Source organism: Panicum virgatum, chromosome 7N, assembly GCF_016808335.1.
Source record: "Panicum virgatum strain AP13 chromosome 7N, P.virgatum_v5, whole genome shotgun sequence".
Classification (NCBI taxonomy): Eukaryota; Viridiplantae; Streptophyta; class Magnoliopsida; order Poales; family Poaceae; genus Panicum; species Panicum virgatum.
Window position 1 is genome coordinate 42871536 of NC_053151.1, and position 109851 is coordinate 42981386.

Genomic DNA, 109851 nt, shown 5'->3' on the forward strand with positions numbered 1-109851 from the left:
TTTGTGGAGAAGCTCCTTAGTGGAACCCGGGGCCAATGTGACCGTGATTGTGTTCACGGAAGAGACTTGGTGGCCGAGTAGCAATACTCTTAGTGAGTGCTACAACAACATGGATGTAGGTGTGCCTTTGTGGCTAACCGAACCACGGGATAAGCACCCGCGTCAAGAGTTTGCTATCTCCTATCCCTCTCTTTAAGCTTCCGCATTTCATACTAGCAATTTGTGTGCCTTTACTTTCATAGAATAGTTTCTTGATAGGAAAGGCTATAGGTTGCTAAACTCTTTTGGGATAGGGGTTTCACACTAGAACAACCTAGTTGCACATCTAGATAGCATGTTTTAGTTTAAGTTTTGTGCAAACTAGTTGGAGCCATAGGTCTAAGTTTTTATTAGTGCCTAATTCACCCCCTCCCCCTCTTAGGCTAGAGCACCCGATCACTTTCAACACCGTAATTAGCAGTCAAAATTACTACATTTTCTAGTCTAGTTGGAACCAAACAAAGCCCCTGTCACCCACAATTCTGCATGTCGGCCAGTCGAGTGATAAAGAGCCAATCATATGATGGGCTAAGTGGCCCCAATTCCAGAAACAGTGAGTAATGCACAAAGTTGACGTATTACTTACTTTCACCACATCAGGTATATATGTTATCCCCCATCCCTCCCCCTCTGTGAGTTCTGAGCATGTCTATGTCGCTCCTAAAAGTTTCAATCTTTTGATGGGACACGGCTAACTTACGGCCGACCGTAAATTAAACCACTCGTACGACTGACATCTCAGTAGATTGTGCATGCACGTGGGGTACAAGGAGAGTAGGACCAAACAGATGCATGCACATATTTTCAAAATAAAAAAGATTATAGTTTCAAGACCGAGCATCGAAATTAAAAACTGATCGCACAATTGTATTTATTTCAATTAATGCTTCAAAATAAGATCTCACACCACTATATTTTAATGATATATTTTTTTGAGAGAAAATACTTTTTTCATGCATTCTAATTTGCTTACTATGTTTGCAAAAATTACCTATAGATTTATATAATGTTGCTTTGTATGCCTAAGTTCACTTAAGTAGATATTGGAGTTCATATTGTGAAGATAGATTCTTTAGTATCATTAGTGGATAAGGGTAAACAATTTTGTTAGGTTGGTGAATGTTGCTTGCATGATCAATAATAGGCAACTTTAGCATATTGGTTGAGCATTTTAACTAATTTATTTTGGCATTTTTCCATTGTACATAAAGTAATTTATGTGTTTTAAAAAATATTGTTGAAATATATACAAGTGGGATCTTGTTTTGAAGGTCTCTTCAAATGAGATACAGTTGTGCAATTGGAATTTGATTTTGATTGATGGTTAAAAACTACAAATTTTTTAAATTTTGAAACTACTTGCATGTGCTAATGTACTCTGCGGGGTGGAAGATCAATTTAGGTTGCCGCACAATAACGCAACCATACGGCAGGCCACAATAGAGTCATTACCTTCTTATTATCTACGGTCCTTACGGCCCTATTTGGATCCCAACTTTTTTCAGAAGTCCCTATCACATCAAAAAAAATCTTATTATTTTATAGTATTAAATAAAATCTGTTTACAAATGTTTTTTGACAGCTGAGTGCTTTTTCGCGAGACGAATCTAATGAGCCTAATTAATTCATAATTTGCTACAGTGATGCTACAGTAACCATTCGCTAACCATGGATTAAGAAACATCATTAGATTCGTCTCGCAGTTTAGCCCCAGGGTTCTGCAGTTAATTTTATAATTAATATTTATTTAATATTTCTAAATACTAAAAAGTCCATGGGACTTTTTTTTAAAATCTCTATTCCAAAACACCCCTTATGTGTTCAGCTTCCATCTATATCCGGACCATGAAGTCTCGTGTTCACACTGCTATTGTGCAGTTTCCGATTTACCACACCTCGAGTCAAATGTTCAAACACTGTGCCTTGTTGCTGCTCCTCCACGTCGCGGTAAGCCGGTACAGGCAACTTCTAGGAAACTTTATTGGCTGTGTTCGCTTCCCTCGAACTTTTCCAAATTTTCTAAATTTTCTATCACATCGAAAAATTAAATATAAGAAATGATCCATGCATAGAGTACTAAATGTAGGTAAATAAAAAACTAATTGCATAGTTTTGATGTACGTTGCGAGACGAATCTTTTGAGGTCATGGTAGAACAATATTTACCAAAAAAAACAAAAAAAATGCTACAGTGTGCTACAGTGTCCGATGTGACTTTTTCTACCAGCTTTTCCCTGATCTAAACACACCCATTGTGCCTCCGTTCTGTCTTTTGTTTTGCCTCGGCTCCAGCATCCCGTGCCCCTCGCACACGCTCCACTGCTGCAGACATAGCTCACCATTGGCCTGTACATGGCCGGTAAACTTCGGCGACGCGCGTCCACGACGAGATTGTCTTCCTGCCATGGACCAGCATATGCACGTTCTGCTTGGTACCAGGGCAATGCCCAGCTGATAAAAGCCACGCAGTCGTCCCCAAGTGCTGCGCCCTGCGCCGCCGCCGCCGCCGCCGCCCGCGACCACCCGTCCTCCGGCATGTGCGTCATGGCTCATCACCCTCGCCGGCGTTCGGCCGATCCGGCGCCGCTGGCCCGCCGCTGCTTGCCCTGCTCCCGGCTCCTCGCTCGCGGCCGGCCAGGCGGCGGCCGTCACTCCCCGCCCGCGGCTTCGCCACTCCACGCCCAAGGCCGGTTCGGCGCTGCTGCTGCCTGCCCGCGGCCTGCCCTGCGCCCTACTCCTCAGTCGCGGCCGGCCAGACGGTGGTCATCGCTCCCCGCTCGCGGGCACACCGGCGTCGTTGCTCCCCGCTCCTCGCCCGCGGCTGGCCAGGCACTGTCGTGGGAGATGGGGAAATGAGGCTCCACGAGCGCGAGCCCAAGCGCCCGCATGTAGGCGAGGAGCATGTTCCGACGCAGCTCGAGGGAGGACGAGTCTGGGAGGGAGGGCTGCTTGACCGCGGCGCGGAGGTCGCGCACCGCGCTGAGGTCGTCGTCGGGCACGAGCGCGAGCGCCCGCTCGTAGGCGAGGAGCGCGTTCTGGCGCTGCCCGATGGTGTCCACCTTTGCGGCCTTCCAGGAAACTTCCGCGCTCCTTCTCGCATTGAAATCATTCAAGCACGTTTATATTGAAGAAAGCAAGGTACTAATCTCTGCACTTTCTAGCAATCCTATTGAAATTTACATATCTGATTGGGCCTGTTGGTGAAACTGTACTTTCAGTTTAGCTCCAAGCAATTTGCTCTGAATGTTGAACAATTTGTGAAAATTGAATGACAGGGAAATTTTTCTTTAGAGAAATGCATCTACATGTTGTCGACTGCTGTATTCTACCACAGGCTGTAATTGGCTAAAGCAAATTTTATATACGAAAGAGAAGCCCCAGCTCAGACTTACATAGTAGTTTCTTATCCAAAGTTTAAAAAACAGTAGATTCTGAATGCAGACTCATTATTTTACATTTTGGTCAGGTTCACAGCAGATTTTTCTTTAATATGGCCTATTGGAATATAACTAACCAAATGCAATTTGTTGCCTCGCTATCATTGCCAATGGTTAGTTCTGATTTATCTTCATATAATTTTCTTTGCCTTTCCATGTGTGTTCCCTTAAGATATAAATTTATTTCCCTTTTGTTGGTTGGGTTGGGAAGGAGGTATTGGGAGGGTAGTGAGATGTATGTGCCATGTTGGTTTCCAGCACTGCATTAGTTCTTTTTTTTCACTAGGAGAGATAACAGAGGGCCTCCCCGGTGCCAACGCGGGGATCGAACCCCGGTCGCCGGCCTGGGGGCTGGCTCCAGGAGCCACTCGGGCTCACCATTCTGTTCAGCTAGAGGTTCATTCCCATTTTCTTGGGATGATTTCTATTTAACAGTAATATTTAATCTCCTTCTGCCATCTGCTTGATTACAAGGTCTAATCCTTTGCATTTGTTTCTTCTTTTTTATTTTCCCTTTCCATTCCTATTTCTGGAGAAGAGATTGACAACCGCTTCAAATTCTGACTTCCTTTATGGTCCACGTATTACCTATTGAAAAAGGAGACAGGTAATCTTGATATTGGTCTCAGCAGCATGGATTTATTAGTTAACATCCGTATTAGTAGCTTCAGTTTATGCATGTATCCAAATGAAAAGATGATTAAAAAAACCAACACAAAAGGGTTAGCTCCCCATAAAGATTAGTAAGATTAGAGCTAAATATATTTCCTATTGTCTGTGCAAACAAAAGGGGTTCATATTCTAATCTTGGTACTTAGATTCCGGTGTAAGGCTACAACATCTTTATCTCGGCGGGTTTTAATTTTGTCCTCTTTTCCATTTACTTGTCAACAGCATAAACTCATTTAACAGTGATATCATTTCTTACTCTCATTCCCCCTACTCTTCTTCTCTGTCACTGCTATCATGCTGAAAAAGAGGGGGATAGGCCTACCAAGATTAATGAGCCAACAATAATTGAAGAAACAACGATGGCATGAGCAGGTCCTAATCAAAGGTATGACCACCTTCTGATAGTGTTAATAGTTTTCCTTCTAATGATAAATACGGATGCTATTTTTTCCCCAGAGGGACTACAAAGTTCTCCGGTAATTTGATTTCCGAGATGCACATAGTGGAAATAATTATGTTTTTTCGAACATAATTATGTAAGGAATCTTTATATTCTTTCAAACATAATTAGGTAGCTCCTAGACTGCATTCTCCATTTTATACTTATCAGGAATCAGATTGCTTTTGACGTGTCGTGTAAGTATGTAAGGATTCCTCTAACTTATCTTAAAAAAGTAAACCACCTGCAGATCCTTACTAATTATCTTTATGTTTTGAGTCCATAAGAAGCTCTAACTTAGGCCTGCACAACAAAGAGAATAATGAAGAGATTAAATACTATGTATACGAGCCAAGGACAATCAGTCTCAAGCAAAAATAAATCACCCACCACAAAAAAAAAACTCTTCATTCATGTACCATTTGTGTGATTATCGTGCATCATTCTCTATTGAAATCTATGTACACATATGTATCAATATGTAATTGTTTTCTAGAAGGCTACACTATTTTCTTGTTTTTCACTATTTTTAAATAATGATGTATAGCCAGATGGAATCACAGGAAAAAATAAACACGTACAGAAAGGGAGAGACAGAGCAATTTCTTTCAATTTTGCAATTACTTTTTTTATTGGTTGATACCTGATTTGATTTTCCAAGCATGAAAATTAGTTGCCTCTTCCTCCTCGACTCCAAGCCAACTTGAGATGTCGCGACGGTGGCCTGGGCGGTGTGTTACGGCAAGCACGCATCAGCAGCAGACGGTAGTATATAGCTGTCCATCTAAGCCAAGCTCAAGTTGCTTGTGTACAAACCATGCTTGGTGAGTTGCTTATTGCTTTGCTCGTGTACATGCAGTCTTTCAAAGAAGGTCCTCTTGGTTTGCTTGAATCCGTCGTGCAAGTGGTAAATTGCTGGTTGATTTGGGTGGTTGCCTTCCAGCAGAGACGAGGAGCTGCATCAAGGGGAATTAGCTCTGTACAACCTCATACTAAAAATGAAATATGGAACAATTGAGATTTTGCCCGCGGCTATCAAGTGAAACAGGTCCCAATCAATCATGTGGTCCCAATCTCATCAGAATAAGGAAGCAACTATGTTGATGCAGCAGATGCAGCATCAACCTCTATCATCAAACGAAACATGAATATACCACCTCTTGTCTAACTGTTTCCAATCTAAACTTTTGCAGCACATTAATGTCTATATTAAGGAGAAACCAAGCCACTCTTTTCAGACCATCCCAAAAGAGCTGCAACTACAACTACAACTCGATTTTAGATTATGTACTTGGTAGTTTCTAGCCTTTTACTAGAGCACCAAATGTGTATTGTTGTAACATAAATGTAATCTACCGTCTATTATAATTCCCTACAAATAATTTAGATTATTAATATTATAGTACCTACTGTGAGTTCGTACAAGCATTTTGTAGCGCAAAAGCTTAATTAAATACATTAACTATTTATAAAACTCCAAAAAACAGATACACGATAAATATAAATGCGCACACTTATCTTCTCTAACAATGTCGATTTTCCATTAATACTACCCAAGAGAAGAAACAAATATCCTATGCACTGGCCAATTATGGTATGCACAGTGCAACCTAAATTTACAGTTGAAAAGAGAACACGGAATGAATTAACTTACAGAATTATCAAATATGCACCTCTCATGCAATTCAGATAAAAAAAATCTCTAGGGCTCTGTAGGAAGAAAAAAAAGTATGACACGAGCTAACTCGTGGTCATCCTTTAGTTCTGTTTTCAATATCTCGTCATCATTTTAGCACCAAAGAAATTACACTCCTGAGCTAGCACAATTTGACCATTAAGTTCGTACAGAAAGAAACATAAGCATTTACATGTAAATTGTTAGATATGCTCCTAGTATAGGTGACAAGTATAGAAACAAGGGGATATTATTGATGACACACCAGTAAAGTTATATTCCATATCCAGTTTGTGAAAGGCACTGTAGCTCCTTCTTGTGCACCTTTTCTTGTAGTACTGAAAACAAGTGCAGATTTCCCTCTTAATGTTGCATCGGAATATCTGTAATCAATATTTTGTTTCTATTTTTAGTTGTAGACATAACAATACAAGTCATATTTCTAAATTGGAAGGAAATATTTCTGACATCAGAATTGGAATCATTTTGAAGTAATATTTCTGACTTCGCAACCAAATCGTTTGGTTCCGTGATGGACGATGGGACTCGAACTCGAACACCGCAGGACCACAGGAGCGGAGCCGCAGCAGTTCACGTGTCGCACACAAACTTTGCTTCTTCTTCTTTTTTTTTTTGCGAGAAGGGATAAGCACTCTATTAAAAGGTAACAGTTACAAGAGCAGTGGCTCCCTTTTTTCCAGAAGGACCCCTATGTAAAACAGAAATTACAAAAAAGTCCATCTTCTTCTTGCTCAGTCCGTCTTGCCGCTGGTGCTCAACAATCAGCGTTGCCACAGTCCAGTTCACAGATCCGCCATCTTCACCTCTCGCCCAGATAAAAAAACCGACTGCATGTAAACCGCAAGCAATCCGCGATACGAGACCATCGGTCGTCAGGCTTCTCCATCCTTCCCCCCAACATCGCCCCTTCCCTGGTAAACCGGTCCACAACTCTGACAGGTCGAAGAAAATCAACAGCAAGACGAAACCCAAGGCGCCTCGAATAGAAACCGCAGCGGATGACGATGGAAGACCAAAGCAGCCCGCTCGGTAGATAAATCTGCAGCCGACGACAAAGCCATCGACATGGAAAAGGAAGCTGAAAGTGCATCTAGGTCCCTAGTGTGTTTTGATGGATTGATTGACACCACGATCAAAGGATTAACCATCTTGTTGAGTATATGAACAGAAATTGATTATCATATTTGTTATATATGCGATGAAATGTATCAATGTTCAAGACAAAACTCATATGACAAGATGAATACCACAACATGATCTAGTATGAGAATGATAACAAGCAATGAGTATTGTGTGAATTGAGATATGTGTTATTGGTAAAGAATTCACTCTCATATCTAAATGAAGCTTGTTGAAGTATGTGGTACTCAAAATGACAAGTCAAGGTATTGAGAATGAGACAAGGTTGTATGCTTATGCATAGTCTCATATATTGGAAAAATTATCATAAGAATTGCAAGTGATATTTGATGATCAAGCAAGTATGAAAGAAATGGTTTTCATTATAATGTAAAAATCAATGTGAGTTCCAGAGGGCTCTTGAGAATAAATGGATGGGATCGAAAGACGAGTTTCTAGATGCTATGTAAGGAAGGGCTTGGTATGAGCAAGGAAACCGATAATGATCAAGTCAAAGAATTCTAAGAGATAAGGAGAATTTCACATTGAGAAGCAATATTCATTAGAAGAAGAAAAATAGCTTGAGGATCAAAATGGATTTCATTGTAAGTTAAATGTGATACAAGCCTACATGAAGCTATATGTGATGCAAGGATGAAGAGTTGGAATTCGGGAATGGGTTTCTAGGTACTAAGCTTGGAGAAGGGCAGGTTGTGCCGAGGAACCAATGCTAGGGTGACGAAATATTCTTTGGGTTCAACTTGAAGAATCTTGGTCATGTGTGGTGTTCATGTTGGCAAGTATCAATCTTTCTAGAATCTTATTGTGAAGACGGTGACTTGAATTAGAAGTGGATTTCATTCAAGGATAAAGGTTCAAGGTTACTAGCTCAAGGAAGATATGCTCAAAGTAAAAAAGCCAAGTTGGATGCACACCTCAGATTGTGATTGATCAACACAAGGCATAGGATAAAAAAAGAAGCTCAAGAAGTTGAAATGTAATTTATCTTTGATCTTGAGTTTATGTATGCCGTACTATCAAGAGGGATGCATCACAATTGTCTTTGACTTAGTCTCAGTGCTCAAGTAACCCATGTGAGTTGAGAGACACACAAAAGCCTCACGTACACATTTTAACATTGCTGCCAGGACAAATCCGGAAGTTCCGGATTTCTAATCCGGAAGTTCCGGATTTCTAATTCGGAAGTTCCGGATTTGGCACACGTGGCACTAACGGCTAGTTGGTTTGAAAACCCGGAGGTTCTGAGTGGTAGAATCTGGAAGTTCCAGGTTCTAACTGTCACATAACGGCTAGTTTTGTTGGGACCGGTTATTTATACCCCTTAGCCCCCTCCTTAGTGGGCTGCTGTTCCAGACTCTATTCTGTTGATTGCTGGTCGTCCCAAGAAGCTTGGTAGCCATAGTTGAGCTCTCCCCAACCTCTCTTTGTGAGATTGTGTGATTAGTGTATATCCTTGAGTTGGGTTAAGAGAGTGAATGTTTGAGAGCACTAGAGAGCACAACAAACCTTGAGCACTTGAGATTACCCGTGATTTGTGTGATTCGTATTTGTTACTCTTGGAGGTGATGCCTCCTAGACAGCTAGGCGTCGCCGGCTAGCTCCCAAGGATTGTGGTGAGCAGCGGCAAGTTTGTTGCAACACCGATCTTGTGTCACGAGGGCGCATGGTCATATAGTGGAAGGAGGAAATATCTTGACCTTGGGGTCGATATAAGCTTACTCAACGGAGACTAGGATTCACACGTGGGTGCACGGGGTGAATCTGAACTTCGGTAAAACAAATCCTTGTGTTCATTGCATTTACATTTGTTTTGTGGATTTGAGGAGCTCTCCATTAGACACTTGTGTCTTGGAGATATTGTTGTTTCGTATGTGCAGGATCTGCGTGAACCTGCTCAAGGAACTTCTCTGAGCAGACTCTACAATTGGGGTTTGAATTTACATTTATTTATTAGCACTACTCTTATTGTGTTCCCTCTGTTCTGAGTGAACTCGGAAGTTCCGGATTGACAAACCCGGAAGTTCCGAGTTCACCTACTGTCTAGCCCAAATCCGAAAGTTCCGGGTTTGGCAGACAGACAATTTTATCCGCTGGATTTGAGTGAAAATTTGTAGGTGCGCCTATTCACCCCCCTCTAGGCGACATCACGGTCCTTTCAATAGGGAAGCACCACAACTCCATCTCCTGGAAGAAACAGAGCACATACTTCTACGCTGAATCTTCAACCAGTGGCAACAAAATCCTCCCAGCCAGAGCTCCACAGATCCCAGCAGACTCACCGTCGCCGCCGTCACTAGAATCAAGGAGACCAAGGCAGAGGAACAGCAGGCAGAAAAGATTGGCCGTCGTCTCCACCAACCAAGACTGGACGGTAGCTCCATCACCAACCTTCCGCCGCAGTGGAGAAAAACTCCTTATTCGCCGGCGAGGGATCCCCAACACAGCATCCACTCCCGGAAGCAGAAGCTCCGCCGCCGAGCTCGACAACGAGCTAAACCTAAGCCTAGATCTATAAAAACCCCGCCGGCCTGGCCGCCGGAGAGGAGGGGAACCGGCGGAATGGCCGCCGGAACCCAACCTCGCCGTCGCTTCGCCCTTTTGCCCTGACCTACTGTAGCAAGGGGAAAGGCTTTGAAACATCCATTTCTATGCCTGTTTGTTTTTTGGGTCAGGCTGGCAGGGCATTTCTTTTTTTTTTTTGAGAGGAGGGCATTTCTTTTTTGTTTTTTGGCTGGGCATCTCTGAGCAGCCCATCATCATTGGTCAAAGGAAAAAATTATTTATCTCCATAAACTATTGCATAAACTATTGGTCGAGTTTACATTTCAACTTTAAACTAAAAAACTGGGTACTTTGCCTCCTCGAACTCGTGAAACCGGATATATGACCTCCCGAGGTGGTTTTTCTTAGTGGTTTTCCTCTTTTTCTTTTATGTTTATTTTGGATAAATCTTTGAAAAATTATAGCAAATTATAAAAAAATCATAAAATAGAAAATCAATTTGTTACTCCAAATGAGTAGGTCTATGCAGTAAACATATGATATGATACAATTTAGTCAAAATTTTATTTTTAATTATAGGCATATATTTTCTATAATTAATTCATATCTCTATTTTCCATGGTCCAATTATGGTGGTCTAATAATTAAATGATCGAGCTGTAGTAAAAAATTCATGCTCATTGGATCATGTATGTCTGAGTTATAAATTTAGGAGTTTAATTCCAAGCTATACTAGACTCTTCAATTTTTCAAGAATAAATGACCCAATGACTATGAAATTTTTACTGCAGCTTAAGAACAAAATTATTAGCTCACCATAAAAATTTCACCATAATTGGACCAAGGAATATGTAGATATGAATTAATTACAGAAAATTATATATTTAAATTTAAACTATATTTTTTTATTAAATTATATCATAAAATATGTTCAATGCATAGATCTGCACTTTTGGAGTCCAATTAAATTAAATTTTCTATTTTATAATTTTTTGTGATTTACTATTATTTTTCAAAGTTTTATCTGAAATAAACATAAAGCAAAAGAGAAAAATCATTAAGAAAAAACAACCAAAGAGGTCATATATCCAGTTTTGCTAGTTCGAGGAGGCAAAATAACTGCTTTTTGAGTTCAAGATGGAAAGGTAAACTCGGCCCATAGTTCAGAGAGGTAAACAGGACTTTTACCTTAGCTAAAGCTGAGTTCGGCCTGCCTTCGGGCTCAGCCCAAAACTGCATTTGTGGTTTGGACCTTGCTTCCTAGCATACTGAATGCAAAAAATAACACACCACTACCAAATGTAGTTTTGGTACCATTATAGAAAAAAAAATATGCATTACCATTACAAACAATTAATCAAAATATTCCTATGCATATTATCAAATTACCACTAATTTGAAATTTTGTATTATATTTTTAGATTTATTTTTAATTAATCATATTTATTTTTTAATTTTACTTTTAAATTTATGGATAAATTTGCATTGATATTTTAGTAAATTTAGAGTTTGAACATAGTCCCTTAATTTATACTTATATAAATACTTTAGGAAAAACAAATAATTAAAGTATGCTTCACTTACCCCGTGAGCCATAACAATGTCAGGCCAAATGAGCAGCCGATCCAACTATTAGAGTTATAACCCCAATTATCCTGTCGGATGTTTGATATCCGAAGTATACTCATTCTCGTATCTAAATTCAAAACACAACAAAAATATCTAAATTCACATTAGATACTGATACTTACCCTCTTATGAGTTGGTCGAAGTGTAAACGGTCAAGATATTTTTCCAACTGGTCGAGGAGGATAAACATAAAAGAAAAAAGAAGCCACTGAGAAATTACGATTGAAGGTGCAGTAGATGCAACAAAAAGGACCATTAAATCGATGAAGGCAAGGTTAATTGCATAGGAAACGAGCATTGCTACACCAAACTTATATCATATATATAGCACGAGATCGTGGAATTAGAGCAACATATAGGACATATATTGTTGGAATGGCAACCCTTGTGCCTTGGCAGTTGGCACCAACAACGAGTGCTGATGAAATGAAACCATTTAGATCAAGATATATACGATATACGATTGAGACTGTATAACTGAATAAGAGGCCATATGCTGTTGTAGGCAACTTACGGGCGTGCTTGGATGCGCACCACACTTCGCCATGCCTTGAGTGCGGCGTCGTCACATAAGCTTGCTAGTGTTTGGTTCCTGCCAAACCTTCGGTACGCCATATGAAACTTAGTTGTTGTTTTTTTGCGCCGTAGCTCGCGTAAACTGTGGTGACATTTTTTGACGCCTAACCTTCGGCGCGGCAAGGGGCGAAGCTGCCCTTTGCCGTTGGGGTCGCCGGACCCGACGAAATTTGTGGAATCAAAAGAAAATATTGTTCATCATAGTTGATATATGTATTGGATCCCAGTGTTTAATGGAGCTGATCCCGACGGTTTTGTGTTCTGGCTTCGCCCCTGGGCGCGGCCGCACATGTGGTTTGGTAAAGTGTGGCGTGCATCCAAGCACCCTCGTAGCTTCAGGTTGCGACATTAGGAAGATGAAGATATTATGCAGTTCAATGAAGAACCAGAGGGGTATAGAAACTGCAAAAGATATTATGTGGCCTGCGTTTTGGATACTATGTGATCAAAATGGAGCTCGAATCCTCCCAAACTATTTTGGTTACTAGGCAGCCACAACATTGCCAAAATCTGGTGTCTCTCATAAGAGGTTTATTTCCTTGAACAGAAATCCCGCAGCACCATGAGTCCATGAGCGATAGTTTGGTATATGAAGACAACTGTTGGTTGCTTTCACACTGTCTTGGAATTAGGGGTGGTAAAAGGGTCCAAAATTTTGAACTAGAAAATCTAAGGGTCAGGTCCTACAAAAACCGGGCTCTAATCTTATACAATTTTGAGCTAAAAAATTAAGAGACTTGTTGGGCTGTGAAGAGGCCACTAGGGCCATGGCCCATTACCACCCCTACTTGCAGTCCAACTTCGCCTGCTCATTTCAGACCTTTTTCCCCTGCTTTCTTCTGCAAGCGTTCGTTACTAGTGGCTGTCCTCCTTGGTTGAGCTGCGTGGACGAAGCACCTCCAGAATCCATATGAGGCCGGTGATTTTTCACCACATTTTGTTTGCCCAAAAACCCGCGCTTCTTTCACTTGCAGGGTAACTGCAACTCCACGTAATAATACTGGTTTCAAACAAAAACTTCTGAAGGCTCTCCTGAGCTTTCTGTGAGAAGGGAGATGACGTGGCCACACCCTACCCATGCGTAGCAGCCGTTTCAACCAGGAGCTGCCTGTGAAAATCAGCCGCGCCCCCTCGCAGGATAAGGTGCCGGGGCGTAAACAGGGTGGGTTCTTCCACTCCCAGCCTCTAGTTCTTCCCTCCAGAGGTGATGGCCAAATGCTACTCCGATTTGCCCCCGATCCCGCCTCTGCTTCCGTCGCGAAGAACGCCGCCGCAATCCCACGCCTCCCAGTGCGCGATCAGGCGGCAGCTCGCGTCCTTCGTGCTCCACTGCTCCAGGTCCTGCGCTTCCCCTCTCCTCGAGCCCAAAAACCTGCCCGATGAGTTCCCCGCCGTGCCGGCGCCGGCACCGCTGCCGGACGCAGCCCCGAAGCTCGGCATATCCAATAAGTTCATCCGGGGCCTCTGCAGCGACCCGCAGACCGAGCAGCTCGCCTTCGAGTGCTACCGGAGGGCGCTGCTGCAGCCGGGGTTCCTGCCGGAGAAGAAGACGGCCAACGCGCTGACCGTGCAGCTGCTCAGGGCCAAGCAGTGGGGCTCGCTGGAGCTGCTGGTCCAGGACATGGGCGCCCACGGCGTGCTCCCGGAGAAGCGGACGTGCGCGCGGCTCGTCGCCTGCTGCATCAGGGCGGGGCGGTTCGGCCTCGCCGACGCGGTGCTCGCCGTCCTCGAGGCCAGGAAGGGGGCGCCCGCCGTGATGGCCTTCGGCGCGGCCATGCAGGCGTACAACAAGCAGCACATGTACCGGAGCACGGTGCTGCTGTACGGGCAGGCGAGGGCGGCTCGCCTGCCGCTGGGCGCCGCCGCCTACCGCGCCGTGATGGCGGCGTGCGGCGCGCTGGGCGAGCCGGACATGGTGGCGTCGCTGTTCAAGCTGTACAGGTCCCAGAAATGGTACCCCTCCGACGGCTGCGTGGAGGCGTACGCCATCGTCTGCGACGCGCTGGGGAAGGCGGGCAGAGCCCTGGACGCGCTGCGGAGCCTGCGGGAGATGGAAGCCGACGGGCTCTCGCCAAACGCCGCGACCTACTCCTCCGTCATCGGCGCCCTGGCAGATGCCCGGGAGAAGGCGGCGGCGGAGGACTTGTACCACCAAGCCTGGGACAGCAAGATGCTGGGGGATCCCGACATGTTCCTGAAGCTGACCGTGATGCACGTCGAGGTTGGTGTGGTGGAGGAGACGATGGAGGTCGCCAAGGACATGAGGCAGATCGGCTTGAGGGTCACGGACTGCATCCTCTCCACAATCATCAATGGCTTCGTGAAGAGGAGAGGCCTGAAACCAGCCATCAGAGCGTACGACAAGCTGGTGTTCATCGGGTGTGAGCCTGGGCAGGTCACCTACGCCTCCGTCATCAACGTGTACTGCCGGCTTGGCCGGAGTGACAGGGCAGAGGCCATCTTCTCGGAGATGATCGGCCGAGGCTTCGACAAGTGCGTGGTCGCCTACGGCAACATGATCTCTATGTACGGCAAGATCAGGAGAGCATCCGAGGCCATGAAGCTGCTGGCCATGATGAAGCAGAAAGGGTGCGAGCCCAACGTCCTGGTGTACAACTCCCTGCTCGACATGCACGGCCGGCTCGGGAACTCGAAGCAGGCCGAGAAGCTCTGGAAGGAGATGGTGCGGCGCAAGGTTCGGTCTGACCGGATCAGCTACACGGCCATCATCCTGGCGAACAACCGGGCAGGGGAGCTGGACCGGTGCATCGAGCTGTACCAGGAGTTCAGGGAGACCGGAGGGAAGGTGGACAAGGCCATGGCTGGGCTCATGGTGGGGGTGTTCTCCAAATGCAGCCGGTTCAACGAGCTCATCGAGCTGCTCAAGGACATGAATGGCACCAAGCTGGACCGGAGGCTGTACATGACCGTCCTGCGAAGCCTCAGGGATGCGGGGCTGGAGGTCCATGTGAAGTGGCTCCAAAGTAACTTCACGTTCGTGGAAGAGAAAACCTGATGCCAGGTGCCACGAGTTCTTCCTGGCTTCTTGCTCTGAATACTCAGCACCGGAGTACACCGAGCGTCTAAGAAAGGCATTGCTCTGTAAATGGAAGCTGAAAAAAATAGGTAAATATTTGCTTTGCCTCAATGCTCTGTGTTTCGAAGCTTGTATGCTATTGTTGCTCAATTTCGACCTTCTTTGGCTCAAGTGAATAGCAATGTAAATGTATTTTAAGGATGCCAACTTTGTACCAGTAGTAATCTGATCGATTCCAGAATTCTTGAACAGATTGCCAAGTTCAGTAACTCTGCATAAGCCGGATTTATTGAAATTGTTGTACCATAGCCACTTTGGGAAAATGTAACTTTGTATCTATCATGAAAATTTCATATTACATGGGTACTGTCTATACGAAAGTAACATGTTTTATATCATGATGATTGTCATGTTTGCTAGTTTGTTGACTCTTCTTGCTGCCGCTACTTCCCTGTAGCTTTCCGTTTTACTGCCATCGCTTCTTGTAACAAGTACATGAACGCTCGTCGTCCAAGCGTGCCGAGGTGGTTCTGATGCGCCGCTTCAGCATCATATCGGAGCAGGCGGCAGCGAATAGCGAGTCCAAGCTGGCGTACACGCAGTTGTACTCCGAGAAGTTTAACGCTGATCACCACGAGGCGGTTAGGGAGCTGCTACCAGCTCTACGCTGCGCTGACCCGGCCCTTGGCTTGACAGCCCGAGCGAGTGTTTCTGGTTGCTGCTTGGTGAATGACCATCAAGCTTTGGATCAACGCAGGCGCCACATGCCTTGGTTGTTTGAGACGGGAGTAGTTTACATTAGGGTTGGCCCGTCTAGACATATGTAACTCTTTTTATTTGCACGTGCGGTGCTCTTGTCTGTCAGCGTGAGCTTCCTAGCTCTGCATCGTTGCAAACTTTTTTTTTCTTAATACAATGATGTGCAGCTCTGCTGCGTATTCGAGAAAAAATGCTTCTTGTAGCGATATTAATGGTGTATGACGAACAAGGAAACAAAAATTATAAAGTTCTAGCAGCAGCTTTGACTGTAGAAAGAGGTGCCGGTATTACGAATCACATGTTTCTTCACGGGGAAAACCAGTTGACTGACCAAAATTCTTGCGTGGACACATGGGTTTCCTAGAGCCATTGGCTACTGATTTGCTCCGAAGAAAAATCAGAGCTCGAGCATGGTACCGGAAGATCAGTGAGTTTCTCATACAAAGTGGCTTCAAAGTTGCTCCATCAAACTCTAGCTTATTCGTGAAGTCCAAGGATGGTAGACTAGCAATAGTACTAGTCTACGTTGATGACTTAATCATCACTGGGGACTATTCTAAGGAGATACAAAGGACAAGAGAAAATCTCTCAGTCCGGTTTCAAATGAAGGAGCTTAGAGAGTTGAAGCACTTTCTTGGACTTGAGGTGGAGCGCACAAAGGAAGGGCTATTTCTGGGCCAACAGAAATATGCCAAGGACCTTCTCCAAAGGTACGGAATGCTTGATTTTAAACCTATTTCTACTCCTATGAATCCCAATGTGAGGCTACAAGAAGATAAAGGGAAGGATTTGAAGGATGTGACTATGTATCGACAACTAGTCGGGAGTATCATCTATCTTACATTAACTCGGCCTGAATTTCATATGTGGTTGGAGTGGTTAGTCGATACATGAGCAATCCTAAGAAGCCTCACCTTGATGCAGTCAGGCGTATCCTCAGGTATGTTAAAGGCACCATCAATTTTGGTATTCAATACAAGAAGACAAATGGTTGCCAGGTGATGGGATAATGTGATGCCGACTATGCCGGAGATTGTGGGACACGACGATCAACTACTGGATACTTCTTTAGTCTTGGGACTGGAACTATATCATGGTGCAGTAAGAGACAACCAACTGTGGCATTATCCAGTACTGAAGCAGAGTATCGATCAATAGCAATGGCAGCACAAGAAAGCACCTGGCTCAAGAAGTTGATGGAGGATCTTCACTAGCCAACAGAATACCAAGTAAGGATTTTTTGTGACAATCTATCTTCTATTCGTTTGGCAGAAAATCATGTCTTTCATGCAAGAACCAAACACATAGAAGTTCATTATCACTATATAAGAGAAAAGGTCTTTGAGAGTGAAATCATAATGGTGCCTACCAAGACAGAGGAGCAGACTGCCGACATACTCACAAAAAGTCACAACAAAATAAAATTTGAAAAATTTCGAGAAGCACTCGGCATGGTCTGCATGACTACTTTGGATAGAAGTTTGCCTTGAGGGATAGTGTTGAAGGAAGCAAGTCAAACTTCTACACTCTTCTCCATAATTCAAGGATAAGATATTTTTCATGGAGTTCTCTAGAATATCTAAATAAAATAAATTAAAGATATTTCTAGGACTAGATATTTTCATGGAAGAGTGTAGAATTTAGATCAAGGGCTATGATTTTGCCACATGTCAATAATCCAATGGCCTTGTAACCCTATAAATAGAGACTCTCTCCCTTGCCATCCATCCATCCAAGAGCATGGTAGATGAGAGTAAGGTAGATAGTGTCACACCCGGTTTGAAGGACAAAACCGAATGCATAACTATATGTATGGCATGATCAAGTTTCATACATATAGAGACATTATAAGTGAATAATCAGTAACAGTATCACAAAAAAGAGAATTAAAACAACTAAAAGACTATCAGAGTTATACAGCTTATCCTAAAAATGAAGGCTTCAAACTTCACAGGCAATCGACTGGGGGTTGCGTACGCCTAGAACTCAGCAACATCTTCAATAGACTTCACCACAATTTTCTCCTTCTGAGCAGCAGTAAGCAAGGGTGAGTACACTTATAGTTGGTACACAGCAAGGCCACAGGAAATAACCAGAAAATGATTTAAATCCATCTTTAAGTTAAATTAATCATGTGAGGGTCCAAACTGCTCTTAACTGTGAGCATGGCTGATATATCAGTTTTACACTTTCCAGAGGTTGTACACTTTCACCACAATTCGCGTAAAAGTTCCGAAGAACTTTGAACCCAACCATGCAAGTGTAGGCCAAGCACCATATCACACTTCCTTAGGTATGACTGCATAGGGATGCTACAAGGCTTTTCCAAATAATCACTATATGTACACACTGGTCCCTTGCTTTCTGCGGTACATCAGAAGATGAAGCTTCCTTCACCCGCTCCTCAAAGCTCGATAAGCCAAAACTCCACCAACCAAACGCACCAGGCACGATATATATATCATCTAGTTACTTAGCCAAGACCAAAGCCATATGGTATTGTGGTTGTACGGTTTTTTTGAGTGGTTCTCCATGTTCCAATTAATTCATAATACTCTTGTAAATAAGCATAGATAGAAGTATGGTTAGGGTCACTTGCCTTTCTCCAACGAAAAGCTACTCTTACTGCTCTTCAGCTTTGCTCACTTGGAACTCTTGATCTTCAATCTTCAAACAACGATCCTTCTACTCGGAGCAACCAACGAGCAACCATACAAAGAAAACAACAAGAACAACTAAAAACAATACACCAAAACAAAAGAAAAGTTTTAAAAGAGCGTGCTAAAGCATAGGGCTCGCTGCTACAGTTACGAGAGCACAAGAAACACAGAAAACGGAGCTAAAATGGCGATTTTATGGGATAAACGATGAGTCAGGGATTTATTAGTCACGATTAACCAAAGGGTTAAGGACTAATAGAAATAATTTGTAAGACACCACAAAGTGTGCTCACAGAGGATAATAAAGTGATAAGGCTACTGCACACGTTGCAAGGATCACATGAGCGAAAGAATTGATGAAAACGGAGCTAAAACGAAGAAGTTATGGCCAAAACAGGGTTCTAGGGGCTTATTTATGAAGAAACAGAGCTTCCAGGGGCTAAATCTGAAGATACCAGGGGCTAAAACATAAATAAACCTAAACTTCAGGGGTTAGCTTGAAAAACTATACACAATGGACTGCGGGTTCTATTTTAGAAAAGTCTAGGGGTTAAAACAGAAAAGAAAGGACTGAACTGTAAATACTTTTGAACTAGCTTGGACTGCGGGTTGATTTCCATAAAATCGAGGGGATCTTTTGAAAACGTGACGTGGTTGACCAGTACCCTGGGATTTTGAATTGGATTAGATCCGATCTGGGCCGTTGGATCAAGATCCGGCGGCTCGGGTATGCTTAGGCGGTGCGGGCGGCATTGGGAGTCGCCGGCGGAGAAGCAGGGCGGCGGTGGGTCGCCGGCGTAGGCCATAAACGACCGTCCGGGCATAGTTTGGCTTGGGTTTTTGGACAGGGAGCACGCGAGCGCGTTGGCGAACACGTTGGAGGGGTCCTCTCGGGGCGAGACACGACGGAGGGCACGGTCGGCGGCGAGGAGCGGAACGGCGGCGACGGCGAGCTATCTTGCGTGAAGTAAAGGGTAAGGGAGAGGGGAAAGGAGCCGGAGGGAATCCTCACCACACGGTGAAGCTTCGGCTGTAGGTGGATTTGACGGGGAAGCGACGAGATGCGTGTGACCCGAGCTTCCGAGCTCCAATGGCGGCGGCGATTTAGGGCTTGGGTTTGCGAGCCGGCGGCTGCGAGCTCAAAGGGTTCATGAAGGGGCCGAGGGAGGCTCGTGGCGCTATATAAAGGGGCAGTCTTGGTGTGCGCGCCAAGGCGCCGCGGAGAGGCATGCGGCACCCGGACTCGAGCGGAGTCCGAGTCGCCCACGAGAGGAAGAAGGAGGCCCCGACAGGTGGGGCCCGCCTGTCGGTGGCAGAGAGAAGGGAGAGGGGGAGTGGAGCGGGCTGGGCCGGGAGAGAGGAGCTGGGCCGATAGCTGGATTGGGCCGGGCGGAGGGAGTAAAAGTAAAGGTAAAGGGAGATGGAGGTGGGTTGGGCTGAAAGAGAAAGAGAGAAAAGAAAAGGTCTTGCATTTTCTGAAATGATTCAAACACATTCAATTTAAATTCAAAATCAAGAATTCAAATTCAAACGGAACAACAACAATAAAATAATGCAAAAGCAACATGAATGCAACACAAGAAGAACAACTCTTTTTTTAATTTGGAAAACAACCAATATATTTTTTTCTTTTACACTAAATTCCCTGTGAAGAAAAACAAATGTTGGCAAAATTTTAAAATTATGAGAAAATTATTGTTTTTAATTTTAACTTTAATCGCATCCTGAGATTCAAAAATTTCAGAGTGTGACAGAACTACTCCCCTTAAAAGGAATCTCATCCCGTGATTCACAAGGCTAGCAAGAGACAAAAGTTTAGGTGGGTAGTTTCCAACACATATTAACTTTCTTCTCAGTCATTCCTTCTTACAATGTATACTTCTTAATTCCTGGTAACTCACACAAAACACTTCACAGACACTCGATCTAGTTCCACCTTTAACTATCAATTCTCTTGTCAGCTTTGTTGGTCCATTTGTTGAATACTTCACTCGTGCCTTAATAAAGAATAGAGCTGGATTGCTTCTCTCTAGCTTGGGTGTCTTGTATCACCTCTCAAATCCTCTTACACATCCTTCAAACTTCAAGTAAACTGACGAACATAAGCCAACTATGAAATTTTGATCTTCCCAAACATCCTCAGACATCCACTGCATTATCGAAAACATGCTTTTCTCGGTTTAGTATCTTGGCGAGTTGCGGTGGCATGAGAATTGGAGACTAACGGTATTCTCATTTAGCGGAGGCATCCTGATCATCCCTCTTGGCAAGGGGACCAACTGATGACGTATGACCGAGTGTATGGCTATTGGAGTTTCGGTTCTTGGGTTGATCATCATCCTCCTTTTCGCACCAACTGGCAAGGTGTTCATCTTCTCCACGCTTAAGGCAGTATAATCCAAGATCACGTGACCTAGTCTTCTTACGCTTTGTTGGACATCTATTAGCATAGTGGCCTTTTTCACCGCATCTAAAGCACACTATTCCTTTAACATGTCCATCCCGACCTTCTTTTTGCTCCATCGCAATTCTTGGTGGAACGGCTTGTGCATCAGGATTCTTCTTGATAGAGTTGTCATATGGAGGTTGAACAACTTTTAGCTGCGTTTGGTTGGAATTGGGTTGAACACTTTTATCTGCCAATGGTTGTGGTAACACCATCTTTTCTTGGCTTGCTTTACTAATTTCTTTCTTAGGCTGCTTGCTTCTTTTAGGCTGAAACACTTTTAAAGAGATACTCCAATCATCGAGGTTCACAGCCTGAGTACTTTCTTCATCTTGTGCAACTTCTAGGACTGGACATTGGGTGGGTAACTTTCTCTTGATATCTGCATGATAACGTTGTCTTGCTTCCGCTGTCATTAAGCTATCTTCTTGGAGACACAGACGACCATAATGCTCACAGCATGGGCACATTCCTGGAGTCTTACTAATCTCATGTTGTTCTTCTATCTGTACCTTTGGTGCTTCCTAGCTCCTCTTACGCTTTTTATTGTCCCATGCTTCAGCAACTTGCCTCTTCACTGGCCCAGTGGGGACTTCTGCCTTGGTCATCTCCATGTTACCTGAGGTTGGTGTTTTAGACTGCAACCTTCCTTGTAAGACACGAGCTTGAATAACTAATGGCTTCTATTTATCAAACGTTGGTAGTCCGGTTGGGACTTGATTATCACTACTAATAGGGTTGTGGCTCCTAGAAAATGAGGCTTGCTTTGTGACATGCTGTTGGATGTTGACCCTGATTGGAACCATTGCTTGTAGTCCCTGAGTTTGCGCTGGGATGTTGAGGTCTTCATTCTCCTTTCTGGTGGGACTCACCATCTGATTGGGTGGTAGGGATAAGGTCAGTAGAGAGAATAAAGGATAAAGAAAGATTGAATTAACAAGGTAAAGTCCATGATATCCTTTTCACCAGCTCTTGGTGGTCACAACTTAAATAAATCAAGGTGGAGGGGAGAAAGACATGGGGTAATAGAAAGGAAAAGAGAGTATTCCTGTCTTCAACTTCTTTCATTTGTCGATCATTGTATACGCTTGGAGGTTTCTACTATTGCTGTCAGTGTTGCCATGAACTCCTTTTTTGACATCCTCTAAAGGATTAGGTAGAAATATAGAAGATAACAAGGAGGTGGGAGATACATAAGAACCCATCTAGGCAACCGATGTTATTGTAGGTAGAAGACCCACAATACACCGACAATCATTACAAAGAAACAAATCAAACAAGGGCATAAAGTCAAACATCATCATGCAAACATCGAATTCCACCGGTCAACACAGTCAAAGAACGATGCTAAACGTTGTTAAAGTTAGAAAGGGTTCTCCTAAGCATGGTTATATCTTCCAGCTTCATCGTTGATGACACGTGTCTCCTTCAACTTGTCCAGCGTTGACTCCTTCGTGATTGTAATGGTAGTGAGAGTGTCATAACCTTGCTTAGACTTGATTCTTTGGTGGTCCTCTGAATCCTTTATCCAATTTGAGCAGGAATGTGGGCAAGTGGTACAATTTCCAATTACTTTGACTTGACTCCTCATGATGAACTAGTAGCTTCATTCTTCAGATGGCTTGGACAGACATTAAGATACATGGCATGGATTATCTAAACAATTTTGAATCGGAAGAGATACTTTGGAATCCAAGTCAAGGAATGAATTCAAAGCGATATTTATTTGGAAAGAAGTGAAGAGGCTCAACGGAGAAAGCTGGAAAAAAAAGAAAAGATAGATGTATCCACAAGGATAAGTTCTTAAGAAAATCAAGGAATGATTCAGGGGATAAAAGAATAAATAGAAAGGCTGAGAGTGTTGAGAAACAACAAAGGGGTAATTGACCAAGGGTCGAATATCAAAAAAAAATTCAAGAGAAGAGTAGGCCAATGTACAAAGGTTTAAGATTTTATATTTGCAAAATAAGAAAGTGCAAATGATAAGATAGCCAGGTGAGAAAGGCTGTCAAGGTTGATTAAGAAAAGAAAATGGTTAAGGAGTGAGAATTTTCAATGGAGGGGGTCAAGGAATAAGCAGGAATAGATTTTATATCAAAAAACACTACTATTGCTATCTAGGCTTACGTCCTACAGTCGATACAGCTCTGATACCACTTCTGTCACACCCGGTTTTAAGGACAAAACCGAATGCATAACTATATGTATGTCAGGATCAAGTTTCATACATATAGAGACATTATAAGTGAATAATCAGTAACAGTATCACGAAAAAGAGAATTAGAACAACTAAAAGACTATCAGAGTTATACAGCTTATCCTGGAAACGAAGGCTTCAAACTTCACAGACAATCGACTGGGGATTGCGTACGCCTAGAACTCAGCAACATCTTCATTAGACTTCACCACAACTTTCTCCTTCTGAGCAGCAGTAAGCAAGGGTGAGTACACTTATGGTTGGTACTCAGCAAGGCCACAGGAAATAACTAGAAAATGATTTAAATCCATCTTTAAGTTAAATTAATCATGTGAGGGTCCAAGCCGCTCTTAACCGTGAGCACGGCTGATATATCAGTTTTACACTCTGCAGAGGTTCTACACTTTCACCACAATTCGCGTAAAAGTTCCGAAGAACTTTGAACCCAACCATACAAGTGTGGGCCAAGCACCATATCACACTTCCTTAGGTATGACCGCATAGGGACGCTACGGGGCTTTTCCAAAGAATCACTATATGTACACACTGGTCCCTTGCTTTATGCGGTACCTCAGAAGACGAAGCTTTCTTCACCTGCTCCTCAAAGCTCGATAAGCCAAAAATCCACCAACCAAACACCCCAGGCACGACATATAGATCATCTAGTTACTTAGCCAAGACCAAAGCCATATGATATTGTGGTTGTACGGTTTTCTTGGGTGATTCTCCATGTTCCAATTAATTCATAATACTCTTGTAAATAAGCATAGATAGAAGTATGGTTAGGGTCACTTGCCTTTCTCCAACGAAAAGCTACTCTTACTGCTCTTCAGCTTTTGCTCACTTGGAACTCTTGATCTTCAATCTTCAAACAACGATCCTTCTACTCGGAGAAACCAACGAGCAACCATACAAAGAAAACAACAAGAACAACTAAAAACAATACACCAAAACAAAAGAAAAGTTTTAAAAGAGTGTGCTAAAGCATAGGGCTCGCTGCTAGTTACGAGAGCACAAGAAACGTGGAAAACGAAGCTAAAACGGCGATTTTATAGGATAAACGGTGAGTCAGGGATTTATTAGTCACGATTAACCAGAGGGTTAAGGACTAACAGAAATAATTTGTAAGACACCACAAAGTGTGCTCACATAGGATAACAAAAGTGATAAGGCTACTGCACACGTTGCAAGGATCACGTGAGCGAAAGAATTGATGAAAACGGAGCTAAAACAAAGTAGTTATGGCCAAAACGGGGTTCTAAGGGCTTATTTATGAAGAAACAGAGCTTCCAGGGACTAGATCTGAAGATACCAGGGGCTAAAACATAAATAAACCTAAACTTCAGTGGTTAGCTTGAAAAACTATACACTATGGACTACGGGTTCTATTTTAGAAAAGTCTAGGGGTTAAAACAGAAAAGAAAGGACTGAACTGTAAATACTTTTGAACTAGCTTGGACTGCAGGTTGATTTCCAGAAAACCGAGGGGCTCTTTTGAAAATGTGACATGGTTGACCGGTACCTTGGGATTTTGACTTGGATTAGATCCGATCTGGGCCGTTGGATCAAGATCCGGCGGCTCGGGTCGGCTTAGGCGGTGCGGGCGGCGTTGGGAGTCACCGGCGGCGAAGCAGGGCGGCGGTGGGTCGCCGGCGTAGGCCATAAACGGCTGTCTGGGCACAGTTTGGCTTGGGTTTTTGGACAGGGAGCACGCGGGCACGTTGGCGAACGCGTTGGAGGGGTCCTCGCGGGGCGAGACACGACGGAGGGCACGGTCGGCGGCAAGGAGCGGAACGGCGGTGACGGCGAGCTATCTTGCGCGAAGTAGAGGGTAAGGGAGAGGGGAAAGGAGCCGGAGGGAATCCTCACCACACGGTGAAGCTTCAGCTACGGGTGGATTTGACGGGGAAGCTTTCACCAAATGTTGGCAAAATTTTGAAATTATGAGAAAATTGTTGTTTTTAATTTTAACTTTAATCACATCCTGAGATTCAAAAATTTCAGGGTGTGACAGATAGCTAGGTGAGAGCATGAGAGGGTGAGTGCTAGGTAGCCACTAACGAGTGTCTTGTATAATACTATTGTGTTGTAATAAAGTTTGTATTTTTTAAGTGTTAGTCTCCCAGTTTCTAAGTACTTAGTGTATAAGTTGTGATCTATCGTATGTTGGCTCTGCCACCCCGGATCATATAGGGTCTGGGCTTCATCGTACGAAGGCTCTGCCTCCCGGAAGCCAGCTTCATCTGTTGGTAGGCTCTGCCACCCGGAAGCGAGAAGACGGCTCTGCTGTCAAACGGACCTTATACACTAAGTAACAAAAAATTGAAAAGACTAACCAACTCTAGTGTGGGTTGGTGTGTCTTAGGTGTATGTCCTCAGCTTAGTGGGTATTAGGGCCACCTCGATTTCCAACAAATAACGTTTGACAAATTCTGGTCAATCATCTTCACCGGCCAACAGAATACCAAGTAAGGATTTTCTGTGACAATCTATTTTCCATTCGTTTTACAGAAAATTCTATCTTTCATGCAAGGACCAAACACATAGAAGTTCACTATCACTACATAAGAGAAAAGGTCCTTGAGGGTGAGATCATAATGGTGCCTACCAATACAGAGGAGCAGACTGCCGACATACTCACAAAAAGTCTCAACAAAGCAAAATTTGAAAAATTTCGAGAAGCACTCGCCATGGTCTGCAGAACTACGTTGGATATAAGTTTGCCTTGAGGTGGAGTGTTGAGGGAAGCAAGTCAAACTTCTACACTCTTCTCCACAATTCAAGGATAAGATATTTTTCATGGAGTTCTCTAGAATATCTTCTAAATAAAATAAATCAAAGATATTTCTAGGACTAGATATTTTCATGGAAGAGTGTAGAATTTAGATCAAGGGCTATGATTTTGTCACATGTCAATAATCCAATGGCCTTGTAACCCTATAAATAGAGACCCTCCCTTGCCATCCATCCATCCAAGAGCTGAGAGCAAGGTATATAGCTAGGTGAGAGCATGAGAGGGTGAGTGCTAGGTAGCCACTAAAGAGTGTCTTGTGTAATACTATTGTGTTGTAATAAAGCAAGTATTTTGTAAGTGTTAGTCTCCCAATTTCTAAGTACTTAGTGTATAAGTTATGATCTATTGTAGGTTAGCTCTGCCACCCCGGATCACATAGGGTCTAGGCTTCATTGTAGGAAGGCACATAGGGTCTAGGCTTCATTGTAGGAAGGCTCTGCCTCCTGAAAGCCAGCTTCATCTGTTAGTAGGTTCTGCCACCCGGAAGCGAGAAGGCGGCTCTGCCGTCGAACGGACCTTATACACTAAGTAACTAAAAATTGAAAAGGCTAACCAACTCTATAGTGGGTTGGTGTGTCTTAGGTGTAGGTCCCCAGTTTAGTGGGTATTAGGGTCACCTCGATTTGCAACAAATTAATGTCTGACAAATTCTGCTCAATCATCTTCAAATAACTCAATATGTTGGCAACTCTAGAGAACTGAAACAACCACCTCACACAAATAGATGATGTCATCCAAATTGCTCCACATGCCTCTAGTCTCGTCAATATAGATTAAAGATCTTAGTGCAGCTCTGACAGTGCCACCCTTGCAACTTTGTAGAGGTCTGCATGCAGTACACATAGAAAATCATCCAAATATGCACTGAAATTGTCTCAATCATCCTCCATATACAATCTGAGATTATCTATAGCTCCTGCATGCACCTCATTAAAGTCTTCCACGGGAAGATCAAGATTTGGGTCCTGGAGAATTGAGAGGAACCATGGAATGCGCTCCAAACCAAGCACAATTGCATTAATATTGGACATATGGATATCTATACCAATTGCACTGGTGGCATCAGGCTGCTGCTAAGCGGAGCCAATTGTATAAAAAATCTTGCAGGAAAGACCAAGACATTGCACTTTCAGAAGGCTTCTTTTGGTTTCGGCAGGCTGTAGCGCGGAAGAAACCCTGTGGAGATTGGCCCCGAGTGTATCAACACAGTATCTTAGATCTACTTGATCATCAATGGTGCACACAATGTCGCGGAAATGACTCAAGATGGATAAGGCCACAATGAGGTGACCTCTAGTTGTGGTGAGGTCCCACTTGTCCATGCTCTCATTGCTGTAGGCATCAAGATGTTCAGCAATTTTCGGGAGGATCCATTTCCATACTGGAAAGTCCAACTGGGCAGCAACGGCATGGCTTGAGAGAGCTCGGTTTGAGCTTGGACAGAGACCTCGAAGAGGGCAGCCAGCAGCCCCTCCTGGATGATGGAGCAATCAACTTTCGGGAGGTAGTCGCTTGAACCATCGCGCCTTGGCCATCGGCTGCGGACGAGATTGTTGAGGTGCCTGGAGGTGGCCACGCGGATTTCATCACTGATGTTGTGCGAGGACGCGATGGTGAGGAGCACGTGTGCGAAATCAAGTTGCGCTATGGAGGATGAGAGCGATTGCTGCGCTGGGCGGCATATGTTGAAGTCGCTAGACAACGACTTCTGTAACAATGACTGAAGCGATGCTAGAGTTTTAGAGCGCACTAGGGTTGAGCCGGGGTTGCGGCGGTGGAGGTAGCTAGGGTTGAGCGGGGGTTGCGGCGGCGGCGGCGGAGGCGGCTAGTGTTCAACCGGGGTTGCGGCGGTGGAGGCGGCTGGGGTTGAGCCGGGGTTGCGGCGGCGGCTGTGCTGACGGCGGTGGCCCGCCTCCCGGTGGCGCCGGCCAGCCTCTCCGTCGGGGATGCGCAGGATTGGGGTGGGCAACGCAAAGATTTTCGCGACCGCGGGTGGGGATGACCTCGCTTCCCTCCAATCCCGCCGCCGCGCCGCGGATCCTGTCACCCCCTCGACATCCACGCTACGCCCCTGTAAATATGAGAGCCGTGCCGCCTCCTCTATCTTTCCGCACACGCACACCTCACCCCACGCCGCGCGCCTCCCAAACCCTAGCCGCCGGGCTGCCATTGGAGCCAACATCCAAGCCGCCGCCCGCCCGCCGTCCACGCCATCTTCATCCGCCGCGCGCAAGGAGGCCGACAAATGCGACTGCAGCCAGGGTATGTGTTAATTCACCAGCATTTGTTTTCTGAGAACAGGCATGCCAAATTTTGCACAAAGTTTCAATTTCGCCTCATAGATCGTAAATCTGTAATCGTCCTGCACATATGGGTCAAAGAGCTAAAGAGAAAATTCATTTAGAGTTATTGTAGATGATCTGCACAGGAATTGAAATTGAAGAAACAGTGCTGCTTGATAGGTTGCATAATACATGTTGTTATGGAATGTTCGTTATTACTGCTAAGGGCCGATCCAATTCTTTTTTCCCCCACTCAACGTAATAATACCTCACTCCTGGGATCATCTTTGTTTGCGTCCATTTTTTTCAAGAATTGCCATATGTGATTATTGCCGGTGTGTTGCTGTAGAGTTAAAAAAGCAAAATCTTGATTCCGTGGTTTGTACAAGTGCATGAAGTAGTTTATCAGTTAGTTTCTGTCCTATTACTGCCTTCTTCTTCTTGAGTGTTTGCTTTTAAGCTGAATGAAGTTATTGGAATTTTTGAATGAAGTTACTGGAATTTTTTCGCTAAGGAACTAGGTGCAGACTAATACTTACCTACTCATTCCCTTGAGGTCTTGAGGGCTTGTTCACCGGTTCTAAAACTTTTTTTGACCTCATATATTTCTTATTTATGCAGGACCTGAATGCAAGCACATTGAGGACCTCAAGTATTTGACGCCGGGAAAAGCATCGACGGCGAAGAAGATAGTCCGGGGTGCCAAGGAGGTGTCCTCCTTGGCCGCAAAGAAGGAGCGCCCTTTCCGATCCAAACAAATTGACTGCGCGAACTGCACGAACGCAGTCTCTCCGTGCCTGTCCCTGAAGGGGAGCCACGGCTCGTGGTGCTGCAACTGCTTCCACCACGGGCCCCACGCTTGCGTGACCGGACGATGCAGAGAATCGAGTTCTGACGAGGACGTGTCATACCACACGGTACCTTCTTGCACGCCCGCTAGGTTTCTTTGCTTGCAAATCAGTACCAGAATAGAAATAGTACCAGAAAACAAATCAGTACCATTTATTTCACTCTTCTGGAAAATAAAATGAACTTTATCTGGGCAGTCCACACTCATTCATGATTGCACTTTATCTTCAACAGTTATTGAACTGAGGATCAACAGTCTCAAAGAGCAGGTCGATGCCATGAAAAGGGAGATCAAGGACCTCCAAAAGATGGTATCAGGATAATTAAATTACTGGTTTTTGGCAGGAGATTCAAACTGCATGCTGTAATGCTACATGTATTACTAATTACGCATTACATGAAATGCTTTTATTTATGATGAGAAGTTGAATTAGTTTTGTCATTAGTATAGTCAGCACCTGTCCCACTAGGTGCCACCCTCCTGCCAAACACCTAACCCCCGCCTAGCACCTAGCTCACTTGGCTCTCACTGATCCTAGGATCCAGAGAACTGTCTGCATTGCCTGTTATTATTGTTGTCTTCTCATAGTGACCACGTTGCAACTCATCATGTTCTGCTATGGATGTCATCATTACCAAGTTTTACAACAGCACATAGCACCCCTACTACTGAGTCCTGAGTCCTGAAGGAGGTATCAAAATATGTTCAACTTTTGTTCAGGGCAGCTGCTTCAGTTATAAACTGAATGCACAACATGCAACCATGCACTCACCTGAAGCAACATCAGATACAGATAAGAGGATTCACAGACTGACCTGTATAATTATCTCTTTATCTAATTGAGTGTGCAATTCGACTAGCTATATAGCACATCTGCATGCTACTAGACTTTCTGCTTCCTTTGCTTTGAGAAGAGAAGGCTGGCCAAAATAAAGAGATCAGATCGTGCTTGCCACTATTCTTTTCCTTCTTGAGTAGGAATCATGTTTGCAAATATAGTGAACCAGGAAAACACAACATGGAGGGGGGAATAGATTGCGTCACTACATCAAGAAATATATGCCATCTGCAGTATAAATGCTTTCAAATATCTGTCTGTAAATGAATCATCATGATATCTTAAGTGGTGTTGCAAAATCTGCACGGATTCTTGTTATGAAGCTAGTTGCATCATGGATTTTCTAGGGATTATTAGATGTTCTAAGGTTTGTCACAGACAAAGTGGAGCTAAGTGCATCTTCCCATATTTATTTCAGTTGAGGCTGAGGAAGTCCTCTTTTGTTATTTGTAGAATATTATTTTTGTTCTATTGAGCTATCTAATTTTCAGGATCAATCTGATGAGTTTTTCTCTTTCATATGAAGCTACGAAAAGCATCGGGTGCGAAGAAGATCGTCAGGGCCGTCCCAACGTTGTCCTCCCTGGCCCCAAAGGAGCGCCCTTTCCGATTCAACAAAGGACGATATGGATATTCGAGTTCCGAAGAGGTGTTAATGCCGAGCCGAATCGTTCAAGAACTGAAGATCGACGACCTCACAGAACAGGTCGTTGCCATGAAAACGGAGATCAAGGACCTCCAAAAGATGGTGGACGCCATGTCTAAGACGATCCAGGATCTCAAAAAGCATGTTGAAGCCAAGATTTAGAGGCCTTAGAAGCCATGCCTAGTTTAATTTAATTTCCTTGTGGCTACGTTCTATGCCGCTCAGTACGTGTCTGAATTTTTGAACTTCCTGTATGGTTGCATCATTCATCTCAGGCAGAGGTGGTACTGAATTTGTTTCTGTGCTGAAAGCTATGAATCTTGTGTCAACTGCTGACAGTTGTGTCTTGTTTCTGAGTGAACTGTATAGGAGATGCTAATTATCCTTTGTTTTACTTAGTACCTGTGTATAACTGGAATTTGGGAGCTTCACGAGCAGCTATCAGCAAGGCGATCATCAGTCACTACCAGGGTTCACCAAACCGGTGGGAACCGGTCCGGTTTGACCGGTTACCGGTCAAACCGGTCCGGCCCGGTTCCGGTTGGGCCAGTACCAAACCGGCTCAAATTCAAAATTTAAATTTAAATTCAAAAAAAAGAAAAATTCTCAAAAAAATCCTAAAAATACTTCAAGATGCGACGAATCTAATGGTGTCAAATTTTCTCAAAAATTCGTTCATTTAGTATAGTTTGCGGGGATTTGAAGTTAAACAAAAAAAACGTGCATACAAAAGTATACAAATACAATGTAAAAGTAGTACAAAAGAGGGTTGGAGGGTTCATTTAGACTAAAATATATTATACAAACATTTATTTAGTATATTTTGCGGGCATTTGAATTTAAACCAAAAAAGAAAAAAATTTGAATTTGACCGGTTACCAGTCAAACCGACCGGTAAACCGGTCAAACCGACCGGTAAGCCGTCCGGAACCGGTTGAACATGCGATTTTGAATTTGACCGGTTTCCACCGGTTTTCGGTCAAACCGGTCCGGTAAACCGCTACCGGACCGCACCGGTTTGACCGGACCGGTCGGTTTACTTAACCCTGGTCACTACAGATCACAGTCGTATCCACTTTCAGTCACTACAGCTCACAGTCGTATCCACTTTCTGTTTAATTTCAGTTTAAATTATGTGAAAATCTGACAATAATACTAGTGGCAAGGCTGATTTTCAGAAACCGTAGCTCAGAGTTCAGCAGGAGAGATCGATTAGTTAGAGAAGATCTTCATTTTTGTACTGAAAACGTGTTAGGACAGTTTCAGTTATGAAGAATGACCAGAGTTCTTAATCTGTAGTCCTGGAATCGTGCATGAAAAATCAGTGTAACAAATCGATAAGCTGTTCTGTTACTCGTACTCAGATTGGGTACCATGCGGTAGGCGTGTCACGCCGTGACACGCGGTTCATCTTGGCCAGAGATACCTCATCCAACGGCTTCGCTGTGCCAGCCCAAACAAGATCCGTTATTTACTCCTCGTTTCCGTTTTCGGCCCGCCGTAGCGCCAGTCGTCACCGCCTGCGGTCACGAAAACCTCCACCGCTCGGCCGCCCCAATCCCTCGCCCCTCGCGTCGTCAACAGGAGAGGGAAGCCGGCGCTCCCGGGACGCCGCTGGGAGACGGGCCACCGCTAGCGGGTGGCTCCTGGGTCTGTCCCGCCGCGATTTGCCGCGGGGGCGCGCTCGCCCCAATCCCGGGCGTCGACGTCGCCTATCGGAGAGGAGGGCCGCCGCCGGCTGCCTGAGGCCGGCGGCGCCGCCGGTTTTGAGAATGGCTATTTTAGTTGCGAGAATGGCATTGTGACTTGTGAGTGTTTGGCTCATTCTGTATTGACCAATTTGATATCATCAGCAGCAAATGGTTCAAGTATTTGAATTGACTTAAACTATGATGGATGAATGAATCAGTAACTTATGTGATGTAATATTGAAAAAAAAATTGACAGCATGTATACTGAAGCAATGAGCATGATCTGAGTTCTGTTTCTTGGGTCTGAGCAATGAGCAATGGATGGATTTGTATTTTGGGAGCTTTGCCATGGCTGCTAGCTGGTGCAGTCACTGGACGGGTTTGTTTTCCCGGCCTTGGCTGATGAAAAATTATATTTAGTGTTACAAAAATTGAGACAGTCCAGGTCTGTGATGTAATGTTCTAAAAATTTTAACAGCATGTCCCCATATTTGGTGGATGGAGAGATGAAAAATTGCAGTATATAAACACAGAAATGGAGACCCTCATCCTCTTCAACTTATTGGCTCCAAAACAGTTTCTCAATGCTACAAATTGGAGACCCCATTATCCAACAATTTGTATCCTTCAGAAAAGTAGCAGAAATGATCAGAGGATGAAGAAACAAAATAACAATCAAAAGTTCAGAGCGCACTCGTTTCTGTTGCTAATCCGAACAAACAATGTGGACCTGGAATCAACTCCAAACTACAGTACTAGTGCACTACATATACTGGTACAATTAACTAAGTTTTGTTCCTTCTCCCGCTGTATTTTCAACAAGTCTCAACTACATACACACCACTGTACAATCAGCTAAGCACTGCATAGAACGTTGTTCTTCAGAGTAGTGCAGGGTTTTTCTCTCCATCAGTATTGCCATTCCAATCTGATAGGCAAAGCAGAGACGACTACCATCCCCATGTTCAGAGGCAAGGAAAAACCATCCTTCTGTGATAAGGCATGCACCAATCTGAAGTGAACAAACAAATATGAATATCAAGAAATTCGGTATTAGAAACAAAAGAATATTGTCACAGATCCAGATGATGAACATCAATCAGCACTAGAATGGACTCCAATCCTTATCTGACGACCTGCATACCACTATACTTCTCTACTGCACTACACCACTACAGCCAGGTATTAGTAGAATTTTCTTCTCTGAATCCTGATCAAATCTGAACAGCTCAGACTTCAGACAGGCTGAACAACAGAGGGGACGTGGGCAGGTCACCACGGCCGTAGGGGAGGTCGCCATTGCGGACGCCACCTGCAGAAGCTCCCCAGCCCCGGTGGCCACCTTCTTCACGCGCTGGGCTGCCGGCTGCCTCCACCCACGCGAAGCCAGGCCCGCCGGGCGGCCGCCGGCCTCCATGCGCCTCGCCACTGGCGGCGGCAGCAGGGCAGGCGTGCCCGCCTGGCCACTCGCGGCGGACGGTCCCGACGGGCTGTAGCGGCGGCGGCCCGGTCTCCAGGCAGCCGGAGGCGGCCCTCCTCTCCGGGACGCGACGCCGACGCCGACGCCGACGCAAGGATCGGGGCGACCGCGACCGATTGGAGACCGCACGCGACCGCGAAAAATCGGGGGTCCCTAAGGCTAACCTCAGCAGCATACCGCGGAAGCCTCGAGATGGTGATGTGGCTGGCGTGCGGGCGGATGTGGCGAGGCCGGATTCGGGCCACGTGTGCGGTGCTAGCGTGCGTGTAGCGTGCGTGCGCCGGTTGGGGGGGTCTACTGAGGTCAGCCTAAAAGATAGGCTTTGAAATAGGAATCATGGAATAATGCTGAATTCAAATATTTATTTTTTATAGTATAAGAAAAGAAAAATAAATTGAATGAAATTCGTGGATTTACCACGACCTTAGTTGTGACCCCATAGATAAAAATGCAAATTTTATATCTTCGAGACCATTGAAAAAGGCATTGAACGAGAAAGAAATCATTCACAGATAATCAAACTATCGTATGCCCTGGAAGTAATATGAGGTGTTCGGAAATAGTTGAAATAATTGAATAGGAGGATCACTATGACTATAGCCTTTGGTAGAGTTACTAAAAAAAATGATCTATTTGATATTATGGACGACTCGTTACGAAGGACCGTTTCGTTTTTATAGGATTTATCTTGAATCTTCGTAGAATCTATTAGTATATTTAAATAGTAGTCTAACGAGCCCAGCGGTCACGGACTCAGATTGGGTAACAACTAGATATTAAGTTAAGATGCTGGTTATCCATTAACATTTCGTAGAATCATATTTAAGATATTGCGTGCCGTTGTTTGCTTCACTTCATTTTAAGTCAATATAATAATCTAGCTTTCCTAAACAGAATACCGTTGCTGTCGTGGATTGTCTCTTTATGCGGTGTATATAGGTAAAACTGTGTTTTACTCAAAGGTCAAATGGCATAACACGATTCAGTTTACACTCGTCCACAATAACATCTGACACGGATTGGGTAGCCTGTCAATATACAGCCTATGGTCATATTTACCAAGACGGTTCAAGAATGACGTGTGTAAGACCATCCACAGTGAAAGGAGCAAATATACTGTTTGACACTATAGATGTACTGTTTGGCACTGTAGACAGAGAGGGTGTGGGAAACAAGGAGGGAGCAAATTTGCTCTTGCTCCCTCCGCTGTGGTCAGCCTAAGAAAGTGAACTATACAGGGGAGGAGTACATGCATCGCAAAAGAGAGGGAGGAAGTAATACTTGTAGGTGTGATCGCTATACATGTGTGCCCTCATATTGAGCCAATTGAGGCCGTGGAGCATAGCTTTCTAGCTCCTTCTTGAATTAAACAAATGCTAATAGGATCCTTGTTCACGACGAAACCCCACATGACTATACCTCAGTTAATTATTAATGTCTTCCCTATGTGCTGCGCTGGCATTTCTTATCTATCTTCCTGCGCTGAGCTTAAATTATATTATTAAAAAGTGGGGGAGGCAGGATTAAACTTAAGGAGGGGCTCTTCTCTTCTTCTTCCCTCTCTTGCCTCCCCTTCCTTCATTCTTCCTCCTCAAATTTGTAGGGGAGATTAGGAGAGACTTCATGGGATTTCCAGCGGTTGGAGGGTCTCGAGCGTCCCCAGACCCACCACTGGATCCGCCCCTTATGTTTGTAAGACCTGAGGAATCTACGGTCACAGCTTTAGGACTTGTTTGTTTCCCCATTCCATTCCATTCTACAAAAAAATCTCGCATGTATGGTGTACTAAATGAATTCCATTCCATTCTACAAAAGAATCTCGCATGTATGGTGTACTAAATGAAGTCTATTTGCAAAACCTTTTCAGGGATGAGTGTAACTTTTTGTGACGAATCTAATGACAGTAATTAATCAATGATTTGCTACAGTGATGCTATAGTGATCATTCTCTAATCACACGGTCAAAGACCTCATTAGATTCTTCAGGGTCACTAGCGCGGGGGTTCTGAAGTTGGTTTTGTAAACTGGCTTTGTTTGACACCGTAATTAGCGGTTAAAATATCACTATTCACTAGCACTGCACAAACCAAATGGGGCCTTTGTAACAGCCCACGGACTGGGTGGGCCGGGCCAAATTCGCGAGCTACTGTAGCATGCTAGTGTAGCGTCGGGATTTAGTCCCATACTGGAAGCAGAAGTGAACCCAGACCAATTTAAATACCAAGCCCAGGGAAGCTAAATAACTCCGGTTGCAACCTTTTGCGCGAAGCGAGGACGAAAGCGCAAGAGAGTTATTTAGCAGGTGTGATTTACTCAACGTGCAGAGTAGATCTTAGCCGTTATCCCAGGGCAGGTCGTTACAGTGGTATCCGAGCCGACTCTCGCGGTTTCACGCCACATACGGGCAGAAGTGCACGGGCATGAGCACGGCCGCGTGGGGACGCAGTTGCCACCGGCATGTGGACGGGCGCGTGGCGGGTCAGTGCGCGGGCATCTGGGATGCGCCGGCACTGAACGCACGGACGTGGCATAGGGACCGTTGGCACTGGACGCACGGACGTGGCACATGGGACCGTTAGCACTAGACGTATGGGACATGGCCAAGAGAGGAGATCCTGGTGGTATTTAGGTTGGTCTGGTACTCGACGGGGACGTCGAGTCCTAAGGGGGATGATGTAACAGAACGGCCCAGTGGGCCAGTGGGCCGCGCGGCTACTGTAGCACCGCGGGGCAATGCCCCTTTAGTCCCAAACTGAGAAGCGAGAGGGAATTGGACCAGCTTAAATACCAGGCCCAGGAAAGCTAAATAACTCCGGTTGCAACCTTTTGTGCGAAGCGAGGACGAAAGCGCAAGAGAGTTATTTAGCAGGTGTGATTTACTCAACGTACAGAGTAGATCTTAGCTGTTATCCCAGGGCAGGTCGTTACAGCCTTACTCAGCGGCAGAATGTTTTGAAGTATTTTACCGAAACAATTCACATAAATATATGCATGATCTCTTTCCGGATCTCCGTTAGTCCAGACTGCTCATTGCAAATAAATACGAGTTTCGAATAAAACTTTGACCACATCTGAATATCCAATGCTTAGCAGTAGTGTTTTCTTGCCGCTAGTGCTTAGATTACTGTTGGTGGAGAGTGTCTCCGGAACGCACTAACACCACAACAGTGAGGTAAGAGCGCACCAGTAGAAGAGAATAACTCCGAATCAGAAACAGGGCTTCGCACAGTAAGAAGGATTCTCTCTATGTATTCCAATCTGTCCTATCAATGTACAATCAATGTACAGAGGTCGGGTATTTATAGGTGACGGTTCAGCTACCACCCTCCGTTATTACACAGTAATGCCCCCTAATAATTATATTCCCGGAATACAACTGTATTTTTACATCCTTTTGGCAAATTACATCCGAACCTCTTCTGCCTATTGAGCCCATTACAGCCCATTGGGCCCAGACTCGCTCATCGCCATTCGGTAAACAAGATTCCCTTCGCGGCTTCCGAAGCGCTTACTCTCCGACGCCTTCCTTTGCTGGTCTTCGACTTCGCAATCTGCGCCCGGGTCTTCGCCGCAAGTGCCTTTGTCTTCGCCTTTCTTCGCTTATCTTCGCCTTTGGTGCTTCAGTCTTCGCCGCAGGCGCCTTGGTCTTCGCCACTCTTCGCTTATCTTCGTCTTCGCCTTTGGCGCCTCGGTGTTCGCCGTAGGCGGCTTGGTCTTCGCCACTCTTCGCCCGAAGCTTGAGGCCCTTCGACTGCTCGGCTTGCCGAGCCGGCAGAAGACCTTGTCGTTGCGTTCAAATTGCGGGCGCCCCCAACAACTACTGCATCCGACTTGTTTGGCATCGACGACAGGCAGGATCTCCTGGTGAGGGCTCCATCAGGCCATGCAAATTAAAATTTTCATTTACATCTGATTCACTACCTTTCTTTTGACTTAAGTTAGATATAACTGAGAACTGATCCATTGTACCAGAGAACTTCCGACAAAAAATTGATGTTTTTACTATTACATACTTGCAGTACATTCATGGGAATAAAAATATTTGCACCTCTATCAATGTATGGTTCGAAGCTAGACATGTTATTATGCTTACTAGTGACACATAAAGTTAAAGAAACTTTTGTAAAAGTTCAAAGCTGTTGCGGTGTGCGTATTCACTGGTGTGTGCTGGCAGGAATTCACATGAAAGAGCAAAAGGTAATTAAATTGCAAAAGGAATTCACTGGTGTAAAAGTTTTAAATTTTCCGTTCTTTACAAAAGGTAATTAAATTGTATTACTACGACGACATATTACGTTGCTTGTTTCCTTTAATTTAAACTACATACTTATCTTTTTTGTGTCCTTTGCTCATACTTTTACACTATTATGCAAATTGATGCCTGCGAATCTTAACGTGTTTAAATCAGTGTGTTCATAGTTTTCCAGATTCTGTATATTGCATCATTTTTTTTTTCTCCCGTAGCAACGCATAGGCACTCACTAGTAAAAAAAAAGAACAACCAGATCACTTCGTTGTGATTCTAAAGTTAATGCTGTACGACGAACAAGGAAAAAAAAGATTCTAAAGTTCTAGCAGCAGCTTTGACTATAGAAAGAGGTGCCAGTATTACGAATCACATGTTTCTTCATGGGGAAAACCAGTTGACTGACCAAAATTCTTGCGTGGAAACATGGGGTTTCCTACTGATTTGCTCTGAAGAAAAATCAGAGCTCGACTGGCCTTTGCTCCGTAATTTGAATTGTCTAGTGGGTTTTTTATAACACTTGTCTAGTGCGTTGATGATGACATTGCTTGTGAAAGGCATGCATTCAATCTGAATGGATCGATGGGGATCGGCAAAAGGTCTAGTAGTAGTAGATGGTATGTGCTGTCCCAAATCTGATACAATAAACTGTTATGTCCACGGAAGTTTTGCTTTCAGAGAAACGCAAAGAAATGTGCTGACGACAGTTTCAGTGGAGAATTCCATTTGAGCAAAACGGTGAGTTAGCAACCCCGAATCTAAGCAGATTCATCATTTTCTTCTGCATACCTATACTCCTAGTCATAAAAAAAGAAAAAAAAATACTCCACCACTAAGACAATCATCGGCGCATTGATCAGGCGTGATCTGAATGTATCAAACATCTACACGCCGCAACAAAATGCAGACATGTGGTAGTACTCCACCTTGTGCTCATCCAAACGTTTGCCGACTTCAAATCAAACAAGAGGTCAGGAATAGCTAGCACGCTAACAAAGTTCAGGAATGTACAGATGCAAGCCAGATCAAATTCAGAAGAAACCCCCTTTGTAACGTGTTAGATCTCCTGCAAAATATTTACAGTGCAAAGGCATCCACACAAGCCTACCAGTTGCCAAGAACCCCTTCGTTGTGATTCTACGGGTAGGCGAGCGGGCGAATCCCCTAGGCAAATAACAGGGGCTGCCCGGCCGCCGGCCTCGCCGCCACGAGGGGCCGCGCCCGCACTAGTCTCCTCGGCGCCGACGACGTCACGCGCGCCCTGGGCGCCTGCTTCTTGCCGGCCGCGGGAGCGGGGAAGCGGCCGCGGTGCGCGTCCTCGAGGCCGACGCCGAAGCTCCGCGACGTCTTGAGCCGCTTCGCCGGCGGCTTGGGCAGGTCCTCCAGGCCGGCCACCGCCGCCAGCGACGCGAACGACTGCGACTTGCCGTCGAAGAACTTGGACAGGCCCCTCCTGCACCAGAAAAAAAAACCGAGCCGCGCGGCGTCAGATCACACCACAACCACACCCGCCAAGATCAAATCTTTTGCGAGCCGGAAAGGAACCCGGCGGCAATGGCCCCGGGCGGCCACGCAACGCGTACGCACTTGATCGGGAGCTGCGTCATGAGGGAGGCCATCTCGAAGTGGTCACCGGTCGACCCCGACGAGCTGGCGTCGTCGGCGAACTCCACCTCGTCCGACGACGACGCGGAAGAACCCGCCGCGGACGACTCGGACGACGCGCACCCGATGTCCTCCTCCTGCTCCTCGAACCTGATCGTCGCCTCCTTGCCGCGCGCGAATACGACGCAGGCCTCCATTCCCACCTCCCAGGCGGATCAGATCAGGCGGACGAGCAAACACTGATCACGCGAACGAACGGACGGACGCTAGCTAGAATGGCGTGGCGCGACGCTCTCAGCTGACGACGGTTGCGGGCTGCTGCACGACGAAGGAATGGGTGAGGGAATGGAGGAGGGGAAGCTCGAGAGCTATAAAGGTAGCGGAGAGCAGGCAGGCGGATAAGAATGGCGGGCGTACGGGGGATGCGCGCGGGAGAAGATAAACGAAGCCGTCAGTCAGCTCGCCCGAGAAATAAAAAAGGGGAAAAGCGCGGTATTATCTACAGGAGAAGTCCACCTCATTCTGATCCGATCTACGGCGAGCGACCGACCGTGTCCTCCTCTTTTTCTTTTCCCGTCGGAGCGGGAGTGGGTTGGGATTGGGCGACGTGGGAACGAAGGGGGTGGAGGCGGAGAGGATAACTGGATAAGGCCTCCACCTGTTTCCTTGCACGGCTTCGCCAGGAGATGCTGCTGCTGTGCCTGCCCGCACGGGTTGGTTTCCTTCCTCGGCCTCCCTGCGACCACCCTCTGGCTCTGCCGTGCCGACCAGCCCCGTCCGCTGGAGCCCGCGGGGTGGGTCGGCCCTGGATCCCCTGCAGCAGCTGAGCTTGGCATTTTTTTGCTATCAGATATTCAGATTCTTAAAAAAAAGATGTTCAGATCTCATCTCTTGCTAACCCCTTGTTTAGTTGCGAGATTCAAAATTCCAAATCTATCACATCAAAAAAGAATCATACATGCAGAGAATATTAAATCTAGACGGAATAAAAAATTAATTGCATAGTTTATTAGTAAATTGCGAGACAAATCTTATGAGCCTAATTAGGCTATGATTAGATGCCAAATCGCTACAGTAATTGCTACAGTATGCATGCTCTAATGATAGATTACTTAAGCTCATTAGAATTGTCTTGTAATTTACAGACGAGTTTTGTAATTATTCTATATTTAATACTTCAAATATGCAAAGATTCTATTTTTATAATTTTACACAGGTAACTAAACGAGACCTAAATAACAATGTTCGCGTGAGTTGCAGATGCTCAGATTGTCGCATATTTTCTACTCATCTTAAGGACAACTTCGCACTATTTATTCGTTTCAGAACGTTGTATTGTACTACCACACATGGAGACGAAGAGGCTTTTGTATTGTACTACCACACATGTATGATGATGAAAGATGAAAGGGATCAGAGCATCGACGTTGGAGGGTTGCTTGTCGGTTTCCATCGGTGTCCGGTGTCCCCATGGGCCATATGGAGAGGCAAGGACGGACGGTCGAGGAGCCCCGGCGCGCGTGCCACATCAGCGCGGCCGGCGTCGAGTCGCCAGCGGCATGCTAAAAATATGCCCCCCTGAAGAGCCACGAGCAGTGAGACGAGGAGGAGCGGATGCGCGGCGCTCCGTGGCTCAAAGCAGCCCGCTTGTCCACGTCCAGCGGCAGCCGGCAGGCTGCTGATGTGGCTCCAAGCATTGCCGGCTGCTGATGTGGCTCCAAGCATGACTTAGGGACACCTAACCACAAATCGTTTTCGCCATAAATCGCAGGATCGCGTGTGTCAAATGCTATTGAACTTGCACGCCATGTCCCATGTAGGACTGGTACTACGGTTGACGCAGCATGTTGTCAAATTTAGCTTGGGATAATTATTCAAACAAAAAACAAAACTTAGCTCCAGATAAAACTTGGCAAAAATGTAACGTGTTCGCAGTCTCGTTATCAGGCCCATAACTGTTGGGTGTATGGTTTTTTTTTTTTAAAAAAAGTAGTGGTGTATTGGCTGTAACCATATTTCAACCGTATGCCATAGAGGATGCAATTGACTAACCAAGTGCATGTTTGGATATATTAACAATTATTTGGAAGGGTTTCTCTTAAAGCAGATTCACCTAGCTTCACCCAACTTCTAGGTTTGCTTTGCGAACTTATGGTACAGTGCATTGGGACGCGTAAAACAGGTGAAACTGAAGCCTGTGTAAACAACCAAAAATAAGTCTTGCCACACTTTAATAGACATAAAACCTTGTCGCGTTTTAGTTAATGGCACCTGAGATGATAGTGCAAAAAAAGGAAATCATCTCATTGTTAGACAGCTCACTTGATCAAAGCATAGCCTTTTAGCGTGCCAACCAAACATACTTTAAACAAAGCCTATGAAACAAGGCCTAGGAGAACTTCAACGTCAAGAACATCTGAAGCTGTGAATTCTTCAGGGAACTCAGGCTTGACAAACCGGGCACATTGCCAACATCACCCCACCCGGTACAACAAATGCATACATGGCTAGCTACATCTTGTACACTTTAAATTCAAAATACGAAGAAGATAAAGAAACCTACACTACAAAACCTCGCAACGCCAGCTTCAGAGCTGGATCAGTTTTACAGCGATAACATATAAGCTATAACAAGCATGAAAACCACACCACTAAACGACTTGCTCACTAATGCGAATAAATATAAAGCCCAAACCGAAAAGGGAGTCTTCAACCATGGATCACTTCCTCAAAACCTTTTCAACAGCTGACCTGTGTGAATCTGATGGGCCCTGTAAGAGATTTATTGCCAGACAGCATCAATGTAGATCCGCACATTAAACCAGGGAACATTCATTTCAACTTACAGTGCAAAGGAACCATTCAATGACATTTTACCTGGCAAAGATACTCAAACAGTGGTCGATCATTCTCCCACAGGTTGGTAAATATGTTTGTCAGAAAATCTGCCAACTTCACCTGCGCCAAACATATTACTTTCACTTTGGCATCACTAATTCAAAAATTAAGAGACGGATTTTGGCAGTGAAAACAAACCTCGTTAAGAGGGTCATTTTTTGTCAGATCATTGTCATAGCTGTCATCCTCATCCTGGTGTACAACTGGAGGTAAATATAGTGTAATTATGAAAATAATTACCAAGGGTGCAAGATCTATTGCTAACAAACCTCATCAAAAACTTTAGCCATAGCATTTAGATGTTCAACTGATAGATTCGCATTTGAAGGAACCGATGCTGAGTATATGATATCATCAGCAATACTAGTGTTACCATTCTGCACTTCTTCCCAATCACTATCCTGAAATGCCAAAATTTGGAACTTAGAATCAAACATAATTTCATTTAGAGGTTTAAATTATGAGATGCAGTGTAGGAACCTCTTCGCTTTCATCATCACTACCACCACCGATCTGCTCCTGAATTTCAGCTAAAGTATCTGCTAACAGTGAGAAGACCTGCATGATCATTCAAGAATGATAAAAGTGAGAAGATCTGCTATGAAAAAGTTAGTTGATGGTGGACGTCACATTAAGATTTTGTTACAAAATACACAAATTTGCTGTTTACTGCAACATATGCCACATTCACTTGCTTCAGTTTGGGTGATTTTGAAATTCAGCCATGCTTCAGGTAGCTCATGAGAATCTCACCACATTTTTCTAAGTAGTTGATGCATGGAACTAGGTTGGCAGAAAAGGCATCTTGTCATAAGTGTGGCTGCAAGCCAAATAGCCACCTGAGTTGGCCCAACTTGCTTAATTCAAAGTGTGGCGAAGTTTGGCAAGATGAGGCTACAAACCAAATCTGGTAGGTAAATTCTGTAGCTTTTTCCCTGGAGGTTTTAACCCTCTATGATGACGATGATGATGATTTTGATAATATTCCAACAGTTGGAATTTCCCCTACTGTTTTCCTTTTCAAAATAAAAGGACAACGGCAAGTAACATCAGTGCTTCCTTCCTGGATATCAACTATTACCTTAGCTGGTAGTGGAATCTTGGTCCACTGATCAGGAGCCACCTGAGCTTTTGATCGTGTGGTTATACCTGTACTAGTCTGCATATTTCTGGGTCAGACTCCAATATAACTTTTATCAGGCAAAGCATTAACAGTTGAACACCAATTCCTAACAACAGTACCTTAATAAGATGCCCTTGAACTTCAATCTTAGATAGCTCAGGATGACGAGTTGAAATGAGAAGAGCTAATGCAGTTGTTGTTACCTTTATCTGGTAGGCTCCCTGAATTTCGCCTATAAAAGATATTTACCAGGGAACCATATTACGGGAAACAAAAAAAAGGTAAATTAATTCAGTTTTCACTATATGATACTGCCATGTGAACACTTGCCATGTAGTTGTGACCACACTGACATAATATAAGCAAGTGAATTGTCATATCCCTGGGCAGGGATAGAAAGCAAGAGATTGATGAACTGATCAACATTTGGTACACTCAGATGTACCTGCAGCAGGCAGTAAATGTTACTTTTTCCCCTCTGGAATACACTCCCAATGTAGTAAAAGAATTTTCTTTAAAAAAAAACTCGACCGACCGCCCCCAATCACCCCCGCGGCATTATAACTGAGAAGAAACCTCAGCCAAACCGCCCAGGGAAACCCCCGAACTTCGGCTTCAGCCTATAGGTCCGCCATCCGCACCGTAACCTAGGCCGACCACAACCCACTGGGTTGGCGACCAATGCAACTAACCCCTGATAGGAGGGCCCAAACCAACCATAGGTGCCACAGGCTGGCACCCTGCCACTATTTTTTGGGTGGCCTAAGAGGGGATTTTTTTTACGCGACCAGGATTTGAACCCTGTGTCTCCCTCAACTAGGGAGCTTACCATTACATGACCAAGAATACTAACAGAATTAAAGGTTGCCTGAGACATTGAATTGAAACTGGGCAGTGATCAAACCAGCTGGTTCAATGGTTCACCGGACGCTAGTCTCTTAATATTACTCCCTCCATCCAACTATCCAAGGCCCATTTGTTCATGGCTCAAAGACCAAGGAAGAATTAGCAAGGAGAGCGGAGTATTTACTTCCTCCTCGTTTGAGATGATCGGGTTTAATCCCACCTTAATTGAGTCCGGCAGCTGGGATCGGCTGTGCAGCGCTAAACTCGCGAATAATTCTACCCAGCCATCGCCTCTACTCCTATCTCTCGGCCGAAAACTCAATTTTCCACATCCGCCATCACTTGTTTCAGTCGCCAAATTTCAGATTTCAAAATTTTTCTCTGACGCCCGCCATTCCAACTCGAGAATCCATGGTCTATTTAAATCGGCATAGAGTAGAACGTCAACCACCAGTCATGCTCCTCCATGCCTAGCCCGTCGTGCGGCTCGACGCCTAGACCGACGAGAAGCTCGACGTCGACGTCCATGCCCAACCCGACGCACAGCTCAACGCCCAGGCCGACGTGCGGCTCGATGCCCACGCCCAGATTGTCGTGTGCTTCCACGCCTAGGCCGACGAGCGGCTCGACGTCCATGCCCAGACAGTTCAGGCCATCGCGCGGTATGGCATCCATGCCCTCGCGCGGCGAGACGTCCATGCACTCGCGCGGCAAGAAGGATGCAGGTGCGATGGATGGGAAAAACGGAGTACTAAACGGTGGCACATCTGATCCGTTGCCAAGCCTTGGGTGCACGCGTGGGCGGTGGAGTTACTGCCGTGGCGAGAAATGAAGCATCCAGCATCATCTGACTTTGAGGGAAAATGGGAATAGGCCTTGCATTCTTGGATTTTTCAGATTTCCTAATGGGCCTTGGATATTTGGATGGAGTATATTATTAGCTTTGAGACTACTTTGTTGTAAATTATTTCAAAAAATTAGGAAACATGATTCAGGGTGTTAACTACTACTATAATAGTTTTATGCATTTATACTTCAACCATATTTTTTAAAATTTTAACAAACTAATTATATACGATGAAGTTATTTTTTCAAAATAAATCTAATGAGATTATTCTCATGTGCGAAATCCAAGTAGATTTCTAGTTTATGCATGATTAGAGACTTAATGTCTAACTACAGTTCCAACAGAAACCTTTTATAGCTATAGATAACATTAAATTTTGTTGCAGTGCACTATTCCTTTCATGTAATTTGCAGAGACCCAGAAAAAACTGGTTTGCTGGTGGATACTGGCCCTTTTCATAATCTGCTGCTGGACACAGCCAGCAGCAAATGAACCAAATTGTGCATATTTAGGGCAGGACACTAAATAGTGTTCGTTGGTAAGTTACTACAGAGGAAAGATGTCCACCTGCAAAACCATGTTTTTTAAGTGTTTTTTCAGCAGACGTGACAGGTGAATGTTGTTCTGCTGCAATTTTTGCATAACTCAAAGCATTCATGTATGGTTGCAATTGATGAGAACTCGTCAAGAGAGAGTTACATGTATAAGACCACTATGAGAGAACAAGGAGAGCTCTCACATAAGTATAGCAATCAATCAGACTGAGCTAGTAGCAAAATGTGGGCCAAAACAACTAGAGAAGCAAAGACCAAAAGCAACAGCACAAAGGAGGATGCTGTGAAACTCATGCCTCGACTGCACTCATGCCTCGACTGCACTCCAAAATTAAGTACTCCATACATCAGGGGGAAAAAACGGGGGGGGGGGGGGGGGGGGGGGGGGGGGGGGGGGGGGGCATCCCCTACTTTGAAGTGTAATTGTGATTTTGCCCTCATTTTTTAAATTTTGTGATTCTGCCCTTTACTATTCACAAGTCAATGCGATTTTACCCCTAGTCAAGGGTCAAATACGCAAAGACCAGGGGAGGGACGCTTGTTGCACTTCAAAGCATGGGCAAGAACAACAAAAGAAAAAAAAAGAAAAAAAAGTGCAATGAGGTGGGAAAAAACAATTGTAAAGAAGCATCCAGCTAAAAGCCGTGAAAACAAATATTTAACTACTTGTGCTAAGCCTAACTGGAAATTCCAATTATTCATTTTTGTCATGTCTAATGTCCAAACATGTTGTATAAACTTGGCTGAAACGAATTAAGGACGCATCTTGAAAAAGTAAAGTAAAAAGAGCCATCCTAAATACTAGAGACTTAATCAAGCTAGAGAGGAGGGAGGGAGGGTGAGAGATGTGAACTTACTAGCCTGGCTATTATAACAATAAGCGAGCTTTTCAATCCTGCAATGCTGCTTGTTTGCATTCGTCTCACAATAGCAGCAATAAGATCCGGTATGTAGGGAGATAAGTGTGAAGGCATTTGTAAAATGAGTTGCAAGATGAAGCTTCCAACAAAGAGTGATACAGAACTTTCTAACGCTGGATCTAAGAGCCTGGAAAATCATTACAGAACCATAGAATCAGTATACAGTAACAAAAAAAAAAGAGTACTTAAAATATCTGGACATGGTGTACGTTGGCTCATTGTAGTTGTAGAGAAGTGTATCTAAACAACAGAGTGGAACAGAGAATGTGCAAATTCTGGTGTTCTTTTAATCCTCTGTAAAGAATTATGATTCAATTTCAATAAAAAAACCCAATTCAAACAAATAGTTGCTGTTACTGCCAGAGGAAACAAATATGAGTTCCTAGCATAAGGTGAAAGATGGATCCAAGATGGATCCTGCAATGTGTTTCTTTAGGATACTTCCCTGGTCACTAAGATGGTTGTCTAATGGGGGTACTGCTGTCTACGAGACTGATTTCGACATTACCTTGAAGCGGCATCAAGTAGCATCTTGAGTGTGCGTCCTTGTTCGCCACTCCAGACAAGCAACTCCTGCCGGCCACCTGATATGAATGCTGCCAAGCATTCTGTCGCATTCTAATTGAGAATAGCTAATATTAGGGACACATCTCCAAACAAACTAGGTTAGCTACTATATACATTTCGTAATATTTGCCTGGTACATACACCTAGAGGCACAAAATTTAAGTAAACCTTAATAGAATTAAATCTTCTTGATCCTATAGATACTGAGTACAAGTTTTGAAGAAGTTTAATAAATTGTAGTCATATAATACACCTCCTACGTATGCAGACCAGATAACTACTGTCATACAGAGGGGATACTGAATGTACAATTGAATTATGTTTTAGCATGTACCTGCATCTCTCCATGGTCTTCACTTTCAAGAACAATTTGAACAATAGAAACAAAGCATGTGTCAAAGACTGCTTTAACCACAACAGTTGGAGCATTCTGGAATATGCAAAGCAGGATTAAGATAAAGTTGATAAGTTCATTAACATAAATCATAAATACTTAACAATAAATAATTTGCATTTCACTTCATAGAACTTTGAAGATGTAACAGACATACTTTGAGTACCATCGTCAACAGGTCCAGCGAACCTGCAACTAGTCCATCCGGCTGGATCTTAGGCTAGTAAAACGACCAGAAATTAGAATTGCAAAATGCTGACAAACGCAGAATAATGATAGTGATGTGTAAACTGGCATTGCATCTTACTTTCCCTAAAATGGATCCAATTGTTGGGAGGATTCGAGACACAAGTGGCTGTAAGCATCCAGGAGCATTCTTGATGGCCTAAAAACTAACAAATCATGTTAAATGTAACTTTAAGGAGTTTGAAAGCCAAGGAAAAGCAATTTTAGGATTTGAAACAACGCGCTTCGTAATTTTGCCATTTGTAACATTGAAATCGTAGAAATAGGACTTCAAACATCAACACGTTGATTGTTCTGCCATTTGGTGTATTTCCCCTCTTTTCTTTTTTCTTTTTCATGTATTTAGCATGTGAAAATACCCTTTTGCCCCTATGTATTGCATTGGCTTCTCGTTTGGACTGCACAGGACCGCATCGCATCGTCGTCTCCTTCTTTTCTCCAACCGCGACCTAGGGCCCCACCGCCGGCCGCCGCCCCATCCTTGGCGCACCAACCCTGGCTGAGGGCGGCGTCACCATGGCTGCCGCCGATGAGGACGCTGAAGCTGATGCCGCGACTGCCCTCGCCTTCCACGCTCACCAGCGCTTCGCCAGCGTCGCAACCACCGCGCTCCAGGAGAAGCCAACCAAACACGAGCATCGCCAACAACACTTCCTGCTATTCCATTTCAGCAAGAGGTTGGCGGGCCTCCGGGACGCCATGTCGCTGGCCGCCCAATTCCCCGGCACCGGGAGAAGGGAATGGCAGCGGCGCGGTCGTGGGAGAGGACCTGCTTGGCGATGACGCGGTCGGGAGGATCCTAAGGGAGTCCGGCACCGAGGCGTGTAGCGTGGAGGATGTCGAGAAGGACGAGGTGAGCATCGCTGTCACGCTTGGCACCGTGTCCGGCGAGTACGAGAGGAGGGAGAGGTTCTTGGTCGCCAAGAACGAGGAGATGGTCGGTCCAAAGGATGGAGGAGGAGAGCAGCTGACTCGGCGAGCTCAAAGGTTAATTCACGGATCGACAACGCGTTTAGGGTGTTTATTCCATGGAATTGTGACCCCGAGACTTCTGTCAGAACCTGATTGCCGTAATGTTCCTGTGATTGTTGCAAAGCTAAAAGTCGTAGCTGACAACTCCCTGCCAGAGATGAACCATGAGAGAACGAGAAGCTGAAGGCCGAGCTGGATGCGGTCAAGGGAGAGATCGAGTTGCGGGTGGACAGAATCCAGGAGCCGAAGGAATGAAGAACAGATCTTCACTTCATCAAATTGGAGAAGGTATACTCGTTTTACATGTGTCTGCAGTCCAGCGACAGGAGCGCCCAGCGCCCAGCACTAGCCTGCCCCAGTGACTGGAGCACCCAGCGAACCGACATGGGTGGAAATTAAAAAAATGATGAGAGGCAAAAGGGTCTTTTCACTGGCAATTGGCAAATACAGAAGAGGAAAAAAGAAAAGAGGGGAAATACACCAAATGGCAGAACAATCAAGGTGTTGATGTTTGGAGTCCTATTTCTACGATGTCAATGTTACAAATGGCAAAATTGCGAAGCACGTTGTTTCGAGTCCTAAAATTACAATTTTCTCAGATAACTGTTCTCAAAAACACTGAGTAAAAATGAAGTGAGACTTAAGGTAATATACATATGTGAATAATCAGTTAGAAAGAAAAAAAGTGGATGGGTATGGGACTATCCAGTTTTGACGAGAACATACCTCTAGAACTTCTATAGCATCAATACTGATGAATGGGTCAGCAATGTGTTGAGCCCAAACATCTAGTATGATAGGGGAAATGATGGGCTCGATTAAAGTTGATTGGTCTCCACCTACATTATCATATGGAAAATTACCAGCTCAAAATGCAAAGTGTCAATACATCATACGGCATCTTTTTGCTAGAAAATGGATTGACAAACATGCTGACAGACCAGATTTGATGGCTGATTGGAGGGTTTCTAGAACAAGATGCAGTGTTTCATCAGATGCCTGTAAAAACTCCATTAAGTCATGTCTTATAAAGAACAATGACAGGTAATTGTTTACACAAAAAACTACCTGCCGCAGAAGATCAACAAGAGATGAGAGTATGCCCATAACGTTGGGCTGAATCAAATCCTGATCAGATTCCGGTAAAAGTTGGGCTAGTGTCCTACAAGCGCCAACTTTAACTGGGGGTGGCCTGCAACATAAATAAACCAAAGATAAATGGAACATTCTCCTTGTGCGTTCAGTCAAAAATTGTAAGACAAAAGAATTATAGGCCTTACACATCTGAGGCAATCGCACGAGCAGCATAGCTTAGATACTGTTCACTGGCTTCCTTACTTATCTGACATGTTTTTTCGAATTAAGCTTGCTGAAAATCAAGTGATACAAAAGCAGCGGGGAAAAACTTACCACTGAAGAAAACTTAGCCACAATGGATAATGCACGCGCATGAAGAAATGGATACTGATGCACCCCTAAAACTCAAAAACTTAGTGATAAAACAGGGACACAAAGAACTCTCCACCCAAGAGAAAAGAAAGATACCTGTTGCCATAATGTCAGTTAGCATTTGCTCAAGTAAATGCTGCACATTGTATTTTGCGAAACCAGAATCCTAAGAAGCAGAAAGCAATTCATAAATAAGAGAAGCAGACAGTTGGATTTAGTCATTTAAAAAGGAACATAAAATTGCAATGGAAGCCTCTCTACTTCGCCCATGTCATGGTGGGACTCCGGTATAGCAGGCGCAGCAAATCAAGGAAGGAGTCCTAGTCGGTTTGGTTAGATAAGATTGATTCGGTTAGAGTTTGTTTCCTTTGTGTGTTTCCAGGCTTGGCATATATAAGCCCTGACCTGTGATTAGTTTGCATCTAAGATTGTATCTAAACATTGGCCTGGGCTCCTGCCTCCTTGTCGCGCCGAGAGCTTCAGCCATAGCTCCGGCGCGTCGACGAGGTCCAGGGCCACGGCCGCCTACTTCCTTTGAATACAATCTCCGCAACATTCCAAGTACCAACTCTCATACATCCCTAACCCGTGACATCTTGGTATCAGGAGTCTCTGGTTCCGTGTCCATGGGGGAAGACGGCGAGAAGAACTCCCTAGAGACGACCGTCGACGAGATGCTCACCACTCTCACCGACCTCGCCGCCAAGGTCTCCGAACTCGCCGCGCAGACCGCCTCCCTCAAACCCTTGCTCCCGCTGGTCAAACATCTTGATGGCTTGCCGGACAAGGTTACCACTCTCCAGGCGGCAGCGTTCGAGGGCTCGAACCAGATCGCCGCCCTGAGCCTCGCCGTCTCCCGCCTGGAGAAAGCGCACCGCGGCGAGAAGGAACCGGCGCTGGAGGACAACTTCGCCTCCGCGTCGGGCCCGCCTCCGTTCCGCGAGACGCCCCCACTGCTCCGCCGGGACCTCGACGACGACGGCGACGATGACCCTCGCTTCCACCCGCGCGCCCGCATCGAGTTCCCAGCCTTCGACGGCAAGGAAGACCCACTACCATGGCTGAATAGATGCGAAACGTTTTTCCGGTGCCAACACACACCGGAACGCCGTCGCGTTCCCTACGCGTCCCTGCATCTCACGGGGACCGCCCAGCTGTGGTACAATCGCCTGGAGCTGACGTCGGGCACGCCGTCGTGGCGCCGTTTCGCACAGTTGGTGCAGCAGCGTTTCGGCCCGCCCATGACGGACAGCCCGATCGGCGAAATCATGATGCTCCGCCGGGACGGCACCGTGGACGACTACACCGACAAGTTCCTCACCCTCGCGTGCCGCGACGCCGACCTGACGGAAGCGCAGCTAGTCCAGATGTACACCGCCGGCCTCGTCAACCCCCTCAAGACGGATGTCGCGCTACGCCGACCCTCCTCGCTCGACGACGACATCATGCTCGCCAGGGCGTACGAGCAGCGGCTGCATCTGTCGTCGACCGACCCCGGCAACACTAGGAACGCACGTTCCTCGTTCCGAGCTCCGTCGGCGGCGACCACGACATCACCCACGCCGTCGGCAACGGCCCGCGACACGGCGTCCTCGGCGCCAGCAGGCTCGGGCAAGGCCACGTCGCTCACGTCCACCCTGCCTCGCCGACGCCTATCTCCAGCCGAGATGACGCAGCGCCGAGCGGAAGGCCTGTGCTACAATTGTGACGAGAAGTTCGTCACAGGTCACCGCTGCAAGAAACTCTTCGTCATTGAGATCGTGGGGTTCGATGACGCGGACACGAACCCAACAGCGGCCACCATCTCCGCCACCGACGACATGCCGGGCATCTCCCTCCACGCGATCACCGGCGTTCGAGCTCGCGGCTGCCAGACCATGAAGGTGCTCGTGTCCATCGGCACCACGAAGGGGATCGCTCTGCTCGACTCAGGCTCCTCTCACAACTTCATCGACGTCAACATGGCGCGGCGTGCGGGCGTTCCACTCCACCCGTGCCCGAACCTTTCGGTCACCGTGGCGAATGGTGACCGCGTGGCATCTCCGGGCAAGGCTACATCGCAGCACATCGACATCAAGGGGGAGGCGTTCGACATCGACCTTTACGCTCTCCCCTTGGGCGACTACGACATGGTTCTCGGGGTCCAATGGCTGGGCACCCTCGGGCCGATCTTATGGGACTTCGCGAAGCACACGCTGTGCTTCACTCGTTCTGGGAAGCGGGTCTCGTGGATCGGTACTGACACCACACCAGGCCTGGCGTCCGCTGCTCTGATGAGTCGTGACGGCGATCTTCTCGACACCCTCCTGGAGGAATTCGACTCCCTCTTCGCCGAGCCCCAAGGCCTTCCCCCGGAGCGTCATCTATGCCACCGCATCCGCCTCAAGCAAGGCGCAGGAGCCATCGCCGTTCGGCCGTACCGTTACGCCCACGCCCAAAAAGACGAGCTCGAGCGGCAGTGTGACGAGATGCAACGCCTGGGCATCATTCGGCACAGTACATCGGCATTCTCGTCTCCGGCGTTACTGATCCGCAAGCGCGACGGAACATGGCGCTTCTGTGTGGACTACCGGGCACTCAATGACGCCACAATCAAAGACAAGTTCCCGATCCCGGTGGTGGAGGAGCTCTTGGACGAGCTGCGTGGCGCAAGATTCTTCACCAAGCTGGACATGCGTTCCGGTTATCATCAAGTACTCGTGCACCCCGACGACGTCGAGAAGACGGCGTTCAGAACGCATCAAGGCTTGTTCGAGTTCCTGGTGATGCCGTTTGGCCTCACCAACGCACCGGCGACATTCCAGGCTATGATGAACGACATCCTTCTGCCGTACCTACGTCGGTTTGTGCTTGTCTTCTTCGATGATATACTCATTTACAGCTCATCGTGGTCGGATCACCTCCGCCACGTTCGTACGGTTCTTCGCACGTTACAGGATCATCAACTCTTCCTCAAGCGCTCCAAGTGCGCGTTCGGCCTGTCCTCTGTGGCGTACCTAGGCCACGTCATCTCGGAACGTGGCGTGTCCGTCGACGAACAGAAGGTGGAGGCGGTGCTATCCTGGCCGATTCCTGCTTCAGCCCGTGCCGTTCGGGGTTTCCTCGGCTTGGCGGGCTACTACAGGCGCTTCATCCGCGACTACGGCGCCATCGCCGCCCCGCTCACGGCATTGCTCAAGAAGGATGGTTTCCGCTGGAACGAGGACGCGGAACGCGCGTTCAGGGCTTTGCAGCGCGCCTTAACGGCGGCGCCCGTCCTGCAGTTACCGGACTTCGACCACGACTTCATCGTCGAATGCGACGCATCGGGCTCGGGCCTCGGCGCGGTACTACATCAAGGGGGCGGGCCGGTGACTTTCTTCAGCAAGCCAATCGCCCTACGCCACGCCAAGCTTGCAGCTTATGAACGGGAGCTGATCGGTCTAGTGCAAGCGGTTCGTCACTGGAGGCCGTATCTATGGGGCCGGCGCTTCATCGTGCGCACGGATCATCGGAGTTTGCGGTTCCTTTTGGATCAGCGCCTGACAACAATACCCCAGCATCAATGGGTGAGTAAGCTTTTGGGGTTCGACTTCTTGGTGGAGTACAAACCCGGTGCCTTGAATGTGGTCGCCGATGCTTTATCTCGGCGCAATGAACATGAGGGTAAGCTAGCAGCGTTGTCTGGGCCCACATTCACCGTGTTTGACCAGGTTCGCCAAGAAATCAATGGAGATGCTGATCTTTCGTTACTGCGTGACGCCGTTCGTGGGGGCGTTAAGCCGGTGCAGTGGTCGGTGGTTGATGGCCTGATTCTGTTCAAGGGCCGAGTGTTCATCTCAGGATCATCTGGTCTTCTTTCAACTATCCTGGAGGCTATCCATGGCATAGGACATGAAGGAGTGCACAAGACATTGCACCGCCTTAGAGCTGATTTCCATGTGACCAATGATCGCAAGGTCGTGCAAGATTTTGTGCGCGCATGTACAACTTGTCAGCGCCACAAGAGTGAACATTTGCAGCCTGGGGGTTTGCTGCAACCGCTAGAAGTTCCATCATCAGTATGGTCCGATGTGGCCATGGATTTCATTGAAGCTTTGCCCAAAGTCAATGGAAAATCAGTCATCTTGACAGTCATTGATCGTTTCTCCAAGGCAGCTCATTTCATTGCTCTTGCTCATCCATATACAGCAGTCTCAGTGGCACGGGTTTTCTTTTCAGAGGTGGTCCGTTTACATGGCATTCCTACCTCGATCGTAAGCGATCGCGATCCGGTGTTCACAAGCTCATTTTGGCGCGAGCTATTCAGATTATCTGGTGTGAAGTTGCAGTTCACTTCAGCCTTCCATCCGCAGTCTGATGGGCAATCCGAGGCAGCAAACAAGATCGTCTCCATGTATCTGAGGTGTCTCACAGGTGATCGGCCACGTAATTGGTTGGAATGGCTTCCGTGGGCAGAGTTTTGCTACAACTCGTCATATCAGCAGTCCCTAAAGACATCTCCCTTCCATGTGGTTTATGGTCGCCATCCTCCAACCATTCGTTCCTATGAGCAAGGGGACGCTCGCTTGCCGGCGGTAGACAAGGCGATGAGCGACCGGGATGAATTTCTTGCGGAGGTACGGGACCGTTTGGAGCAGGCTCAGCAACACTACAAGGCTGTCTATCATAAGCGTCATCGTCCAGTGGAGTATGCACCGGGACAGTGGGTTTGGCTTCGATTGATGCATCGGCCTGCCGCTTCCCTGAATGTGCGAGGCCGTGGAAAGTTGGGGCCTCGTTTCTTTGGGCCGTATCAAATCTTGGAGCGCGTTGGTGATGTGGCGTACAAACTAGCTCTTCCAGTTGGCACTCGTATTCATGATGTTTTTCATGTTGGGCTACTAAAACCGTTTCATGGGGAACCGCCAGTGGTGATTCCAGCTTTACCGCCGTTGCAGCATGGTCGTATCGTTCCAAAGCCAGAAGCAGTGCTTAAGAGTCGGCTTGCTAGGGGCCATCTGGAGTTCTTGGTTCAGTGGAAGGGAGCTCCTGCAACAGAAACTTCCTGGGTTAACCGTGATGAGTTTCAGCGCTTATTTCCGAAGTTCCAGCTCGAGGACGAGCTGCTTCTCCAGGAGGGGAGAGATGTCATGGTGGGACTCCGGTATAGCAGGCGCAGCAAATCAAGGAAGGAGTCCTAGTCGGTTTGGTTAGATAAGATTGATTCGGTTAGAGTTTGTTTCCTTTGTGTGTTTCCAGGCTTGGCATATATAAGCCCTGACCTGTGATTAGTTTGCATCTAAGATTGTATCTAAACATTGGCCTGGGCTCCTGCCTCCTTGTCGCGCCGAGAGCTTCAGCCATAGCTCCGGCGCGTCGACGAGGTCCAGGGCCACGGCCGCCTACTTCCTTTGAATACAATCTCCGCAACATTCCAAGTACCAACTCTCATACATCCCTAACCCGTGACAGCCCACTAGAGCAATAAGCCACTTCATTTAAAACGAGCATTATAATATGTTATACTATTCAAGAATGTTACAGTCAGGTGCTTCCATTAGATTTGCAGACGAGATGGCATGAACTGTTAAATCTGCCTGATGGAAACATCCATGCGAGGTCATATAACATGCATTGGCTTACAACAGGCATTGACCCATTTCTGTAACTATCATGGTTTTAGTCATTTAAAAAGAAATAAATTACAACAGAGGCCTATGGTCTTTGCCTTTTAGAGCTACTTCATTATAAAATGCATTTATGAGCTCTTATACTGTTCAGCAACACAACATCCAAGCTCCTAAACCAGACTACCAGAGGCTCAAGGCAATGCAAGGGCAAGCTGAACAAGTGTTCTCAAGTTTTGAACTTTTACTATAAAATTGGGGTGGCTTCCTCCAGGAAATTTGGCTATCTCCATTGAAGGGCATGCATGGAAATTTTATGGTCACAAAAAGAGAAATGCAAATGGTATCAGCTAGTTCTTCATCAATAAACTTCATTGCATCGATATGCTGTTTTCCTTTCAAAAATCCACAATAAATACTAATTGTCAAATAGAAAGCCCTAAAATGTGGAAACAAGGCCCTTTGTGAACCAAGGGGGGTAAGATCTTGCACCAAATACTAAGAGAAAATCAGTTGTTAACAAACTGCTCAGCAGAACTAAAAGAAGTATAAACCAACCTGTGCTTCACACAACTGTTCTGACAGTGAACCTAGAGCAAAAAGCGATGCTTCATGTAGCTGCAACAGGAAAAATGCTGCATTAGATATCAGCAGCAGAAAGCATCTTAAACATAATACCAGCAAAGTTAATAGAATGTTTGGGTGATTATGTAATAATCAGAATATTTAAAATATAAACATAGTTTATTGCTAAACAAAACTTAGACTTAAAGCGGCAATGATGAATATGATAAGCAAAAAACTGAAGTGCTGAATTTAAATCTAGGGGGTTTGGTGCTGCAGTTTCAGTCAGTGTGCGGTGCTTTGGGACTAGTTTAGCTAGTTTGCCTGCAATGTCCTTGGTTTTAGCCCGGTTCTCCATAATTAACCGAATGCTGTACGGTTTGGCCTTGTTTCCCCTAATATGCGGCAACTTCTTCTTAAATGATTCGGCAGTGCTCCTGCCTTGCGTTAAAAAAAAATTAAATCTATAAACTGAAAACTCACTCTCCACCAGTCAGGAGAACCTGCTTGTTTTGATTCTTGAGATTCATGAAAACGCATTTTTGAAGCTTCCAAAATTGAATTGATTCCATAATCTTCATAAGCAGTTACTACCTCTTCCAGCAAAAGAGACCCTGAAAACCGAAAAGATGTGAGGAAGCACTGCAGCCAAGTGAAGAACAATTACCAACTGAAAGGGTCTCTATCATACAAAAACAATGTGAAAGAAAGGCATCTTTGAACAATGCTGCAATAGTGCAATGCAGTGAGTACTATTTGATAGATGCAATACAGTAGTAACAGAAATTAAGTTCATTAACAGCTTCTGTCAACATTATGGTTCTTAGAGAGAAAAAAATACTGGTAAGCAGCATTGAACTTTTAATAAAGCCAATCAAATTAACAAAAAATCAATTTTGCAGTTTGTACCAGACACACGACAGCTATAAGTTACATCATCCTCATCAGCAACATACTGGTTAGCATCACGAGACCAGCTTTGCACCTAGAAAAACAAAACAAGCAAATCTGTAACTAATAGGTTGGAAAACAGAAGAACTGAAAAAGTTAACATACAGAATAACTAGCACACAAACTGTTTACAAGAGGCATACACCATCTGTTCTTTCTCAAATAACGTGTCAAGAAGAAACATAAGTCCATTTCTCTAAATTAACTCTTATAGTATTTACTGTATGCTGCACTGTATCATTGTGCAAAGCTCAATCTCTTTGTTTGTTGGTCAGTATAAGATTAAAGTTACCAAGTTTTGACCAAACAATGGTAGCCACGGTCACGATTCAGTAGGCACACGTGGTCTGCTTCTTTGTATCCTTAATAAAGTACAATGGTCTGAAACATGATTCAAAAAGAACAAAGGAAGCAACGTTAAAATAGTTGCAGTGTTTCAGCAAGTACATACCTGTTCTTCAGTTATTTGTTGAAAGGCTATCGTATAGTATGCTAGCTCCTTTATGTTTCCCCCAATAACCTAGTGGAATAACGTTGAGAATCAACACAAATACATGATGCACAAAACAATAATAAGAAAGGTGTACCTTTGCTAATCTAGAATTCCCCACAATTGTTGTCCAGAGCTCAAATAACTGCAAAAGGTGGGAATGTCAAGAAACAGTAGCAAATAGCCTGCAGTAGAAATTAGCAGGAAAAGGTAGGCAAAAAAGTATCAGCAAAAACAAAAAGGGAAAGAATTAGAGAGAATTCAGTGTACACCATTAAACTAAATTGAAAGGAATCAATCATTTGTAGTACTAGATGTAGAGAGATAGAGGGAATAGGAAAACACCGCACACCCTATGCGGGGGGGTGACCTCTCATTATATAGCCAATGTGACTTGCAATACAAGAAGATGTACATGCCCGACATGGGCCGCCCAATATGGGTCTACACGCCCAATATGGGCCTCAAGTATACGCACACAGCTATACACTCTATCACCCGCCCTCAGTCGAAGCATTAGGATTCCGGATGCAAAGGCTGGACCGAAAATCCTGAAATAGCTGCACAGGAAGCCCCTTCGTCATGATATCAGCGAACTGATATTGTGACGGCACATGAAGAACACGAACTTCGCCGAGAGCCACCTTCTCGCGAACGAAGTGGATGTCGATCTCAATGTGCTTGGTACGGCGGTGGTGGACCGGATTGGCAGTCATGTAGACGGCGCTGACGTTGTCACAGTAGACCACGGTAGCTACCTTCAGCGGGACATGAAGTTCCTGAAGGAGTTGGCGCAGCCAGCAACACTCGGCAACCACATGAGCAACAGCCCGGTACTCGGCCTCCGCACTGGACCGGGACACCGTGGTTTGTCGATTGGACAACCAGGACACAAGCTGTCGCCAAGGAAGACGCAGAAGCCTGATGTAGAGCGGCGGGAGTCGGGGCAGCCTGCCCAGTCGGCGTCGGAGTAGGCGATCAGCTTGTCAACCGGCCCAGTGCCGATGTGGAGGCCGGCTGACAGGGAGCCCTTCACATAGCGAAGGATGCGCTTGATCAGCGCAAGGTGAGGTTCCCGGGGGTCATGCATGAACAGACAGACTTGCTGTACTGCATATGCGAGATCCGGACGCGTCAGGGCCAGGTACTGGAGAGCGCCGGCGAGGCTCCGGTACTCAGGGGGGTCGGCGACAGGAGGACCCTTGGTAGCCGAGAGCTTGGCATGAGTGTCAACAGGTGTCGACGTCGAGTGACACTCAGCCATGCCTGCCCGCTGGAGAAGATCCAACGCGTACTGGCGCTGGCTGAGGAACAGCCCGTCGGAGGAGTGCGTGACGGAGATCCCAAGGAAGTGGTGCAGCTCTCCGAGGTCCGTCATGGCGAACTCAGAGTGAAGACGAGCTGTGATTCGCCGGAGCAAGTCCGACGAAGAAGCCGTGAGGATGATGTCGTCGACGTACACCAGCAAGTAGGCGATGGCGCCTCCCTCTTGAAGAACAAAGAGGGAGGTGTCGGTGGCAGAGGCGACGAAACCCAGGTGGCGAAGGTAGGTAGCAAAACGCTGGTACCACGCCCGCGGAGCCTGCTTCAGACCATAAAGAGAGCGCTGCAGCAAGCAAACATGGTCAGGATGAGCAGGGTCGACGAAGCCAGGAGGCTGTTGACTGTAGACGATCTCCTCCAGGCGTCCGTGAAGGAAGGCATTCTTCACATCGAACTGGTGTATCGGCCAGTGTCGTGAAGTAGCGATGCTGAGGACGACCCGGATCGTGGCAGGCTTGACGACGGGGCTGAACGTCTCGCCGTAGTCGATGCCGTGTCGCTGGGTGAAGCCGCGAACAACCCAGCGAGCCTTGTGACGGGCAAGTGTGCCGTCGGAGTGGTATTTATGTTTATAAATCCACTTGCCCATCACAATATTGGCACCAGGAGGTTTGGGAACGAGCCGCCAAGTGTCATTGTCGACGAGCGCCTGGTACTCCTCAGCCATGGCAGCCCGCCACTATGGATCCGCCAGGGCAGTCCTGTAGTTCCCCGGGATCAGGGAGATGGCAGTGGCGGCGAAGGCCGTAGGAGCTGGAGGCGGTGGTGGAGGGAAGCCGTAGCGCTCAACAGGCCGCAGGAAGCCTGTCTGAGACCGCGTCACAGGCCGGCTGACTGAAGCCGGCGGAAGAGGCGGCGGTGGAGGGGCCGCCACAGGAGGCGCAGCTGGACCAGCAGCAGCGGGCGCAGGTGCCGGTGCAGCTGCAGGAGGCCTCGGTGCTCGACGCTGAGTGTACACCCGGAGTGGAGGAGGGGCGACTGGAGCTGGGGGAGGGCCGGCCGGAGCTGCGGCCGGCACGTGACCGACAACCGGCCCAACCTAGAGGACAGCAGGGTCCTCGAAGAGCTCCTCTAGGTGAGCACGGGGGCGCTGCTGCAGTGCGAGGCAACGGTGCGGCGTGACCTGAAAGAAGAAAGTCCAGAGAGCTCGGAGGCACACTGGATGGGTCAGCACTGAACGGAAAACAGGTCTCGTCGAACACAACATGGCGAGAGATGATGATCCGCCGAGTAGTGAGGTCGAGACAGCGGTACCCCTTGTGGGAGGAGGGATAACCGAGGAAGACACAAGCTGTGGAACGAGGAGCAAGCTTGTGTTTGGCAGTGGCAGTCATGTTGGGATAGCACAGACAGCCGAAAACGCGAAGATGAGCGTAGTCGGGTAGCTGGCGGTGTAGCAGCTCATAGGGAACACTGTTCTGAACAGCAATGGAGGGGCGCCGGTTTAGGAGGTAGGTCGCCGTAGCGAGAGCCTCGGCCCAATACTTGGGCGGCATGCCAGCATGAATGAGCAGGGTGCGAATGCTATTGTTGAGGGTTCGAAGAACGCGCTCGGCTTTGCCATTCTGCTGGGAGGTGTAAGGGCACGAGAGACGTAGGTGAATGCCGCGGGATGCAAAGAAGGTGGCGAGAGCATTGTTAACAAACTCAGTGCCGTTATCAGCCTGAACAGCTCTAACGGGAAGGCCGAACTGTGTCTGGGCAAAGCTGCAGAAGTTGGTTAGATGACCAGCAACCTCGGACTTGTGAACAAGAGGAAAAGTCCAGCAAAAATGAGTAAAATCAAGAACGACGAGGTAATACTTAGCACCCGAAATACTCGCTACAGGAGAGGTCCAGACATCACAGTGAACTAGTTCAAAAGGCATAGTGCTGATAGAACTAGAGGTACTAAACGGCAGACGCACATGCTTGCCAAATTGACATGAATGACAAAAAGGATGCCTAGATTTATTACACTGGATGGAAGCATTATTTCTAAGCAACTCTATGGTGGTGACCCCAGGATGACCAAGACGCTGATGCCAGAGACTGGTGGAGATGGCGAGACTGGCGTGTGGAGCTGCAGGGCTGGCGGGGATGGTGTACAGGCCGTCGGAGCTATTGCAGCGAAGAATCACGCGACTGGTCGGGATATCCTTAACAGAAAAACCAAGAGCGTCAAATTCAATAGTGCAATTGTTGTCTTTGGTGAACTGGCGAACTGAAAGTAAGTTGCGCACTAGAGAAGGGACAACAAGAACATTATGAAGAGAAAAAATTGACGCGTGGGTGGGTAGGTATGAGCTGCCATGACTGGAAACCGGGATGGTCTGACCATTGCCCACGATGATGAAAGGATGAGAGGGGGGGTGGCGGGAGAGAAGTATACCATCCGACGAGTGCATGTGGGAGGTCGCGCCAGAGTCCATGACCCAGGAGTTGGAGTTCTGGAGCACCATCTGGTTCAGGGCGGCAATGAGGCCGGCCTGATCCCACATCTGAGGGGTGGAGACTTGAGCCGGAGCGAACGCGGTGTGCGCTTGGGGGTTGGCGCCAAGGAGGCCGGGCGTGCGCCCGCCCTGCACGCCCTGCCACCCGCCGTGGCCGCTGGACCACCCGCCCTGGACGCCTTGCCAGGAGCCGCCGGCTTGCTGACCCGTGGGACCCTGAGGGGCGTACGGGTTGAAGCAGACCCAGGGTCCCATTGGACGGTACTGTCCCCCCTGTGGGGCGCCCTGCAGGACGCCAGTCTGCGGGCCGCCGGTGCCCTTGCCTCCTTGGCCACCAGATCGGCGACCCTTGCCGCCGCCTTTGCCGCCCTTCTGCTTGGGCGCGCCGCTGCCTTCGTTGTCCCCGCCCTTGCTGCTACCGCCCGTAGCAACCCCCGCGAAGGAGCGGCAAGAGGGGCTGGTACAGCAGGCGGTGGTGGAGGCGACGAGGGCAGTGGCCGCCGTGTTCTTCGCGTCGTTGGCGAGGCGCAGCTCTTTGAGGGAGAGCAGCTCGTGGGCACGCGTGAAGGGCGGAAGAACCGTGGCGTTGGCGATGTCGTCGGCGGTGGAGTCGAAGCGAGGGTTGAGGCCGCGCAGAAGGCTGAGAACGAGCTGGGAGTCGGTGATGGGGTTGCCGACCTGTCGAAGGGCAACAGCCTTCGACTTGAGACGCTGGCAGTACTCGTCGATGGTGGAGTCGCCCTGCTTGAGGGTGTGGAACTCCTCGAGCAGGAAGACAGCGCGGGAGGCCGTGTTGGTGCGGAACAGGGCCTCGATCGCGACCCAGAGTTGGCGCGCGGTCTGGTTCTCGTCGGTGATGGCGAGGTCAAGGACGGAGTCGTCGACGGTGCCGAAGATCCAGCTGCGCACACAGCACTCCGCGACGTCCCAATCTGGGTTGTTGGGCTGCGCTGCGGTGCCGTCGATGTGGCGGCGGAGGCTGAACTTGCCGCACAACGCCGTGAAGAACGACGCCCACTTGGAGTAGTTGCCGCCCTTCATGTCTAGGGTCACGGGAACGTGAGCCTTGACGTTGACGGTGGTGTAGGGGTGGACGACGATGGCCTGTGTTGGTGCGGTAGGGAGCACAGGCGCGGAGGCGTCCGATCTGGCGGCGCCGGAGGAGGAGAGGCTCATGGCGGCGGCTCTGGATCAGATTGATCCAGGGGCGGCGGCCTGCTGGTGGGCGCGACGCGAGGGGATCGCGGCGCGAGGGAAGGAGCGACGCCCTAGGGTAGGGCGCGCAGGGAGGGGAGGGCTGCGCCCTAGGGTAGGGCGCAGAGAAGGGAGAGATGCGGCGCCCTAGGGCAGAGAGGTGGGGCGCAAGGGGGGAACCCTAGCGCAGGGGGGAGCGGAAGCGGAAGGCCGATCGTTGCCTTCTCTTGATACCATGTAGAGAGATAGAGGGAATAGGAAAACACCGCACACCCTATGCGGGGGGTGACCTCTCATTATATAGCCAATGTGACTTGCAATACAAGAAGATGTACATGCCCGACATGGGCCGCCCAATATGGGCCTACAGGCCCAATATGGGCCTCAAGTATACGCACACAGCTATACACTCTATCACTAGATAACAGCAATTTTATGGTAACCTGACGGTAGTGCCACGTAGGGAAACAAGAAATTGTAGTAGTGGCCCTAAAGGGTCATAGCTTCTTTGGTGGTAGGTCGGGTATTTCAAAAAAATTTCAATAGCCTATAGGGAATTGCCTCAGAATTACCTGAATCTCGAAGGACTCAAGACTTCTTTCACTACCATCGGAATCATAGTTAATAGAATCTAGTTCCTCCGAACCTTGAATGGATGACAAGTGATAGATCTTGAACGACAAAACAAATGTCTGCCACAGTGATGGAAGAATGGCTGTACAAATTCTACATTTTATCAGGAAAGCAAAGGTGTACGATCAAGCTACTACGCAAAATATGAAGCATGTATACTTGCCAGAAATTTTAGCTTCAGGCAGTCTAGGAAAGTTCTGGACAAGCTGAAGTAAACATTTCAGCACCTGAGGATAAGACAAGAATAAGAATCACTACTAAATATAAGTGATGCGTGCATTCAGTCTCGACACAGGCTGTATGACGTATATACCTCCATCTGCATGCTCCAGTCATCAGGATTTTGGGACTGCACTGGGGAATTTAGAATAAGGGAGAATTGCTCTATTAGTGGATCAAGCATCGAACTCATCAAACTGGCTGTATCTCTCTGCATAAAAAAATGTCATCAGTTTCCACAATGTGAAGAAGAGCAAAAAGAACTTAATAGTAAACAAAAAATAACCTACCTTATAAACACCACTCATTGATCCGAGCATGGAAATACATGAATGGACTATCGCAAGAGCCTTTGCACGAAGAGAATTTTCATACAGCTGTTTTTCATGGGCCAAAACAAATGAAATTGTCTTCTTATCAATTTGTCACAAAGAAATGGACAACAAGAATAGAAATACTAGAAGAGGTGATATGGACATACATGAGGAGATGATATTATTCTATAGAGTGACGGGAATAGCTCTGGCACTAACTTCGGAATACATGTATCATCTAGATCATCCGACAAAAGGGCTAGGCATCTTAATGCTCCACGAACTGCAAAATAAAAGTTGAAAGATTATAACAGGAAACTATGTATTTCATGTATTTTCATATATGCAGTATTTCAGTACATAACGTGGTTAGAAACACTGTGCTTGATCCATGACAGCATCCTAAGATGAGATTATTCAGATTCAGGCTGCACTGAATCTCCAAAGAGAAGTCATCAGAAGATGTGACAACAGGGCAGGATATGAAGTAAACCAGCCTGTAAAGCATGGTGTCGAAGGAAGACACTCGAGATGTGCAAATGCCACAAATACTTGAATATTTTTCTATACTAGGAACGTAATAGGTGTTAGGTTTCATGCACCAACCTGATGAACCCAAAAGCTTAAGCTCTTGGGAAGAGGTGGGCAATCCATTAATACTTCACAACACTCCCACTCACATGCAGCCAGAACAAGGCGCAAATGTGGAAATAAAGAAGGGAGCGGAGGACTTAAAAGATGTCTCTACCAAGACTCGAACTCGAGACCTCTGGCTTGATACCATGTTAGGTTTCATGCACCAACCAAATGAAACCAAAAGCTTAAGCTCTTGGCAAGAGGTGGGCAATCCATTAATACTTCACAACATAAACATCAATCATGCACGAACTTATCAGTGCAACCCAAGCAACATCTGAGAGCATGGCCAAAGAAGATCCTAGTCAACAAAACAATCTCACTTCCCGCAATATCTCTCCAATGCACGCCTACAAAACAACTCCCATTCTTCTAGCAGATCTAGCCTTCCTCCCCATCTCTCGAATGTCAAGGATGGGCAATGGCTTCTGCATAACTAACAGCAGAGGTTGACAATTTATGCTTCCCAAGAAAATAAGTTGAGGCCATATTTGGCACTGCTCAGATTAAACTGTAAGAAGATTAAGCCATTCCAAAAGGGAACAGGCTCTGGAACTTATAAGAAAGCATCCCAAAAGGGTGTAGCTTTGGAAGCTTCTTATAAGCCCATCTTTTTTGTACTGAGAAGCAAAAGCCAAAACCTCTCCACCAGATTCTTCGAAGCTAGATTCACAAAGAACTATGACCACCAAAACAGGGTATTCATCTGGTCAGTTATCTAAGGAGTAGGAAACAACCCAATTGGGGACTTATGCGTGTTAGAGGCTGACAACATCAAATTTTAAGCTTCGGGCCCATGAATACACGCCTTAAAACAGCTGCATACCCTGATATCCTCATTTCAATATATCATACAACAACAACAACAACAACATAGCTTTTTTTCCCAAGTAAGTTGGGGTAGGCTAGAGATGAAACCCGAAAGAAATAAGTTCAAGGTTCAGGCACATTGATAGCTAGTCTCCAAGCGCTCCTATCCAAAGCTATCTTTTTAGAGATATTCCAATCCTTAAGGTCTCTCTTTACCGACTCATCCCACGTCAGTTTAGGTCTACCTCTACCCCTCTTTACATTATCGACCCGCTCAAGAACCCCATTACGCACCGGCGCCTCAGGAGGCCTTCGTTGGACATGTCCAAACCATCTCAGCCGATGCTGGGTAAGTTTCTCATCAATTGGTGCCACCCCGACCCTATCCCGAATAACTTCGTTCCGGACTCTATCCCTCGTGTGCCCGCAAAACCACCGCAACATCCGCATCTCTGCTACACTCAGTTGCTGGACATGTCGCCTTTTTGTAGGCCAACATTCAGCACCGTATAACATCGTCGGACGAATTGCTGTCCTATAGAATTTGTCTTTTAGCTTTTGTGGCACCCTCTTGTCACAAAGGATGCCAGAAGCTTGCCGCCATTTCAACCAACCAGCTGAAATTCTATGCCTAACATCTTCATCAATGTCGCCATCCTTTTGTAGCACCGATCCTAAATACCGCCATTTCAATATATCATAAGCAACAAAAAATATTTACCTCCATTCCCGTTGTTTTGGTCGCTGATTAACTTCAAAAGAAGAGGAAGTAACTCAGGCCAGTCTTCAGGCCAATCTTGTTGGCCTATAGCTGCTACAGCCATGCTGATAGCAGTACGAATCTTCCCATGAGAGTCATCCAGTGAGGTAAGCAGGAGCTTCCGTATGACCACCTGAAGAAAATAACAATTAAAATATTGTGATACAGACACAGTACAGGTATACAACACTAAGACTTAATAATTCAAACGGTAGTTTATTGTTCTTGACTTCTTGTGATGTACATATACAAGAACAAAAGCATTAATTACAATAACGGATGCTCAAGGGAGATTAAAAGTGTGTCTTGTCTATTTGGGTGCAAGAAAAACATCCTCTTCACAAATGGAAGGATGTCTCTGCTGGCCTGGAGAAAGGAACCTAAAAAAGTTTAATCTTCCTTCATATAAAGCAAAAGCATTGCTCAAGAACATCATGCAGAATTGTCTAGACGGTATCAAAGTAATTAACCCATCACCTATATTTTCTTACTTACGCGGTGGGAAGGTTCCCAACTATCCTCCTAGAAATTAGCATCAATTCTAAGATCAAAAGGTTGAATGAAGTGTCACCAGGTGTAATTGGAAAGAAAATGGCAGGTCCAGGTTGCATACTTCTAAAGCACTTCCCATTCTTGCATTCTTTCTAACTTTCATCCTTTTAAATTATGAGCACAGTAATTGTGATTAAAGAATAAATGGAAATTGTTTCCATATTCTTGGGCATGCCTCGGAAGCAATGTAAAAAAGATATCAAGGGCATGCTCTCACTTGAGTCCTATTTTTTTACATACAAAGTATTAAATGTATACGATGGTACCTTTTCCGAAGCGGAAACAACAGGGGGCACAAAATTATCTTCATCTTCTTGCCAATGCTGCTTGATGAATTGCTTTAGCAAGACAGCAGCAAGGTAGCAGGTTGTAAAGGACAAACAAGAAACAAAAGCTAGTCCAACTCATGAAAAAGACAACTGGCAAAAATACAGCACACAACAGAAAGTTCTGATGCAAAAACAATCGTGTAGATGGCTGCAAGGATATCTGACGTAAACCAAATGGAATTTCTTTGTTGATTGTGACTTTTGTAAGGGCAGCTCCGTATCCTGTAAAAACATCACAGAAAAGAAAAAACAGGCTATTGTCAGTCAATGATAGTAAACTGGAAAAAGCTTTCACTTCATCTGTCAAAGAATGGTGAGGGATTCAGATCAATTCCCCATCAGCTGGGTAGCAAAAGGTTTTAACCTGATTGGCTAATGATTGATGGATGTAACAGCCAACTGGAATTGGATAGGTGGAACTGATTGCTAAGAAACCAAAATGTATTGTTAATACTTGCAATTACATACCATTTATATGATCACCACAGTTAACTACGACAGGAGGTCATGGTACAGATTATGCTCAGATAAATCACATTTTCAATGCTAGAAAGAACCTCACTCCAAACAGAATGTAAAGCAGTATCAATGAAGCTATCAAGCATTATGTCAGGGCCAGGTTCGCCATTGTTATGTTATGCTGTGAAATATACTACTCCGGACTAGGTATTTGTTGTAGAAAAGTAGGATGCGTATAATGCGGTCGATGTATTGCATTGAGCCCCTAGGTCGGTATATGGCTTGGAGGGCAAGTAGCCTCTCCTAGAGATAAGAAAGGTTATCCCGGGATTACAATCAATCCTAAACTAACCATATCCGGAGTTGTCTAATATACTCTAACATCCCCCCGCAGTCGTAGCGGTAGCAACACGAACGGTCAGACTGGAGAACAATGGAGATGTATCCCCCCTGCAGTCGGAACGCCGGTGCGAAAGCTTTGACTGGAGACTCATGCAGATGAAAGCCCTTTAGTGCCGTAGTAGCCGAAGTCGAGGTGGATGTGGTCGAAGCCGTGGAGGGGGCACGGGTCGAAGCGTTGTCGAGGTGCTCGAGTACACAAACTCAGCAGCTTCTTGCCGAAGACCGCAGCAGGACGGTGCGGCGGATGACGATGGTAGACGGCGCGGTTTGCGACTTAGGTCACGCTCAGGACAGGGGTGGCGACGGCGCAGGTTGCAGCAAGTGTCGCGCTCAAATCAGGGGTGGCGACGACGTCTTCCTTCAGGAACATCGGCGGCGATGTCCGCGCGATAATGGCTGGAGGCACGGAGACGGATCGAGCGCCTGCTTGACGAAGACCGGCGGCGAGTGGCGCCACCACCTGAAAAGGCGACGACACCAGTAGGATGGCTTGATCATGAACATCATCGCTGCAACCTGGAGGGCGCAGCAACAACCTCGTTCTTCGGGAGTGTCGACGATGAACGGCGACGAACGGCAGGGCGACGCAAACCGATCATAGATCGGAAAAAAAAATCAACAACAGCAAACGAACCATGGATACATTCTCGGGGTACCCCTAGCAGTGCCCCTCCCCCTCCCTTATCCGTTCCCCCCGTGGTCAACGGCAGAGAAGAAAAGGAGGGAGTGGGCCGCCGGCACTGCCTTCTCGATTCCAGCGCGGCGGTGGCGTGGCGGCGGGCCTCCGCCTCCAGCAAGTGGATCCGCTCCAGGAAGGCGGGGATCGGGACTTTGGGGGCGGCGCCGCCGCGGAAGGCGCGGACGAGGCCGGTCTCGACGGGTCGGGAGGCAACAGCGGCGAGGAGCTTGGAAAGCCGAGATGGGGTGGAGCCCCCACGATGACGCGGCCCGCCGGCGACGGCGGAGGAGCGACGTGGTGGAGGAGCGTGGAGGCCGGGGCGAAGCGGGGTGGCCCCGCTGCAGCTCGTCCCGGCGGCGGATCTCGTCGTGCGGCGCCGGAATCGACCAGCGGCGCGGTAACCCACCCCAATCTCGCGGCTCCGATGGCGCAGCGGCCTGGCGCACCTCGTGACTCCTCCGCAGCCCGCGCACAGGGCAGCGACGGCGCAGGAGGAGAGGGCCAGCACGGGGCCGCGCGCATGGGGGGAGTCGGCGTGGAAGGGGCGACGAGGGAGCCGACGAGATCGCATCACCACGGGAGGTAGGTCCTTCTGCTGTGCGTTGACGACGACAGCGGCGCGGATCAGATGGATTCGCGGCGCATCCTAGGAGGGTGCTGCCCCCGGCGGAGATCGATCTCCCCGGGGGCGGGGCGGCGGCGGCTGCGGAAGCCTAGGTCGAAACACTAACTCGTGATACCATGTAGGAAAGTAGGATGCGTATAATACGGTCGATGTATTGCATTGAGCCCCTAGGGCGGTATATATAGAGTACATGGCTTGGAGGGCAAGTAGCCTCTCCTAGAGATAAGGAAGGTTATCCCGGGATTACAATCAATGAATCAATCCTAAACTAACCATATCCGGAGTTGCCTAATATACTCTAACATTTGTGATTCCTCTGTTGTGGCCCTGGAATATAGATGTTCTTGCACAGCTATTATATGTCCAAACATACAAAAGTTTTGCTATTGAGAAGCTACCAGACGAAGTGCCAATCACCTCTGGAAGCATAGGAGTGTACATAGAGTGCCGAACAGGGCAATGCTGCAGCCAGCCTGCAGCAGCAAACTAGTACTCCTAAATAACAATTCCTGGAACACCTAGGGGGATCCCATGGCCTCCCACTTAGTGACTTGGAACACCTAGGGGCAAAATTGCACGCTCACGGTATCTACAGCCAACACGCCGATAGAGCGCGGCCAGAACTCAATCAAAAGCAGCTCCAGGTCAACGCGTGATGCTGAATTGCCCGATACTTCAACGGCGCCCATATTTCAATTGGGCACCCATCGCCACCGAGAGAGGGAAAGGAGTAGGTGGGGGCAGCGTACCGGGAAGGAGGGAGGCCTGGCGGAGCGACTCCTCGGCGAAGGCGCGGACATCGCGCGCAGTGTCTAGCGTGGCCGTCAGGCACTCCACCAGCCACCGCTGGTCGCCATCGGCCGCGCCCCCGGCCGCCATCGGAAGTCCGGAACTGCCGATGCGCCGGCGCCGCCTAGGGTTGAGGCTCCGCGCAGAGCTCACTAGCTCAGTACGAGCACACCCCCTCCTTTTGATTTCGGAACGGGATCGAGCAGCGAGGTGACGGTGGCGAGAGGGAGCGGCGGGATTCGGGGGTTTAGCCGTTTAGGCTAGGGTTTTTATAGCGGAAGGAAAAGCTGGAGGAGACGGAGCAAAAGACGAGAGGGAAGGGGAGAGAAGAGGGGAGGAGCCGGGAGAATGGAGATGGGCCATGGGGGAACCGGAAAGCGGGCATTTGCAATGGGCCCGGCTTGCGCTCATTTGGCGCGGACCCCACCTGCCAGGCTGGTTGATTGACCAACGCTTGTGTTTGGTTGAACACCCTCCGGTTTTCAATGGCGGGAAAAGGACGTCTTGCACCGTGTTTTGTTTTGAATCTTCTTTAGTAACGATTGTATAAAGTTTGGGATAAAGTATAAACTTTAGGCCAATCTAAACCAGAATATTATAGGAGTGTCACGAGCAATATCATGCCACGTTAGCAAATTTGTTGACACGACAGAGTCGTTTGTAAGGGAAGTTTCATAGAATGAGAAATGGCATGATTATCAAATTTTCAGTTATTATAATAATTATGCGATAACACTTTCTATTAAAACTTACGTGTCATTTTATAGACCACTCTATTACTATTACTGTATTTAGGAACGGCACGACAAACATTCCCACCGAAAAACCATGCTAGCATGAAACAGCACGATGTTTGGGCTTAAGAAGAAGAAACGGCTTTTTTATTTTTATATTTTTTAAAAATATTTTTTACAGAAATATATTTTTGGTTTCATATTTTATAGTTTTATACCCCTACCGCCCGGTAGGGGAGTGGCAGGTGCCTGCCGCCCGGTAGGGGGGCGGCAGGCAGTCCGCCCGCCCAGCAGGGGGGCGGCAGGCTCCCCCAAATATAAAAGCTGAGCCCCTTCTCTCGCACCCTCATTTACTGCCCACGAGATCCAGAGAGGGGTGAGGGAGGTAATTCCACCGGCGAAGCCCTGCCGGATTTTGGATCCGAACCGCAGGTAACTAATATTTTTTTTTGTGCAGTTTGACTTGATGAACCTCTTGACTTTGGGGGAGGAACATCAGGTCTTGGAGGCCATGGTTTGGGGGCATGAAGTCATCTAGGTCGTCATCCCAGTTAACAGAACTTGGTGCTGGTGGTGGTGCAGTTTGACTTGACGAACCTCCGGTTCTATGTGATTGCGGAGGCCAAGTACTATCACCCGAAGATCTTCCACGCCTCATTCGTCTTGTTTACGGCATGAGTCCACCGAAGATACATACTAATTTATGAAAATTTGGTATTGATTTGTTAATCACCTCCGTGTGCTCGGGGTAATCCTTGCATATAATTACATAATAATTTTAAAATTTACGGAATATGGATTACAAATGACTATAGATATTAGATCCGAATGGTAGTTACCTTAATGTGCATCTCATACACCTCTGACCGCATCCATATCGTAGAAGTACTTTGTACGAAACCAATAACATTAGGATGATTAGCTAGTTCACATACCCTCATATACATCTTACGGCGTTCTAGCAGGTGTCCCTTTACATCTTGCGTTGTAATATTTTGAAACAATGTGAAATCTTTAAACTCTACTAATTTGGACAACACCATCTCTATCGTACCATCCGCTAATGGATCCAACTTCTAACTGATTACAAGATGGGTCATGATCTCAAGAATTATACTAGATTTTTCTTCGGTCCATGAAAATCCAATAGAATTGGAGGCAGCCATTGTCTTATGCTGCAATAGCAATAAGGTATTGTCATTCTAAGTTTACTATTCTATATTTCACTATCTAAAAACTAAATCTATTCTAATTCATAATTATTTTAGAAACAAGTCAATAATAGTTGAGAAATATTAGTTACCTGCGGTTTAGATTCAAAATCCGGCAGGGCTTCACCGGTGGAATTACCTCCCTCACCCCTCCTCTCTCCCTCTCCCCTCTCCCCTCTCTGGATCTCGTGGACAGAAAATGAGGGTGCGAGGGAAGGGGCTCAGCTTTTAAATTTGGGGGGAGCCTGCCGCCCCTCCACTGGGCGGGCGGGCTACCTGCCGCCCCTCCACTGGGCGGGCGGGCTGCCCGGCAGGGGGGCGGCAGGCTCCGCCTCCGCGCAAAAAAATTATATTTATTTACATATAGGTCCCTGTCGTCCCCCTGCCGGGCAGTAGGCCCATAAAACTGTAAAATGTGAAACCGAAAATATATTTCTGTAAAAAACATTTTTAAAAAATATAAAAATAAAAAAGCCGCAAGAAACGAGGTAGAGATTTGGGCCATCAAGCCCATCAAACACTTGACAAAACATTCCGGCTGGTTCACAATCCATTCCCAATCCAAATAAATTCCGAAATCGTTGTCTCAAGCTCCTTCTAAGCTGAATTTAGAATAAGCTTTGCTAAGCAGTTTTTATGCTGATTATCTAAAATGAACTAAGGGGCTGGAAAAGTAGTTTCCTCTGATTCACTCCTCATACTGAATATGTTGTTCATAAAGTTAATTTTAGAGAATCATATAGAAATCACTTTCTGCTAGTAGTGAATCATTTCTCTCAAAAAATAGTTTTTACAGAAAATTTGAATTAGTTGAACTACTAAACACACTCTAAGACACACGAGACGGCCGGCGGCTGTCGGCACACTAGGCGGCGGTGAAGCACGCTAGCACCAGCACTCCAGAAGCGAGCACCGAGCAGCGAGCGAACGGCAGGTTCGCAAGCAGGGCCGAGCGGCGGCGTGGCGTGCTGTCTGCTGTCCGGAGCCAAGGGCGTCCGCGGCGGCAAAGCCGGTATAACTGCAGTCTATTTGTAGGAGTGAACATATCAGGTGCCTAGTTCCATGCCATCGCATGCTCCGTGGAACGGAGAGTACTACACCAAATCAGTGTACATGGCCTAATTTTTGGGTGCTATGGACACGGATAGATCAGTTAATTTGGAAAGCGTGGGCGCCACCTAAATGTAAAATCTTCGCTTGGCTAGCCTACCAGAATCGGCTGTGGACTGTAGATCGGCCTGACCGGAGGGGGTGGCCGAACTAGAAGAAGTGCCCGCTATGTAGACATACGGATGAGTCAGCTCTGTATTTATTTGCGCAATGTCATTACACCAGACGTCTTTAGACCGAGCTTGGCGCCAGTGTACCTACGGCAACGGCAAATATGGCTTTCTGGGATACCTGCGAGAGCCCAGCCCAATGGTGGAAGGTGGAAGTGCTTCAACTGAACTATCACCTAAGACCGTGTGATCACTTTTGCTGCTCATTTGTTGGAAAATTTGGAATGAAAGGAATGAAAGAATCTTCTGACACAGAGTCCTCGGTCCTAACGCTGCTTGCAAAATTCAAGGAGGAAGCTCGTGCGGCGCTTGGCAGGAGTTAAATGTTTGAGTGATTTATAGTCTGGAGATTAGGCTAGCTCTCTCTTTTTTTCTCTGTTTTGGGCTTAGGCCTTTGCTTTGTTCTCACTCTTCTCTATTAATACAAAAACGGCAAAACTCTTGCCAGTTACTTTTTTAAAAAAAGGATTAATTTGATCTATGCCATTATAATTATCACGTTTCGGAGATATACTATTACTATTTGTAATATCGGGAGCATGCCATTATAATTTCACACTTCTTAAAGATATGCCATTGCATACCTTTTTAGTGTGTTTTTAAAAAAATTTGAACCAAAATATCCTGACCTCCCACCCCTATCTAATTTATTCCTAATCCTCGACAGGCAGAGTGCCCGTGGCCAAGGGGCCAGCAGCCTCCGCGTCGCCTGACTAGGCGCCCACCGTTGAGCCCGCGGCCAAGGGGCAGGCGGCCTCCACAGCGCCGGCCTGGGCGCCTGTGACCTCCGTGCTGCCGGCATGGGCGCGCTACTCCTGGCCACCTACAGCCTCCGCGCTGCCGATTCGAGCGCGGGCCTCCATCTCATTTCACTTATTTGGAAATCGATGGAATTTGGATGTAGTATTTGATTCACTTGGCAATTATTAAATGAATGAATCAATCGAGCAGGGCACCAGCATCAAGGAGATGGAGGAGCAGATCGCCAAGGACTCGGCGTTCACGGAGATGCGGAGCAGCTGCAGAAGATGCTGCCGCGGCAGGCGTCGGCGCCCAAGGCGGTGGCGCTGGACCCGCACAAGTTAGCTACGATGCACCAGCTGATGCAGAACCCGCAGTTCATGGTCATGGCGGATGAAACGTTCCCTCGTAAAACAAGATTTAAATGTAATATAAATATCAGTTTTAGAAGATTGATAACACATTTATTACATCAGATGGTACATCACCGTACAATCCTGCGTGGTAATGGACAATGAAGTGTCACTATCACGAGGATAACAACTAAAACCCAAATAATAATATTAACTAGAAGAGGTCATCAGAGTCTGGCGTCATACGGAGCTCCTGCGGTTGACCCTATCCACAGACAAGGCTGGGTGCAGAACGGAACCCCTACTCAACGTTCTCGAGAACAAAGTCTGGATCTTCCTCTGTAAAAAATTAGAAAAGGGGTGAGTACAAACATACTCAACAAGTCCAACCACACCCACGGAAGGGGTATAAACAGAATATAATGCACAGGGAAATCAAAAATAAGGATAGGGTTTAATTTACGGAAAACTAATTTTTATGCAGGAGTTCATTTGAGAGAAAAGGATTTTCAAAGCAACTTTCTCGCACCGAGTAACACGTAGGGTTGATCCACACAGGATACAAGTTTTAAATTTGCTACCGGACGCCTCATCCGCCGTAGCACACGGCACAACTGCCGGACATTTTTCTAAAACAACTCACGTCAACCCATCCATTCCCAGAAGAAACACTAGTTGTGTGACCGAATCGTAACTCGCCCAGTACCGTGGGCACGGCTATTCGAATAGGTTTTAACTCTACAGAGCTGTGCAACTTTACCCACAAGCGGGGTACCACAGCACGATCACCTTAATGTCGGTGCGGATCCCAACAAAGTCATTACCCATCTTAGCTAGACCTGACTATCTATCATGGTATCCATCAAGGGGCCATTGACCTATCTCCAAGGTTTAACCAGGGCATAAGTCACACAGAGCTTATCACTTCTCCTTGATCACCCGTTGCTCTCAGCTCTACAGATGGCTATCAAATTAATTAGTGGGATTTATGCTAAGCCGTTGCCCATACAACAGTCGAGTGGTTTGCACGATAGTAGAGTTAGGCAAGATGACACACCAACTCGGTCCTTAATTGTGACGAGACGGATATCTCCCAACCTTGCTCAACCACACAGGTACGAGCACACCATTTGGCAATTCACACAGAAGTGCCATCCATCCCGTCTAAACTCATCTTTCGAAAATTCCACATTTTTCCTTCCCACACACTCACACATTTTTTCTTTTATAAAACAAGTTGTACCGTGTTTAAGGTCCTAAGCGTTCTAGCAGCGATTAACATCCAAACAAATCACATTCAGACATTAATCTAGGTGGTCAATGAATGGTTATAGCAAATCAATGGGTGGCTATCCAACCATGTTTTCAGCAGTCAAAACATATGCTATTTTGTAAAACAGGCTAATAGGTTGTGTTTATAAAACTGAGACAAAATATGCATTAAAGGATGAGATTGAACTTGCCGTTCTCAAAGTCTTCCGGGAAGTCCAGATCGAGGTACTGTCCTTCGGGTTCGGGATCGCGGAACTGGTCCTCGTTCACTTGCTCGCAGTACTGCTCGTCGACGGGTTCTCCCTCGTTCACACCGTGATCTACGGCGCACACAAGTAAGCACACAATCAAGAAAAAGAAATAAAAGTTTTATCGTTGAGCTCAAATCGGGAACAATTAAGATATGAAGATAGGAGTGATATTTTTAGGCGGTTTTCTAATGGTACGGCCAAATTTATGTTGGGAATGGCGTGGTAAAGTTTCGGGGCGATTGGAAAATTTTTGGCGCATGAAATGATAAGTTAACGGTGTGTTTAGGGTCTAAACAAGGATCCAAGGGCCTATTTGTAAATAGTTTTTGAAAGGAAAGGACTTGCTTATAATATTTGGAAATATCAGGGTTACTCTCGAAAAGGGTAAGGGTCTATTCATAATTATCGCTATATGGCAGAGGGACTAATTCTTAATTAGGGAGAGCATGGGGGTTCATTTGAAAATAACATAAAAAAGGGGGCTCTTTAAAGATTTGAGGGAAGGGGAGGGGCCTTTGGGCAATTTTGCCCCTCCTTCTTCTACCTCCCGACGGGGCAAAACAGAGGAGGGGCCATGGGGCACCGGCGGCCATGGGCTCGCGGCCCTGGGGCGTGGCAGCGGCTGGGGATAGGGGGAAAGGTGCAGGGCGACGCCGGGATTTGATTCCCCTGCCTAGCTCGTGCCGGGATTTGATTCCCCTGCCTAGCGTGGTGGAGCTCAAGCCATGTACAAACTTCTTCGGGCTCCCACAATCAACTTGGCAAGCTCCGCAAAAAGCACCTCAATCACCAAGATCGCCTAGGTGATGCCAATCACCAAGAGTAACAAGCTAGGGCCTTCACTTGAGTAAGAACCGATCACCAAGAACGGATGCACACAAGCTTCTCTATACTCAAGTCATTAGCCTTGCTTCTTGGATAATTGAATGATCAAATGAGTGGAATGTGAAACTCAAGGTGGCTCTCAACAAGAGAATGAGTGTATGAGTGTTGCCTGGTGTCAAGAGACTTCAAAATGACCCATTGGAGGGGTATATATAGGCAGCTCACGCGGATAGAGCCGTTGGAGAAAAGCTGCCAGAAAAAGTACTCAACGCCGGTTAATCCGACGGCCCTCCAAAAGTCATCGTCGGTTCAACTGATGAATGTAAACTGCCCATTTGAAATACTAGCCGTTACAGCTCGGGCAATTTAACTGACGTATCATCGGTTTAACCGGTGAGTGTAGTTGTCCACTGATCAACTGAAAAACCAACTCTCTGGACAACTGCACCGACGCTAACTCAAATCCTTCGTCGGTTTAACCGGTGAGTGGAAGCCTAAAAACCCCTGAAAAACTGACTCTCTGGACAACTGAACCGATGTTAATTTTAAACATCGTCGGTTAATCAGGTGAACACTGTGTCCAGACTTCAGCAACTGCGTTTAACCGACGTATAGAAAATTGATGTCGTCGGTTGAACCGGTGATAAGACTTTTTCTTGATTTTGCTTTTTCTAATCTGAGTCTTGAATGAAATCCAAATATTCTTGAGATATGAGCTGAATAGCACTTGTTTGAGCTTCCAAGAACCTGAGTGACCAATGTGTGTGCATCTATTCTTTGATTGGCCATGTCCATGCTCAAATTAGTTGGTCTTAACCCCTCTTAATAGTGCGACCTCTACAAAACTATAAAACATATACTAACCTAAGTGTCCTTCTCAACCTTGCGACACTTAGGACTAGAAAGATCCTTAGTCTTATTATATACTTGAGTTGAATACCGAGATCAACTTTTTAAATAATGAAATTTATGGGCCTCTTTAACATATGATCCAATGAGCGATAAAATTTCATTAAGCTGCACAAACTCATTAGTCACAATAATGGTTGTCATTAATCACCGAAACATACCTTGAGGGCCTAGATGCTTTCAGGCGCCACGAGGGCCAGCGGGTGGCGGGCTGCGGCGCTTGAGGCGGCGGCGGCCATGGCTGGGGAAAGGAGCACGAGGGGGTCAAGGGGAGTTGATTCCCTCACCTACTCGGAGCTGGGGCAGCGTGAGGCGGTGGCGCAGCTAGGGCCAACGGCGGGCGGCCGTGGCAGTCATGGTGGCGGCGCTGGGAGGTTGGCGAGTGGGCGCGTGGTGGTTGGGCGGCTTGTGGAGTTCGCCAGCGACGCGAAGGGCCCTTTTATAGTCGCTGGAAGGCGGTGGAGAGAGGGGGCATGGTGGCCGGCCGTCCGGCGGGCATCCCGGCAGCCATTAATGTCGTTTTGGAGCTATCGTGGTGTCGTGGAGCGGCGGCGCGGGCGGCGAGGTGGCCATAGGACGACGGGACAGCTCGGGCAGGCACGAACGGCGCGGCGAGCATCCGGGGCGCACAGGGACGCGCGTGGGCGGGGAGCAGAACGTGCGCGGCGAGCTTTCCGGGCATGCGGAGCGCGTGCGCGTGTGGAGTAGGGGAGGGAGGGCGCTGTGCGGCTCTGGGCTTGACGACGGGCGGCGCGGCGGCGTGGTGCGCGTGGGGGGGTGGGGGCGACACGAGGGGCACGGCGGCACTGAGCCCACTCGTGGCCGTGCGCGGCAGAGCAGGAAGAAGAAGGGAGAAAGGAGGAGGAGGGAGAAAAAGAAATAGGGGAAGGGAAAAGAAAGAGGGAGAGAGAGAAAAAGAGAGAGAAAAAGAAATCGCGCCGGCGACCGCGGCGGGACGAGCACGCGCGCCGGTCGGCAATGCGCGGTGCGTTGCGCGGAACGAGGAAAGAAAGGGATGGGAATTTGTACCGGTGTCAGGACGGCGGGTCGCCGGGAATAGTTTCGAGGAATCAGGATCTCGGACGAAGGGATTTTGGAAGGTTTTGAGCTCAACGATGGAAAGAAATTTCTAAAATTATTTTTAGCTCATGATTTATCTTGGTAAATTTTTCGGGACGTTACAGTGGAGCGCCTGGGCATCACTTTCATTCAGGACCCCGCCATGACCACCATGCTCGGCGGCCTCACCAACCCGTGCACAAGGAGCAGCTCGAGGCCCGCATCTCGCGCATGAAGGAGGACCCCACGCTCAAGCCCATCCTCGACGAGATCGAGACCAGCGGAACAGGAGCTGGACGCCATGGAGAAGATTGAGGGCATTTTGGTCTATAGATTTTAAAAAAACATATTAAAAGGGTGCATAGTGGTGTATCTCTATGAATTGTGAAATTGTAATGGCATACATCCGATATCGTGAATAGTAATGGTATATCTTCGAAACGTAACAATTGCAGTGGTATAGATCCAATTAATCTAAAAAAAATGCTCCGTGGACTCCACCTCCTGCATGACTCCACCTCCATGGCTCGCTGATCTCTCTCCCCAGTTCGGCTTGCCAGCCCCGTGCGGCCGTGCCGCCTCTGCCAAGTGCGCGCGCATCGCATGCAAGACCACGCCACGGCTTTGCTTTGCTTGGCTTCGACGATCCATCAATCCATCCCTTTTCCACGCACCTTCGCGTTCCGCCGCCACAGATTATATTGGATCCTCCACGGCACATCGACGGCCGCCGTCGCCGTGGCCATCGGCGGTCGTACGAGAGCGGGCCGAGGCCAAAACATGCACGTCAACACCCCCCGAGGGGCGAGAGCCGTCGCCGTGGCTAACATGGAACTGGAGGCAGCAAGCAAAACCCGAGTCCACTCTGTCATTCGATTCGACGCCCATTTAGTACTACCTCCATCCCAAAATTTAAGTATTTTTAGGTTTGATCAAAGTCAAATTTATTCAACTTTGACCATCATTATTTTTACGAATGAATTATTTTGAATATAAATATTTATATATTATGATAATTGCTTTCATAACGAATCATTTTTTTATCTTATAAATTTTTATAAATTATTTAATATTTATAGTTAAAGTTGAAAAAATTTGACTTTGACCAAATCTAGAAATGCTTATATTCTGGAACGGAGAGAGTATGATCTATCCACATGCACTGCACCGCAACTGCAAATCAGTACGTGAAATACGCAGCATGAGCAGTCGCGTTGACCGATCTCCAGAGAAATGCAGGGTTCCAGAGAGTATGATCTATCCACATGCACTGCACCGCAACTGCAAATCAGTACGTGAAATACGCAGCATGAGCAGTCGCGTTGACCGATCTCCAGAGAAATGCAGGCGCGTCTTATCACGACACAGGGGGTGTTTAGTTGATGAAAATTTTTGGTACAAAGGTCACATCAAATGTTTGACCAGATGTCGGGAGAGATTTTCGGGCACTAATTAAAAAACTAATTTCAGAACTCGCTTGGAAACCGCGAGACGAATCTTTTGATGCCCTTGACCACATCATTAACACATATGGGTTACTGTAGCACTTATGACTAATTATGCACTAATTAGGCTCAAAAGATTCGTTTCGTCGTGTATATCTAAATTGTGCAATTAGTTTTATTTTTTAACTACATTTAATGCTCCATGTATGTGTCTAAAGGTGAGGCAAAAAATTTTGGGCCCCGTTTAGTTCCCAAAAAGTTCCAAACTTTTCTGTCACATCGAATTTTTCAACACATGCATAAAGTATTAAATGTAGTTAAAAAAAATAACTAATTACACAGTCTGACTGATTACCACGAGATGAATCTAACGACGTTAATTAATCCATGATTGGACATTAATTACCAAATAAAAACGAAACGTGCTACAGTGTCCCAACCCAAACTATTTCGCGATCTAAACGCGGCCTTGGGTGAAAATTTTTGGTAACTAAACAGGCTGTTAGTTGGTGAAAAAGTTTGGATTTGACAATTAATGTCCAATCATAAATTAATTAACATTATTAGATTCATCTCGTAGGAATCAGTTAGACTATACAATTAGTTATTTTTTAGCTGCATTTAATGCTCCATACATGTATCCGAAAATTCGATGTGACTGGTACTACGCAAACTTTTTTTTATCTAAACGCAGCCACACTGGTAACACTGCCGCCTCGCCTATGGAACCGGGGCCTTGTTTGGTTGGTGCTAGATTTCTAGCGCTAGTGAATAGTAAAAATTTTGACCGCTAATTACGGTGTCAAACAAAGTCAGTTTACAAAACCAACTTCAGAACCCCTGCGCTAGTGACTATAAAGAATCTAACGAGGCCTTTGACCGCGCGATTAGAGAATGGTTACTGTAGTATCACTGTAACAAATCATCGATTAATTACCGTCATTAGATTCGTCGCGAAAAGTTACACACATCCTTAAAAAAAATTTGCAAATAGACTTCATTTAGTGCTTCATGCATACGAGATTCTTTTTTCGGGATGTGTGCGTGCTAGAATTCTAGCTCATCCAAACAAGGCCCGGATCTTGCTGCTTTTGGGAGTTGACCGTAGCTAGGCTTTGACACCAGAATGGCTCGCTCGGGTCGGGTCGGGTCGGCGGCTCCATCCATGGAATTCAGCACCAGGGAGGCCACCAATGGCAGGGCACCCAGGTGTGCGGTGCGGCGTGGATGCGCGCGTCGCGGAGAAGCCCCCAGGGTCGCATGGGGACAGAGAAGAGGCCGGCCACACCACCTCACATGCGCGTACGGGTGCTGTGGCGCTGCCCTGTGTGGTCTGGGGAGGTCCCCGCCGTTACCGGTAGCCCAGAGCCCCAGAAGCAACCTGAATGAAGGATTTAAAATGTTCTAGTTGATCCTCGCGGAGAGCTTCAGAGCTTCCTTCCTTCCCCGGTGAGCACCTTGTTGATACAAACCTCCTCTGGTTCCTAGCAGTACCGGTAGCAGAGCCAAGCAATCAGGGAAAATGTCAACTGGGGTATTATTAAGATAATGAGTGTAACCTTAGCGAGCGGATAATCCTGTGCTTGGAGGAAAACATGGTTCCAGAATTATCAATCTCTAGCTCTAGAAGATACTAGCTCGACGAACTCTCGGTAATTGTCGTAAAATGTGTAGAGTTTATATTGTGTTGGCTACTTGGCTGTAACCTACTAGCAAAACCTGTCTACAGAATGATAGATGAAAATTGTAATGATGGTGCTACGAGGATATTTTGCACAAAGAAAAGTGAATAAGAAAAAGGGAACCAAAACAATATGCAGCATACACAGTTTTCCCCCTACAATTATGCTGGTGTTTTTTTTTATATTACACTTCTGCTAGTGTTGTGAAATGCTTAGAATTACTAGTGCAGAACTGCAGATCACCACACCATCTGAATTAACAGTGTCATTTCAGTACGAGCTAGACCATCGACTTCTGAAAACATGGTAGTACATTTCTACGGAGAATTGAAGCTAGGTCTCACCCCACCAAAAGCATAGTACAGGCTTAAGATTTGTTATAAACACCATCACTAACATTATCCTCATCCAGCCTTTTGATTCCTTTTTACGTCAACTCCTTTCTCTATTCCTCGCAAAAAAAATCCTTACCCTATTCTTCACAGGAAACAAACATGCAAAGGCTAAGTACTCGAAAAATCTCCTCTAAAATACCCCTGCAAAGCATCTATAAAAGCAGGAAGGCCCCAGAACCCGCAAAAGCACAAAGCGGAAAGCATCACACTTGCACAGTTCCTCCTCAGTCTACACTCTCCCACTCCCACCACTCCCCTGCTTCACCCGAAGCGTGCCGGCAGGCCGGCAGCGAGCAGTCAGGAGCCATGGCTCCGCCGCTGCTGCTCGTCCTTCTCCTCCTCCCGTCCCTCGCCGCCGGCCATCAGCACCCGTCCTCCTTCGGTTCCTCCGCCCTCTCCGAGTGGCGCTCCGCCAAGGCCTCCTACTACGCCGCCGACCCCGAGGACGCCATCGGTACGCACCAGAGCTCGCCTCGCCTGCCTCTCATTCATTGTTCATCCGCATCCACGGTTCAGTTCTGCCCAACCATCCTTTCACTTCTTTAATTCGTAGCGTCCATGCTGTGAGCTCACATAAAGATTTCTCTTTTGGGGTGCCGCTTGCTTGAAATTTCCCCCAAACCGCACGTTCGGTTACTGGAATTGTACGTCCGTACAGTTCATGGATTGCAAGCGGTTTTCTGGTTCTCCCCATAGCACATTGGAGTGTATTCTGATTTTCGGCTTCGCGATGCGGCGTGCAGGTGGGGCGTGCGGTTTCGGGGATCTGGGCAAGCACGGGTACGGGATGGCGACGGTGGGGCTGAGCACGGCGCTGTTCGAGCGCGGCGCGGCGTGCGGCGGCTGCTACGAGGTCAAGTGCGTCGAGGATCTCAAGTATTGTCTCCCCGGCACCTCCATCGTCGTCACGGCCACCAACTTCTGCGCCCCCAACTACGGCCTCCCCGCCGACGCCGGCGGCCACTGCAACCCGCCCAACCACCACTTCCTCCTCCCCATCCAGGCGTTCGAGAAGATTGCCCTCTGGAAGGCCGGCGTCATGCCCATCCAGTACCGCCGGTATGTGCCCTTCTTGGCTGCTGCTAGATCTGAGGTTAATTTTTTCCCTATCCACTTTGTGTGAAACTGTGAAAGCGGTTGCTGACCTAGAATTGTGTTGGTTAGCGCAATGTGGAACCCAAGAAAAGCTGGAGGAAAGCGTAGCGAAGAGGGGGGTGAAAGTGGACCCTCTTCCAGTATTGTCGACTTGTGTGAGGGTTCGACCACATAGTTTCACCAGTTGTCAGTTGTTACGGCCCTGTTGGCTACATGGTAGTGACATGAGTATTACGGTTCCATTTTGATTGCCCCAACAAGAAACTACTAGCCCAAGTTGGTAGGCAAGGTCATGAGATCGACTCTCAAACCCGCTAAGACCAATCTCAGAGTGTGTCATGGGAGTATCATGAGCATTAAATTTGCTGACATGGCACATGAGAGAGAAGGGGGAGTGTTATGAGATATGAGAGGAGTGTTATCACCATGACACTCCTTCGGCTCGGTTACCTATTTCATAGTCTTGATAGCTGTGCGATGACACTCTCCACTGAAACTGGCCTAAGTGCAATAATTATTTTGAGAAATTCAGAAGATTTTGATAACCCGTGAACTGAATTTGAGAAAAAAAAAGCCGTGAACTGAATAAAAAAACACTGTTATTCCCAAAATACATATAATTGATCGCCCTGCTTATCGGCGCAAAATGGTTCCGAGTTGGATTGAAACAAATTTTACTAACATGCCATACTTAATAGTGAGTTTTATTTTGTCCCTTGTATCTTGACTAGTCTAAGGTTATTAGAAGTAGTTACAACAGTGCAAACCAAGTTCAAAAGCATAGAAAATTGCTCATATCTGAGCTAGTCTTGGAGTTTTTGCCAACTGCAGACTTTTGGGTACTTTGGACAACATTATATATATATATATATATATATATATATATATATATATATATATATATATATATATATATATATATATATATATATATATATATATATATTTCTCATTGCCTGCCCTTACCTGCATACGACTATAAAGAGTAGCAGGGCCATTATGAAAGCCAGCAGAAATGTGTCAGCATTATCTGCATCATTACATAGGCATTAAAAACAAACAGTTTCTTTGCTTCATGGGGCACATGAGATGTCCCTGTGACCGTCAAAACTGGCCTCGAAGTATACTGTTATGCTACTAGTGGTTGCACTTAACCTTACTTTCTGTGTCTGGCTCTGTGCTAACCTTTTTGTGCCGGTCGGTAGTCCTTTTTGTCCTTCAAAAGGACATTATTATTTAGATGAACCAAGACTGTATTAAACAGAACTTTGGATGGTGACTTGATAGACTGTCATTACCTTAGCTTAAATACTATCCTTCATATGTAGTGTTCCAGATCCAAACAGATTAGATTATAATTACTTGGCACGGGGATTTATAAATAAGTCTAGCAAAACTACTCTGGCATCTCCAGTGGCATTCAAAATGTTGTACATGTGTGCAATCATCATTATGTGCATCTAAGTTGACATTCTGGTGAGCAAGCTACATGTTCAAGAATTGAGCTGAGATTATTTCCTACATGGCCGATTGATAGAATGTGATGCTATTAATATTCTTTCCTGATCAATCTGTGTTCTGAAGCAATCCATACTACTTTGGACGTTTTAACTATTTTGGACTTCCTCTTAAACCACTTCTTACTCTAGTTCATTAAATATAAGCAGTGTATCCTATAAGAACAGATATACACCTAGATTGAACTATTATCACCCTTTGTTAAATATTATGTATAAAGCTAACTAAAGCTACAAAAGTACAGCTAAATGCCTAATGAAGCTAGAATCAACGTAAAATCGTGTTAAAAAGAAGATCTGGCTGAGTTGAAATTAACATGTTTCCTTGCTTACTTGCAGTGTTAAGTGCCTCCGTGAAGGTGGTGTCAGGTTCTCTGTCAACGGTCGACGCTTCTTCTTCACAGTGCTAATCAGCAACGTTGGTGGTGCGGGTGATGTGAGATCGGTGAAGATCAAAGGAACAGAGTCAGGATGGCTCTCGATGGGCCGCAACTGGGGTCAGGTGTGGCACATCAACTGTGACATGAGGGGTCAGCCCCTGTCCTTCGAGCTCAGCTCAAGCGATGGCAAGCCGCTGACCAGTTTCAATGTCGTGCCCAAGGATTGGGAATATGGAAAAACATACACCGGGAAACAGTTTCTGCTGTAGAAGGAGTGCCACAAGATCAGCTTACAGTTTCTAATTTTTTGTTCTGATTCTACGAGTTGAACTGCGGTGTATATTCCTCTGTGGAACAAGTAATATCATTAGGAGAAAAATACTAGTGCAGGGCCTCAAATAGTAGTTCTTGCTCATAAATGCATTTTCGTGTCCCCTGATAGAAGGCCCTATTTTGGGTGTCTCCGTTGTATTACAACATTTTACCTGGCAAGCAATGATAATAGTATCTCTGCATTTCTGTAGTTGCAACATGTCACATGAACAGCAACTTGTTTTTTTTTTAACTCTTTACCAGTCAGCATATCAGGTTCATCTTTGATGCTAAATTCCTTAGTATAGTGTTTGCAGAGTGTAGAATCCATGAAACATGGTCTCAGCTATCAAGTCCAGGTATTCCATTTTTCAGATTACAACTTTGTGAATTTCTAAAGTGAAGCAAAAGACTACGGGATTGTGTGGGGACAAGTATAACACTTGAAGCTGGCCATACCGCCATACCCATTGCTCCATTCTCTATGTGATACTCCATTTCTTCAGTTTGCAGGTTTGGGACAACCGAGTCTGGAGCAGTACGCAGTATCACAAGTGCCGAGAACATAACGTTTGCAAACAGTTGTGCACGGGACAGAAACAAGCAAATGTCTGACAGAAATTCTGAACCTGAAACAAGCATCCATCAGAACAGGAACCCAAATTTGCAGAAGCACGTTTAGTTCCCAAAATTTTTTGGGAAAAATTACTGTATCAATTTTCAACCCAAGATTAGGAGGATTAAACATGATCTAATTGTAAATCTAATTACACGGATGGACGGGAAATCGTGAGACGAATCTATTAAGCCTAATTAATCCGTCATTAAAAATTAATTACTGTAGCACAACAATGTGTAATCATTACATAATTAGGTTCATTAAATTCGTCTCGCGATTTTGCCCTGGGATTGTGGAATGAGTTTTGTCATTTATCCAAGCTACTGTAGCGCACGAAAATTTTTGGGAACTAAACCGGCCCATAAATCCTTGCAGTTTTTCAAATTTCAAGTTAACTAGACGTATAGCCCGGGCATTTACGCGGCTAGCACTGAAAATTCAAAAATTCGCATGTCGTTATATTCTTACTTAAAGATATATTATTTTTTTTACCATACATCACCCTGTTCATTATCATAAATTATATCTTATTGTTGGTTAAAACAATTCAAATATGATCTACCTATAATAATAATTTGATTTGTTGAACTTTAATAATATTATGCATACAATTATTATTCTTCTTTTTTTTATTTTGATTGGTTGTTGTTAGCTTTAGTTTTTATTTTTATAATGACATTGGTATGTGATTTTTAATTAGGCACATTAGTATTTTAGGTTATTTTTTTCGTAATAATAGTGGTGAGTAATTTTAATTTTTGTATTTTTCTCCAATTAATGTGAGAATTTCTAGACCTTAAAAACGAACATGGAGGCTCCATTTGTTGACCAAATAATAAGATAATAAATTAGTTTTTATGCCTTCTTGAAGGAAATGCCACCTGCCTAGGCAATTGTACTCGTACAGCATTGAGCTATGAGCTGCGTTATATCGATCTCAGACAAAGAACCGTAAACCAGAACGCAGACGAAACTGAGGCGAACCTGAGGCTAGAGCCAAGGTTTTCCATTGATAACAGCAACTAGATATTACTGCAGAGGACTAGAAACGCAAACAACTACTCACAGAGTAGATAGACTACAACCACCACGACACAGCATCGATACAGAGAGCCCTGACTACACTAAACCAGAACACACACCCCACCACATGTAGTTTGCCTTCGCCACCAGAAGCTGAACCGATCTAGCCGCCGAAGCCGTAAAGGGTGCGGCCCTGGCGCTTGAGGGCGTAGACGACGTCCATGGCGGTGACGGTCTTGCGGCGGGCGTGCTCGGTGTAGGTGACGGCGTCGCGGATGACGTTCTCGAGGAAGATCTTGAGCACGCCGCGGGTCTCCTCGTAGATGAGCCCGGAGATGCGCTTGACGCCGCCCCTCCTGGCCAGCCTCCGGATGGCCGGCTTGGTGATGCCCTGGATGTTGTCGCGGAGCACCTTGCGGTGACGCTTGGCGCCGCCCTTGCCCAGCCCCTTGCCGCCCTTGCCGCGCCCCGACATCGCCGAACCGGAAGCTTCGCTCGCCGCAACCGCTCGGAGGAGTTGGAATTTGGAGGATGAAGCGATGGAAGAGGATTTGTGTGCGGGATTGGTGGATTTGGGGGTGGAGGGGGTATTTATCGGGGTGGGTTTGGGAGGGAACGCGAAATTTTGGGGGGAGCTCGGAGCGGGAGGCGGTTTTGAGTGGATCCGTGGGTGGGTGGGTGGGGCTGGAGCGTTGGATTGGGTTTGGAGGGGAGTGATGGGGTGGGAGGGTGGTGGCGCGGATCGGTGACGTGGCGGTGGGGAGAGGTGGAGATCGTGGGCGAGAAACTGAGAATGGACGATTGGTTGCGGCTGGACCTCGGGACCGCCGCTGCCCGTTGGTGAACTTCAGCTGTGCTTGGGCTGATCTGTGCCGGTCGGGCCGGCAAGTTGAAGAATTGTCTCATGGGCCGAGATCGCACTTCGCTCCCATGGTTCCATAGATATACTAGGGTAGCATTTGACGAGCCCGTGGGCCGAGATTGCACTTCGTTCGGCAGCTGGCGGCCCGCTGTCAGAAGAACGCCTTGTTCATGCTGCGTCGTAACAGAAAGTGGTACATTCTATTTCAGAGGAGAGAAAGTGACGCAGAACAACATTGTTGCCCCCCGTGAGGTATGAGAGCCAAACCATATTTTTCAGGAATAGTACATCGAGTGTCATCAGTTCATGACCGAGCGGCACCGTCCAATAGGGGCCCCCTATAGTATACCGCACAGGGAAACATCACGTGGTGAAGCACTATTCTCGCACTTGTGAAGCACCCGCCCCGCCTGCATAGACCACACACAGCACAGCCCGCAAAGAGATGAACAGGGTCCATGAGAGATTGAGAGCCCATGCGTGCACGAACAGCCCGTGTGCGCACGCGGCGCGGCGCATGCACAGGAACGGAAGCGTCCAAGATCCTCCATCCCACCCCATGTGGATGTGGTCAGCAACACCAACCAACCGTGCACCGGTGCACACGCACGGACAGCCGCCGCGCTCGTTCGTGGACGCAAGCCGCAGCCTAGCGCTGCGTGCGTGGTGGGCTAGGGGCAAACCTGCTCCAAACTGCTCCGTGCGTGTGCGCCCGGCTGGTGTGGGCTACAGGCTACAGGCTACAGCCACTCGAGCTGCAGCTAGTGGGGGTCGGTGCTGGGCGGTTGGGCAGGCGCGCGTTGCAACCGTTGACATGTGCCTGAGTGCCGTGCGGGCGTGCTCCGGCACGACGCCGGCTGCTGTAGTGCAGCGTGTTTGGCCCGGGATCATGATCAGGAAGTCAGGAACGGACTCGGAACCAGCAGTGACCGAGAGCCACCATGTGCGCGGTAGACGCGCCTACAAAAAGGCTAGGATGCGGCGGATTGTATATACAGTTGCGGCGGCTACCTACATCTAGAACCGTGGCACATGGCTAGGCGACTCTATCTAGAGAAGGGATCGGAGTGACTACCGTACATGTAACGCCGCCCGGCATGGTCAGAGCGGAGCCTTCGGCGGCACCTCTCCGTTCCCCGGATGGATTAGAAAAGCACACGCAGCAGATCATGGGATGGGAATATCGCGTCGTTTTGTTCACCGGCTCCGGATTCGGCCTCACATGGGTGCGTCGCGGTGATCGCATCGACCTCAACCTCCCCATTGCATGCATTGTTTTCCCCTTGGTAGCTTCGTCCTCGCGTTTTGTCTTCCAATATATGCCTGGTACGTTCATTTACAGCGGAGAGACACATGCATGCGTGGATAAGATACGGATCTGAGGCGTGCACGGGGAGTACGGTGAATTGCTAGCGGCAGCCAGCGCACGCAAAGCTAACGGCGGATGGCTCGCTCGGCAGGACGGGAACGGGAAAAGGCGACGCGTCGTCATGCGTTTCGCTTGAGACACCGCTAGTGGAGTCCGGAACCACGACCACGAGGCCTAGCTCGGTGCTCCAACCGGGGCCTTGCCTTTCCCCACGGGCATCATGCTGCCCCTCAACACCCCCCCCCCCCCCCAGCTGCCGCCCCTCAGGCTCCACCCGTCCCGTCTTTTCTCAGCTGCCGCCAAGTCGATCAGCGTGCGTCTGCGAGTGTGCACGTTCGCCGCTCGCCAACCGGACGCCCTTACGCTCGGCAACATGACTACATGAGGAGCCACGGCCGGCCTATCGCCTACGGCGCGGGGCGGCCTTCAAATCTCCGGTATTGCTTCCACAATCGTACGTGAGATCCTCATGAACTGCCCCTTTCCGTGCCAAATTTCCCGTTCGCTCTGCACTGTGCAATCCCACTAGTGGTAGAGAATCTCGGTGCCGCCAACACGCAAACAACCAACCAACACGCCACCTACCATGAACCTAGTAGAGATTAGCGTGCACTTCAAAGTTAGCCGTTAAATAAGCCAGCTCCTTCTCTTCTCGCCGCAAAACAACGGCGGACACATGCGCTGCCTCGGTGTCCGGCGCGCTGTGCCGTCTACTCCCACGGCTATATACATGCAACTCGTGAGGCATCGGAGACCTAACCAAAAGCGTCTGTCTCCCACCGGGCTCACCGTACGTGGACACCATTATCGCCGTCGACGTAGCCTCTGCTTCCCACACCGTTAGAGCATGTTCAATAATAATTTGTTATTGTCTCTTAAGTTTATAAGCGACATCTATAAAATGACTCAACCAACAAGTTATCTCCTATTTTGTCTTTTTCAATGGATCCATGATCACTTTTTTTCTTTCTCTCTCTATTTTATTTAGGGAAAATTGGTCTCATAGCACCGAAAGAAAGCGAGTTTCGGAAAATACCACTAAAAAACATCAGTCCCATAAAATACCATCAAAAGTGTGGGACGTCATCTGGAAATAGCATTCCGTGACGGAAGCCGTCCGTCTACCTCACGGCTCATCTCTCTCCGTCTGCTCCCGGTCTCCATTCCCTCGTGCCGTCGTGCGCGCTCCCCGCGCCGCCTCTGCCCCGCTCCGAGCTGCGGCGCTCACGCTCGCCCGCGCTCGCGCGCTCTCGGCACTCTTCCGCCTCCTCCGCTCGCACGCCCCGCTTGTCTCCATGCCCGCGCTCTCCCTCATCGCCGGCGGCGGCACCGAGCGGAGTTAGGCGGGGCGTGGGGTTCCGGGAGCAGCAGCGCTGGGCGGAGTCGGGCTCGGCCTGAGGCGGGCCGTTGCGCCCAGACCTTTCTCCGGCCCCGCCATGGCTAAGCCGCTAGTTGGCATGCGGAGTGCGGCGGCGGCACTCAAGGGGCGGCTCTGCTCTGCTCCTCTCATGGTGACCGAGGCAAGCTCCTCTGCTCTACTCGTTGTCGACGCGGACGGTTCGGCCTCCTGCTGCCCGTGGCGGCTGCTGTTGCAGCGCCGCCGCGCCGTCGCCGTGCTCGTCGACAAGCTCCAGCACGAGGCGGCGGTCCTCGACCTTCCTGGCGCCGACACCGACGACGGAAGGCAGCGGGACAGCGGGCGAGGAGGAGCACGAGCAGCGCAAGAACGCAGAGAAGCTCACCCCCGAGCTTGAACGGAAGGCGATGGTGTCAAGCGATGGCGCGACGAGGTCTGGTGGCCGGCGGCGGCGAGCTCCGTCGGCGGCCCTACACGATGGGAGAGAGCGATAGATGAGTGAGGGGAAGTGCGTGCGACGCAAAGAGGATGGTGTGGGCGCGAGGAATTGAAGCTGGTCGTCCCACCGGCGGCGAAATCGACGGCGGTGGCGAGGGAACTCGGTGGTGGTGGCGGCGGCTAATGGAGGTCGGGGTTGGGATTTTAGCGGAGGCCAGCTGTAGCTTTTAAAGGGGAGGGCGAGAGGAGCGAGGCGCGCTCGGGAGCGGGATGCCGGGCTCCCGGGCGGTGCTCGCCGGCGACGTGGTGCCCGCCGGCCAGAGGTGAGGAGGGGGAGAAAGGGGAGAAGAACGAGCTGGAGGAGGACGGCGGCGCTGCGCGGCCTCAGCGGCGCACCTTCGAGTGCGGCCCCGGCGTGCGGCCGGCACCGGAGCTCGGGCTCCTATGCGCGCGGTGGCCGGGAGGAGCTCGGCCTTGGTGTCCTTGGCCCGGAGCTTCAACTCCTGTGCGTGGGATGGTGCATGGCCGGGACGAAGGCCGTGACGAACGGCTTCCGTGACGGAGTGGTATTTGCAGATGACGCCTCACACTTTGGATGGTATTTTACGGGGCTGATGTCTTTTAGTGGTATTTTCCGGAACTCGCTTTCTTTCGGTGCTATGAGGCCAATTTTCCCTTTTATTTATTCTCACTGTCTAGAAGCGTGTAAAGAGACGGCTCTTATATAAAAACATATTCTCCAACTTTTTGTTTTTCTCTCTCTGCCATGTAAGCAAACAAAGAGCTATAAACCTCTTGTACTTGCTCTTATTAGCCAGTAAAAGCTACATTTCCAAGAGGAAGAAGAAACACGGACCAAGCCAAGATTTCCCATTTTTCCAGAGGCCAGGACAAACATTTTCAACCCCCCTTCTCGCTGGCACACGTACTGCGGCCACTGTTCACCACGAGAGGACACATGTGGTGGCGTAGCAGTCGCAGGAGTGGCATAGGGGTATAGTTGTTTGGTAGCTAGACAGGGATTAATAAGCGAGGGAGACGGCGGCCATGGGGCCACGGCGCCAAGCCCGGAGGAGGAAGAACACGGACACAGGCACACGGCCGAAGCGGCAAGCCAAGAGCCCCAGGAATCCCCCGAGGTCCCAACGGCCAGCGACACGAGAGCCTCCTCGCGCTTCAACCGAGCACAGGTGACACGGCCACCTGTTCACTTTTGCAGGTCCCTGTCCCTGGCCCCCGAGGCCTGAACCTGAACTGCTGCAGGGCTCTCCCACTCCGCTGCAAGAGACACCTCTCCGCTTTCCTCCCATCTCTTTTCCTTTTTCTTTCGGTCACTTCATTCACTCCTGCCTTGGCTTTCGGCTCGAACCGAAGAGGGTTCTTGAGCTGACCCAGGTGGTTCGTGGTTGCAACCATCTGGTTGTTTCCCCATTCCGCCTGCAATGGCGGGGAGCTTCGACGGGAGAACGCCAACCAGAGGCGTCGAGCAGGTGAATCATCGGGATCTCTCTCTCTCTCTCTCTCTCTCTCTCTCTCTCTCTCTCTCTCTCTCTCTCTCTCTCTCTCTCTCTCTCTCTCTTTTCCCACCTCTTGCACCATTTCTAGTTGCCTGTGATGCCCCCATTTGTTGGATTTCCCTCCCTTCTTTCTTCTCACTCAGACCACCATTTCTTGGATTTCACTGGCGCCTTTGTTCTCTGGAATGCCTCGTAGTTTCTTAACAGTTTTCGGGATTTTGCAATCCTGCATTTCAGGGAAACGAAATGCGCCAACCTGTGTGTACAGCTCTTCTAGTACTTGAACGGGTTTCCTTTTCTCTTGGGCGGATTGGCCATATGACTGCTTCAATTCATTGCTATATTCAGGCCATCGTTGCTCTGAAGAAGGGCGCGCATCTACTGAAATGCGGCAAGAGAGGGAAGCCCAAACTCTGCGCCTTCAGGCTATCATCTGTGAGTAATTTTAGTGCCTTATGCTTTTATCAAATAAAAAAACAAAAAACAAAGAAAGAGTACCTGCGATACGCAGATACGACCTCGCTGATCATGATTCTTTTTTTTCTTAATACATGATTCCCTGCCACAGAAAGACCGGTATAATGGTACGAAGTTCGAATTGATTGGGTAATGAATAATATATTATTTTGTGTAAAAAAGTAGGATGCGTATAATATGGTCGATGTATTGCAATAAGGCTCTTGGCCGGTATATATAGGAGTACAAGGCTTGGAGGGCAAGACACCTCCCCTAGACATAAGGAAGGCTATCACGGGATTACATCAATCTTAAACTATCATATCTGGAGTTGCCTAATATACTCTAACATCCCCCGCAGTCATAGCGGTAGCAACACGAACGGTCAGACTGGAGAACAATGGAGACGTATCCCCCCTGCAGTCGGAACGCCGGTGCGAAAGCTTTGACTGGAGACTCATGCAGATGATAGCCCTTTAGTGCTGTAGTAGCCGAGGTCGAGGTGGACGTGGTCGAAGCCGTGGAGGGGGCGCGGGTCGAAGCGTCGTCGAGGTGGTCGAGTACGCAAACTCAGCAGCTTCTTGCCGAAGACAGTAGCAGGACGGTGCGGCGGATGACGATGGTAGACGGCGCGGTTTGCGACTTAGGTCACGCTCAGAACAGGGGTGGCGACGACGCAGGTTGCAGCAAATGTCGCGCTCAGATCAGGGGTGGCGACGACGTCTTCCTTCAGGAACATCGGCGGCGATGTCCGCGCGAGAACGGCTGGAGGCGCGGAGGCGGATCGAGCGCCTGCTTGACGAAGACCGGCGGCGAGTGGCGCCACCGCCTGAAAAGGCGGCGACACCGGTAGGGTGGCTTGATCACGAACATCGTCGCTGCAGCCTAGAGGGCGCAGCAACAACCTCGTCCTTCGGGAGGGTCGACGATGGATCGAAGACGAACGGCAGGGCGACGCAAACCGATCTTATATCGGAAAAAGGGAAAATCAGCAGCAGCATCAAGACGAACCTGCGGGTACAATCTCGGGTGCACCAAGGAATGCCCCCCCAAACCTTATCCTCATCCGCCTGTTGGCCAGAGGACAAAGGAAGGGGCAAAAACAGAGGGGGCGAGACCCGAGCGGCCTCTGCTCTAGCTGCGGGGCGGACCGGCGGCCCCCGGGCCGCCCTCGCAGCCGTATCCTCGCGCACAAGGTGGCGGCGGAAGCGGCGCTGAGGATGAAGGGGACGGAGGCTTGACTGCGCGGAGGAGAGAGCTGGCGATGGAAGGCGGGAGGGGCGAAGCCCCTGGGCGCTGCGGCCCGGCGGCGACGTCGATCGGCGGTGCGGTGGCTCGCCGGCCCCGATGGCGCAGTGGCCTGGCGTCCCCGCGGTGGTCCTCCGCAGCCACACACTCGCGCTCATGGCAGCGGTGCGGCGGCGCTGGTAGGATTCGGGGCGCCTGGCCTGATGCGCGGGAGGGGCGGGCGGATCCGGATGCGGAGCCGAGAGGGAGGACGACGCGGAGGCATGCAGGCCCAGTGGCGCCCCCATGGCGATGTGGTACCCGACGGGGACGTCAAGCGGCGCCGCCATGAGGCGGCCATGGAAGAGGTAGGTCCTTCTGCTGTGCTTGACGACGGCGGCGGCGCGGATCAGAGGGATCTGCGGCGCATCCTAGGAGGGCGCTGCCCCCGGCGGAGATCAATCTCGATCTCCCCGGGGGCGCGCGGGTGCAGCGGAAGCGGCGGCGCGGCTAAGGTTAGGATCTCGTAGCCTAGGTGTCTGATGCCATGTAAGAAGGTAGGATGCGTATAATATGGTCGATGTATTGCAATGAGCCCCTTGGGCGGTATATATAGGAGTACAAGGCTTGGAGGGCAAGGCACCTCCCCTAGAGATAAGGAAGGCTATTACGGGATTACATCAATTCTAAACTAACATATCTGGAGTTGCCTAATATACTCTAACATTTTGAACCCTGCATATTCCCTAGACTTATGCAGTTCCACTTAATGAAATGTCATAGAACTGACATTTGAAGTTACTAACACCATTCCAAGTTGTCATTCTACAGCAGTCAAACTTTTCAACTATAACTACTAATAGTCATACAAGTATTTACATTTCTCACATGACAAATGGTGTTAGCATATTGGTGATCAGAAGTGCCTCGTGTCTTTATGTCATGGTTTTTACTAAGATCCATGTTTACACCAAAACAGCATCATTTTGGATCAGATAGAGTACTTGTGTTATTATATGAAAATACACCTTTCAGTCATGGGAAAATAATTTTTCTTCTCTTTTCAGGATGAGACAACATTAGTATGGTATTCAAAAGGGAGGGAAAAATGCTTGAGCTTAAGCTCGGTGTCAGCTGTGGTCCTCGGACAGAAGACTGTACGCAGTTCATTTTTTACTGAAAAAACCATGGTCTTCATTATTCATTGCATACCACAACTATTTCTAAGGACTTCAGAATTTTGCAGATGAAATTTATGCGACAGCGGTGCCCAGAAAAGGAGTCCCAGTCCTTATCACTTATTTACAAAAACGGAGAGTGCTCTCTTGACTTGGTATTGGCATTGCTATATTTTAAGTCAGTTTGCTTAGTAGTTAGTAAGCTTGTACCATCCATTTTTCCTTACTGGTACCATATCTCTTTGAAAACTATGACCAGATCTGCAGCGACAAAGATCAAGCTGAATACTGGTATCTGGGCTTGAGGGCTTTATTACCAGCTCCGTGTAGTCCATGTTCGTCAATTGGTTCAAGAAGCAGTAGACAGATAGACAGTTGCACACATACTCCTCGCAGCTATATTCAGCTTAAGAGTAGGCTACCAAGTGTGCATAGCACACCCAGGCACATACAGGTTAGTTCCAGAAGTCACATCATGGCACCTAACCGGCATCATGGTAATATGGTATATAGCATGCTTTGACATTTCTCTTTGGTATTTGTTGGGGGAATGACCCAACCCATGATATTAATTGGCCTCATGTGGCGGCCCAAGGGCCTATTTGTAAATCTTGAACTCACGAGGGGGCTAGGAGAAAATTGCCACCCCCTCAATCCTATATATATAGCTGACCCAAGTGGTCAAGGGGGCTCTCTCTCCCTTTGGAGCATTTCTCACTCCCTCTCTCATTTCTTCTCCTCTCGGCTGTTTTGGTGGAGTCTTCTGCCATGGCGGACTAGCATCACTTCACGCATCAAGTCTTGTCCGGTGCTAGAGAGCGGAGAACCGAAGACGCAGTATCCCCCACATCGACTACATCAGCTATGACGAAGAGTGATCCGAGGAGACGATGAGCTTCAATCGGAGCCGAGGCCTACGCGATGAAGTCAGGAGATGAAGATTCCGCCTTCATCATCGCCGAAGACCTTCATCATCGTTAAAACCGAAGTCAATCACCAACTGGAGTGTACCGTCATGTATATGTGGGCCCGCTAGGCGTGTGTGCTCTTTTCTCCATCTGTTTTGTCCCACTGGGTTTTCGGATGGAGTTTTTAGCGAGGCGTACGAGCAGGCGGTCATGAGAACAATTCTCTTGGCCAAGGTCATCGATAGGGCTGGGCCACTTCCTATGTATTCAGCTACTATGCTTTGTCGTGCCGACCAAAACAAAATAGCTGAGGGGCTGCTATTGGTGGAATGATCCAGCCCATGATATTAATGGGCCTCATGTGGCGGCCCAAGGGCCTATTTGTAAATCTTGAACTCACGAGGGGGCTGGGAGAAAATTCAAAATTGCCACCCCCTCCCCTCCTATATATATATATATATATATATATATATATATATATATATATATATATATATATATATATATATATATATATATATATATATAGCTGACCCAGGTGGTCAAGGGGGCTCTCTCTCCCTTTGGAGCATTTCTCACTCCCTCTCTCATTTCCTCTCCTCTCGGCTGTCTTGGTGGAGTCTTCTCCCCAACAGTATTGCATATAGCAATGTCTGCTTTTGTTTGGGAATTGGGAAGGAGCTTCATGTGACACACTACAGGATATTTGATTGTATTTGGTTACTTATCTGAATTTTACATTAAAAGGCCAACCAACAAACACAGAATTCTTAGGTTGTACCAACCTACATCCATCTCAAACAGTCCACGCACTTATTAGCTATAACTGCAAGGGTATTAAATGGGATCCACATCGAAATGATTTGACTTGCCTTTGAACCCAATGATGAGTGTTGGTTTATCATGTGTAAATAGACGTTCCTTACTGTTATTCTGTTTCTAAACACCTACTGCTCTTGGTTAAATCAAACTCTTCATTTTGGATCTAATGATTCCTTTACTGCATTTCATATTAAGGTACATCCATCACACAGGAGCCCCAAGACACATGGAATCTTTTCAGGGGCTAGTGTTGATTATTCAGAAGCATTATTTTACCCAAGACAGCGAACATTATCTGACATAGATACCTACCTGGAAAAGCTTACACGCAAGATGTCAAATCCAGATATACATGGTTTGAAAAATATTATGGTTGCTAACAAAGAAAAGGACCCTAAGATCGCTCAGACACCTAAACTAAAAACCTTTGAAGGACCCCGTTCAGCATGTAGGCTTGATTCTTTGAAGGATATTTTTTTCTGGGGTGATGTTATTGGAAGTATGTTAGACTGTGATGATATGTCAAAATCCCTTCCAAGGTTAGTGGACTCAACTAACATGCTTGATGTACAAAGCATTGCTTGTGGGGAAACGCAGGTGGCAATAATTACTAAGCAAGGGGAGGTCTACTCCTGGGGAAATGAGGGTAGTGGTAGAATTGGACATCAAGTAAATATCAAAGTCTCCCGACCCAAACTTGTTGAGTCTTTCGCCTCTTTACATGTGAAGGCTGTGGCATATGGATCAAAGCACACTTGTGCAGTAACAGTTTCTGGTGAACTTTTCGAATGGGGTGAAGGAGCTCATATGGGTTTATTGAATGGCTGCTATGCAGGGAACCAATGGTTTCCGCATAAATTGTTCAGTCCCCTGGATGGCATATCTGTTGCAAACATTGCTTGTGGTCCATGGCACACAGCTATCGTAACATCATCCGGTCAATTATACACATATGGGGATGGAACATTTGGTGTTCTTGGTCATGGAGATACACAAGGAATTTCTCGGCCAAAAGAAGTAGAGTCTTTGAAAGGCTCAAAAGTAAAATGTGTGGCATGTGGGCCATGGCACACAGCTGCCATTGTGGAAGTAACCAGTGATTTCAAGAATCATATGCCAAGCAGCAAGCTGTTCACATGGGGTGATGCAGATCAGGGGAAGCTGGGTCATCCTGACAAAAAGATGAAGCTTGTACCAACTTGCGTTGATTCACTCGCAGACTATGATTTTATTCAGGTGTCCTGCGGGATGGCACTCACTGTTGTGCTTTCTCTTACTGGTGTGGTCTTTACCATTGGCAGTTCCATGCATGGCCAATTAGGAAACCCCCAAGCAGATGGTAAATCTGTTTGTATTGTTGAAGGACTTCTTAAGTCCGAGTTTGTCAGAAACATATCATCAGGTTCTTCCCACGTAGCAGTGCTAACTACAAATGGGAAAGTGTTTACATGGGGCAAAGGCAAGGAAGGACAGCTTGGTTTGGGCGACTTTCTTAATAGGAGCTCCCCAACTTTAGTAGAGGCGTTGGAAGGCAGGCATATCGAAATCATATCTTGTGGTTACAGTTACACTGCCGCAATCTGTCTGCATAAGGCAATCTCAAGAAAGGACCTCTCTGTATGCAGTGGTTGCAAGATGTCTTTTGGTTTCACTAGAAAGAAGCATAACTGCTACCATTGTGGTTCCATATTCTGCAATTCGTGCAGTAGTAAAAAGGTTGCCAAGGCCGCCCTTGCACCAGACAAGAGCAGACGGTATCGTGTATGCGACATGTGTTTCGGTCAGCTACTGAAAGTTATAGATTCTGGTAGCATAAAGTCAGAACTAAAGACCAGCAATGGAGAGATGTCTAGAACTGAAATTTTAAGGGCATACACACCTAAGTTGTCACGTATATTCAAGGATGTGAACCTACCTGTAGAAAAGGTGGGTTTAATTCATGGTTCCTCTTCCTATCAGAGAAACGAGGTCCCTGCCACTCCGGTTCAAGCAAAATCTCGGAGATGGGGGCAAGTTGAGTGCCCAGCTCAATTTTTATCTAGACAAGACAGTTTTCGGTATCAACATACGTATGGTAGCTCAATATCCCAAAGAATGCATGGCCCTGCTGTGCTAAAGTGTGGCAGCTCTTTGCAACAGTCTACTGATGGTCAGAGAAAAGAGCTGACAAGCACAGAAACCTTACTCATGGAAGAAGTAAAGCAGCTTCGTTCACAGGTAATTGATAAATCACTGACTGGAAATATACCTGCTTCTCCTGCGATAGCTAAATAGGGTGTGATACACTTGTTGCCTTTTGAACAGGTGACACTTCTTGCAGAGCAATACCAGCAAAGAAGTCTTCAGGTTCAACTGTACAAACAAAAACTTGATGAGACATGGCTAATTGTTAGGGATGAGGCTGCAAAATGCAAAGCTGCCAAAGACATCATAAAGGTTCTTAGTGATCAGGTATGATTGTGTCACATATCTCATTCCATAGTATTTGCCAATAAATTCTTTCAGTAACAAAGAAGGTGTGATGCATCATTTTGCCTTGATCGGCATCGATGCCTGTTGTAAACTGTGCAGTGTAAGGCCATATCAGATAAACTTGTGGTTGGTCAGCAACCCGAGAACCCCAAAATCACATCTGATATTAACCTGGGACAACCATTAAGAGCAGATTTGCAACATTATGCCAGCGAAAAGATTCCCACTGAGAAATTCAATCAACTCAAAAGCACCCAGAATCATCACCAGACCAGCAGCCTAGGAGATGAGGGATATGCACCGCCTTCAAATCCTGACATGCCTGTTGATGGATCTTGCAATCATCAGATTGGTACGAGAACATTTGACATAAACGGGTATATCACAGAAGCGGATGCCCCTGTTGCCCCAGTCATGTCCAATGGTGTGATTGAGCAAATCGAGCGTGGGGTGTATGTTACATTTGCTGTATCACCTAGGGGAAAGAAAGACATAAGACGAGTGAGATTCAGGTGATTTCCTTATCCTACGACGCCTTACTGGTTCTTGTTACTTCTGACATGCAGCTTTTACATTTGCATTAATCTATTCTTGGTTGTGCAGTCGCAAACATTTTGGCGAGAAAGAAGCTCAGCAATGGTGGGAAGAGAACAAGAGCAAGGTGTATGCAAATTACGGCACTGAACAAACGCAGCATCAGTTAGCTGTGACAGTCAAGAGTGTACAACTACAAGATTAACCACCAATAGGAGTCTACCTCTACCATTTACTAAGAAGGCACATCACAAGCAACTGATTAAATGACATGAGAAGACCAGACAACTGATTAGCATTTGCTTCTTTATGATTGGCAGTATAACTTACTGTAGTTACGCATGTATAGATAGGTTTGAGGCAGACGAGGGCTCGATCCTGTTCCTGATTCAGCTGCTGTTGATCAGTCATTCAGTCCTGATATGGATCTGGATCAGTTGTGAATTCCCTTGGGAAAGTAGAATTTTGATAATTTGTCCTCACATCTTTGAAGGGAAGTCTTGATATGGATCTGGATCAGTTGTGTTTGTCCTAACACTGTTTATTTGGCTTGTCAACCAATCAATCAGCAGTATTTTTCTTTCCAAATCAGTACCAGTCACCATTCAGCTAGCATTACTTCTCTCGTAACAAATCAACACCAGCTAACAGCGACAGCCAAACGATCAGAGTTTCAGTTCTGACTAAGTAACCATCCAACCCAAAACTCGGTGCGAATAGGGGATGGGCTAATTCTTCGAGCCTCCCACCAGTCGCCCCTGACAATGGCGAGCGCTGCTTCCGTCGCCCCCGCCGTCGCTGCTTCCAGAAGCTTCAGCTTCACTGCCGCGGCATACCCCTCCCCCTCGCGCACGCTTCGTCCGGCCGCCCTCTCCGGTGGGGTCCGCAACCAGCAGCGCCCGTCCACCGCCTCTGCCTGCCTCCAGCCGCCAACTGCCTCCCATGGCGCCGCCACCAGGTTGTACGTCCGCGGTAGGCAACTCATCTCCTGATTTCGCAGTCCGATGTCTTGAATTTCAGGGCTTCGGCTTCCAAGGAATTTCGGATTCTCCGCGCCCGTGGATGCCGGAATCTCAGAGAGCAACAAGGAGGAATAGAATTGGAGAGTCTTCGTGTTCTACTGTTCTTCAGCTCAAATCTTAAAGCATTTGTTTCCTCTCTTCATTCCTCGAGCAGGTCTATCGTTCCGTACAACCGAGGAGAACCTCCGGAGCGCGTTCGAGAAATTCGGTCAGCTTACAGAAGGTGATTAACCGAGTGACGCGGTCAGGAACTCTAAAACCGCAACCCTTTTCGCCTCAGGATGTTTCCGATTTGACTCCCATTTGATGCTGCAGTTCATCTCGTGATGTATCGAGTAGAAAAGCGGCCGAGAGGTTTCGCGTTCGTGTCCTACGCTGTCGAGGAGGAAGCCAAGAGCGCCATGGAAGGAATGCACGGGAAGGTAGGGGAAAAAATGTTCAGATCATTGTGTGTGTCTGCCAGACGATTTGTCTGCTTGCAGCTCATCTATTGGCATATGCAATGCAAATTCACCGTATCCTCTGCAGTTCCTGGATGGCAGAGTGATCTTTGTCGAGGTTGCAAAACAAAGGCCTGGACTCTGAAGGATCGCGCCCAGGTGCCAAGCGAAGTGCCATCCAGTTTCCCTGACGCTTCGAAGACGGGTTATTCAGAGAAACCTGGCGAGCCTTTCGAAATTACATGAACCTGCGTGCGCAAATTTCAATCCATTACAGATTTCTGTAGCATGGCGACCACCAAACCTCCATAGTATTATGATTTTTCAGGGCATTGATACTTCATAGTAGTATGATTTGCAAGTCACTGGACGATGTCCAGAAACTTGATTGTTTGATTCCAGCAAGTCTCTGATGAGACGCGCTGACTTAAGTCCATAAGTCCCTCAGCAACATTCAGTTGTTTTAGCTGCCATGCCATAATGTCATTGTTCCAGGAACAGCATCGGTAATTTACATTCGTACGCCATACAATACGGTCTCCTATAATTATTACATTACCTACTGCATCAAAACTGTAAACCGTTGACCTCTGAACCTCCAGCATTGTGGGAAATTACAAATACGCAAAGAGGAAAATGGAAACATCAGTCTTGAACTATACATGGGCAGAGAGGAACCGTAGTCGCCTCCCCATTTGTGGAAGGCTACTTCACCGGTTTCAATCTTGCCTCTCATAAGCAACAGCAGAACGCCAGAACGGTCTTCCTGCAAAACATCAGCACTACGGTACTGTACTAGTCATATGTATTGAATATCAGCAAAAACGTCCCCAGCAGCGATGTTGAGGACCCAAAAATTTACAGGCACAGCCTTGTCATATCTCCGTCTGCCTCCTCGCCAGGAACCTGTGACTGCAGCATCTTGCTTTGTGCTGTGCACTTCCTGTATGGCACAAAACCTCGAAGGTAGGTTGGAACTGTGCTTAAAAATTTTCTTGAACCTGGAACAGGTATCACTTCATCATCGTCGTTGTTTACTTGAGTTGATTCTATAGAATCTGAATTCTGAGTTGTTGTTTCAGGCACACTGCTGGAGGTTGTGATCGATTCCGCCCACGATCCTTCTGCCCTTGTGAACTTGCAGTCTGAAGCTTGAGATGGCTGGTGCTGCTGCTTATTTGAGGCAACTGTCTGTTGATTCAACACTCCATAAGATATGCTTCCATTACTGTAGCTGAGAAATTGGCAAGCGGAATGTACAGAAAGAACCTCCCCTTGAGGAAGATAGTACACGAACTGCTGTGTACCAGTCAGCCACGGGCTCCATGTCTTCGCTTCTTCTGCACCATGGGAAGAGAACTTCCCAGTTCCACTAGTTGGTGTCTCAGCTGAAGAGTCCAGTTCCATGTCTGCCGCATGTTTTAGGTTTCCAGTATTGGAGTTTGGCTGCTGATGCAAATTATTTACCACAACCCTCTTGCCAAATAGCCTAAGAACTGGACCTTCAGGTATTCCACATGCCGCACCATTGGAAGTGGTGGCATCCTGAATCATATTTAAGGTGTTGGTTAGAATTCAGATGTTACCAATTGTGCAATTAGATGCTGTTCTCAAATAATACAAATTCTCAGTTCCATGTTACCCGGAATTATTGTAAAATGGTGTCAGTAACTGCTATTGTGGTGGTATATACGTTGAAGAATTATGCACTTTAATTGGATATCTAATATTCTTCAGAATGAAAGAACATATGCTTCGAAAGGAATATTATGGCTGTAAGAATGCACAATACCTTGGAAAGTGCTACTTGCACACCTAACTCCCCAACTGATGTGCTTGGTGTGAGGCCTTTCTCCTCCATGTAAACCGAGGAAGCTGGTGATCCGCTACCTTCAGTTTCCATGGTCTGGGATCCTATCTGTGCTGCGGTTAACACAGATTTTGGTGAGCAGTTCTCCTGCTCAGACAGCAACTGTATCTTCAACTGGGGCTTCTCAAGCTGTTTGATTGTAGAGGCATCCTTGCAGAGTGAATTACCCAGCTTGCGCGGGTATGGGTGCGCCGGCTTCCTCTTTGGCCGTGGTGGAGGAATATGAATTTGTGGTGGAGCAGCTATGCTGTTGCTATCCCCAGATGATTCTCGGATGACCTGCAGAGCACGATAGAAAAGGCAATCAGAAACATGGATTCGACGACACAGCATGGATAGCATCTGCTCTCCATGATTGAGCGACTTACATCACCTTGCAAGCAACACAATCCATGGATTTTTCAGGCAGAGGGGATGATGGTTTTTTTTCTATGCGAAAGGCTATAAGACCTTGGAGAAGAACTTCTGAGCGTGGCTCCTGATTTGCACGGCAGTCTTGCTGCCTATGTGCTCTGCAAATTGTACCAGATATCAGCGAAGTTCTGAAGTTCCTGTGCTAACAAAGCTAGTACATGGCCATACCGAAGGTGATACGCACAAAGGCACTGACCTTGTATACGACGCCAGGCACGGCCATGTTGCTGAAGGGCTTCCAAGAAGAGCTTGTGCTCGTCCTCCGTCCATTTCTCCCTCTGCTTGGATATCGTGTATGGCTTGCGTGCCTAAACGGCAAGTGCCAAAATTGTGACCTTGGTTACAGGAAACATCTCTAGCTTCATTAGATTTGCAATTTTCGGTAACCATGACGCTCTGCAGATTGCAAGAGAGTTTTAGGCTTTTAGCTGCTGGGCCGTACCTTAGGAGCTCGCGCTCCTTCTGGCGAATCGAGAGTTCTCTTCAGATGGTCCATGAAGTCTGCATGGCCGACGCGATCAGCAGCAGGCCTTTGGTCGTTCATCGCCTTCAGAAACAGAAAGGAATTTGGGATTTTCTCAGCACAAGATCAAGCAATCATCGCACCCTTTATTTTGGCGAGCATACATGCTCTACTCCAGTCGAAACTTCCCGAAACGATGAAGATTGATCACGAGTAAAAAGAAAGCAAGATCTGTTACCTGAAAACGAGCCATCTCCGGATTTCCAAACCAGCGGAACCACCGAATCTGACGGAAACTCGGCTCACCGGCTGTGCACCAGGGAAGCAACAGCAGGAGGCGGGAGCGTGCGCCAAGGCCAAACCACCGGCACCAGAACACCCGTACAAGAGCTGCCGATCTCGCAGGGGGGCGGGGGGCGGAGGCAGGGGTGGAGAGGAGAGGAGACGAGGAGGCTGGAGGCGGGGCAGGCAGGAAACGAAATGGAGGCCGCCGGAAGGCAAGGCGAGTGGGGGCGGAGAAAAAGGGCAGCGGCCGGGCGCCACGTCGGACGGGATTTTCCCCCCGCCGGCCCCTTTTCCGCGCGCTTTTTCCCGTCCCGTCGCGTGAATAATCTAATCTATCCGTCCTCCCTGGCGTCCTCCCTGGCTGCGGCGGCGGCGGCGGAGGACGCGCGGGTTGCTTTTGCTGCCCGCCTGCCTCGGGCCGTCGTCGGGCGCCAGCTGCTCGCCACGCCACGCCCAGCACCGCGCCTCAATTACTGTACGCTCCTGTCCTGTCTGGGCCTGGGCGCGAGTAAAACCATGCGCTGTCGTGGGGTCGCGCGACAGGGGAGGTGTTCCTATGATCCTATCCATCCATCCGGGCATCCGACCCGGCCGGCCGCTCCTGCCTTTGCGTGCGTCGCCGCCGTCGGTGTGCAGCTGTGCTGGCTCTGTGGACATGCCGCCGCCGCGTCGAGACGGTGTTGGCTAGGTGCCCAGGCCAAACCCTCGGCAAAAGCCGCCGCCGAACTTGCCCAGATTCTCTGCAGCTTCCGGCGAGCTCTTCAAATATCAGCTGGCTGGCTTCTTTTAGGAAGTCCCGCACACGCGTGAAGCAGCTTACCAGAGCCTAACCTGCCGAGAATGCGCTAACGGTAGGAGTACGTATCTCGGAGCCGACCTCGCGATCCTGCCGAAATATCCCGAGAAATATCCAGGGCCTTATTGGAGTTGTCCTTTTCCTTGGAGGTCTGATCTGAATTCTGATCCTATCCGGCGCCCCCCCCTGGTGCTTTCCCGTGACGAAACGTGTGACTCGCTACTCGCCAGGACGCGCGGGGCTCTCACGTCCCGTCGAGTCCCTGCTTGGTGGCGCCGTCGCCGGGCCCACCGCCGCCGCGCTTTTGGACACGTCAAAGCCACCGAGGCCCAAAACCCCATAGCCCAAACACCGGCTCTGCCGGCTCAACGCCCGACACGTGCCTCCGTGTACGTATAGATAAGCACAGAACAGAGGCCATTTTGCATCGCGCTTTGTCTGTGCTGCTGAGAGCAACGGGCCACCAACGGGCTGGCGTTACAGGTCGCTCGGGAACCCTCGTCCACATGTTCGAAAAAGTGTTCCTGATATTTTTCTTTTTTGAAAAAAAAAGTGTTCATGAGATGTGACCTGTGGTTGCGGGGAGCCAGAGACGGGTCCAGTTGTTGGCGCTTGGGTTCCTCGCAGAGGCATCCAGGTGTTGCCCGTTGCCGTTGGTGTCGCGGCGTCGCCATTTGCTCCGAGCCTCCGACTTCCATGGCTTGCCGGTTGGGTGGTGCCACGTGCTCGTGGCGGCAGACAGGCAGATCTCGCCGAAATTTTTGAAACAGACTGACCAGGACTCCGACTTATACCACCAGCAAATTAATATCCAGGAGGTTACGTGTTTAGAAATTGACGTGTGGATATTCCGCTTGACACGGCCCGAACAAGAGCGGACCCGCACGTATATACTTTAGTGGAATGCAAACACACCAAAAAGTAAATCCAGTACTAATTATCACGTTTTCACCTTACCAATCACAAGGCTAGCAGTAATCCTATAAACGATGCACCTCTCTCGATTCAGCTCTAACTCCGCACCCTAAGTACCAACGTGGATAGCTAGATCGTACTATACTGCAATGTAAGGGTTATACCTTATTTTTGGAAGACAAAGGGAGTACTAAAGCTACTAGAACATTCGGCGCGCGATGCGCGTCCTACCATTTGAACAATCAAATGTAAGCAACCATAAGTAAATAAAAATGCAATTAAACTATATGCATGTTATAAGATGAATTCAAACGAAACCACCAGGTAGCAAGCACGTTATCATATATATATCTACCAGACATTTGAATCATAAATATTACAACAAATCTAAACTTCATGCTATCCTAGCCATCAGGTGTCTGCCCGACATCTCAATAATGAATATTACAACACATCTGAGCAACAAGTTATCCTACTCATCAGGTGTCTATCCAGCATCTCAATCATCAATGTCACAGTACATTCGATCACCAATTTATCCCATAACCAGGTGTCTGCTCGACATTTGGTCTTCTGGAAGCAAATTCAAAGTTAACTAAGGAAAGCATAAGAACTTTCATTATCTCATTATGAAAATTGAGAATAAACGGAAGGTGCAGACAATTAATAGTTGATATCGCAAATAATTTCTTTTCTCATCGCATGCATTTAAACCAATTTTTCATATCTAAATCTACCAACAAAAAACAAACCAAAGACAACCAAATCCAATCACATTTCTAGACAGTACCTATGAAAACCCAAAAAAAAAGAAACCTAAGACCCTTGTCTTTGGTGACCTTGACTCATTAATGTTTTAAATCTGTAATCTCATTAATACCATCCAAGGAAGATGCATTCCTGAAATAGAAAGTTGTCTTTCCACTTCTTAGCTAAGCATACAAACCCAGAGAAGGAAAGTGAACCTCAACGGCACAAGTCAAAAAACAATCAAGTTAAGAAAGATAACATATAAATTCACCTGAAAAGACCTAAATCCTGCACCAGCCCTCCCTGCATAAAGTGAAAAGAAAGTCACATGCAAGGAAGTTTCCTTTTTGAATCAACAACACATGTTTCTAACACATGAAAGAAAGTTTCGTTTCTGAAAATCACCCAGACAAAGAATAACTCTAATTACAAAAAGAGTTTTGTTTCTTTCTCTTTTTTTTGCATACACAAAACATAGTCGAAACATTAGACACAGAAGCAAGAAACATGTGAACCTGTTTATTTTGGACTCGCATGCAAGGAAGCACGCAGAAAAGCCCACTTCTCGGCCTCGAATGGCCGATGCAGCACGCTTATGCAAGAAAGACGCAGAAAAGCCCACCTCCCGGTCTCATCGCCGATGCAGCGCACCTACAAGCACAACCAACACAAACAGTTGTGGGTCAGACTAAGGAAAAGTAATTCGTGAGCCTCTAAGAAAAGAAAATAAGAACATTAGAACAATAGATGCCATGGTCAACAAGCTAACTGATACAGAGAGCATGGCTTCAAATGCAAGAACCATAAGAGTGCAAAACACGTATCTAAATTTTTAAGGAAAACATTAAACATCAGTGCAGATCTAACACAATATTTAAATCGGTTTGGCCAAAAAACCAATGCACATGCATATACAAGGTCAGAGTCAGAGCTAGATCGATGAGCAATCCACATCATGAATGAGAATTTTCAAATCTATAACTCTTGAGGGAGAGAACAAATCCAATCAAAACTTAAGGATTAGATAAAGTTAAGGATTATCTACTAAAGTACCTACTCCGACAACATTTTATACATGGGGAAATCGAATAAGAATTAGATAAAGTTAAGGAGCTTCGTGAAATTCAGATATCACCTCACCTTGAACATGAACATGGCCTATGCTTAGCAGAAGCCAATCACCATTCTGAAGGAGCAATTAGTCAAAGACAAGATGCTATTCTTCTTTGCTACTAATGCTATAAAGAACTCTTGTGACAATTATAATTCTCTCCTCTATTTTAAATCCGTAGAAGCATCAGGTTTATTACAATAGCTTGAATCTAGTTGTAAGTGGTACATCCATATATCAAAAATATAGTTTCAGGTTTAGATCAAAGAGTCATTTTTGCTGGTATGGTTTTGAGACAACCAAAATAGCAGTTCTGCTTTTCTTTTACAATATCTGACTTTAAGCATAATAGTCTACAAGTAAAGGTAGCAGGTACAAATTTATCAACCTGGACCAATATAACAGGATGGTACTTGCAAAGGTAGCTAACACTGAACTTATCCAAGCATTAGACAACAACCACACCATTGCAAAGCATTACCAAAATTATGAATCAAAATATGGATTGTAAGAAAATTCCACACAGCATTACGTTCAAGGCTTCAATCAAACCTATTGTGCATATGCAAGGCAACAGAAACACATGTAATTAAATATACACCACAAATTTGACATTGTCTGAATTACTGCCATCGTCATGCTTCCTTTTGATTGGCCAAATAGACAGAAGAGTTACTATTGGGAAGGAGAAAATTTCACTCGGTATGCATCTCATCCGTACTGCAAAAGATTTGTAACTAAAACAGTAAAGCCAAGAAGTATCAGTTGTCACTATAGACCAAACAACTGCTAAGAATCTAATAAGCACTGGGTATCAGTACAATATATGAGGGTGGAGACTGCCCCCGCTGATTGGTGAGGGGTCGAGCGGAAAGGGGATTTGCTTACATGGGGAGACTGCGCTGTGTGTGCTGACGGTGAAGGCATAGAGATCCACTACTGCCCTGGGTCGCTGAGATCTCTCCACTGCCTGGATCGCTGCCCCAGGCAAGCCGCGCGATTGGCGATGCTCGCGGCCGCAGGGGCTCGCTCCTTCGAGCTCGGGGACGAGCAACGGGAGCTGGAGGCCGAGGCCGAGCTCCGCAAGATGGCGCCGCCCAACGACCGCATCGTGATCATCTTCTGTGCCAGAAAGGGAGGGAGGGGGCGCGGGCCGACCTAGGCACACGGCGGTCTCTCCTTCCCTCTCCTTCTCCTCTTCGCGTGCGCGGTGCAACCACTGCCAGCCGCGCCACAAGCAGGCCTGTCGGATCTCCGGCGGCCCATTCCGCGTGGAGGGGTGAGGGGCACCGCCGGGAAGAAGGCCCCGGATCCACG

At 47.2% G+C, this 109851-nt stretch overlaps 8 protein-coding genes and 1 long non-coding RNA gene across 14 annotated transcripts; 5 read left to right on the forward strand and 4 right to left on the reverse strand.

Moving 5' to 3' along the window:
• Positions 1-4088: 4088 nt before the first annotated feature.
• LOC120680479 lies at positions 4089-5990 on the forward strand. Its single transcript, XR_005677684.1, has 3 exons — positions 4089-4532; positions 5260-5351; positions 5446-5990. It is a non-coding gene; the product is annotated as an uncharacterized LOC120680479 (long non-coding RNA).
• A 7256-nt stretch (positions 5991-13246) lies between these two features.
• LOC120682305 (pentatricopeptide repeat-containing protein At5g13770, chloroplastic-like) lies at positions 13247-15564 on the forward strand. The gene has a single exon (XM_039964137.1). It carries the CDS (start codon positions 13337-13339, stop codon positions 15143-15145), a length of 1809 nt encoding a protein of 602 aa, XP_039820071.1. The 5' UTR covers positions 13247-13336; the 3' UTR covers positions 15146-15564.
• Positions 15565-38750: 23186 nt separating this feature from the next.
• On the reverse strand, positions 38751-40127 carry LOC120683401. The gene is made up of 2 exons (XM_039965482.1): positions 39643-40127; positions 38751-39508 (listed from the first exon to the last, which is right to left on the reverse strand). The coding sequence occupies exons 1-2, from the start codon at positions 39855-39857 to the stop codon at positions 39220-39222; spliced, it is 504 nt and encodes a 167-aa protein (XP_039821416.1). The 5' UTR covers positions 39858-40127; the 3' UTR covers positions 38751-39219.
• A 1855-nt stretch (positions 40128-41982) lies between these two features.
• Positions 41983-70586, reverse strand: LOC120684004 (importin-9-like). Its single transcript, XM_039966087.1, has 33 exons — positions 70186-70586; positions 67432-67493; positions 67209-67301; positions 66352-66523; positions 64352-64467; positions 64161-64247; positions 63965-64081; positions 63815-63878; positions 63591-63733; positions 58167-58214; positions 58031-58099; positions 57538-57613; positions 57112-57242; positions 56623-56682; positions 50573-50642; positions 50438-50502; positions 50308-50369; positions 50096-50219; positions 49969-50026; positions 49754-49866; positions 48117-48194; positions 47967-48029; positions 47750-47845; positions 47357-47466; positions 46786-46975; positions 44012-44126; positions 43801-43913; positions 43640-43717; positions 43039-43116; positions 42828-42959; positions 42697-42750; positions 42538-42618; positions 41983-42431 (listed from the first exon to the last, which is right to left on the reverse strand). The coding sequence occupies exons 1-33, from the start codon at positions 70313-70315 to the stop codon at positions 42381-42383; spliced, it is 3099 nt and encodes a 1032-aa protein (XP_039822021.1). The 5' UTR covers positions 70316-70586; the 3' UTR covers positions 41983-42380.
• An 11966-nt stretch (positions 70587-82552) lies between these two features.
• Positions 82553-85897, forward strand: LOC120682838 (expansin-A10-like). The gene is made up of 3 exons (XM_039964869.1): positions 82553-82836; positions 83126-83441; positions 85334-85897. Exons 1-3 carry the CDS (start codon positions 82689-82691, stop codon positions 85641-85643), a joined length of 774 nt encoding a protein of 257 aa, XP_039820803.1. The 5' UTR covers positions 82553-82688; the 3' UTR covers positions 85644-85897.
• Positions 85898-87279: 1382 nt separating this feature from the next.
• Positions 87280-87899, reverse strand: LOC120683300 (histone H4). Its single transcript, XM_039965371.1, has 2 exons — positions 87390-87899; positions 87280-87359 (listed from the first exon to the last, which is right to left on the reverse strand). The coding sequence occupies exon 1, from the start codon at positions 87801-87803 to the stop codon at positions 87492-87494; it is 312 nt and encodes a 103-aa protein (XP_039821305.1). The 5' UTR covers positions 87804-87899; the 3' UTR covers positions 87280-87359; positions 87390-87491.
• Positions 87900-92419: 4520 nt separating this feature from the next.
• On the forward strand, positions 92420-101003 carry LOC120680711 (PH, RCC1 and FYVE domains-containing protein 1-like). Of its 3 annotated transcripts, XM_039962228.1 has the most exons (10): positions 92420-92844; positions 93109-93129; positions 93220-93306; positions 95622-95711; positions 95801-95887; positions 95992-96186; positions 97658-99679; positions 99767-99913; positions 100034-100446; positions 100538-101003. In XM_039962228.1, the coding sequence occupies exons 1-10, from the start codon at positions 92797-92799 to the stop codon at positions 100671-100673; spliced, it is 3246 nt and encodes a 1081-aa protein (XP_039818162.1). In that variant the 5' UTR covers positions 92420-92796; the 3' UTR covers positions 100674-101003. The 3 variants fall into 3 exon arrangements, with proteins under 3 accessions (XP_039818162.1, XP_039818163.1, XP_039818164.1); XM_039962229.1 differs by lacking the exon at positions 93109-93129 and having other exon boundaries at positions 92421-92844; XM_039962230.1 differs by lacking the exons at positions 92420-92844; positions 93109-93129 and having other exon boundaries at positions 93291-93306; positions 95791-95887.
• Positions 101004-101085: 82 nt separating this feature from the next.
• Positions 101086-102383, forward strand: LOC120680714 (organelle RRM domain-containing protein 6, chloroplastic-like). 2 transcript variants are annotated; one of them, XM_039962234.1, is made up of 4 exons: positions 101086-101440; positions 101645-101713; positions 101806-101912; positions 102019-102383. In XM_039962234.1, the coding sequence occupies exons 1-4, from the start codon at positions 101233-101235 to the stop codon at positions 102073-102075; spliced, it is 441 nt and encodes a 146-aa protein (XP_039818168.1). In that variant the 5' UTR covers positions 101086-101232; the 3' UTR covers positions 102076-102383. The 2 variants fall into 2 exon arrangements, with proteins under 2 accessions (XP_039818168.1, XP_039818169.1); XM_039962235.1 differs by having other exon boundaries at positions 101287-101426.
• Positions 102375-105178, reverse strand: LOC120680713. 3 transcript variants are annotated; one of them, XM_039962231.1, is made up of 6 exons: positions 104916-105178; positions 104657-104761; positions 104411-104522; positions 104251-104312; positions 103723-104079; positions 102375-103475 (listed from the first exon to the last, which is right to left on the reverse strand). In XM_039962231.1, the coding sequence occupies exons 1-6, from the start codon at positions 104928-104930 to the stop codon at positions 102789-102791; spliced, it is 1338 nt and encodes a 445-aa protein (XP_039818165.1). In that variant the 5' UTR covers positions 104931-105178; the 3' UTR covers positions 102375-102788. The 3 variants fall into 3 exon arrangements, with proteins under 3 accessions (XP_039818165.1, XP_039818166.1, XP_039818167.1); XM_039962232.1 differs by having other exon boundaries at positions 104174-104312; XM_039962233.1 differs by having other exon boundaries at positions 104174-104312; positions 104411-104549.
• Between the last annotated feature and the right edge of the window lie 4673 nt (positions 105179-109851).

What these genes read in the sequence shown, in the direction of transcription:
- LOC120682305 (XM_039964137.1), top strand. Translation starts at nt 13,337, where the DNA reads ATGGCCAAATGCTACTCCGATTTGCCCCCGATCCCGCCTCTGCTTCCG.
- LOC120683401 (XM_039965482.1), bottom strand. Translation starts at nt 39,857, where the DNA reads ATGGAGGCCTGCGTCGTATTCGCGCGCGGCAAGGAGGCGACGATCAGG. An exon ending in ATGACGCAGCTCCCGATCAA is followed by an intron (nt 39,509 to 39,642) that starts GTGCGTACGCGT and finishes TTTCTGGTGCAG; the next exon opens with GAGGGGCCTGTCCAAGTTCT.
- LOC120684004 (XM_039966087.1), bottom strand. Translation starts at nt 70,315, where the DNA reads ATGGCGGCCGGGGGCGCGGCCGATGGCGACCAGCGGTGGCTGGTGGAG. An exon ending in TGTTGACGATGGTACTCAAA is followed by an intron (nt 47,846 to 47,966) that starts GTATGTCTGTTA and finishes TGCATATTCCAG; the next exon opens with AATGCTCCAACTGTTGTGGT. An exon ending in AGTGTGGTCACAACTACATG is followed by an intron (nt 43,914 to 44,011) that starts GCAAGTGTTCAC and finishes TATCTTTTATAG; the next exon opens with GCGAAATTCAGGGAGCCTAC.
- LOC120682838 (XM_039964869.1), top strand. Translation starts at nt 82,689, where the DNA reads ATGGCTCCGCCGCTGCTGCTCGTCCTTCTCCTCCTCCCGTCCCTCGCC. An exon ending in CGACCCCGAGGACGCCATCG is followed by an intron (nt 82,837 to 83,125) that starts GTACGCACCAGA and finishes TGCGGCGTGCAG; the next exon opens with GTGGGGCGTGCGGTTTCGGG. An exon ending in ATGCCCATCCAGTACCGCCG is followed by an intron (nt 83,442 to 85,333) that starts GTATGTGCCCTT and finishes GCTTACTTGCAG; the next exon opens with TGTTAAGTGCCTCCGTGAAG.
- LOC120683300 (XM_039965371.1), bottom strand. Translation starts at nt 87,803, where the DNA reads ATGTCGGGGCGCGGCAAGGGCGGCAAGGGGCTGGGCAAGGGCGGCGCC.
- LOC120680711 (XM_039962228.1), top strand. Translation starts at nt 92,797, where the DNA reads ATGGCGGGGAGCTTCGACGGGAGAACGCCAACCAGAGGCGTCGAGCAG. An exon ending in CAACCAGAGGCGTCGAGCAG is followed by an intron (nt 92,845 to 93,108) that starts GTGAATCATCGG and finishes CCTGCATTTCAG; the next exon opens with GGAAACGAAATGCGCCAACC. An exon ending in GAAACGAAATGCGCCAACCT is followed by an intron (nt 93,130 to 93,219) that starts GTGTGTACAGCT and finishes TGCTATATTCAG; the next exon opens with GCCATCGTTGCTCTGAAGAA.
- LOC120680714 (XM_039962234.1), top strand. Translation starts at nt 101,233, where the DNA reads ATGGCGAGCGCTGCTTCCGTCGCCCCCGCCGTCGCTGCTTCCAGAAGC. An exon ending in ATTCGGTCAGCTTACAGAAG is followed by an intron (nt 101,714 to 101,805) that starts GTGATTAACCGA and finishes TTGATGCTGCAG; the next exon opens with TTCATCTCGTGATGTATCGA. An exon ending in TGGAAGGAATGCACGGGAAG is followed by an intron (nt 101,913 to 102,018) that starts GTAGGGGAAAAA and finishes TATCCTCTGCAG; the next exon opens with TTCCTGGATGGCAGAGTGAT.
- LOC120680713 (XM_039962231.1), bottom strand. An exon ending in CTCAGAAGTTCTTCTCCAAG is followed by an intron (nt 104,080 to 104,250) that starts GTCTTATAGCCT and finishes CGTGCTCTGCAG; the next exon opens with GTCATCCGAGAATCATCTGG. An exon ending in TGCAAGTAGCACTTTCCAAG is followed by an intron (nt 103,476 to 103,722) that starts GTATTGTGCATT and finishes AATATGATTCAG; the next exon opens with GATGCCACCACTTCCAATGG.